The sequence below is a fragment of the Hordeum vulgare genome, chromosome 2H (assembly GCF_904849725.1).
Source record: "Hordeum vulgare subsp. vulgare chromosome 2H, MorexV3_pseudomolecules_assembly, whole genome shotgun sequence".
NCBI classification, from domain to species: Eukaryota; Viridiplantae; Streptophyta; class Magnoliopsida; order Poales; family Poaceae; genus Hordeum; species Hordeum vulgare.
The window spans coordinates 500,753,241-500,897,419 of record NC_058519.1 but is presented as its reverse complement, the minus strand read 5'-3'; the positions used below and the strand labels follow the sequence as shown (position 1 = coordinate 500,897,419).

General features: G+C 43.4%; 1 protein-coding gene across 1 annotated transcript; it reads left to right on the top strand.

The window, feature by feature from the left end:
• Nucleotides 1–58,649: 58,649 nt before the first annotated feature.
• Nucleotides 58,650–61,451, top strand: LOC123430343 (glutamate decarboxylase-like). Its single transcript, XM_045114209.1, has 6 exons — nt 58,650–59,089; nt 59,222–59,422; nt 59,558–59,772; nt 59,887–60,140; nt 60,226–60,278; nt 60,722–61,451. The coding sequence occupies exons 1-6, from the start codon at nt 58,796–58,798 to the stop codon at nt 61,163–61,165; spliced, it is 1,461 nt and encodes a 486-aa protein (XP_044970144.1). The 5' UTR covers nt 58,650–58,795; the 3' UTR covers nt 61,166–61,451.
• Nucleotides 61,452–144,179: the final 82,728 nt, after the last annotated feature.

Below are 144,179 nucleotides of genomic sequence, written 5' to 3'. Positions count from 1 at the left end.
GGTTCGACAGAAACTTGAACCGGAGTTTCATGATCATCATCATTAACTTCCTCCTCAACCGGCGTCGCAATGACAGAGGTTTCCCCTTGCCCTGCGCCACCATCCAGAGGGATGAGAGGTTCGACAACCTCGTCAAGTTCTATGTTCCTCCCACTCAATTCTCTCGAGAGAAACTCCTTCTCGAGAAAAGCTCCGTTTTTAGCAACAAACACTTTGCCCTCGGATTTGAGATAGAAGGTGTACCCAACTGTCTCTTTTGGGTAACCTATGAAGATGCACCTTTCCGCTTTGGGTTCCAGCTTTTTAGGCTGAAGCTTTTTGATATAAGCATCACATCCCCAAACTTTAAGAAACGACAACTTTGGCCTTTTGCCATACCACAGTTCGTATGGTGTCGTCTCAACGGATTTTGATGGTGCCCTATTTAAAGTGAATGTAGCTGTTTCTAATGCATAACCCCAAAATGATAACGGCAAATCGGTAAGAGACATCATAGATCGCACCATCTCTAATAAAGTACGATTACGACGTTCGGATACACCATTACGCTGTGGTGTTCTAGGCGGTGTCAACTGTGAAACAATTCCACATTGTCTTAAGTGAGCACGAAACTCGAAACTCTGATATTCACCCCCACGATCAGACCATAGGAACTTGATCTTCTTGTTACGATGATTTTCAACTTCACTCTGAAATTGCTTGAACTTTTCAAATGTTTCAGACTTGTGCTTCATTAAGTAGACATAACCATATCTACTCAAATCGTCAGTGAAGGTGAGAAAATAACGATATCCGCCGCGTGCCTCTACGCTCATCGGACCACACACATCGGTATGTATGATTTCCAACAAGTCACTTGCACGCTCCATTGTTCCGGAGAACGGAGTTTTAGTCATCTTGCCCATGAGGCATGGTTCGCACGTGTCAAGTGAATCAAAGTCAAGTGACTCCAAAAGTCCATCGGCATGGAGTTTCTTCATGCGCTTTACACCAATATGACCTAAGCGGCAGTGCCACAAAAATATGGCGCTATCATTGTTAACTCTAACTCTTTTGGTCTCAATGTTATGTATGTGTGTATCGCTATCAAGATTCAATATGAACAATCCTCTCACATTGGGTGCATGACCATAAAAGATGTTACTCATAGAAATAGAACAACCATTATTCTCTGACTTAAAAGAGTAACCGTCTCGCAATAAACAAGATCCAAATATAATGTTCATGCTCAACGCAGGCACTAAATAACAATGATTCAAGTTCATAACTAATCCTGATAGTAACTGAAGTGAAACTGTGCCGACGGCGATTGCATCAACCTTGGAACCATTTCGTACGCGCATCGTCACTTCATCTTTCGCCAGCCTTCGTCTATTTCGTAGTTCCTGTTTCGAGTTGCAAATATGAGCAACAGAACCGATATCGAATACCCAGGCACTACTACGAGAGCCGGTTAAGTACACATCAATAACATGTATATCAAATATACCTGATTTTTCTTTGGCCGCCTTCTTATCTGCCAGATACTTGGGGCAATTGCGCTTCCAATGACCCATACCCTTGCAATAGTAACACTCTGTTTCAGGCTTAGGTCCAGCTTTGGGTTTCTTCGTCGGATTGGCAACAGGCTTGCCGCTCTTCTTTGAATTACCCTTCTTGCCTTTGCCGTTTCTCTTGAAACTAGTGGTCTTATTCACCATCAACACTTGATGCTCTTTACGGAGTTCAGACTCTGCGACTTTCAGCATCGCAAACAACTCGCCGGGTGACTTGTTCATCCCTTGCATGTTGTAGTTCAACACAAAGGCTTTATAGCTTGGCGGCAGTGATTGAAGGATTCTGTCAGTGATAGCCTCTTGCGGGAGTTCAATCCCCAGCTCAGCTAGACGGTTTGAGTACCCAGACATTTTGAGCACATGTCCACTGACAGACGAGTTCTCCTCCATCTTGCAAGCATAGAATTTATCGGAGGTCTCATACCTCTCGATCTGGGCGTTCTTCTGAAAGATAAACTTCAACTCCTGGAACATCTCAAATGCTCCATGACGCTCAAAGCGACGTTGAAGTCCCGGTTCTAAGCCATACAAGACTGCACATTGAACTACTGAGTAGTCCTCCTTACGTGCTAACCAAGCGTTCTTAACATCCTGATCAGCCATAGCGGGTGGTTCATCTCCTAGCGCAGCATTAAGGACATAATCCTTCTTCCCAGCTTGTAAGATTAGCTTAAGATTACGAGCCCAGTCTACAAAGTTGCTTCCATCATCTTTCAACTTAGCTTTCTCTAGGAACGTATTAAAATTCAGGGTGACTGTCGCGTGAGCCATGATCTACAACACAAATATATTCAAAGTGGACTTAGACTATGTTCAAGATAATTAGAGTTTAACTTAATCAAATTATTCGCTAAACTCCCACTCAAAAAGTACATCTCTCTAGTCATTTGAGTGGTTCATGATCCACTTACACTAGCTCAAGTCCGATCATCACGTGAGTTGAGTATAGTTTCAGTGGTAAGCATCCCTATGCTAATCATATCATCTATATGATTCATGATCGACCTTTCGGTCTCATGTGTTCCGAGGCCATGTCTGCACATGCTAGGCTCGTCAAGCTTAACCCGAGTGTTCCGTGTGCGCAACTGTTTTGCACCCGTTGTATGTGAACGTTGAGTCTATCACACCCGATCATCACGTGGTGTCTCGAAACAACGAACTATAGCAACGGTGCACAGTCGGGGAGAACACAATTTCGTCTTGAAATTTTAGTGACAGATCACCTCATAATGCTACCATCGTTCTAAGCAAAATAAGGTGCATAAAAGGATTAACATCACATGCAATTCATAAGTGACATGATATGGCCATCATCACGTGCTTCTTGATCTCCATCACCAAAGCACCAGCACGATCTTCTTGTCACCGGCGCCACACCATGATCTCCATCAACGTGTCGCCATCGGGGTTGTCGTGCTACTCATGTTATTACTACTAAAGCTACATCCTAGCAAAATAGTAAACGCATCTGCAAGCACAAACATTAGTATAAAGACAACCCTATGGCTCCTGCCGGTTGCCGTACCATCAATGTGCAAGTCGATATTATCTATTACAACATGATCATCTCATACATCCAATATATCACATCACATCGTTGGCCATATCACATCACAAGCATACCCTGCAAAAACAAGTTAGACGTCCTCTAATTTTGTTGTTGCATGTTTTATGTGGTGACCATGGGTATCTAGTAGGATCGCATCTTACTTACGCAAACACCACAACGGAGATATATGAGTTGCTATTTAACCTCATCCAAGGACCTCCTCGGTCAAATCCGATTCAACTAAAGTTGGAGAAAACGACACTTGCCAGTCATCTTTGAGCAACGGGGTTACTCGTAGCGATGAAACCAGTCTCTCGTAAGCGTACGAGTAATGTCGGTCCAAGCCGCTTGAATCCAACAATACCGCGGAATCAAGAAAAGACTAAGGAGGGCAGCAAAACGCACATCACCGCCCACAAAAACTTTTGTGTTCTACTCGAGAAGACATCTACGCATGAACCTAGCTCTGATACCACTGATGGGGAACGTCGCATGGGAAACAAAAAATTTCCTACGCGCACGAAGACCTATCATGGTTATGTCCATCTACGAGAGGGGATGTGTGATCTACGTACCCTTGTAGACCGTACAGTAGAAGCGTTAGTGAACGCGGTTGATGTAGTGGAACGTCCTCACGTCCCTCGATCCGCCCCGCGAACCGTCCCGCGATCAGTCCCACGATCTAGTGCCGAACGGATGGCACCTCCGCGTTCAGCACACGTACAGCTCGACGATGATCTCGGCCTTCTTGATCCAGCAAGAGAGACGGAGAGGTAGAAGAGTTCTCCGGCAGCGTGACGGCGCTCTGGAGGTTGGTGATGATCTCGTCTCAGCAGGGCTCCGCCCGAGCTCCGCAGAAACACGATCTAGAGGAAAAACCGTGGAGGTATGTGGTCGGGCTGCCGTGGAAAAGTCGTCTCAAATCAGCCCTAAAGCCTCCGTATATATAGGTGGGAGAGGGGGGGACCCTGCCTTGGGGCTCAAGGAGCCCCAAGGGGGTCGGCCGAGACAAAGGGGGGAAGGACTCCCCCCCAAACCGAGTCCTACTTGGTTTGGTGGGTGGAGTCCTTCTTTCCTTTCCCACCTCCTCCTTTTTTTCTTTTCTCTTTGATTTTTCTTCCAATGCGCATAGGGCCCTTTTGGGCTGTCCCACCAGCCCACTAAGGGCTGATGCGCCACCCTCAAGGCCTATGGGCTTCCCTGGGGTGGGTTGCCCCCCGGTGAACTCCCGGAACCCATTCGTCATTCCCGGTAACTCCGAAAACCTTCCGGTAATCAAATGAGGTCATCCTATATATCAATCTTCGTTTCCGGACCATTCTGGAAACCCTCGTGGCGTCCGTGATCTCATCCGGGACTCCGAACAACATTCGGTAACCAACCATATAACTCAAATACGCATAAAACAACGTCGAACCTTAAGTGTGCAGACCCTGCGGGTTCGAGAACTATGTAGACATGACCCGAGACACTCCTCGGTCAATATCCAATAGCGGGACCTGGATGCCCATATTGGATCCTACATATTCTACGAAGATCTTATCGTTTGAACCTCAGTGCCAAGGATTCATATAATCCCGTATGTCATTCCCTTTGTCCTTCGGTATGTTACTTGCCCGAGATTCGATCGTCAGTATCCGCATACCTATTTCAATCTCATTTACCGGCAAGTCTCTTTACTCGTTCCGTAATACAAGATCCCGCAACTTACACTAAGTTACATTGCTTGCAAGGCTTGTGTGTGATGTTGTATTACCGAGTGGGCCCCGAGATACCTCTCCGTCACACGGAGTGACAAATCCTAGTCTTGATCCATACTAACTCAACGAACACCTTCGGAGATACCTGTAGAGCATCTTTATAGTCACCCAGTTACGTTGCGACGTTTGATACACACAAAGTATTCCTCCGGTGTTAGTAAGTTATATAATCTCATGGTCATAGGAACAAATACTTGACACGCAGAAAACAGTAGCAACAAAATGACACGATCAACATGCTACGTCTATTAGTTTGGGTCTAGTCCATCACGTGATTCTACTAATGACGTGATCCAGTTATCAAGCAACAACACCTTGTTCATAATCAGAAGACACTCACTATCTTTGATCAACTGGCTAGCCAACTAGAGGCTTGCTAGGGACAGTGTTTTGTCCATGTATCCACACATGTAAATGAGTCTTCATTCAATACAATTATAGCATGGATAATAAACGATCATCTTGATACAGGAATTATAATAATAACTATATTTATTATTGCCTCTAGGGCATAATTCCAACAGGAAAGTGCAACAAAGTAAAAAGTGTAAGGCTGAAAATATGGTGTGGAGTAAACCCGGGGGCCATAGTGTTCACTAGAGGCTTCTCTCAAAATAGCAAGTATTACGGTGGGTGAACAAATTACTGTCGAGCAATTGGTAGAACCGTGCAAAGTCATGACGATATCTAAGGCAATGATCATACATATAGGCATCACGTCCGAGACAAGTAGACCGATACTTTCTGCATCTACTGCTATTACTCCAAACATCGACCGCTATCCAGCATGCATCTAGTGTATTGAGTTCATGACGAACAGAGTAGAGCCTTAAGAAAGATGACATGATGTAGAGGGATAATCTCAAACCAATGATGAAAACCCCATCTTTTTACTCTTGATGGCAATAACATGATGCGTACCTCGCTACCCCTTCTGTCACTTGGTGAGGTCACCGCACGGTATGAACCCAAAACCAAGCACTTCTCCCATTTCAAGAATCATAGATCTAGTTAGCCAAACAAAACCCACAACTCGAAGAGAATTACAAGGATATGAAATCATGCATAAGAGAGATTAGAAGAAACTCAAATAAGATTCATAGATAATCTGATCATAAATCCACAATTCATCGGATCTCGACAAACACACCGCAAAAGAAGATTACATCGGATAGATCTCCATGAAGATCATGGAGAACTTTGTATTGAAGATCCAAGAGAGAGAAGAAGCCATATAGCTACTAGCTATGGACCCGTAGGTCTATGGTGAACTACTCACGCATCATCGAAGAGGTCATGGTGTTGATGAAGAAGCCCCCCGTATCCGAATCCCCCTCCGGCAGGGCACCAGAACGTGCCCCAGATGGGATCTTGCGGAGACAGAAGCTTGCGGCGGCGGAAAGGTACTTTCGATGATCTCTTGATTGTTTCTGGGATTTTAGGGAATATATAGGGGCAAAACCTAGGGCAGAGGTGGCCCAGGGAGCCCACAAGCCAGGGTGGCGCGAGCCCCCCTGGCCGCGCCATGAGGGCTTGTGGGGTCCCTGCAGGCCCCCTCCCCTGATTCTTCGGCTTCCCGATCTTTTTCTCTTTCGGAAAAAATCTTTTTGGCAGTTTCATTCCATTTGGTCTTCGTTCAAAATCCTCCTCTGAAAGCGGTCAAAATCATGGAAATAACAGGAACTGGCACTTTGCACTGAGTTAATAAGTTAGTCCCAAAAAATATATAAAAGGCATACAAAACATCCAAAGTTTGACAAGATAATAGCATGAAACCATCAAAAATTATAGATATGTTGGAGCCGTATCAAGCATCCCCAAGCTTAACTCCTGCTCGTCCTCGAGTAGGGAAGTGATAAAGACTGAATTTTTGATGTGGAATGCTACCTAGCATAGTTGTCCTTTGCAACTTGTTTTACGTGACATGAATGTTTAGATCCGTAAGATTCAAAACAATAGTTTGCTATTGACATGAAAACAATAATACTTCAAGCAAACTAGGAAGGTAATAATGAACTTTCGAAATAACAAGGCCAATGAAAGTTATCCCTACAAAATCATATAGTCTGGCTATGCTCCATCATCCTCACACAACTAATGTAAATCATGCACAACCCCGGCATTGTCCAAGTAATTGTTTTCACACTCTTACTTTCTCAAACTTTTTATAACTATCACGCAATACATGAGCATGAGCCATGGATATTGCACTATAGGTGGAATAGAGTGTGGTGGTGGTTGTGAGACAAAAAGGAGGAGATGGTCACATTGACTCGGCGTATCAAAAGACTATGGAGATGCCCATTAACAGATATCAATGTGAATGAGTAGGGATTTCCATACAAGGGATGCACTAGAGCTATAAGTATGTGAAAGCTCAAAAGGAGAACTAGTGGGTGTGCATCCAACTTGCTTGCTCACGAAGACCTAGGGCAATTTTGAGGAAGCCCATCATTGGAATATACAAGCCAAGTTATATAATAAAGATTCCCACTAGCATATGGTAGTGACAAAGCAAGAAGCTCTCAATCATGAAGAACATGGTGCTATTATGAAGCACAAGTGTGGAAAAGATAGTAACATTGTCCCTTCTCTCTTTTTCTCTCCTTTTTTTATTTGGGCTCTAAGGCCTCTCTTTTTTCTCATTTTCTTATTTTTTTATTTTTGGACTCTTTGGCCTCTTTTTTTATTTCCTCACATGGGACAATGCTCTAATGATGATCATCACACTTTTATTTACTCACATCTCAAAGCTTAGAACGATGATGACTCTATAGGAAATGCCTCTGACAGTGTACCGGGATGTGCAACGATCTAGCTTGGCGTATGACGTTGAAACATCTAGCTAGATATCTTATGATCATGCAATGGCAATATGAGAGTGACGACACAAGTCATGAGACGGAACAGTGGGAGTTGCTTGACAATATATCTCGGAATGGATATGAAAATGCCGTAGTAGGTAGGTATGGTGGCTGTTTTGAGGAAGGCATATAGTGGGTTTGTGTACCGGTGAAAGTTGCGCGGCACTAGAGAGGCTAGCAAAGGTGGAAGGTGAAAGTGCATCTATACCATGGACTCACATTAGTCATGAAGAACTCACATACTTGTTGCGAAAGTTTTTATTAGTAATTGAAACAAAGTGCTAAACGCATACTCCCAGGGGAAGGGTTGGTAGGTGTTAACCATCGCGCGATCCCGACCTCAACACAAAGGATGACAATCAATAGATCAGTTATGCTCCGACTTCCTAACATAGAGGTTCACCATACGTGCATGCTGCGGGAATCACTAAATTCATCACAAGTATTTCTAGATTCACAATACCCTACTAACATAACTCTTAATATTACCAAATCCACGTCTCAAAACTAATCTAGAGGAATCAAAACTTCTCTTTCTACTCAATGCACATGAAGATGGAGGTTTTTTTAGCCTCTACGGGTACCTATCACCTTTGGGACTACTTTCATAGCATAAGCCAACTACCAAGTCACGCACCGCCGTGCTCTAAAAGATATAAGTGAAGCACATAGAGCAAAATTATCTAGCTCAAAAGATATAAGTGAAGCACTATGAGCATTCTAGCAAAATCACGATGAGTGCATGTCTCTCTCCAAAGGTGTGCATCAAGGATGATTGTGATACAACAAAAATAAAAGACTCCTAAGAAACAAGACGCTCCAAGCAAAACACATATCATGTGGTGAATAAAAATATAGCTCCAAATAATGTTACCGATGGATTGAGGACGAAAGAGGGGATGCCTTCCCGGGGCATCCCCAAGCTTAGGCTTTTTGGTGTCCTTGAAATTGGCTTGGGATGCCTTGGGCATCCCCAAGCTTGAGCTCTTTCCACTCCTTATCTCTTTGTCCATGAGAACATCACCCAAAACTTGAAAACTGCACAACAGAAAACTTAAACAGAAACTCGTGATAACATTAGCACAAGAAAACAAACTACCACCTCTTTAGGTTCTGTAGCAATCTTGATTTCTATTTGTATTGGTGTTGGAATACTGTATTATCACTTTTCCATGGCTAGTACCCCCAATACTATCCATAGTTTCATCAAAACAAGCAACCAACTCAACAAAAACAGAATCTGTCAAAAACAGACCGGTCTGTAGAAATCTGTATACTTCGTATACTTCTCGTACCTCAAAAATTCTGAAAAATTACGAATGCTTGTGCAAAAGGCATATCAACCAGCAGCAAAACGAATCAACTCAGAATCTCTTTCTGAATAAGAATGAAAAATCATCTCGTGAGCGAAAAGTTTCTATCTTTTTCCAGCAGGATCAAACAACCATTACCAAGACTAGTCATAAAGGTTTTGCTTGGCTCAAACCCAAAAAGAAACACAAAAAACACAATCATAACAGAATTATGATGCTGTGGACGCAACAAAACAGAAACAAAAATATAAATTCATTGGGTTGCCTCCCAACAAGCGCTATTGTTTAACGCCCTTAGCTGGGCATTGATAATTCAGTGATGCTCACACAAAAGACAAGAATTGAAGCACAACAAGAACATCATAAAACATGTGAAAATCACATCTAAGTCTAACATACTTCCTATGCATAGGCATTTTATAGGAAAACAAATTGGCAAGACAACCAATAGTTACCAAATGCAAGGAAGAAGAAAGAGACAATCACAGTCTCAACATAACGAGAGTTAATTTGGTAACATGAAAGTGTCTACCACAATATTTTCCTCTCTCATAGCAATTACATGTGGGATCATATTCAAATTCAACAATATAGCTATCCCAAAGGATATTCTTTTCATGATCCACATGCATGCAAAGTTGACGCTTTTCAAAAATAGTGGGATTATCATCAACTAAAGTCATGACTTATCCAAACCCTCTTTCAATATTATTGCAAACATCATATTCATCATGAGGCTTAAACAAATTTTCAAGATCATAAGAAAAATCATTACCCCAATCATGATAATTGCAACAAGTAGTGGACAAAGCAAAAGTAGCACCCCCAAGCTTAGGGTTTTGCATATTTTTGGCATGATTGTAACTAATAGAATTTATAGTGAAACCATGGCAATCATGCTTTTCATCCAAGGAGCCCTCGTGAATCACTTCATAAATTTCTTCCTCACATTTTTCAGATTCACGCATCTCAAGCAAAACTCCATAGAGAAAGTCAAGTGCACTCAACTCACTAGCAATTGGTTCCACATAAGTGGATCTCTTCAAGAGTTTAGCAAGTGGGCGAGGATCCATATCACTAGATTTTCAGCAAGCGAAGATGCAAGCATTTTGAAGGCACATAGCACACAAGCAAACAGAAAGCAAGCGAAAGAAAAGGGCAAACGAAAAAGGAAAATATTTTTTTGTAAATTTTTGTTTTTCAGAAGTGTGGGAGAGTAAAACGAGAGGCGAAAAAGTAAATGCAAGAGATGAGTTTGCGACACTTACTTGGATGAGTTCTTGACTTGAATCTCCCCGGCAACGACGCCATAAATTCTTCTGCTACGGCAACAGTCAACAGCGCTAGAAATTGACACGTTGACGGAGACTGGGCTTGCGTTTGTTTTTCCCTTAAAGAGGAAAGGGTGATGCAGCATAGGAGCAGTACATATTTCCCTGAGTTTGAGAACCAAGGTATCAATCCAGTAGGAGAATCTCGTCAAGTCCAGAGTACCTGCGCAAACAAAAAAGAGCTTGCACCCAACACTTTAAAGGGGTTGTCAATCCCTTCAAGATTGATTGCAAAGTGAGATCTGAAGGCGGAAAGTGCAACAAAGTAAAAAGTGGAAGGCTGAAAACATGGTGTGGAGTAGACGTGGGGGCCATAGTGTTCACTAGAGGCTTCTCTCAAAATAGCAAGTATTACGGTGGGTGAACAAATTACTGTCGAGCAATTGATAGAACCGCGCAAAATCATGATGATATCTAAGGAAATGATCATACATATAGGCATCACGTCCGAGACAAGTAGACCGATACTTTCTGCATGTACTACTATTACTCCACACATCAACCGCTATCCAGCATGCATCTAGTGTATTGAGTTTATGCTGAACAGAGTAACGCCTTAAGCAAGATGACATGATGTAGAGGGATAATCTTAAACCAATGATGAAAACACCATCTTTTTACCCTTCATGGAAACAACACGGTGAGGGCCTCGCTACCCCTTCTGTCACTGGGTGAGGCCACCGCACGGTATGAACCCAAAACCAAGCACTTCTCCCATTGCAAGAATCATAGATCTAGTTGGCCAAACAAAACCCACAACTTGAAGAGAATTACAAGGATATGAAATCATGCATAAGAGAGATAAGAATAAACTCAAATAAGATTCATAGATAATCTGATCATAAATCGACAATTCATCGGATCTCGACAAACACACCGCAAAAGAAGATTACATCGGATAGATCTCCATGAAGATCATGGAGAACTTTGTATTGAAGATCCAAGAGAGAGAAGAAGCCATCTAGCTACTAGATATGGACCCGTAAGTCTATGGTGAACTACTCACGCATCATCGGAGAGGTCATGGTGTTGATGAAGAAGCCCTCCGTATCCGAATCCCCCTCCGGCAGGGCACCAGAACGTGCCCCAGATGGGATCTTGCAGAGACAGAAGCTTGCGGTGGCGAAAAAGTACTTTCGATGATCTCTTGATTTTTTCTGGGATTTTAGGGAATATATACGCGCAAAACCTAGGGTAGAGGTGGCCGAGGGAGCCCACAAGCCTGGGTGGCGCGGGCCCCCTTGGCCGCGCCATGAGAGCTTGTGGGGTCCCTGCAGGCCCCCTGCCGTGATTCTCCGGCTTCCCGATCTTTTTCTGTTTCGAAAAAAATCTTTTTGGCAGTTTCATTCCGTTTGGACTCCATTCAAAATCCTCCTCTGAAAGGGGTCAAAAACATGGAAAAAACAGGAGCTGGCACTTGGCACTGAGTTAATAAGTTAGTCCCAAAAAATATATAAAAGGCATACAAAACATCCAAAGTTTGACAAGATAATACCATGAAACCATCAAAAATTATATATACGTTGGAGACGTATCAACCTCTCTTTCTTTATTACTTCCTCATAATTGCAACAATGACCAATAGCTTTGTTTGTCAACTCACAACAAATTTCAATCGACACACTTTTTATATGTGAAGTCATCACTCCTAATAAGATCATCATGCATGCTTTTTTAGTTTATTCTATACTTCTTTCTATTTATTTTTCTCATGATCATAGCAAGCAGGCAAAGCCCTTGGCTCAAACTATTCTTTATTATATAACTCTCGAACTTGCTTACATAGGGGGAACAAAAAGAAAAATCAAAGCTAGATCACACTAAACTTTATTCTACTAGATCAAGATATAACCAAAAGGATCGAACGAAGAAAAACAAAAAGAAACAAAAAAGGTAAAAAGGTGTGATGGTGATACGATACCGGGGCACCTCCCCCAAGCTTTGCACAAGCCAAGGGGAGTGCCCATACCCATGTGTTCAGTTGTCTTCCTTCAGAGGTGGTGATGTTTGAGTTGTTGGTGAGGTTGAAGGTTGGTCCTCCGTCTTCCAAGGCATGGGCACACGATCATGAAAAGATGAACTAGTCTCTCGGATCCTCAAGCCTGCAACCAAACTCATTTTATTAAATATGTATTCATACTCATAGTTTTGGTTTTGCAGGTCATAGATCTGGGCTTGGAGGTGCTCGATTTTCTCGTACATCTTGAAGATGTGATCCCAGAGGTCCTTGGCGTCTAGCTTGTGCTTATGGTAAACTCCATGATCATCAGGTGATCAGCATTAAGTCCTCGTTCGACCATCCCTTGGCACTTGAAGACTTGTTGCTCCATCGCTTCGAGCCTTGTCTCCACACTTCCGGTTTTCTTTGGCCCCTTAACATCACGGATGTTCAGCACCCCCTCGTGCATCTCAATGGTTTGAGGGTGTTACAACACCTCCGAAAGGTAGGGGTTGATGACCCTCTCAAAGAACTTGTACTTTATGGAACTTGAAGACGTCATGTTGGTCTAAATCTGTTACAGAAACAGCTCGAAACAAAAACATGAGATATTTTTGAGATACAGAGGTTAAAACCATCGGGAGATTATATAATGAATTTTTGCCAACCCGAAGGAGTCTTCCACAAGAAAACAGAGTCCGGAGGGTGCACGGGTTGGCCACAAGCCTTCAGGGCACGACCAGGGGGTAGGGCGCGCCCCCTCGCTTGTCGCCTCCTCATGCACGCTTCGGACCGCTTTAAATTTTCCTAATTTTTTAAATATTCCAAAACTGGTAAAAGTTGCCATTGAATACTTTTTGGAGTCGGTTTGCTTACCGTAGCACATATCTATTCCTTTTCGGGGTCTGAGGCGTTCTCATAGGTCTCCCTAATGTACTCTTCCGGAGTTATGGTATTGATAATATTAGTTTCAACATTTATGGGAGTACCTGAGATGTAATGTTTGATTCTTTGCCCATTCACCACCTTCAGATTTGTGCCTTCGGCGTTGTTGATCTTGATGGCACCGGAACGATATACTTCCTCGATAATCTAAGGACCTTCCCATTTAGAGAGAATTTTTCCTACAACAAATCTTAAATGAGAGTTGTATAGCAAGACATAATCACCTACATTGAATTCACGCTTTTGTATCCTTCTATCATGCCATCTCTTAACCTTTTCTTTAGACAACTTCGCATTCTCATAGGCCTGAGTCCTCCATTCATCAAGCGAGCTAATGTCAAATAGCCTCTTTTCACCAGCAAGTTTGAAATCATAGTTACGTTCTTTAATTTCCCAATAGGCTTTATGTTCTAGCTCTAGAGGTAAGTGGCATGCTTTACCATAAACCATTTTATAAGGAGACATACCCAGAGGGTTTTTGTAAGCAGTTCTATAAGCCCATAATGCATCATCAAGTTTCTTAGACCAATTCTTTCTAGATCTATTAACAGTGTTTTACAAGATTAACTTAATTTCTCTATTGCTCAATTCTACTTTCCACTAGACTGAGGATGATAAGGAGATGATACTCTATGGTTAACATCATACCTAGCAAGCAATTTACGGAAAGCACCATGAATAAAGTGGGAACCACCATCAATCATTAAATATCCAGGGACTCCAAATCTACGGAAAATAACTTCTTTCGGCATTTTAATAGAAGTGTCATGATCACCACTACTATTTGGAATAGATTCTACCATTTAGTAACATAATCAACAACAACTAGAATGTGAGTATACCCATTGGATTTTGGAAAAGGTCCCATATAATCAAAACCCCAAACATCAAATGGTTCAATAACTAGAGAGTAATTCATAGGCATTTCCTGATGTCTACTAACATTACCAATTCTTTGATATTCATCACACGACAAGACAAACTTACGAGCATCCTTGAAGAGAGTAGGCCAATAAAAACCAGATTGTAATACCTTGTGTGTAGTTCTATCTCCAGCGTGATGTCCTCCGTAGGCCTCAGAGTGACACGTGCATAGGATCTGTCCTGCTTCATGCTCAGGTACACAAGGTCTAATAATACCACCTAATCCTTCTTTATAAATATGTGGGTCATCCCAAAAGTAATGTCTTAAATCATAGAAGAACTTTTCTTTTGTTCATATGTAAAACTAGGCGGTATAAATTTAGCAACAATGTAGTTAGCATAATCAGCATACCAAGGAGCATTGCGTGAAGCATTTATAACAGCTAATTGTTCATGAGAAAAGCTATCATCAATAGGTAGTGGGTCATCAAGATTCTCTAATCCAGACAAGTTATCTGCTACGGGGTTATCGGCGCCCTTTCTATCAATAATATGCAAATCAAATTCTTGTAGCAGAAGAACCCATCTAATAAGTCTAGGTTTAGCATCTTTCTTTTCCATAAGGTACTTACTAGCAGCGTGATCAGTGTGAACAGTTACTTCAGAATCAACAATATAAGGTCTAAACTTATCACAAACAAACACAACTGCTAAAAATTCCTTTTCAGTCGTAGCATAGTTTCTTTGAGCACTGTCTAGAGTTTTACTCGCATAATGGATAACATTTAATTTCTTATCAACTCTTTGTCTTAGAACAACACCAACAGCATAATCACTAGCATCACACATAATTTCAAAGGGTAGGTTTCAATCAGGTGGTTGAACAATAGGTGCACTTATCAAGGCTTTTCTAAGAATTTCAAATGCTTCTACACAATCATCATCGAAAACGAATGGAACATCCTTTTGCAAAATATTAGTGAGAGGCTTACAAATTTTAGAGAAGTCTTTAATAAATCTCATATAGGAACCAACATGACCAAGGAAATTTCTTATACCTTTAATATCTGTTGAACACGACATGTTTTCAATAGCATGAACTTTAGTTTTATAAACTTCAATACCTCTTTCGGAAATTTTGTGTCCCAAGACAATGCCTTCATTAACCATATAGTGGCACTTCTCCCAATTCAAGACAAGATTATTTTCTTCACATCTCTGCAAAACTCGATCAAGGTTGCTCAAGAAATCATCAAAAGAAGTTCCGTAAACGGAAAAATCATCCATGAAAACCTCAACAATCTTTTCACAAAACTCAGAGAATATAGCCATCATACATCTTTGAAAGGTAGCAGGTGCATTGCATAAACCAAAAGGCATACGTCTATAAGAAAAGGTACCGAAAGGACAAGTAAAAGTGCTCTTCTCTTGATCCTATTTTGATACGGGTATTTGAGAGAAGCCAGAATAACCATCTAGAAAGCAAAAAATGTGTATGTTTGGATAGTCTTTCTAGCATTTGATCAATAAAAGGTAGCGGGTAATGATCTTTCCTAGTAGCCTTATTTAGTTTCCTAAAATGAATTACCATTCTATATCTTGTCACAATTCTTTGCGGGACCAATTCATCTTTATCATTAGGAACTACGGTAATACCTCCCTTCTTAGGGACACAATGAACGAGACTAACCCATCTACTTGGTGGAAATATGCCCTATAGGCAATGATAATTAGTTATTATAATATTTCCTGTTTAAAGATAATCTTTTATTATCCATGCTATAATTATATTGAATGAAAACATAGATACATGTGTGGATACATAGACAAAACAATATCCCTAGCAAGCCTCTAGTTGGCTAGCCACTTGATCAATGATAGTCAAGGTTTTCTGACTATATGCAAGTGTTATCACTTGATAACTGGATCACATCATTAGGAGAATCATGTGATGTACTAGACCCAAACTATGAATGTAGCATATTGATCGTGTCATTTTATTGCTATAGTTTTCTACGTGTCAGGTATTGGTTCCTATGACCATGAGATCATATAACTCACTGGCACCCGAGGAATACCTTGTGTGCATCAAACATCACAATGTGACTGGGTGACTATAAAGGTGCTCTACAAGTATCTCCGAAGGTGTCGGTTGAGTTAGTATGGATCAAGTCTGGGATTTGTTACTCCGTGTGACGGAGAGGTATCTCGGGGCCCACTCGGTAATACAACATCACACAGAAGCCTTGCAAGCAATGTGACTAAGTGTAAGTCACGGGATCTTGTATTACAGAACGAGTAAAGAGACTTGCGAGTAACGAGATTGAAATAGGTATGCGGATACCGACGATCGAATCTCGGGCAAGTAACATACCGAAGGACAAAGGGAATGACATACGGGATTATATGAATCCTTGACACTCAGGTTAAACCAATAAGAACTTCAGAGAATATGTAGGATCCAATATGGGCATCCAGGTCCCGCTATTGGATATTGACACATTGACAGAGGCTGGGCTTGCGTTGGTTTTTCCCTTGAAGAGGAAAGGGTGATGCAGCACAGGAGCAGTAAGTATTTCCCTCAGTTTGAGAACCAAGGTATCGATCCAGAAGGAGGGTCTCGTCAAGTCCAGAGTATCTTCGCAAACACAAACAAGATTGCACCCAACGCTTCAAAGGGGTTGTCAATCCCTTCAAGATTGTTTGCAAAGTGAGATCTGAAGGCGGAAAGTGCAAACAAGTAAAAAGTGTAAGGCTGAAAATATGGTGTGGAGTAGACCCTGGGGGGCATAGTGTTCACTAGAGGCTCCTCTCAAAATAGCAAGTGTTACGGTGGGTGAACAAATTACTGCCGAGCAATTGATAGAACCGTGAAAAGTCATGACGATATCTAAGGCAATGATCATACATATAGGCATCACGTCTGAGACAAGTAGACCGATACTTTCTGCATCTACTACTATTACTCCACACATCGACCGCTATCCAGCATGCATCTAGTGTATTGAGTTCATGATGAACAGAGTAACGCTTTAAGCAAGATGACATGATGTAGAGGGATAATCTCAAACCAATGATGAAACCCCCATCTTTTTACCCTTGATGGCAACAACACGATGCGTGCCTCGCTACCCCTTCTGTCACTGGGTGAGGTCACTGCACGGTATGAACCAAAAACAAAGCACTTATCCCATTGCAAGAATCATAGATCTAGTTGGCCAGACAAAACTCACAACTCGAAGAGAATTACAAGGATATGAAATCATGCATAAGAGAGATCAGAAGAAACTCAAATAAGATTCATAGATAATCTGATCATAAATCCACAATTCATCGGATCTCGACAAACACACCGCAAAACAAGATTACATCGGATAGATCTCCTTGAAGATCATGGAGAACTTTGTATTGAAGATCCAAGAGAGAGAAGAAGCCATCTAGTTACTAACTATGGACCCGTAGGTCTATGGTGAACTACTCAGGCATCATCGGAGAGGTCATGGTGTTGATGAAGAAGCCCTCCGTATCGGAATGCCCCTCCGGCAGGGCACGAGAACGTGCCCCAGATGGGATCTTGCGGAGACAGAATCTTGCGACGGCGGAAAATTACTTTCGATGATCTCCTGATTTTTTATGGAATTTATGGGAATATATAGGCGAAAGACCTAGGGCAAAGGGCGTCCAGGGGCCCCACAAGCCTGGATGGCGCAACCTCCCCCCTGGCCGCGGGGCAGGGGCTTGTGGGGCCCCTGAGGCTCCTCTGCCTTGTCTCCCAAGCTTCCCGATCTTCTTCCGTTCCAGAAAAAATCATTTCGGGGATTTTCTTCCGTTTGGACTCCGTTCCAAAATCTCCTCTGAAAGGGGTCAAAAACATGGAAAAAACAGGAACTGGCACTTGGCACTGAGTTCATAAGTTAGTCCCAAAAAATATATAAAAGGCATGCAAAACATCCAAAGTTTGACAAGATAATAGCATGAAACCATCAAAAATTATAGATACGTTGGAGACGTATCAAGCATCCCCAAGCTTAACTCCTGCTCATCCTTGAGTAGGGAAGTGATAAAGAATGAATTTTTGATGTGGAATGCTACCTAGCATAGTTGTCCTTTGCAACTTCTTTCACGTGATATGAATGTTCAGATCCGTAAGATTCAAAACAGTAGTTTGCTATTGACATGAAAACAGTAATACATCAAGCAAACTAGCAAAGTAATCATGAGCTTTCAAAATAACAAGGCCAAACAAAGTTATCCCTACAAAATCATATATTCTGGCTATGCTCCATCATCCTCACACAACTAATGTAAATCATGCACAACCCCGGAATTGGCCAAGTAATTGTTTTCACACTCTTACTTTCTCAAACTTTTTATAACTATCACGAAATACATGAGCGCGAGCCATGGATATTGCACTATAGGTGGAATAGAGTGTGGTGGTGGTTGTGAGATAAAAAGGAGGATATGTTCACACTGACTCGGTGTATCAATAGGCTATGGAGATGCCCATTAATAGATATCAATGTGAATGAGTAGGGATTGCCATACAAAGGATGCACTAGAGCTATAAGTATGTGAAAGCTCAAAAGGAAAACTAGTGGGTGTGCATCCAACTTGCTTGCTCACGAAGACCTAGGGCAATTTTGAGGAAGCCCATCATTGGAATATACAAGCCATGTTATATAATGAAGATTTCCACTAGCATATGGTAGTGACAAAGCAAGAAGCTCTCAATCATGAAGAAGATGGTGCTATCATGAAGCACAAGTGTGGAAAAAGATAGTAGCATTGTCCCTTCTCTCTTTTTCTCTTTTTTTCACTTGGGCTCTTAGGCCTCTTTTTCTTTTCTTTTCTATTTTTTTTGTTTTTGGGATCTTTGGCCTATTTTTTTATTTCCTCACATGGGACAATGCTCTAATAATGATGAACATCACACTTTTATTTACTCACAGCTCAAAGATCACAATGATGATGACTCCATAGGAAATGCCTCTGGCAGTGTACGAGGATGTGCAACGATCTAGCATGGTGTATGACGTTGAAACATCTCGCTAGCTATCTTACGATCATGCAATGTCAATATGAGAGTGACGGAACAAGTCATGAGACGGAACGTTGGGAGTTGCATGGCAATATATCTCGGAATGACAATGAAAATGCCATAGTAGGTAGGTATGGTGGCTGTTTTGAGGAAGGAATTTGGTGGGTTTGTGTACCGGCGAGAATTGCGCGGCACTAGAGAGGCTAGCAATGGTGGAAGATGAAAGTGCATCTATACCATGGGCTCACATTAGTCATGAAGAACTCACATACTTGTTGCGAAAGTTTTTATTAGTAATCGAAACAAAGTGCTAAACGCATACTCCGAGGGGAAGAGTTGGTAGGTGTAAACCATCGCACGATCCCGACCTCAACACAAAGGATGACAATCAATAGATCAATTATGCTCCGACTTCCTAACATAGCGGTTCACCATACGTGCATGCTACGGGAATCACTAACTTCAACACAAGTATTTCTAGATTCACAACACCCTACTAACATAACTCTTAATATTACCGAATCCACGTCTCAAAACTAAATGAGAGGAATCAAAACTTCTCTTTCTATTCAATGCACATGAAGATGGAGGTTTTTGCATCCTGTTTGGGTACCTATCACATTTGGGACTACTTTCATAGCATAAGCCAACTACCAAATCACGCACTGCCGTGCTCTAAAAGATATAGTGAAGCAGAAGAGCAAAAGTATCTAGCTCAAAAGATATAAGTGAAGCACTATGAGAGTTCTAGCAAAATCACGACGAGTGCATGTCTCTCTCTCTCAAAAAGGTGTGCAGAAAGGATGATTGTGACACAACAAAAGGAAAAAACTCCTACGATACAAGACGCTAGAAGCAAAACACATATCATGTGGTGAATAGAAATATAGCTCCAAGTAATGTTACCGATGGATTGAAGACGAAAGAGGGGATGCCTTCCCGTGGCATCCCCAAGCTTAGGCTTTTTGGTGTCCTTGAATTTGGCTTGGAATGCCTTGGGTATCCCCAAGCTTGAGCTCTTTCCACTCCTTATCTCTTTGTCCATGAGAACATCACCCAAAACTTGAAAACTTCACAACACAAAACTTAAACAGAAACTTGTGATAACATTAGTACAAGAAAACAAGCTACCACTTCTTTTGGTACTGTAGCAAACTTGAATTCCATCTATATTGATGATGGTCAACTGTATTCTAACTTTTCCATGGCTAGTACCCCCAGATACTAACCACAGTTTCATCAAAACAAGCAACGAACTCAACAAAAATAGGATCTGTCAAAAACAGACCAGTCTGTAGCAATATGTATACTTCGTATACCTCTGGTACCTCAAAAAATCTGAAGAATTACAATGTCCTGGGAAAAAATCATATAAATCAGCAGCAAAAAGAATCAACTAAAAATCTCTTTCTTAATAAAAATGAAAAATCATCTCGTGAGCGAAAAGTTTTTGTCTTTTTCCAGCAGGATCAAACAACCATTACCATGACTAGTCATAAAGGCTTTGCTTGGCTCAAACACAAAAAGAAGCACAAAAAACACAACCACAACAGAATTATGATGGTGTGGACGCAATAAAACAGAAAGGAAAAGATAAATTCATTGGGTTGCCTCCCAACAAGCGTTATTGTTTAACGCCCTTAGCTAGGCATTGATAAATCAATGATGCTCACACAAAAGACAAGAATTGAAGCACAACGAGAGCATCATAAAGCATGTGAAAATCACATCTAAGTCTAACATACTTCCTATGCATAGGCATTTTATAGGAAAACTGATTGTCAAGACAACCAATAGTTTGCATATGCAAGGAAGAAGAAAGAGACAATAGCAATCTCCATATATCGAGAGGTAATTTGGTAACATGAAAGTTTCCTCTCTTATAGCAATTACATGTGGGATCATATTCGAATTCAACAATGTAAGTTTCACATAGGATATTATTTTCATGATCCACATGCATGCAAAGTTGACGCTCTTGAAAAATAGTGGGATTATCATCAACTAAAGTCATGACTTCTCCAAACCCACTTTCAATATTATTGCAAATGTCATTGCAACAAGTAGTGGACAAAGCAAAACTAGCATCCCCAAGCTTAGGGTTTTGCATATTTTTAGCATGATTGTCATTAATAGAATTTATAATGAAATCATTGCAATCATGCTTTTCATTCAAAGAGCCCTCGTGAATCATTTCATAAATTTCTTCATCACGATTTTCAGATTCACACATCTCAAGCTAAACTCCAAAGAGAAAGTCAAGTGCACTCAACTCACTAGCAATTGGATCAACATAATTGGATCTCTTAAAGAGATTAGCAAGTGGGTGAGGATCCATATCAGTAGATTTTCAGAAAGCGAAGATGCAAGCATATTGAAGGCACATAACACACAAGCAACGGAAAGCAAGCGAAAGAAAAGGGCGAACGAAAAAGGCAAACGAAGAAAAGGGCAAATTGCTGAAGTGTGGGAGAGGAAAACGAGAGGCAACTGGCAAACAAAGTAAATGCAAGAGATGAGTTTGCGACACCTACTTGGATGAGTTCTTGACTTGATCTTCCTCCCCGGCAACGGCGCCAGAAATTCTTCTGCTATCCCACATATAACAGTGCCAGAAATTGACATGTTGACAAAGGCTAGGCTTGCGTTGGTTTTTCCCTTGAAGAGGAAAGGGTGATGCAGCACAGGAGCAGTAAGTATTTCCCTCAATTTGAGAACCAAGGTATCGATCCAGAAGTTGGGTCTTGTCAAGTCCAGAGTACCTGCGCAAACACAAACAAGCTTGCACCCAACGCTTGAAAGTGGTTGTCAATCCCTTCAAGATTGTTTGCAAAGTGAGATCTGAAGGCAGAAAGTGCAACGAAGTAAAAAGTGTAAGGCTGAAAATATGGTGTGGAGTAGACCCTGGGGGCCATAGTGTTCACTAGAGGCTTCTCTCAAAATAGCAAGTGTTACGGTGGGTGAACAAATTACTGCCAAGCAATTGATAGAACCGCGCAAAGTCATGACGATATCTAAGGCAATGATCATACATATAGGCATCACGTCCGAGATAAGTAGACCGATACTTTCTGCATCTACTACTATTACTCCACACATCGACCGCTATCCAACATGCATCTAGTGTATTGAGTTCATGACGAACAGAGTAACGCTTTAAGCAAGATGACAAGATGTAGAGGGATAATCTCAAATCAATGATGAAAACCCCATCTTTTTACCCTTGATGGCAACAACACGATGCGTGCCTTGCTACCCCTTCTGTCACTAAGTGAGGTCACCGCACGGTACGAAACCAAAACCAAGCACTTCTCCCATTGCAAGAATCATAGATCTAGTTGGCCAGACAAAACCCACAACTCGAAGAGAATTACAAGGATATGAAATCATGCATAAGAGAGATCAGAAGAAACTCAAATAAGATTCATAGATAATCTGATCATAAATCCACAATTCATCGGATCTCGAAAAACACAACGCAAAAGAAGATTACATCGGATAGATCTCCATGAAGATCATGGAGAACTTTGTATTGAAGACCCAAGAGATAAGAAGCCATCTAGTTACTAACTATGGACCCGTAGGTCTATGGTGAACTACTCACGCATCATCAGAGAGGTCATGGGGTTGATGAAGAAGCCCGCCGTATCCAAATCCCCCCTCCGGCAGGGCACCAGAACGTGCCCCAGATGGGATCTTGCGGAGACAGAAGCTTGCGGCGGCGTAAAAGTACTTTCAATGAGCTCCTGATTTTTTCTGGAATTTATGGGAATATATAGGCGAAAGACCTAGGGCAAAGGGCGTCCAGGGGGCCCACAAGCCTGGATGGCGCGGTCTCCCCCTGGCCGCGGGGTGAGGGCTGTGGGGCCCCTAAGGCTCCCCTGCCTTGGCTCCCAAGCTTCCCGATCTTCTTCCGTTCCAGAAAAAATCTTTTCGGGGATTTTCTTCCGTTTGGACTCCGTTTCAATATCTCCTCTGAAAGGGGTCAAAAACATGGAAAAAACAGGAACTGGCACTTGGCACTGAGTTAATAAGTTAGTCCTAAAAAATATATAAAAGGCATGTGAAGCATCCAAAGTTTGACAATATAATAGCATGAAACCATCAAAAATTATAGATACGTTGGCGACGTATCAAGTACCTCGGGGCATGTCTACATAGTTCTCGAACCCGTAGGGTCTGCACACTTAAGGTTCGGTGATGTTTTAATATATTTGAGTTATATGCGTGGTTACCGAATGTTTTTCGGAGTCCCGGATGAGATCACGGATGTCATGAGGGTTTCTGGAATGGTCCGGAGACGAAGATTGATATATAGGATGAGTTCATTTGGTTATCGGAAAGTTTTACCGGGAATATACCGGGAGTGACGAATGGGTTCCGGAAATTCACCAAGAGGGGGGCAACCCACCCGGGGTAAGCCCAATGGCCCTAGGGGTGGTGCACCAGCCCTTAGTGGGCTGGTGGGACATCCCAAGAGGGCCTTGGCGCCAAGGACAGAAAACCAAAGAAAAGGAAAAAAAGAGAGGTGGGAAGGAAGAGAAGGACTCCACTTTCCAATCCTAATTGGAGTAGGATTGGAGTAGGACTCCTCATCTCCCTTGGCCGGCGCACCCTTGAGGGCTTGGCCCTCAAGGCAAGACTCCTCCCCCTCCCTCCTATATATAGTGGTGATTTAGGGCTGATTTGAGACAACTTTTGCCACGTGCAACTCAGATCTAGACACCATAGTTTTACCTCTAGATCGTATTTCTGCGGAGCTCGGGCGGAGCCGTGTAGGAGTAGATCCTTCACCACCACCGGAGCGCCGTCACGCTGCCGGAGAACTCATCTACTTCTCCGTCTTGCTTTCTGGATCAAGAAGGCCGAGATCATCGTCGAGCTGTACGTGTGCTGAACACGGAGGTGCCGTCTGTTCGGCACTAGATCAGAACGGATCATGGAACGGATCGCGGGACGGTTCGTGGGACGGTTCGCGGGGCGGATCGAGGGACGTGAGGACGTTCCACCACATCAACCGCGTTTCTTAACGCTTCCCGCTGTGCGATCTACAAGGGTACGTAGATCCAAATCTCCTCTCGTAGATGGACATCACCATGACAGGTCTTCGTGTGCGTAGGAAATTTTTTGTTTCCCGTGCGACGTTCCCCAACACTACTATAATCAATAGGATAAATTATACCTGCCTCTAGAAGCTTTAGTATTTTATTTCTTACCACTTCCTTCATTTTGGGATTTAATCATCGTTGGTGGTCAACAACTGGTTTAGCATCACACTCCATATTGATTTTGTGCTGACATAGAGTGGGACTAATGCCCTTAAGATCATCAAGAGTATATCTAATAGCAACACGGTGCTTCCTCAGAGGTTTCAATAATCTCTTTTATTCATGCTCTGAAAGGTTAGCACTAATAATAACATGATATATCTCTTTTTCATCAAGATAGGCATACTTCAGAGTGTCAGGTAATTGTTTAAGCTCAAACACGGAATCACCGTTGGGTGGAGAAGGATCCCCACGTATTTCAACAGGCAGGTTATGTTTCAGAATAGGCTGCTGATCAAAGAAAATCTTATCTATTTCATTCCTTTCATTCATATGCACATCATTTTCATGGTCTAGCAAATATTGTTCTAATGGATCGGTAGGAGGCATAGCGATAGAAGGAAGACCAACAATTTCATCTTTACTAGGCAATTCTTTGTCATGGGGTTGTCTACGAAATTTAGAGAAATTCAACTCATGAGATGCACCCCCAAAACTTACAGTAACCGTTTCTTTTTCACAATCAATCCTAGCATTCACAATGTTCAAGAAAGGTCTACCAAATATAATGGGACAAAAATCATCTTGTGGGGAACCAAGAACAAGAAAATCAGTAGGATATTTTATTTTCCCACACAAGACTTCAACATCTCTAACAATCCCAATTGGTGAACTAGTGTCTCTATTAGCAAGCTTGTTGGTAACATTAATTTCCTCTACTTTGGCTGGTGAAAAATCATTCATAATTTCTTGGTATAAGGTAAATGTAATTGCACTCACAATAGAACCCACATCACATAAGCCAGGATAACAATGATCTCCTATTTTAACAAAAACAACAGGCACGCCAACAATAGGTTTATGTTTACCCTTAGTATCAGGTCTAGCAATTCTAGCGGCTTCATCACATAAGTGAATGACATGCCCATCAATATTATCAACCAAGAGATCTTTAACCAGAGCAATATTAGGTTCAACTTTAATTTGTCGAGGAGGTATAGGTGTTCTAGTGCAACTCTTACGAACCACAGTTGAAGTTCTAGCATGTTCCTTTATCCTAACAGGAAAGGGTGGTTTCTCAATATAAGTAGTAGGGATAACAGGATTAGCATTATAAATAATAGTTTGTTCTTCAACTTTAATAGGTTCAACTACTTTAATTTCAATGGGAGGATGATATTTAAACCACTTCTTCTTGGGGAGATCAACATGAGTAGCAAAAGATTCACAGAATGAACCTACTACCTTAGGGTCAAGTCCATATTTAGTGCTAAAATCACGAAAATCATCGGTGTCTATACAGGATTTAATGCAATCAAACTTAAGGCTTATACCTAACCCATTACCTTCGTCGAGTTCCCAATCTTTTGAGTTGCATTTAATTCTTTCCAATAAGTCCCATTTGAGTTCAATATCTTTCTTCATAAAGGAAGTAACACAAGAAGTGTCGAGCATGGATTGATCATCACGAGAGAGCCGAGCATGAAAATTCTGAATAATAATTTCCCTCGGGAGCTCATGATTGGGGCATGAATATAACATTGAATTAAGCCTCCCCCAAGTTTGAGAGATTCTTTATCCTTCACGAGGCCAAAAATTATAAATATAATTACGATCACGATGAATCAAATGCATAGGATAAAACTTTTGATGAAATTCCAATTTCAATCGGTTGTAGTTCCATGATCCAATATAATCACATAGCCTATACCATGTCAACGCCTTTTCCTCAAAGATAAAGGAAATACCTTCTACTTGACATCATCCTCGGGCAAACTTGCAAGATTAAATAATCCACAAACTTCACCCACATAGATTAGGTGCAAATCAGGATGCAGTGTTCCATCTCCTGCATAAGAATTAGCTAGCAGTTTTTCTATCATACCCGAAGGAATCTCATAATAAATATTTTCAGTAGGTTCAGCAGGTTGAGGAGCATCTCTTTGTGCTTCTGGTCGGGGTGAAGATACCCCGAACAAGCTCCTCAAAGGATTATTTTCCATAGTGACAAGTGACAGTAAATTTCAGCACAGTGTATAAATTTTTCCTTACCAAGTTCCAGTTACCAAAGGCGCTTCACTCCTCGGCAACGACACCAGAAAAGAGTCTTGATGACCCATAAGTAGAGGGGATATATCATAGTCCCTTTGATAAGTAAGAGTGTCGAACCCAACGAGGAGCAGAAGTAAATGACAAGCGGTTTTTAGTAAGGTATTCTCTACAAGCACTGAAATTATCGGTGACAGATAGTTTTGTGATAAGGTAATTTGTAATGGGTAACAAGTAAAAATTGTAACTAAGATGCAGCAAGGTGTCCCAATCCATTTTGTAGCAAAGGACAAGCCTGGACAAACTCTTATATAAGTAAAAGCGCTCCCGAGGACACATGGGAATTTCTGTCAAGCTACTTTTCATCATGCTTATATGATTCACGTTCGTTACTTTGATAATCTGATATGTGGATAAACCTCCCACTTATGATTAGCCTCTCTCGCAAGCATTCGCAACTACGAAATAGGAAATAAGATAAATCTAACCATAGCATTAAACATATGGATCCAAATCAGCCCCTTACGAAGCAACACATAAACTAGGGTTTAACCTTCTGTCACTCTAGCAACCCATCATCTACTTATTAATTCCCAGTGCCTTCCTCTAGGCCGAAAGAATGATAATGTGTCATGTATTCGATGTTCACATGACACCACTAGAGGAGAGACAACATATAACTTATCCAAATATCGAAAGAATACCAAATTCACATGATTACTTATAACAAGACTTATCCCATGTCCCCAGGAAAAAATGTAACTACTCACAAAGCATATTCATGTCCATAGTCATAGGAGTATTAATAAGCATTAAGGATCTGAACATATGATCTTCCACCAAATAAACCAACTAGCATCAACTACAATGAGTAATTAACACTACTAGCAACCCACATGTATCAATCTGAGGTTTTGAGACAAAGATCGGATACAAGAGATGAACTAGGGTTTGTAGAGGAGATGGTGCTGATGAAGATGTTGATGGAGTTTGACCCCCTCTCAACGAGAGGATCGTTGGTGATGACGAAGGCTTCGATTTCCCCCTCCGAGAGGGAAGTTTCCTCGGTGGAATAGTTCCACCGAAGCTCTAGATTGGTTTTGTCGAAGTTCCGCCTCGAGACAGCGGTGTCGCGTCTTGAAAGGTCTGATATGATATTTTCCACGTCAAAACCATTCATATAGCAGAAGATGGGAGCCGGAGGCCTGCCAGGGGGCGCACAAGCCTGTAGGGCGCGACCTGAGGGGTAGGCCGCGCCCCCTGGCTTGTGGCCACCTGGTGGGTCCCCTCCGGCACTTCTTTCAATCATTATTTTATATAAATTCCAAAACTGCTCTCCATAAATTTTTAGGACTTTTGGAGCTGTGCAGAATAGGTCTCTTAGATTTGCTCCTTTTCAAGTCCAGAATTCCAGCCGCCGGCATTCTCACTCTTCATGTAAATCTTGTAAAATAAGAGAGAGAAGGCATAAGTATTATACCACAATGTGTAATAACAGCCCATAATGCAATAAATATTGATATAAAAGCATGATGCAAAATGGACGTATCACAGTCCTCCTCCTAATAGCATACAAATCAGCTGCTCTCCACTTCCCGAGCCCTTGATCCTTCCTTTCCTTCATGTTCTCTGCAATGGGGTGTTCATCATTGTGTTCAGGCAGAGGAGGTCTCAACTTCCTCAAAATAGCAAGTTCTTCCTCCTCAACAACATCCCTTGATTCAGAACCCTTGTTGTTCCCAGCTGCACGTATGCCTCTTGTAGTCCTCTTTGGCTTGGAGGCTACAAGCTTCTTAGCCTTGGGAGCAGATGACTTGGACTTGGTTGTAGGCTTGCTAGGCATAGCATCTACCATCAATTTCTTCTTCTTGGAAGGAGGTGGATTGGCTTGTTCCTCTTTTTCTTCTTCCTCATCATGTGAATACTGAGGTGTAGATGGTTGAACGACTACCTTGACAAACCTGGTCCTCTGCCTCTTTTGCCCTGGCTTCTTGGCTAGAGATTTAGTCCTTCTTGCCCCACTAGGTTGCTCTGAAGATTCAGACAACCCTCTCTTGGCAGAAATTGACTCTGGAACCTTCCTGACAGTCACTCTACCTTTTTCTTGTGAGAAGTGCTTTCCTCACGGATAAAATCAACATCTTCTTCATCTAAGTTGAGCCTATTCCTTGTTGTAGTTGCTTCCTTGGGCAGATCATGTGAGCTAGGGGTGCGTGGATCTGAATCACTCCTCTTAGGACTAGTGTGTGAGTCCACTTCCATGCTCTACTCTCTGTATGCATTATGTCTGTCCTCATAACCTAACATACTAACAAGCTTGTGTTGTGAATAGATATAGAGCAGTAGGAAAAGTGAGCATCACAAAACACAGACTTTTTGCAAAAACTTGAACTCAAAATCTTAGTCTTATGTTTCTGCTAAGTGGGTTTTGGTTCCACCGGGTCAAAAATGTCGGAGTCTCCGAGACTGACTATCTCTTAAACAAAGACTTGGCCTCTATTTTCGGTTTCGCAGAAAAGGGAAACTCGGTCTCTCCGAGACAGTTCTCAGAAACCCTAACTATGAATGATGACTCCAATCCGTAGCAACTCGGTGACTCCAAGACACATAGAGTGGAGACCAAAACCTAAAAGTTCTCATTCGGCTATTTTACAGGATTTGTTTTGTGGATGGATCTCTTTCAATTAGTGGCACTATGGGGAATAAGTCCTAATGTGCAAGATTTGAATTATGGAGTGCAAGAGGGGTTGAGATCTTTACCCTAACTTGGTGAAGACCCCCTAGGGTGGCGATGGCGGGTCGGATTACATGGCAAACATGGCAAACATGCACAACTGCTCTATTATCTACCAAGCACTTTGGCGATGACGAAGTCATCTATATATGAGTATATTGACTTAGGATCCAAGTAAGGATACTTGATCATAGGTCATACTCATCGTTTAAGCACAAGTGTGGTTGCCACTTTTACATAAAGCTTTCATTGTGTTCACATCTTAAGAGATGCTTTGCCTCAAGTCTTACACTAAAGCCCCCTTGATGTGACATCCCCCTAAGAGGGACAAACTAATCTTGGGTTTTTGTCATAGAAGACTTCATGTAGGTGTAGTAGGTGGATGCTCATTGTTGATGAAGATCATCTTGAGTTGGGAGCTATCCTTGTTGTTTGATACTCTTCTCACCTACATGGGTTAGTCCCACACAAGGAACAAATACAAGGATATCTATGGACATAGAGTGAAGTACATGTAATATGATGTCCATTGATACATTTATTACCTTGTCCCTTGCTTACCTTTTGAGGGAATGTCTGACTCCTTGAACTCATGCATATGGTTGGAGTTGATTGCAAGTAGTTCTTGCCAAAATAAATAAGAGTCATTTTTTTGGGCGTAGTGACCCCTAAGTAACTTCTCTAGTCCTTGTTCTTAGGTACCCACATCAACTTGATGGGGATCCTTGGAGTTTAGGTAGCGCTTTATGAAGTAGAGCTAGTGGTGGACTTGGGGATCCACTTGACCATGGCTTGGGATTATTCATCAAATGAGTCAATCACCTCTTGAAGCTTGTCTTTTCCCTTGAGCTTGTGGTCTTGTGGTGGAAGGTCATGTTGAGCATTTGTTCCCTTGGGGAGAGCAGGATCATACTTATCCTTTTGAGGAACAAACTTGGGATTGGAATATTGACATTCTTCCCATTCAACACCATTAGCATTGAAGTAGCCAATGCGTTGTTTCTTCCGATGTCCTCCTTGCTTGCGTACAGTCTCCTAGAATTGCTTACTTCTGAAAAGACTCTTGAAGACACCTCTCTCTATAATTCCTTTCAACAAATCGTTTTCTTGATCAATTGTAACTTGGCTAAGAGAATCATTAGTGGAATCAATAGAGCTACTAGCAACAACATCATTAGATTTAACGTTAGTGTTGTTGTTAATAGATGAGGAAAATTTCTTGCCTTTGTTACTAGTTTGCTTAGATTTAACTTGTGGGAAAAAAGTAGACAAGAGTAATCGTTTGGCTAGATAAGAAAAACTTTTCTTTTGAAGATCATCATTGATCGCTTTTAAAAACTCACGCTCTTGCTCTAAATTTAACTTCTCGAAGCATAGCTTCTCATGACTTCTTGCGAGCTCTCTGTGATCTTGTAGAGTAGATTCATGGGCTAACTTAAGAGTGTTTAATTCTTTAGTTAGATGCTCAATCTCCTTATCATTACCACATGCCTTATCTTGATTAGCATGATTATCATCAAGTTCATTTTCATTGATATCACTAGTTTTATCAAAGAGCAAGTGATCATCTCCGTAAGTCATCCACATCACTATTAAAGTCAAAGTACTAGGGGTGTGATACCTTGGGGCCTTTAGCCATGAAGCAGTTTACAAAACCTTCATTTGGTGAATCAAATATCTCATAGGAGTTGGGGGATACAACTGCAAGACCGGCAACACCTTCATCTTGACTATAGTCGGAGTTGGAGTGGTAGCTTCTCTCGGATTGGTTGTCGGATTCAGAGTCGGATACCCATTCACCAACAAGAGCTTAATGTCTTATTCTTGAGTGGCTCTTGGTGTACTTGTCCTTCTTATCTGATTCTTTGTTTTTCCGGGGGGGTGGGGGGTGGGGTCTTTGTTCATAACGATATTCTCTGCTCCTTGTTGAGCCTCTACTCTTGTATAACTTGTTGAATTTCTTTACCACAAGGCTTATCTGTTCATTGGTGACAAGGTTATCATTTGAAGTAACGAGAGTATCACTTGAAGCTTTGTATGCACCACTTGACTTGTTATGAAGCTCTTCTTTGTCCTTGAGTAGCATTTCATGATCAACAATCCTTCCAATGACTTCCATTCTCTTGGGATCTTTTTAGTTTGGCATCATTTTGATCAATGTGCACATAGTGTGGTACTTCCCATCCAAGTTTCTAAGGACCTTCTTGATGATGGATTTGTCGGTCAATTATTCGCTTCCTAAGCCGACAATCTCATTTCGATGAGAGCAACCCTAGAGTACATTTCAGCGCCCCTTCACCATTCTTCATCTTGAAATTGTCAAGTTGACTTTGTAGCATATCCAACTTAGATCCTCTAATGGATTCAGTACATTCATGCATATCAACCAAAGTATCCCAACTCTACGGTGCATAGTCAATTGAGTCGAATGTCGCATGCTTGAGCATTGTATTGCAACATCTTCAATTCTTTTGCGGTCGCTTCACGGTCCGGTTCCCTTCCATCACCAAATAATTCACCTTGCAAACCAACACGAACAACAACCCAAAGGGCGGGGTTATGACCAAGAATATGCATTTTCATTTTATGCTTCCAACTAGCAAAGTTTGTACCATGAAAGTATGGACCTCTACGGTCGAAGTTTCCCTCACTAGACACCATATTCTCCTAGGTTGTGAAACCAATGCAATAGAGACCAAAGCCCTGATACCACTTGTAGGATCCAAATTAAGTCTAGAGGGGAGGGGGTGATTAGACTACTTGACCAAATAAAAACTAAGCCTTTTCCCAATTTTAGTTGTGGGAAAGTTTTAGCAATTGTAACAAGTCCAACACACCCTACACATGCAAGTCTAAGAGTATAGCAGCGAAAAGCAAAGGCATGCACATGTAAATAGTGGGTAGGGATAGGAAGATCAAACGTAAAGATTGACACGGAGATTTTTCGCGTGGTTCCGATAGGTGGTGCTATCGTACGTCCACATTGATGGAGACTTCAACCCACGAAGGGTAACGGCTGCATGAGTCCACCGAGGGCTCCACCCATAAGGGGAGCACGAAGAAGTAACCTTGTCTATTTCACCATGGCTTACGTCCATGAAGGACAAGCCTCACTCGGGGTAGATCTTCACAAAGTAGGCGATCTCCTTGCCCTTACAAACTTCTTGGTTCAACTCTACAACACGAAGTAGGAGGCTCCCAAGCGACACCTAACCAATCTAGGAGACACCACTCTCCAAAAGGTAATATATGTGGTAGTATGATGAACTCATTGCTCTTGTGCTTCAAAGGATAGTCTCCTCAACACTCAATCACTCTCTCACAGATTTAGCTTGGGTATAAAAGATTGACTGGGTGGAAAGCAACTTGGGGAGAATAGAAGTCAAGATTCATATGGTAGGAATGGAATATCTTGATCTCAATACATGACTAGATGGCTCTCTCTCAGAAAAATGGATGGGGAAAGTGTTTGTATGTTCTAAGTGTTTACTCTGCGAATGACAGGTGGCGGAGGGGTACATATAGGCATCTCCAAAAATCCTACCGTTACAACATTATTGCCTAACTCAGTGAAACCAAAGTAATGTTGGGGAACGTCGCATGGGAATCAAAAAATTTCCTACGCGCATGAAGACCTATCATGGTGATGTCCATCTATTACAGGAGATTTGGATCTACGTACCCTTGTAGATCACATAGCAGGAAGCGTTAAGAAACGCGGTTGATGTAGTGGAACATTCTGCGATTCAGATCGCCGTAGTCGTACTATCTCATCACGATCCGTCCCGCGAACTTCATCATGATCCGTCCCGCGAACTTCATCACGATCCGTCCCGCGAACTTCATCACGATCCGTCCCGCGAACTTCATCACGATCCGTCCCGCGAACTTCATCACGATCCTTCCCGATCTAGTGCCGAACGGACGGCACCTCCGCATTCAGCACACGTACAGCTCGATGACGATCTCCACCTTCTTGATCCAGCAAGAGGGAGCGGAGAGGTAGAAGAGTCCTCCGGCAGCGTGACGGCGCGCCAGTGGTGGTGATGATCTACTCCGGCAGGGCTTCACCTAAGCTCCGTAGAAATACGATCTAGAGGAAAAACTGCGTGGTATAGGGTCGAGCAGCACGTGGAAAAGTTGAGTCTTAAAAACCCTCAATACCTCTAGTATATATAGGAGGGAGGGAGGGGAGGAGGCAGCCTCAAACCCTCAAGGTTTGGCCCAAATTGGAGGTGGAGGAGTCCTACTCCAATCCTACTTGGAGTAGGATTCCACCTTCCCACTTGGAAACTCTTTCCACCTTGTGTTTTTCCTTCTCAAACTTTATGGGCCTTGGTGGGAACTTATTCCAGCCCACTAGGGGCTGGTTTTATCTCTTCCCATAGCCCATGAGACCCCTTGGGGCGTGACACCCCTCCCGATGGTCCTCAGCACCCCTCCCGGCACTCTCGGTACACTACCGATGAGCCCGAAACTTTTTCGGTGACCAAAACATGACTTCCTATATATCAATCTTTACCTCCGGACCATTCCGGAGCTCCTCGTGACGTCCTGGATCTCATCTGGGACTCCGAACAACTTTCGGTTACCAACACCTATAAATCAACTATACCGAAACGTCACCAAACCTTAAGTGTGCACACCCCGCGGGTTTGAGAACTATGTAGACATGACCCAAGGTACTCCTCGATCAATATCCAATAGCGGGACCTGGATGCCCATATTGGATCCTACATATTCTCCGAATAACTTATCGGTTGAACCTCAGTGTCAAGGATTCATATAATCCCGTATGTTATTCCCTTTGTCCTTCGGTATGTTACTTGCCCGAGATTCGATCGTCGGTATCCGCATACCTATTTCAATCTCGTTACCAGCATGTCTCTTTACTCGTTCTGTAATACAAGATCCCGTGACTTACACTCAGTCACATTGCTTGGAAGGCTTCTGTGTGATGTTGTATTACCGAGTGGGCCCCGAGATACCTCTCCGTCACACGGAGTGGCAAATCCCAGTCTTGATCCATACTAACTCAACGGACACCTTCGGAGATACCTGTAGAACACCTTTATAGTCACCCAGTTACGTTGTGACGTTTGATGCACACAAGGTATTCCTCCGGTGCCAGTGAGTTATATGATCTCATGGTCATAGGAACAAAAACTTGACACGCAGAAAAAAATAGCAATAAAACAACACGATCAATATGCTACGTTCATAGTTTGGGTCTTGTCCATCACATGATTCTCCTAATGATGTGATCCTTTATCAAGTGACAACACTTGCCTATGGCCAGGAAACCTTGACCATCTTTGATCAACGAACTAGTCAACTAGAGGCTCACTAGGGACAATGTGTTGTCTATGTAACCACACATGTATTTGAGTTTCCAATCAATACAATTCTAGCATGGATAATAAATGATTATTATGAACAAGGAAATATAATAATAACTAATTTATTTTTGCCTCTAGGGCATATTTCCAACAGTCTCCCACTTGCACTAGAGTCAATAATCTAGTTCAAATCACCATGTGATTTTAATGAATCCAACACCCATATAGTTTTGGGATCTGATCACGTATTGCTCGTGAGAGAGGTTTTAGTCAATGATTTTGAACCCTTTCCGATCCGAGTGAGCTTTACAAATCTTTATGTCATCTTATAGATGCTGCTACTATGTGCTATTCGGAAATATTCCAAATATCTACTCTACCATACGAATCCGTTTCACTACTCATAGTTATTCGGATTAGTGTCAAAGCTTGCATTGACGTAACCCTTTACGACGAACTCTTTAACCACCTCCATAATCGAGAAAAATTCCTTAGTCCATTAGTTACTAAGGCTAACTTTGACCGCTGATCAGTGATTCAATCCTGGATCACTCTATGTACCTCTTAACAGACTTGTAGCAAGGCACACATCACGTGCGGTACTCAGCATGGCATACTTTAGAGTCTACGGCTAAGGTATAGAAGACGACCTTTGCCTATTCTCTTTATTCTGCCGGGGTCAGGTTTTGAGTCTTACTCAAATACACACCTTACAACACAGCCAAGAACTCCTTCTTTGCTGATCTATTTTGAACTCCTTCAAAAACTTGTCAAGGCATGCATCTTGTTGAAACTTCTATTAAGCGTTTCGATCTATCTCCATAGATCTTGATGCTCAACATTCAAGTAGCGCAATCCAGGTATTCCTTTGAAAAACTCCTTTCAAACAACCTTTTATGCTTTACAGAAATTCTACATTACTTCTGATCCACAATATGTCAACCACATATACTTATCAAAAATTCTATAGTGCTCCCACTCACTTCTTTGGAAATACAAGTTTCTCACAAACCTTGTATAAACCCAAAAGCTTCGATCAACTCATCAAAGCATATATTCCAACACCGAGATGCTTGCACCAGTCCATAGAAGGATCGCTGGAGCTTGCATACTTGTTAGCATCCTTAGGATCGACAAAACTTTCCGGTTGTATCACATACAACCTTTCCATCGAGGAAAACAATGTTTGACATCCTATGTGCAATATTTCATAAATAATGCAGCAACTGCTAACATAATTCCAATAGACCTTTAGCATTGGTATGAGTGAGAAGGTCTCATCATACTCAACTCTTTGAACTTGTCGGAAAACATCCTTGCGACAAGTCGAGCTTTTCTTAATAGTGACTTATCACCATCGTCGTATGTCTTCCTTTTAAAGATCCATGTTTACTTAATAGTCTTACTACCATCAAGTAGTTCTTCCAAAGTCTACACTTTGTTTTATACATGGATCATCTCTCGGATTTCATGGCCTCCAGCCATTTGTCAGAATCCGGGCCCACCATTGCTTCTCCATAACTCGTAGGTTCATTGTTGTTCAACAATATGACCTCCAAGACAGGGTTACCGTACCACTCTATAGTAGTACGCGACCTTGTCGACACACGCAGTTTGTAGTAACTTGATCCAAAGCTCAATGATCACCATCATCAACTTCCACTTCAATTGGTGTAGGCGCCACAGGAACATCTTCCTGCGCCCTGCAACACACTGGTTGAAGTGACGGTTCACTAACCTCATCAAGTTCCACTACCCTCCCACTCAATTCTTTCGAGAGAAACCTTTCCTCGAGAAAGGATCCATTTCCTGAAACAAACACTTCACTTCCGGATCTGAGATAGGAGATGCACCCAACTGTTTTGGATATCCTATGAAGATGCATTTATCCTGTTTGGGGTTTGAGCTTATCAGACTGAAACTTTTTCATATAAGCATCGCAGCCCCAAACTTTTAAGAAACGTCAGCTTAGGTTTCTTAAAACCATAATATATACTGTGTCATCTCAACGGAAATACGCAGTGCCCTATTTAAAGTGAATGCGGTTGTCTCTAATGTATAACCCATAAACGATAGTGGTAACTCGATAAGAGACATCATAGTATGCACCATATCAAATAGGTCGCTGCTATCACACCATCACACCATGGTGTTCTTGGTGGCATGAATTGTGAAACAACTTCCACATTGTCTTAACTGTGTACCAAAACTCGCAACTCAGATATTCATCTCTATGATCATATCGTAGACAGTTTATCCTCTTGTTACGACGAACTTTACTCTGAAACAGAATTGAACTTCTTCAATATTTCAGACTTGTGATTCATTAAGTAAATACTCTTGTATCTACTCAAATCGTCATTGAAGTAAGAACATAATGATATCCACTGCGTGCCTCAGCACCCATTGGACTGCATACATCAAAATGTATTACTTCCAACAAGTTACTATCTTGTTTCATCTCAATGAAAACAAGGCCTTGCTCATGTGGTATGATTTGCATGTCACAAGTGATTCAAAATCAAGTGAGTATAAAGATCCATCATCATGGAGCCTCTTCATGCAACTTATACCAACATGACTCAAGCGGCAGTGCCACAAGTAAGTGGTACTATCATCATTACCTTGTATCTTTTGGCACCAATATCATGAACATGTGTAACACTACGATCGAGATTCAATAAACCATTGAAGGTGATTATTCAAGTAAATACAGTAACCATTATTCTCTTTAAATGAATAATCGTATTGCAATAAACACGATCCAATCATGTTCATGCTTAACGCAAGCACCAAATAACAATTATTTAGGTTTAACACCAATCCCGATGGTAGAGGGAGTGTGCGACGTTTGATCATATCAACCTTGGAAACACTTCCAACACGTATCGTCACCTCGCCTTTAGTTAGTCTCCGTTTATTCTGTAGCTTTCATTTTGTGTTACTAATCACTTAGCAACCGAACCGGTATCCAATACCCTCGCACTACTAGGAGTACCAGTAAAGTGCACATCAACATCATGTATATCAAATATACTTCTGTCGACTTTGCCAGCCTTCTTATCTACCAAGCATCTAGGGTAGCTCCGCCTCAGTGACCGTTCCCCTCATAACAGAAACACTTAGTCTCGGGTTTGGGTTTAATATTGGGTCTCTTCATTAGTGCAGCAACTGTTTTGCCGTTTCACGAAGTATCCCTTCTAGCCCTTGCCTTTCTTGAAACTTAGTGATTTTACTAACCATCAATTATTGATGCTCCTTCTTGACTTCTACTTTCGCAGTGTCAAACATCGCGAATCGCTCAAGGATCATTGTATCTATCCTTGATATGTTATAGTTCACCAGGAAGCTCTCACAGCTTGGTGGCAGTGACTTTGGAGAACCATCACCATCTCATCTGGAAGATTAACTCCCACTTGATTCAAGCGATTGTTGTACTCAGACAATCTGAGCACAGGCTCAATGATTGAGCTTTTCTCCTTTACTTCGTGGACAAAGAATATTGTCGGAGGTCTCATACCTCTTAACAAGGGCACGAGCATGAAATCACAATTTCATCTCTTTACAACATCTCTTATGTTCCGTGACGTTTCGAAACGTCTTCGGCGCCTTGCTTCTAAGCCATTAAGTATTTTGCACCGAACTATCACGTAGTCATCAGAAATGTGTATGTCGGATGTTCACAACATCCACAGACGATGCTCGAGGTGCAGCACACCGAGTGGTGCATTAAGGACATAAGCCTTATGCGCAGCAACGAGGACAATCCTCAGTTTTATAGACTCAGTCCGCAAAGTTGGTACTATCAACTTTCAACTAAATTTTCTCTAGGAACATATAAAAACTGTAGAGCTATAGCGCAAGCCACATCATAATTCGTAAAAACCTTTTGACTATGTTCAAGATAATTAGAGTTTTAACTAATCAAATTAATTTTAAACTCCCACTCAAAAAGTACATCTTTCTAGTCATTTGAGTGGTACATGATCCAAATCCACTATCTCAAGTCCGATCATCACGTGAGTTGAGAGTAGCTTCAGTGGTAAGAATCTCTATGCTAATCATATCAACTATATGATTCATGCTCGACCTTTCGGTCTCATGTGTTCCGAGGCCATGTCTGTACATGCTAGGCTTGTCAAGTTTAACCCGAGTGTTCCGCGAGTGCAACTGTTTTGCACCCGTTGTATGTGAACGTTGAGTCTATCACACCCGATCATCACGTGGTGTCTCGAAACGACGAACTGTCGCAACGGTGCATAGTCGAGAAGAACACAATTTGAGCTTGAAATTTTAGTGAAAGATCACCTCATAATGCTACCATCGTTCTAAGCAAGATAAGGTGCATAAAGGATTAACATCATATGCAATTCATAAGTGACATGATATGGCCATCATCAAGTGCTCCTTGATCTCCATCACCAAAGCACCGGTATGATCTTCTTGTCACCCGCGTCACACCATGATCCCCATCATCATGATCTCCATCATCGTGCCGCCATCGAGGTTGTGGTGTATGCTATGCTATTACTACTAAAGCTACGTCCTAGCAATATAGTACACGCATCTGCAAACACAAATGTTAGTTTAAAGACAACCCTATGGCTCCTGCCGGTTGCCGTAGCATCGACGTGCAAGTCGATATTAACTATTACAACATGATCATCTCATACATCCAATATATCACATCACGTCGTTGGCCATATCACATCACAAGCATACCCTGCAAAAACAAGTTAGACGTCCTCTAATTGTTGTTGCATGTTTTACGTGGTTGCCATGGGTATCTAGTAGATCTTACTTATGCAAACACCACAACGGAGATGTATGAATTGCTATTTAACCTCTCTCCAAGGACCTCCTCGGTCAAATCCGATTCAACTAAAGTTGGAGAAACCGACACTCGCTAGTCATCTTTGAGCAACGGGGTTGCTCGTAGCGATGAAACCAGTCTCTCGTAAGCGTACGAGTAATGTCGGTCCGAGCCGCTTCGATCCAACAATACCGCAGAATCAAGAAAAGACTAAGGAGGGTAGCAAATCGCACATCACCGCCCACAAAAACTTTTGTGTTCTACTCGAGATAACATCTACGCATGAACCTAGCTCATGATGCCACTGTTGGGGAACGTCGCATGGGAATCAAATTTTTTCCTACGCGCATGATGACCTATCATGGTGATGTCCATCTACGAGAGGAGATTTGGATCTACGTACCCTTGTAGATCGCACAGCAGGAAGCGTTAAGAAACGCAATTGATGTAGTGGAACATTCCGCGATTCAGATCCCGTAGTCGTACTATCTCATCATGATCCGTCCCGCGAACTTCATCATGATCCGTCCCGCGAACTTCGTTACGATCCGTCCCGCGAACTTCATCACGATCCTTCCCGCGAACTTCATCACGATCCGTCCCGCGAACTTCATCACGATCCTTCCCGATCTAGTGCCGAACGGACGACACCTCCGCGTTCAGCACACGTAAAGCTCGATGAAGATCTCCACCTTCTTGATCCAGCAAGAGGGGGCGGAGAGGTAGAAGAGTTCTCCGGCAGCGTGACGGCGCACCGGTGGTGGTGATGATCTACTCCGGCAGGGCTTCGCCTAAGCTCCGCAGAAATACGATCTAGAGGAAAAACTGAGTGGTATAGGGTCGAGCAGCACGTGGCAAAGTTGTGTCTCAAAAACCCTCAGTACCTCTAGTATATATAGGAGGGAGGGAGGGGAGGAGGCAGCCTCAAAATCTCATGGTTTGGCCGAAATTTGAGGTGGAGGAGTCCTACTCCAATCCTACTTGGAGTAGGATTCCACCTTCCCACTTGGAAACTCTTTCCACCTTGTGTTTTTTCGTTCTCAAACCTTATGGGCCTTGGTGGGAACTTATCACAGCCCACTGGGGGCTGGTTTTATCCCTTCCCATATCCCATGAGACCCCTTGGGGCGTGACACCCCTCCCGATGATCCTCGTCACCCCTCCCAGCACTCCTGGTACACTACCGATGAGCCCGAAACTTTTCCGGTGACCAAAACAGGACTTCCTATATATCAATCTTTACCTCCGGACCATTCCGGAGCTCCTCGTGACGTCCTGGATCTCATCTAGGACTGCAAACAACTTTCGGTTACCAACACCTATAACTCAACTATACCGAAACGTCACCGAACCTTAAGTGTGCACACCCTGCGGGTTCGAGAACTATGTAGACATGACCCGAGGTACTCCTCGGTCAATATCCCATAGCGGGACCTGGATGCCCATATTGGATCCTACATATTCTCCGAATAACTTATCAGTTGAACCTCAGTGTCAAGGATTCTTATAATCCCGTATGTTATTCCCTTTGTCCTTCGGTATGTTACTTGCCCGAGATTCGATCGTCGGTATCCGCATACCTATTTCAATCTCGTTACCAGCAAGTCTATTTACTCATTCTGTAATACAAGATCCCGTGACTTACACTTAGTGACATTGCTTGCAAGGCTTGTGTGTGATTTTGTATTACCGAGTGGGCCCCGAGATACCTCTCCGTCACACGGAGTGACAAATCCCAGTCTTGATCCATACTAACTCAACGGACACCTTCGGAGATACCTGTAGAACACCTTTATAGTCACCCAGTTACGTTGTGACGTTTGATGCACACAAGGTATTCCTCCGGTGCCAGTGAGTTATATGATCTCATGGTCATAGGAACAAATACTTGACACGCATAAAACAATAGCAATAAAACAACAGGATCAATATGCTGCGTTCATAGTTTGGGTCTTGTCCATCACATGATTCTCCTAATGATGTGATCCCGTTATCAAGTGACAACACTTGCCTATGGCGAGGAAACCTTGACCATCTTTGATCAACGAACTAATCAACTAGAGGCTCACTAGGGACAATGTGTTGTCTATGTATCCATACATGTATTTGAGTTTCCAATCAATACAATTCTAGCATGGATAATAAACAATTATTTTGAACAAGGAAATATAATAATAACTAATTTATGTTTGCCTCTAGGGCATATTTCCAACAAGTAACTGTTGCACCGACTAGTGAAAAATGTGGCAAATTTCGGTGTTTCAGTGAGACCGATATATGAATCTTGGTGGGTTTGATTTTGGCTGGCCTTGGCAGTTACCAAGCTCGGTGGCACCGATTCCTAAAACTCAGAAATTCCGATTCTTAGCAATAGGTAGACAGAGAATTGGTCACTGATTCTAGGTCAGTCCGAAGCAAGACTTGGTGTCACCGAGAGACTACGGTTTGGCATAGGATCCGAGTGAGGTAAAACTCAGTAGGGACAAATGGAAAAAGTTGTGGCACCGAATTTTGGAAATTTAGGATTTTGTACATAATATTTTGTGGGATAATTCATGAGTATTTTTGGTGGCTAACTCTAAGCACTTGAGCAACCAGATCATCATAGTCATCTCATCCCTTTTTAATAGTATTGGCTTTCCTATGGACTCAAATGTGGTTTCGCACAAAATATAAAATGTAGAGTCTTCAAACTTGTTGCCAATAGATGTTCCTTGCATCTAGGGTTTATCCTCACAATACTTAGCCAATGCATCATTGAAATTTTCCTTATATATACTATATAGAATCATTAGTCCAATGACACATATGTTGTTATTAATTACCAAAACCACCTTAAGGAGAAGTTGTTCTTTCAGGGGGGTGCCCTATCCTTATTGGGCCAAACCCCCAAGGGCCCATGTGGCAATGGGGTAGAAAACTTGAGGGGCAAGGCAACTAGGAGGTGCCACGGGGAGGGAGGACTCCTTCCTCTTGGCCGCCGCCCCCTCCCTTGGAGGAGGGGTGACTAGCACTCTCTGGCAATAGCTAGACGAATGTTGTTCTTGATTGCTCAACAATTAGAAACTGTCTTGCAATAACCCACCAGCGCGTGGGATCGAGGCAGTTTTCGAGGGTAGAGTATTCAACCCAAATTTGTTGATTCGCCGATTGGAGGTGAGAGGATACTCTCAAGTATTAGCAGATGAATGTGTCAGATTCAACCACACCTGAAATATTAATATCTGCAAGCAAAGTATCAACATCAAAGTAGCAGCAGTAGCAAGTAGCAACAGTAGCAAGTAACAGCAGTAGAGCAAAACAAGTAACAACAGCAGTAGGACAAACTCGTAGGTAATGGGTCGGTGATTTGTTTGGATGATATTCATCATGCAACAGTTATAACATGGAGAGATATGTGGCTAGCTCCCGTTCGTCAATGTGATGTAGGCATGCATTCCGTGTGTCGTCATACGTGCTTAGGGAAAAGAACTTGCATGACATCTATTGTCCATCCCTCCCGTGGCAGCGGGGTCCAAAAGGAAACTACGGAATATTAAGGTTCTCCTTTTACTAAAGAACCGGACCAACGCATTAGCACTTGGTGAACACATGAACTCCTCAAACTATGGTCATCACCGAGAGTGGTTCCGGTTATTGTCATTCCGGGGTTGCCGGATCATAACACATAGTAGGTAACTACAACTTGCAAGATCGGATCCAAAACAGACATATATTGGTGACATAATAATTTCAGATCTGAAATCATGGCACTCGGGCCCTAGTGACAAGCATTAAGCATGGCAAAGTAGTAGCAACATCAATCTCAGAACATAGTGGATACTAGGGATCAATCCCCGTCAAAACTAACTCGATTACATGATAGATCTCATCCTACTCATCACCGCCCAGCGAGCCTACGAATAGATTACTCACGAACAACAAAGAGCTTCATGGAATTGGAGAGGTAAGAAGGTTGATGATGACGATGGCTACGATTTCCCCTCTCCGGAGCCCAAAACGGACTCCAGATCTGCCCTCTAGATGAAGAACAGGATGTGGCGGCGCCTCCGTATCGCAAACACGACGAAATCTTTTCTCTTTATTTTTTCTGGGACGAAAGTGAATTTATAGAGTTGAGATTGGGGGCGGCAGAGCCACGTGGGCCCCACAAGATTGCTAGCCGCCACTAGGGGGGGTGGCAGCTACAGGGCTTGTGGCCCACTGGCCCATCCCCTCCGGTGGATCTTTGCGCAGGTATTTTTCATATTTTCCAGAAATATTCTCCGTAAATTTTCAGGACGTTCTGAGAACTTTCATTTCTGCACAAAAACAACACCAAGGCAATTCTGCTGAAAACAACGTCAGTCCAGGTTAGTTCCATTCAAATCATGCAAATTAGAGTCCAAAACAAGGGCAAAAGAGTTTGGAAAAGTAGATACGATGGAGACGTATCAAGGGGTTAGGGCTGCACCCCCTCCTCCCCTTTGCATCTTATAAATACTTGAGGGGAGGGCTGAAAACAACAAGTCCTCTCCCTTGCAGAAGCCCTTTGTGGTTGATATTCCTATCGTAGTTTTGGAGTCCCTTGGCGAAGCCCCGCTGGCACTGCTCCACCACCATCTTTACCATGTCGTCGTGCTGGTCGAGATCCCATCTAATTCTCCTCTCGCCCTTGCTAGATGAAGGAGGTGGAGACATCACCGAGAAGCACGTGCGATGAATGTGGAGGTGTATGATACTCGTGATCTGCGTTTTCCATGAAGAGGAACGGTTTATCGCAGTACAAAGTGGGTTAGTATTTCCCTCAATTATGAAACCAAGGTTTAGCTAACCAATAGGAATATCAACCACAACCGTCTTCAGCGGTTGCACACAAAAGAACAAACAACTTGTACCCACCGCGGGCAAGAGGGTTGTCAATCCTCTCGTGTTGTTATTTGCAAGCAAGTGAGGTGTGTATATAATTGTAGATAGCAAGGTAAAATAAAAAAAGTAAGTGGAAGCAATGTATTGAAGGTTTTATCAATATGTTGTGAATAGACCGGGGGCATAGCTTTCCCTAGTGGCATATCTCATGAAAAATAGCATACAGTGGGTAAACAAATTATTGTTGGGAAACTAAGATAAAAGCGGATAGTTATGCGATATGGACGGCAATGATCATGTGTATATAGGCATCACGTCCATAAACAACGCTCCAAGTAAAACTCATACCGACAGATTGAGACGAAAATAGACGATGCCTTCTGGGGCATCCCCAAGATTAGACGCTTGAGTCTTACTAGAATATTACCTTGAAGTGCCTTGGACATCCCCAAGCTTAGGCTATTGCTGCTCCTCAATCCTTTGTCCATCGGGACAATACCCAAAACTTGAAAACTTCAATCACACAAAACTCAACAAAACGTTGTGAGATCCGTTAATATAAGCAACATATCAAATACTTTCAGGTGCTGTTACAAATTGATTCTTATATTCTTTTAGCATAGGGTATTGTATATTAACTCCTCCATGGATTATACCCCGATACTATCCATAGCATCATCAAAACAAGCAAACTACACATACAAACATAGAATCTGACTAAAATAGTACAATCTGTAGTAATCTATAATGAACCTATACTTCTATAACTCCAAAGATTCTGAATAATTAGTACGACCTCAGGAATTTGTATATAAATACCATGTAAAAACTTCATCTTAAAAATACATTCTAGTAAAATTATATAAATTATGCACCTGACGTCAAAGTTTCTATTTTTGGACCGAATCAATTCTACTCATCATGCAAATCATCCCAAAGGCTATGCATGGCACAAACACTAATTAAAACATGAAAACACAATAATTACACACACAATAACCATTTTATCACAAAATAACAGGAATAAAAAGCAAAAATCAAAGATAACTATTGGGTTGCCTCCTAAGAAGCGCTATTGTTTTACGCCCCTAGCTAGGCATATTGCATAGTTTCAAGTGTTGTCATGTTTGAGACTCAACCCATAAGTGGCTCTCATGATTGATTGATATGGTGGCCTAATTCTATTTCTAGGTAAGTGTCACATACCTTTCTTTAAGGTAAATTGGAACCTTATATTTCCCTCTTTCATGTCAATGATTACACCAATAGTTCGTAGGAAGGGTCTTCCAAGTATAATCGGACAAGTAGGGTTGCAATCAATATCAAGCACAATGAAATCTACACGCACATAAATTTTATTTGCAATTATCAGCACATCATTTATTCTACCCAAGGCTTTCTTGATGGTAGAATCCGCAAGATGAAAGTTTAGGGAACATTCTTCAATATTAGTGAGACCAAGCACATCACATAAAGTTTTGGGCATAGTTGAAACACTAGAACCGAGGTCACACAAAGAATTGCACTCATATTTATTTATCTTAATTTTTATAGCAATTTCCCTCTCATCATGCAATTTTTTAGGAATAGAAACTTCAAGTTCAAGTTTCTCATCATAAGCTTTCACCATAGCTTCCACTATATGTTGAGTAAAAGCTTTTTTGTCCATAAGCATTGGGTGACCCAATAATGGATGGCAACAAGGAAATGAATTCTGCTGAAGAGAAATTATCATAATTAAAGTCCTTGTAATCCAAAATAGTGGGCACATCACTAGTTAAAGTTTTGACCTCTCGAAACCAAGTTTTTTCGGTTTTAGCATTAGAATCATCACCCTCCAAGCAAACGGGATGCTCCTTTACTAGAGTTGAATAATATCTAGTCCCTTTATCATTAACATTCAAACAAGTAAACCCATATCCAATAGTAGAAGTACCAATCATTTTAGGATCTTCATCATGATTTCGGTAAAAACCGGGTGGAAGGGCTTTTTCTAGGAATTCTCGCTTTGCTTTCAACTTATCGGTCCTCTCCTTACTTTCATTAATAGAGACCTGGATATATTTAATAGTTTCATTGAAATCATGCTTAGGACGCAAAGCTTTTTTAAGAGTTTTTATATCAAGAACAATCATATCCATGTTTTTAGCCAAAGTATCAACAACATGCAATTTTTCTTCTACCATAGTATTGAAAACATTTTTAGAATTAATGAATTCCTTTATTGTGTTATCACGATCGAAGGGTATCCTATTATAATTTGTAGAGGAATTTCCATAAGAATTACCATAAGAATTGTCATAACCATTAGGATTATTACCGGGATACGGCCTAGCATTGAGATTACCCTATAAGCATTGTTGTTGAAAAAATTTGCGAGACAAAGTTCACATCAATAGAATCACTATTTTTTTCAATCAAGGTAGATGAGGGAATATCATTAGGATCAACATGAGTAATTTTTTAGCAACCAAATTCATAAGAGCATCTACTTTTTCACTCAAATTAGCGATTTTCTCAACATAATTTACCTTCTTACCAGTTGGAGCTCTCTCGATATGCCATTGAAAATAGTTTGCCATGATGCTGTACTGAAGTTTGGTGGCCTCTCCTAAGGTCACCTTCATAAAGGTACCACCTGCAGGAGAATCTAGAAGATTTCTAGACACAAAGTTTAGTCCAACATAGAAATTTTGGATAATTATCCACAAGTTTAAGCCATGTGTTGGACAATTTCTTATCATGAATTTCATCCTCTACCTAGCTTGTGCAAAATGTTCATGATCTTGTTGTTTAAAATTCATTATTTGGTTTCTAAGGGAGATGATTTTAGTAGGAGGACAATACTTGGCAATAAAAGCATCTTTACACCTATCCCATGTTCCAATACTTTTACGAGGTAAAGATGAAAACCAAGCTTTAGCGTTTTCTCTTGAAAAAGGAAATATTTTTAATTTAAAAATATCATTATCCATGCCTTTTTTATTTTGCAGATGACAAAGTTCAACAAAGGTATTAAGATGTGAAGCGCGATCCTCATTAGGACTTCCCGAAAATTGCGCTTTCATGACAAGATTCAACAATGCAGCATTAATATCAGAGACATACGCACTAGTGGCAGGTGGTATAGGAGTACTAATAAAATCATTATTATTAGTATTTGATTAGCCACACAAATTAGTAGTGTATTGTGATATGGTGACCGAGCAAGCAAAGTAACACGCAAGACAATCAAACTAGAGAGCGAAGATGCAAGCTTGTGACAAGCTAAGCAAGCAAAGATAAATATTTTTTTGTATTTTTATTTTTTATGAGACAAAATAAATATACCAGAAAATAAAAAGAGGAACAAGTGAATGAAAATTTGTGTGGATTTACTTGGTAGTTGGTGATGATATTGCCCGGCAATGACGCCAGAAATCCTTCCTGATACTCGTGATCTGCGTTCGGTTTTCCGTGAAGATGAACGGGTTATCGCAGCACAAAGTGGGTAAGTATTTCCCTCAGTTTTGAAACCAAGGTTTATCAAATCAATAGGAATATCAACCACAACCGTATTTAGCCGTTGCACACAAAAGAACAAACAACTTGCACCCAACGCGGGCAAGAGGGTAGCCAATCCTCTTGTCTTGTTATTTGAGAGCAAGTGAGGTATGTATATAATTGTAGATAGCAAGGTAAAATAAAAACAAGTAAATGGAAGCAAGGTATTGAAGGTTTTATCAGTATGTTGTGAATAGACCCGGGGGCCATAGCTTTCCCTAGTGGCATCTCTCATGAAAAATAGCATACAGTGGGTAAACAAATTACTATTGGGCAACTCAGAGAAAAGCGGATAGTTATGCGATATTCACGGCAATGATCATGTGTATATAGGCATCACATCCATAAAAAAATAGGCTGACTCCTGCCTTCACCTGTTACTATTACTGTACTTCAAGAGTGCTTCTATGCTTGCCTCTCTACGTATTAAGTTCATGATGCATGAAGTAATGCATGGAGTAAGATGACATGATGTAGACAAAGTAAACTCAAGAAATATGAATAAACCCCATAGTTTTATCCTTAGTAGCAGAAACACAAGGATGCATCTTGTCCCCTTTTGTCACTCGGATATACAAATTCACCAGGTTGAACCTACTACAACGCACCTCTCTCACCGAAGAAATATCAATCTAGTTGGCCAAACTGTTCAATAGATCAGATAGAATAACAAAGCTATCATAATCATGTACATAAGAATCATATAAATATTCATGGAAGACTCAAATATTTATCACGACTAATATGAACATAAACCCACAATTCATCGGATCCCAACAAACGCACCGCATAAAAGTGAATTACATCATGTAGATCAAAGTGAAGATGCAATGATCATTGTATTGAAGATCAAAAGAGAGAGAGAGATTTATATCTAGGTACTACCATGGACTCATAGGTCTATGGTGAACTACTCGCACATCATCATGAGGGAAGCAAGGTTGATGAAGAGGCCCTCCATGATCGATCCCCCTCCGGCAGGGTGTCGGAACGGAGCTCCATATGGCCTCCCATCGAAACAGAGGATTGTGGTGGCGTAAAAAGTGTTTTGGAACTCCCTCTGGTGTTTTTAGGGTAGTGATAATTTATAAGCTAAAGAACAGAGTCAGGAGGGACATGAGGGAGGCACAAGTTCTCAGGGCACCCCCAGGTCATGTCGTGATGGCTTGTGGTCCCCTCGTGAAGCCTCCAGCCTTCTTTCGATGCTCGTTGGTCTTCTTTTGGTCCAGAAAAAATCACCAAAGAGTTTCAGGGTAATAGGATTTAGTTTGGTATGCAAAACCTAAAAAGTGGAAAACAGATAGAAAACAACAAGTGGCACTTGGCAGTGGGTCAATAGGTTAGTGCTAAAAAATAATATGAAATGGTAAATAAATACCCCAAAAGTATCCTAGAATGATATCAGCATGGAGCAATAAAAAATTATATATACTTGGAGACGTAGCTGTGCCGTACATTCGGCGCCGGGTTGGATTGGGTCGCGATTGGATCGTTAAGAGTATGACTACATGAACCACATAATATATGCTTCTTATTAATGGTCTATGAGGGTATGTAGACACACTCTCCCCTCTTGTTGGTATGTATATCCATAGAAATATCATGGGTGTTCATAGGAAAAGTTTTGTTTGCCATGCAACATTCCCCAATAGTGGTATTAGAGCTAGGTCTATCCGTAGATGATATGCAACATTCCCCTATGTGTTGATGTTCAAATTTATTACCTCCTGATGACCCACAAGTATAGGGGATCAATCATAGTAATTTCTATAAGTAAGAGTGTCGAACCCAACGAGGAGCGGAAGGAAATGATAAGCAGTTTCAGCAAGGTATTCTCTCCAAGTGCTATGAGTAAGAGTGATAAGTAGTTTTGTAGCAACATCGTTCATAACAAGTGACAAGTAAAAATAGTAGCAAGTGGGCAGAAAGATAGTACAATCCTTCTTACATCAGAGGACAAGCCGGAAAGTACTCTTATATGAGGCAAGCGCTCCCGAGGACACGTGGGAATTTCTGTCTAGTCATGTTCATCATGTTGAGTTGATTCACGTTCGTTACTTTGATAATTTGATATGTGGGTGGACCAGTGCTAAGGTGTTGTTCTTACTTGAACAACAAACCCACTTATGATTACCCCCTCTTGCAAGCATCCGCAACTATGAAAGAAGAATTAAGGTAAATCTAACCATAGCATGAAACGTGTGGATCCAAATAAGCCCCTCATGAAGCAACATATAACCTAAGGCTTAAGCTTCAGTCACTCGCAAGCCATCATCTACTTGTTTCTCCACAATGCCTTCCCTTAGGACCATAACATTGTGAAGTGTCGTGTAGGAGATATTCACGTGACAATATTAAGAGAAGTAACAGCATACACATTATCAAAATATCGCATGAATATTAACTTCACATGATTGCTTATAACAAGACTTCTCCCATGTCCGCAGGAAGAGTAGTAACTACTCACACCTCATCAACATGTTCAAGATCAGAGGTACAATAATGGTAATCAAGGATCTGAACATAATATCTTTCACCAAGTAAACCAATTAGCATCAACTATAAGATATAATCAACACTACTAGTACACCACAGGTACCGATCCGAGATTTTGAGACAAAGATTGAATACAATAGATGAACCAGGGTTTAAGATGAGATGGTGCTAGTGAAGATTTTGATGACGATGGCTTTGATTTACCCCTCCGAGAGGAAAATTTCCCCGATAGAATCTCTGTGTCGGAGAGCAAAAGGGTCTCTACCCAGGTTTCCACCTCGAGATGGCTGCGCTTTGTCCCAAAAGTATCCTTATGCTTTTTTCTAGGGTAAAACACACCATATAGGAGAGGGGGGGGGGGTCTGGAGACCTTCTTCGGCCTCACAAGGCAACATGGCGCGCCCTGTTGACTTGTGGCCAGCAGGTGGCCCCCTCTGGTATATTTTTGTCCCAATAATTCTTACATATTCCATAAAAATGCTCCGTGAAGTTATAGGTCATTTGGAGTCCAGTGAATTTTCAGCCTTTTTCTTGGTTTTCACGTACACAATTCCAGTTTCCAGTAATTTCCCTCCTTGTGATGTACCTTCCATATCCAGGGTGAAAATCTGGTTGAAAATTTTGATTAAAGTGGGTTTGGAGAGGTAAAAACTTTAACTAGTGATGTGCCCACTCTCTTGGATTACAAAGACTTTAATTATGATATTTGTTCTTTGATTGGATGTATTTCTTTGTTACAATCCATGCTGAATTGACCCAATGCATATGAATAAAATAAGGCTTTTACTAAACATATCGTAGAAGCTATGATGAAAGCATTAGAGGAAAAGATAGAATTAGAGATTTCAATTCCTAGAAATTTGATGAATGGGAAGCTACCATTAAAGTCAAGATAAAAAATTATGAGTGCAATGCTTTATGTGATTTGGGTGCTAGTGTTTCCACAATTCTAAAATCTCTATGTGATGTGTTAGGTTTTACCGAATTGGAAGAGTGTTCTCTTAATTTGCACTCGGTGGATTATACTATTAAAAAGCCTTTGGGAAGAATTAATGATGTTCCTATTCTTGCCAATTGGAATTATGTGCCCATAGATTTTATTATGCTTGATACTAATTGCAATGTGTCTTGTCCCATAATACTTGGTAGATCATTTTTACGAACTATAGGTGTCGTGATTGATATGAAAGAAGGGAATATTAAATCTAAGTTTCCGTTGAGAAAGGGTATGGAACACTTTGATACGTCTCCAACGTGTCTGTAATTTTTTATTGTTCCATCATATTATAATATCGATCTTGGATGTTTTATGATCATTTTATAGCAACTTTATATCATTTTTCGGGACTAACATATTGACATAGTGCCTAGTGCGAGTTGTTGTTCTTTTGCTGGTTTTTTCCTTCATATAAAATCCATATCAGATGAGGTCCAATTACCATGAAACTTTACGGGGATTTTTTGTACCAGAAGGAAACTTGGGAGCCAAGAATGAGTAGCAGACGATGCCTAGGGGGCCATTACACATCAGGACACGCCAGAGGCCACTCGCATGGCCTGGTGTCTAGTGGGGCCCTCGGGAACCTCCTCCACCACCTCTAAGCTCTATAAATACCCCAATATTCAAAAAACATATAGGATTCAAAGAAGAATTGTTTCAGCCGCCGCAAGTTCGAGAGCCACGAAATCCAATCTAGAGCCCATTCCGGAGAGGAATACGATCACGGAGGGTTCACCATCCTCATCGGTGCTCCTCCAATGATGCGTGAGTAGTTCATATCAGACCTATGGGTCTGTAGGCAGTAGCTAGATGGCTTTTCTCTCGTCTTGTTTCTCAATACAAAGGTCTCTTGGAGATCCATATGATGTAACTCTTTCTTTTGTGGTGTGTTTGTTGGGATCCAATAAATTGTGAGTTTAGGATCAGATCTATGAAAACATATTCATTCTTGATTATTATAGCCTCGTATTACTTCTCTGATATTTGGTTTTTCTCTGGCCAGCTTGATCTTTTATCTTGCAACGGGAAGAGGTGGTTTGTGATGGGTTCGATCTTGCGGTGCCCAATCTCAGTGACTCAAAGAGACATGGCACGCATGTATTGTTGCTACAAGGAGAAAATGATGGGGTCTATTCCTACATGAATAGATCTTTTCTACATCATGTCATCATACTTAAGGCATTACTCCGTTTCTCCATGAACTCAATACACTAGATGCATGTTGGATAGCGGTCGATGTCTGGAGTAATAGAAGTAGATGCAGGCAGAAGTCAGTCTACTTGTCTTGGACGTGAGGCCCATATACATGATCATTGTATTGAGTATCGCCATAATTATTTGCTATTCTATGAATTTCCCAATAGTAATTTGTCTACCCACCGTTTACTATTTCTCGAGAGAAGCCACTAGTGAAACCTACGGCCCTCGGGTCTACTTCACATCATATATTTGCAAACTATACTTTTCTATTTGCATTTCTATTTTATTTGCTCTTTTACTTTCAATCATCAAAAAACCCAAAAATACCTTGTTGTGTTCTATTTGCTATCACTCTTATTTGCATCTATCAATCCATCTTTACTTCACCCATGAGGGATTGACAACCTCTCCACACCTTGGGTTGCGAGGATTTGCTATTTGTGTGCAGGTTCTGCTTACATAGTCTTGTGGATCTTCCTACTGGATTGATACCTTGGTTTCTTAACTGAGGGAAATACTTGTCGTCGTTGTGCTACATCATCCTTTAAGCTTGGAGGGAAACCAACGCATCAGCAAGAGTTAGCAAGATTTCTGGCGCCGTTGCCGGGGAATATCAAGTCAAGATCTATCATGTTCCTACACACAAATCTCATCTCCTTGCAATTACATTATTTGCCATTTACCTCTCGTTTTCTTCTCTCCCACTTCACAAAAATTTGCCTTTTATTTGCCTTCTTTTCCTTTGCCTTTTTCTTGCTTGCTTGCTTGTATTGCCTTCATGTCAACAATCAAAAACATAAAAATAAAGAGGAAAAGTAAAGACATATGGATCCTCATCCACTTGCTAATATTTTCAAAAGATCTAATTATCTTGAACCAATTGCTAGTGAATTGAGTGATCTTGATTATTCTTGTGAAGTTTTGCTTGAAAATCGTGAATCTGAATATTGTGATGAAGTGTTAAAAGAAGAAAATTTTTAAGTGATTCATGATATCTCCTTGAATGAAAAGCAAGATTGCAATGATGTTATTATAAATTCAATTATTGTCAATTGTGCTAATAATATGAAAAAATACAAGATTGGGGATGGCAATTTTGTCATGTCCACCACTCATTGTAATGATCATGATTCGGGTGATGCTTCTTATTATCTTGAAAATTTATTTAATCCTCATGATGAATATGATATTGATAATAATGTTTGCAATAATACTGAAAGCGGGTTTGGAAGAGTTTCAACATTAGGTAATAATGATACCAATATTTTGGAGAATTATCCATCTCTTGAATTTTTCGATAACAGTGGGTTTAGAGAGGTCATGACTTTAGTTAACATTAATCCCACTACCTTGGAAGATTATAAGACTTTTATGCATGTGGATCATGAATAGAATATTTTATCGGATAGCTATATTCTTCAATTTTAACATGATCCTACATTTAATTATTATGAGAGAGGGAAATATGGTTATAGAAATATTCGTGTTACTAAATTATCTCTCTTCATGTTGAGATTGCTATTGTTTCTTTCTTCTTCCATGCATATGCTAGATATTTCTTGTCTTCATAATTTGTTTGCTTATGAGATGCCTATGCATAGGAAGTATGTTATACTTAAATGTGTTTGTCTTATGCTTCATGATGCTCTCTTTGTGTTTCAACTACTATCTTTCATGTGAGCATCAATAAAATCTCAAGCCTATCATGGCTATAAAGAAAGAGCTTATTGGAAGGCAACCCGATGAATAAAAATTATTTTCACTTTTGCTTTATGTTCTTGAGTGTTTGCACAATTATGCTACTGTTATAATTGTTTTTTGTGTTTTGTTTAGTGTTTGTGCGAAGTAAAGCCTTTGGGCTCATGTAGGGTGTTACTTGCTTTAATCCTGTTGAAAAACATGACCTTTTGCGTGTAGTAGAAAAAATACTAAAAATCACAGAAATGTCGAAAGTGTCCTAATTATTTATAAAATATTAATATAAAAATTATCTATGTTTTCCTATTTTTCATAATGTTTGGAGTTACAGAAGTATAAGTAAATGTCAAATCTTTACAAATTGTTCTGTTTGTAACAGATTCTCTTTTCTTTGCATTATGTGCTTATTTTAATGATTATATGGTTTGTATGGGGGGTATAAGTCATGGTAAAGTTAGAATACAATACATATAATGCAAAAACAAAATTGCAATAGGTTTTCAACATAATCTATAGTAAAGTTTGGTTTTCTTATACTAACGGATCTCACGAAAATTTTGTTGAGTTTTGTGTGATTGAAGTTTTTAAGTTTTGAGTGAGATCACGATAAATGAAGGAATAAGGAGTGATAAAATCCTAAGATTGGGTATGCCCCATGTCACCCAAGGCAATACCTAAGGAGTACTAAACAAATAAGCTTGGGGATGCCAGGAAGGCATCCCCTCTTTCTTCTAGAAACCATCGGTAATTTTACTTGGAGCTATACTTTTATTCGTCACATATCATGAGTTTTGTTTGGAGCGTCTTGTATCATTTGTATCTTTGCTTTCTTTGGTGGTTAGTTTGTCACAATAAACCTTGATGGACACACCCATTTTTTACTGAATAATGTAAGGGCAGAATCCCCCCACAGCCTATAAGCTTTAGGGATAATTAGATTTATGCCCCTAGTTGTGTCCCACTCGGCGGTTTTACCCCTAATTTCCAAAATTCACCGGTTACGTCCAAGTCACTTCGCTCCTCTTATGCTTTTGCCCTTTGACTGTTTGACCTTCAGTTTGAAAACTTCATTATTAATTCATACTAAATCAGAAAAATGCAAATAAGATACCAAAATGTTCGAAAAAACATCACCTATGTGTTAGCGTCATTTTCATTCATGACAAAGGTGTTGGAAAATTCCCATCCCAGTTTTAGCTCTAATGATACCATCATGAATAGTAAAATATAAAAAATATAAAAATTCTAAAAACTATTTGGTGGCAAAGAATGACAAATGTTTTAAGTCCTTTCGAAGTTTCATGAGGGAATGCCATTCGTGGAAGTCATGGCAATTTTTTTTTATTTTGGAGTGTTGATTGTTTCTTTTGCCACGACTTCCACGAATGTCGTTCGCTGATGAAACTTGGAAAGCACTTAAAACATTTGTCATTCTTTGCCACCATTTTTTTTAGAATTTTTCGATTTTGTTAATATTTTACTATTCATGGTGGTATCATAAGAGCTAAAACTCAGATGGGCACTTTACAACACCTTTGTCATGAATGCAAATGACATTGACATATAGCTGATGTTTTTCCGAACATTTTGCTATCTCATTTGCATTTTTCTGATTTAGTATGAATTAGTTATGAAGTTTTCAAACTGGTGGTCAAACGGTCAAAGGGCAAAAGCATAAGAGGAGCGAAGTGACTTGGACACAACCGGTGACCTTTGGATATTAGGGGTAAAATACCCGAGTGGGACACAACTAGGGGCATAAATCTAATTATCCCTAAGCTTTATTGAACAGAATATTACAATATATACATGGTAACCTCGGTAACCCAAATTAAAAGAGTGAAAGTTAAGGAACCTAACCTAATACATATGCTACATTAAGGGGGGCAAAAAAGAAACCCATTTCGGCAAATCTTCCTTAAACTTAGGTTTTATCATGTGTGCCAGAAGTGTCATATTAGTTATAAATCATGATTTCCACACATCAAATCTAGGCTGGACATTTTGGAAAATCTTTGCATTTCTCACAAGCCAAATATTCCAACAAGCCATGAATACCACCTCACAGAAAAAAGGCTGCTGAAAAGATTTTTTTTGCATGGGATGCTGCAACGGCCATATCGTTACTATCGCCCCAATCAACCTGCAACTAGTTCCACACTCTACTGTTGAAAAGGCAAGAGAAGAACAGATGATCCATGTCTTCCGTGACTTGGGCATGGCATATCCTACAGTTAACTCCATCCTCCATATGCCAATGTCTCATTTCTACCATGTCCTTGGTGTTCAATATGTCCATGATGAGCATCCAAGCAAAAAAACCTTGATCTTCAAGGTACGACAACTAGTCCAAATCTAATTTAGCAAAGGGTTAAATGGTAGTTCTCTGTGCACATAGGAATAAAAGGACTTTGGTGTATAAGGCTTATTTGTTCCCATCCAAGACCAAACACCATGTTGGTTGGGGCTGGGTTCAAAATCCCTTATAAGAACTTGGAGTGAAGACAACTCCACGAAGGCATGCTCAGAAAGAGGCAAATTAAACCAGAGTGATAGGTCATTAGTGCTTAGTCCTTCCTTGACCAGTGTCCAGGGGTCCTTTACATATGAGAATAGTCTGGAGAATCTGTCTTTAAGAGGGATTACTGAGTTACCAATGTTCCATTTATCCTGCCAGAAAAGGACAGTATCCCCTTGCTTCACTTGCACCCAAGTGACTTCTCTAAAATTATCCAAAAGTTTCAAAATATTCCTCCACCAATGTGATCCACATGGCTCAGTACCCTCTGGTATTCTCTCATGATAGTAAGTGTTTCAGATTAGCTTTACCCATGGGAGATCCAATCTGTTCAGGAATTGGTTGGCATGCTTCAATAAAAGTGCTGCATTTTGTAACCCCAGATTTGGAATGCCCAATCCACCCTTTTTCTTGGGCCTGCAGATCAAATCCCAAGCAGCAAGAGAAGGTGAATTTTCCTGCCTATTCCTTCTCCAAAAACATTGCCTCTCAATCCTTTCCAACTGTTTAAGAATTCCTGGTGGGATAAATAAACTGTAGAGGAAAAAGATTAGCAGGGAGGATAAAGCAGAATTTAGGTATTGGAGTCTACCCCCTTGGGCCAAAAAAGATGAGCTAGATGACATCCTTCTTTCCATGAGGCAAAACTTTTTACCTCCATTTTGAAAAAATAAGACGCCTACTACAAATTAGTCGGCTGAAGTGTTACAAAATTAAGCCACCTACCCAGCCGTCTGATCCGACGGATACTGACCGTGCCATCGCAACAAACGGAGTCAACGTCTTCCTCCTTTGTTCTTTCATTCACCACGCAACACACATCATCCAATATCAGCACCCGACCGGAGCTGCCGGCAACCGCTGCATCGCAACACCGGGGAGCCATCCGGGTGCTGCCCAAATGGCAACTACGAGCACGGCCGAAAAAAGCTTTAGCGCAACAGCTTTCATGGCAGCACCGTGCGGCGCGAGCACCAGCGACGCTCAATCAGAATCCCCGACGTCGCTCCATTGCCACCCCCATCGAGCTTCAATGACCCCCGTGACGTTTCGGTGCAACTCTAGCGTGCTTCAATAAAGCTCCGGTGCGCTTCATTGCAGCTCCGACGTCGCTTCAACGCAGCCCCGATGGAGCTTCAATTACACGCGGAACGCTCCATTGCAGCCTCCGCAAGCGCTCCATTGCAACCTGGCAGACTTCACTACACCACCGCAAGCAGAGCACGCCGCGCTGGACACCGTCAGTGCTTTCCAGCACCACAAAGCATCGCCTCACCCCTTCCCTTGAGATCCATGGCCAGCTGGTGCTCTAAGGCCGGTCGCAAACATGCCTGCTGGAAGGGGTCATCCATCGGTGCGTTGGGGCGCCGCCGTGACTCGATCTCGCATGCTGGTGCCCTGGGACTTGGGAGCGGTGGTCGGCACCTTGCCTTGCAACCTCAGTATAGCTCACAACGACGGTTTGGGCGGGGCTTGCAAAGACAACCTGCTTGGGTATCTTTCGTTCATGGAGATGGGATTGGGGAAGAAGGACTCCAAGAAAGAAGACGACTCGGGTAAGAAAGAAGGATAAGGTGGATGAAGCGATCGATGAGTTCGAGAAAGGGCGTGTGTCACGCGAGGGGCGGCGTGCTTAAAACAAGTTGACGCACGCGAGTACGCGTGTGAGCGATGAGGGTCGTATGATCCAGCTGGATTCGATGTAAAAATCAGCCGGTTCAATTTAATCTATTTCTAAATAATAATATACATGACGAGTATAGCCATAATTCAGAACGCAAAAGACGAAACAAAAAATCGAAAACACAGAAGAACCAGGCACACGGCTACGAGCAGAGCCCGAGAGAAGAACCAGGTACACGGCTACGAGCAGAGCCCGAGTCCAGCGGCGGAAGCCGTGCACGGCGCTGGACGTGCGAGCGGATGGCGTGGAAGCCCCCTCCCCCCCAAGAACCGTGGCGCCTCCACCACGTCGCGGCCATGCACGCCCTCCTCTCCTATACAACAAGAAGCCACCATTAATTGGTCGCAACTCGATCCGCTGCGTCGACCTGTACGTCTGTGACACCCGCTGCTCACCCTCCTCTTCTCGTAGTACGCCACGACGGCGAAGTGATCCAGCGGCAGAATGGCGTTGTCCAGGGCGCAGACGAACTCCGGCGAGTCCCTCATCTGCTCCACCTTCGCGTCGCGCTACGTGCGCACCGCGCTCCCGAGGTTCAAGATACCGGAGCAGTCCATCCCCAAGGAGGCGGCGTACCAGATCATCAACGATGAACTGATGCTGGACGGGAACCCGCGCCTCAACCTGGCCTCCTTCGTCACCACCTGGATGGAGCCCGAGTGCAACAAGCTCATCCAGGATTCCATCAACAAGAACTACGTCGACATGGACGAGTACCCCGTCACCACCGAGCTCCAGGTATCTATCCATGTATCATTTCGCTCGTCGATCCGTCTTCGATATGCGTCCATCCTGCTGCAGCCCGCTTGGGACGACCGATTCTTCTTTTACGCACCTATATGACGACTTACGTCTGTGGATTTGAAACAGAACCGATGCGTCAACATGATCGCGCATCTCTTCAACGCGCCCATCGGCGACGAAGAGACGGCGGTCGGCGTCGGTACCATCGGCTCCTCGGAGGCCATCATGCTGGCCGGGCTGGCGTTCAAGAGGAAGTGGCAGAACAAGATGAAGGCCGAGGGCAAGCCCTTCGACAAGCCCAACATCGTCACCGGCGCCAATGTCCAGGTAATTCCTTACTAATCGAGTAGAGTAGACACATTTCCGAGACACTTGCATTTCATGCCGGCTCCATCGTCACCGGCCGGATTCAAATTCAATCACTGGCCGGTCGATCGATTTATCGATGTCTTGCTTTTGCAGGTGTGCTGGGAGAAATTCGCGCGCTACTTCGAGGTAGAGCTCAAGGAGGTGAAGCTGAAGGAAGGGTACTACGTCATGGACCCCGAGAAGGCCGTAGAGTTGGTCGACGAGAACACCATCTGCGTCGCCGCCATCCTCGGCTCCACGCTCAACGGCGAGTTCGAGGATGTCAAGATGCTCAACGACCTCCTCGTTGCCAAGAATGCAGAGACAGGGTACGAATTTACCATGCCAAAAACTGGAACCGGACGGGACGCGTGCGTAATAAACTGCAGATATGAATGATAGAGATATGATGGATCAATCGGTTGGTTTCGTGGATCGATCAGGTGGGACACGCCGATTCACGTGGACGCGGCGAGCGGCGGGTTCATCGCGCCCTTCATCTACCCGGAGCTGGAGTGGGACTTCCGGCTGCCGCTGGTGAAGAGCATCAACGTCAGCGGCCACAAGTACGGCCTCGTCTATGCCGGCGTCGGGTGGGTGATTTGGAGGAACAAGGAGGACCTGCCCGACGAGCTCATCTTCCACATCAACTACCTCGGCGCCGACCAGCCAACCTTCACGCTCAACTTCTCCAAAGGTACAACACCGTTCGCCTCCATCAATCGTTTGGTTAGTTCCAGTATAAGTTTTGAAGTATGTTCATGTGCTTCTCTGTCGGATAGGTTCGAGCCAGATCATTGCGCAGTATTATCAACTCATCCGTCTCGGATTCGAGGTAATTAACCATAATTTTTCTACAGTACTAAGTGCGTTTCTGTCGGGGTTTTATGTCACAAGTGTCGCAGTACGTATGTCCCAAGTGTTGCAGTACTGTTGCAAATCACTGATGAACATCTCTGCACATTCTACTCTGACGGGTATCCTTTGCCTTGTGCTTTATGCTTGTTTCTTATTTCGGCAAGCAACACGAAAAACATGTGTTGTAACTTTGCATCTGCAAGCAAAGAAATACCAGCGGTCCATGCACTTCATGCATTTCAGGTGGATGTCTAGTTTCGTTAGGATTCTGCTTCTTCTTTGCCATGCCATCGGCATGTTCTTTGACATAGCTAACACACCATTTCTATTTATTTAGAAATAAAAGCTTTAGGTGGCACTCAATGGACCAATATATGTTTGAAAAACTACTTAATTATGTGATGCAAAAATGCAATGCAGGGCTACAAGGACATCATGCAGAATTGCCGGGACAACGCGACGGTGCTCCGGGAGGGAGTCGAGAAGATGGGCTACTTTGACCTGGTGTCCAAGGACTCGGGCGTGCCGCTGGTGGCCTTCTCCCTCAAGGACTCATCCCGGTACACGGTGTTCGACGTGGTCGAGAGCCTGCGCCGCTTCGGCTGGATCGTTCCAGCATACACCATGCCCGCCGACGCTGAGCACATCGCCGTCATGCGTGTGGTCATCCGCGAGGACTTCAGCCGCGGCCTCGCCGAGCGCCTCATCACAGACCTCAACAAGGTCATGGTTGAGATGGACGCGCATGCCAAGAAGCATGGGCATCATGAGCATGCGAAAAAGACTGCGCACGAAATCGAGAAGGAGGTGACCACCTACTGGCGGAGCTTCGTTGCGAGGAAGAAGAGCAGTCTGGTTTGCTGATTGCGGTTTTTGAGCTTACGTGAAGGAATAATTCTTGGACATACCGAGTTCTTCTTCGATCGGCATATGTTGGCTCATTTCTTTTTTACTAGTCTCTTCGAGTAAGTGTTTGTTTTAAGCTTAACATTTTTTGTGTGTGCTTAGTTATGTATGTTCCCACTGAGCTGGTGTGGGTTGACCTCATATGGTGCAATGCTGCCTCGGTTAGCTTGAGTACACTCTCGTTCTTTATATTTTATGGGTTGAACAACGCTTCTAAGTGCTATACGGTCACAGAGTTAGGGTTTGAGGATAAAAAACAACAGTCGCCGCTGAAGATTCTTCTCTCACCTTGCCTCATGTTGTCATCTTGACGACGAGAGCTTCAACACCGATGCAACAAATTAAAAAATAACACATCAATAAATCTGTCAAGAAGACAGCATTTGGTGTACTTCCCTAACTTCTGGTGCATCCAACTTATCTAAAATATAAGCACAAGAAACAAATAGAAGACAAATCTAGTACCGATAGTGATAATACTAAAGTGTTTCGTGGGCTTTGTTGTATCGTTTTCTTTCTAGAGCTATGCATGAAGGAAGAGTTGCTTATGAAATCGATGGGTTATCACTTAGTGGGTAGAACTTTATTGTTCTAGGTGCAACCCATAATTCATAATTCAAATAGTTAAAATACTAAATAGTTGACCCAACAGTGAAGCGTTGAAGCAGCAGCAACACACATACCTGGAGTAATAGTACACAAAGCAGAAAATTCATCTCATTCGCTAACTTTCTCTCTTCTTGTCTCTTTTATCCTAATCTCACAGCGCAAAGTAGTAGCAATCAGAACTTATACTTCATCTATGCACAACAGTATCTACGGGAGCACCCCACAAAAAAAGACAATGCTAAAAAACTGACATAAGATCTTTTAGCATGGCAAATTAAACACTTTTTATGACAAGTTTAGTTTATGAGTACGATAATTTTTTGACAAAAATTAAACCGAGGCAAATTTGTTATGCTTGTGAACTAAAATTGTCATCTTCGATAAACACTGTTAGAAAATATATGAAACTTGTATTTCTAGGAGACCATATGCCGGTATATATACATGTACACGTGTATAATATGCAGGAAACCCCTTATGCAAAGGGGACTGCTACGCGTCGGTCGGCGGATCTTTTTAAAAGATCGGCCGCCTTGCGAGCCGTCGAATTCAACAGGGTGTACATTTTATTACTTTGCAACACAGACCTTGTTGCAGAAACTTTTGTAACAAAGGTTTTGTTACAGATTTTTTATGCAACAAAGGTTGTGTTGCAGAATTTTTTTGCAACAAAGGCTGAGTTGCGATATTTTTTGCAACATGAGCGTTGTTTCGAAAAAAAAGACAGACAATGTTGCAAAAAAATATTTGCAGTTTTTGTTTGTTTTCTTTTTTTGCAACATAGCTGTTGTTGCAAAGGGTAAATTTGTAGCACACGTGATGTTGCGGAAAGATAGGTGTAAAGTACACGTACACTCGTCGTATAGAGGAGGCGGCAGATCGCTCGTGTGTGATATGCCGGCTGAAGGTAAGTATTTCCCTTATGCAAAAGGGTAAATACGAAAGGTTATATGGCTATATATAAATTACTCTAATACCCCCCTCCTCAAACTGATGATGTAACAACGCTGAGTTTGAAGAGACAAAAGCCATGTTGCGCTCCTGTCTGGGCCTTCGTCGGAAAATCTGCCAACTATAACTTGGAAGGCACGTAGTGAAGAGAAGTAACCTGATCCTGCACACCAGCGCGCACGTAAAAAGCATCAACACCAATATGCTTGGTGAGATCATACTTCACACGATCGCGCGCAATGCTAATAGCACATGTACTGTCAAATAATAGCAGAGTAGGTGTAGTGACAGATTATCAAAAATCCTGAAGTAACCACAGTGACCAAGTCACCTCTGCCGTCAAAAGAGCCATAGCTCGTAACTCAACCTCTGCACTCGAACGGGAAACTGCAATCTGTTTCTTTGTCTTCTAGGCAAAGAGAGAACCACCAAGAAAACACAGTAAGCAGAAGTGAACGACGATCTGAGGGATCACTAGCCCACATAGCATCCGAATAGGCATGAAGGTGTAAAGAACTGGAGCGAGGAAAGAGTAGACGGTGAGAGATTGTGCCTCGAATATATCGAAGAACACGAAGGAGGTGACTATAGTGAACCGAAGTGGGAGCGAAGACAAACTGACTCAGAATATGAACCGGATAAGATATATCCGGACGAGTGACAGCGAGATAGACAAGACTCTCAACAAGATGATGATAACGCGTCGGATCAGGCAAGGGGTCACCATCAGTATCACAGAGGTGAACATTGAGCTCCATGGGAGTATCAACAATGAGCTCATCAGTAAGAGTAGCACAAGCAAGAAGATCATGTATATACTTTTCCTGGGATGTAAAAAAGGAATCAGAGGTAGAAGAGACTTCAATCCCAAGAAAGTAGCGAAGAGGTCCAAGATCGGACATAAGAAACTGCTCACTAAGACGGTCCTTTACAAAGGAAATATACTCGGGGTCATCACGAGTGATGATCATGTCATCAACATAGAGAAGAAGATGAGTCCGACCACGAGAAAAAAGGTGGACAAACAATGTCGGATCATGAGCACTCGCTGAAAAACCAGCGACAGTTGTTGGAGCATATATCTCCATATGTGGTTTTGGTACTTGATGACAATTCCTATGGACTAATGGTTGCCTTAAGTTACATTTATAGGATTTGTCCATATGCATTTCTTGAAGTCCATCTGTTGGGTTCAAGGAGTTTATATGATGACCAAGATGGTATTCAAGGTATTATCCAAAGAATGGTCATAGAGACACATGGTTGATCAAGATCTCTGACAAAGAGTAAATCAAGATGATCAACACACAAAGCGTACAAGATGTACCGAGAGGGATCAAGTGATCCCATGGTATGGATTTGTCCATAGGCACTTCTTGAAGTCCATCAGTTGGGTTCAAGGAGTTTATATGATGACCAAGATGGTATTCAAGGTATTATCCAAAGAATGGTCATAGGGACACATGGTTGATCAAGATCTCAGACAAAGAGTAAATCAATATGATCAACACACAAAGCGTACAAGATGTACCGAGAGGGATCAAGTGATCCCATGGTATGGTAAGCATTGTCCATTACGTGTTTGTGTACTAAACCATGGTCTTCGTGAGAGTTCTATGTGGGGGTTAGGTGTGTTTACATGGGCTTGCATCAAAGGGAAGATCTCATACAACCCATGGAGTATGACGTCAAGTTGTGATCATCATCAGTGGTTGATCAAGATCTCAGACAAAGAGTAAATCAAGATGATCAACACACAAAGCGTACAAGATGTATCGAGAGGGATCAAGTGATCCCATGGTATGGTAAGCATTGTCCATTACGTGTTTGTGTACTAACCCATGGTCTTTGTGAGAGTTCTATGTGGGGGTTAGGTGTGTTTCCATGGGCTTGCGTCAAAGGGAAGATCTCATACAACCCATGGAGTATGACGTCAAGTTGTGATCGTCATCAAGATTGCGATGTGCAAGTTCAAGTGGATCAGCACGAAGATAGCATGCTTGAAGCTTGCCGTCCATTATGGTGGCAATGGACTTGTGAAGATATGCTAAAGAGTGGCTCACCCATAGTGAGTATGGGGGAGCAATCAACTAGTCTTCATCAAGCCAACACAATCAAGAAAGGTGGTCCATCTTGAGGAAGCCAAGATCATCATCATCTAGCTCAAGAGGACGAGGTGCAAGGTATAGGTTTGCCCTTGATAGGTTTTCTAGTTAGGATAGATTGTTGTTCTATCAAGGGGGGCCCTCGAGTGAGTAGCTTGATCGTATCGTTCGTTGAGAGCTCAAACCATTTGCATCCTTGCATCATACTTCTTGGTTCCTGTTTGGTGTTTCTCTTTGTGAGTTTTAGAGCTTATGGTCATCTTCGTGACAAGCTCGAGTTCATCGAAAACGGAGTCCATATGCATCTACTATGATGTTTTCGATGTTGGAGTTTTTGCCGGTTCTTCATTCATAGAGATCTCACATATTTATATATTTGGCATTTTCATAACCGCATGGTCTTAAGATTTCCACTCGCTGTTTGGATAGCCCTTGTCGTCCTGAATCCAACAAGCTTGGGTTTGCTCGATTCGGAGCTCGTATGCGAAAGTTATGGCTGTTTCAGTGGCGAGCGGTAGTATCGATGGACCTAGCGGTAGTACCGCTGGACCTAGCGGTAGTACCGCTAGAGTTGGCGGTAGTACCGCTGACTAGCGGTAGTACCGCCCCTGGTCAGCGGTAGTACCGCTCCAGGAGCTTAGTACCGCCTGCCTAGCGGTTGTTCGTGGATGGACCTTTTTGCGAAGACTTTCTTGGCGGTGGTAGTGCCGTTGCACTACCAGGGGCCCAGCGGTAGTACCGCTGGGGCCAGCGGTAGTACTGCTGGAGTGCCAGCGGTAGTACCGCTAGCTGGCGGTAGTACCGCTGGAGTACCAGCGGTAGTACCGTTGCAGCGAGCGGTAGTACCGCTGGTGCTCGGGCAGAAAGTGGGGGTAACGGTCTGATTCCTTCCCCCACTATATAAAGGGGGTCTTCTTCCCCCTTGGTCTTATCCATCCATTGAGCTCTTGTTCTATCTCCATTGTTGACATTCTTAGAGCTTGATTACTCTCTATCCCTCCAATGATTCTTGCTTGTTCTTGAGGGAAAAGAGAGAGGAGATCTAGATCCACATCTCCACCAATCACTTTCTCCTCTATGTGAGGGGAACCCCTTGGATCTTGATCTTGGAGTTCTTTGTGAGCTCCTTGTTCTTCCTCTCATATTTCTCCATAGCTTTTGTTGTTGTGGTGGGATTTGAGTGTGAGGGACTTGACCACTTCGTGTGTTCTTGCCATTGCATTAGTTGCATCGGTGATACGTGGAAGTGAGAAGTTGAGAAGCTTACTACCTTTGGTACTTAGTACCCTTGATATTGTTCTTCGTGGATGCTTTGGCGTCCTAGAAGCTTGGTGGTGTCTCGGAGCTCAATCAGTGTGGTGTGAAGCTCCGGGAAGCGTCGGGGTCTCCAATTAGGTTGTGGAGATTGCCCCGAGCAATTTGTACGGGTACCGGTAACCGCCCCCAAGGGTTGCCACGTGTACGGGTTCGGTGACCGCCCCCAAGGGTTGCCATTTGTACGGGTTCGGTGACCGCCCTCAAGGGTCCCTTAGTGGAATCACGGCATCTTGCATTGTGCGAGGGCGTGAGGAGATTACGGTGGCCTTAGTGGCATCTTGGGGAGCATTGTGCCTCCACACGACTCTAACGGAGATTAGCATCCGCAAGGGTGTGAACTTCGGGATACATCATCGTCTCCCTGTGCCTCGGTTATCTCTTACCCGAACCCTTTACTTATGCACTTTACTTTGTGATAGACATATTCTTTATTGTAATATATCTTGCTAGCACTTAGTTGTTTATCTTGCTTAGCATAAGTTGTTGGTGCACATAGGTGAGCCTAGTTGTTTGTAGGTTTTGTGTTTGACATATTAAACGATTAGTTTTATTCCGCATTTGTTCAAGCCTAAACCTTAACTATTTTAAAGCGCCTATTCACCCCTCCCCCTCTAGGCGACATCCACGTCCTTTTCAGCAGTTACCACAGATGCAAAACGCTCAAACCAGGTGCGGGGGCTTGCTTAAGGATATAGAGAGAGCAACAGAGATGGCATACCATGCCATGAGGAACAGAATACCCACATGATGGTTGCATGTATACCTCCTCACGCAGCTCATCATTAAGAAAGACATTCTTAACATCAAGTTGAGATACAGACAAGTCGCGTGCAAAGGCCACAACAAGAAGCGTACAAATAGTAGTCATATGGGCCACAAGAGCAAAAGTCTCGTTGTAATCACGACCATGCTCCTACTGAAAGCCACAAGCCACAAGACAAACTTTGTAACGCTCAAGAGAACCATCGGAGCGAGCCGTAACCTTATAGACCCACTTACAAGTGATGGGACTGACACCTGGAGGAAGAGAAACAAGATCCCCGTACCGGTGCGTTCCAGAGCAGCAATCTCCTCTGCCATCACAAACTGCCATTCAGGATGAACAACGGCCTCATGATAAGAAGTCGGCTCAAGAATAGCAGCACCAGTGGTTGGAAGTCCAAGGCGATCAGTAGGCGAATGAGGACGAGGACGCAAGCCATAGGTAGACTGGGACGAGGAGGACGACACACCAGCAGATGCATCCACATTACGTGAATGACGAGTGTAATACTGAGGAAAAGATGGAAGAATACGAGGAGGAATCGTCGAGGTAGAATCAGGGGGTGGAGACGAAGAAGTCATTGGGGATGAAGGCTCAGAATCTAGTGACATACGAGGTGAGGAAACCGTGGGATATGGTGGCGGTGAATCGGCAAGAGGTGGAGAAGCAGATTTAGCAGGATGGATAGAGAAAGGCTCGATGGGGGTGATAGGTGTGTCAAGAAAAGTGAGGAAAGAGATATCCTCCACTGAAAAGGTCGAGGAAGATGGACCGGGTAGTAGGGACGAGACTCATGAAAAGTCACATCCCGAGAAATACGCATCCGACGATCGATAGGATCCCAACAATGATAGCCCTTATGCTCATTAGTATAGCCTAAGAAGACACACTCAACAGACTGAGCGGTTAGTTTGGTGTGTTCGCGAGGGACAAGAAGAGCATAGCAAACACAAACAAGCAAATGAAGTGTCAAATAATTGGGAAAACGATCAAAAAGACGCTCGAAAGGAACACCACCCTATAGAGCAGCGAACGACTGTAGATTGATGAGATAGGTGGAGGTGGAGACGGCCTCAGCCCGAAAACGAGGCGGGAGAGAGGCGGCGATCATTAATGCATGATCCTTCTCAAGAAGGTAACGATGCTTGTGCTCAGCCATGACATTTTGAGCATGAGAACCAGGACAAGAGAATTGAGAAAGAGTCCCTTGCTCACAAAGAACACCATGCAACATCTGAGAAATATACTCGCCAGCGAAGTCAGCACGAAATACATGAATGGGTGAAGAGAACTGAGTGTGAACCATGGCAATAAAACTCTTATAAATGGACAATATCTCATTGTGAGAAGTCATAAAATAAAACCATGTGTAACGAGAGAAATCATCTTTGAAAATAATATAGCATCGATGACCCCCTTTCAAAGGATTCTAAGACACTGACTCACTAGTTCGATACGGTAACTGAATCTGTTTGCCAAGTCGACAACCCTGACATTGTAAAGAGACGTCTCATGAGACAGACCCCGTAGGAGCTCGACGAACTAAAGACAAAAAACGAGAACCACAAAGATGACCAAGTCGATGATGCCACTGCTAGAAGGAATCGGTAGCGGAGGTGGCCGAAGCGGATGAACTGGCGATAGTGGTGGTAGTGGAAGGAACATGAAGCTAGTCTAACTACCAAAGACCCTGAGAATCCCGGCAGCGAGGGCCAGCCCCAACTAAAGTGTGCGTGCGACGATCCTGAACAAAACAAGAGTCAACGTCAAGGATGACGCGACAACCAGAATCAGTAAGTTGACCAGCAGAAAATAGATTCATTGTAAGTCGAGAAACAGAATAAGAAGGGGTGGTAAGATTGACTCTACTAGCAACAGAAAGAGGAGTACCGTCAAGAGTGAGTACATGAACAGGAAAATCAAGCGATATAAAAGAGGACAAAATGGAAGAATGAAAATACATATGAAAATAAGCTTTGTAGTCGAAAACCCATGTGGATGTACCTGACCGTGTAGAAGGTGGTTTCTCAGTGCGGGATGAATGCGTCATAGAACCGGAAGTACCCGTCGAGGAAGAACATGAGGCGGTAAGCACACACTTAAGTCTTAGAATATCCTGCTCAGTCAAAGCAGTGGTTGAAGATGTCGAAGTAGAAGAAGAAGTCCCTGAAGATGATAATTGCACCTTACGCATGTCTTTCTTCTTCTCGAAGCACTGCGACTCGACATAACCATCCAGGTTACAGTAGCCACAATGGGGACGGGGCGGCCCGGGCCGCCAGGAGTAGTGGGCAAGAGCCGTAGAGCACTCGAGCGGGAATGAGTCAGTGCACCATGTGTCATAGAAGAAGCTCAAGCAGCGAGGACAGAGGGAACCTCAAGTAAACCAGCACCACGTAAGCGAGTATCCTCAACACGAATCTCAAAAAGTGCCTTCATGAGAGAAATACGGCCACGAGCAAACAATTGAGCACGTCGGGGCTCAAACTCCTTACGGAGCCGAGACAAGAACTCGTAAACACGATGAAACTCCAAATCGGCATGTAAAGCCTGGCAACACTGGGAAGTACGACAACCAGCACTATGGAGAGAATCAAGCTGGCGCCAGATAGCAGAACTCTATGCATAGAAATCTTCAACAATGGAGTCATCCTGCGGAAGAGCATGCTCCTGGCGGACCACAGATAGGTATAAGGCATCACCAGAGGGTTGATAACCTTGACGAAGATTGGTCCATATCTCAAATATGGTTGGGAGTCCCAAGAACTCAGAAGCAAACTGAGGCAGAACACTAGTAGTGAGAACAGCTCCGATACGGGCATCATCATCAAGCCACTAAGTATAAACAAACGGAGAATCATGATACGTGTGAAGCATCTCCTCATAAACCAAAGCTTGTTCATCATAAGCACGAACAATGACCTCATCATCAAGCTTAGCTGCATCCTTCGCGGCCTCATAAGCATCCACAAGAAGAACCGGTGGTGTCGACGGAGTTGGGGCCACAGGAGGAACCGGAAGTGGCGGACAGCGGACCTCTCCATAAAGAACACCCCATAGACGTATGCACGCATATGAATGCGCATGAAGCCAACGAACTTGGTGTATTTAGTGTCATCAAAAAACACCGGACAACGAGGAACGACAACATAGCCCGATGTTGCAGACATTTTTTTGCAGTCACCAGCAGCAGTAGTATAGAGAATGACGGCAACCGAGGTCTTCCATGCGGCAGGGGCGACGAGAACCACAACATGAGGAGAAGCAACAGGCTTGCAGTAGACGGACGGACGAGAGAGGAGCAGTGACGGCCCATGCTGTCAGAGTTGGGAAAAACCAATCTAGAGGGTGAGGTCCTTCGATCTACAGGTCTTCGATCCATATGATGCACAAGGAAAATTGAGAGCGACAGCGGCTCATTGACGAGGGAGCGGCTTTGATTGAGAGCGGGGCCGACTACGTCGATCGAGAGCGAAAACGATTGCGTCGATCGAGCGGGCCGGCGGCGTCGATTGAGAGCGAGACCTGGCGGCTTCGATCGAGCGGGACTAGAAGCTTCGATATCGAGAGCGAGACCTGGCAGCTTCGATCTAGGAGGACTAGCAGCTTCGAGGATCGAGAGCGGGACTGGCGGCTTCGATCGAGGAGGACCAGCATCTTCGAGGATCGAGAGCGGGACCGGCGGCTCGATCCACATGACTGGGAAAGAGACGAGCGGTGAGTTGACCGGCTACTAGGATGGGAGAGAAAAAAGCAGCGGCGGATCAATTGCACGAGTTGCAGGCATGCAAAAAAAAATGACCTAGCTCTAATACCATGTTAGGAAATATGCAAATTGTATTTCCACGAGGCCATAGGTTAGTATATATACATGTACAGGTGTAGAATATGCATGAAACCCCTTATGCAATAGAGTAAATACGAAAGGTTACATGGCTATATATATTAATCTAACAAACACAAGTTACCATAAAGAGTGTTTGATTTGCCATGGTGAAAAATCTGACGTTGGATTTGTAATGGAGTAAAATAACAGTACCTATGGGAGTACTCATTACAAAAGCAGCAAACATCATAGCAATCATATTTGTGGTGGGAAACATTGCATGGGAAACAAAAAAATTCCTACGCTCACCAAGATCAATCTATGGAGACTAACATCTACGAGAGGGGGGAGTGCATCTACATACCCTTGTCGATCGCTAAGCGGAAGCATATATAACACGATTGATGTAGTCGAATGTCTTCGTGATCCAATCACGATCCGACCCGCGATCCCATCACGATCCATCCTGATCTAGTGCCGGACGAACGGCACCTCCGTGTTCAGCACACGTATAGCTCGATGACGTTCTTCACCTTTTTGATCCAGAAACAGGGGGTAGAGAGGTAGATGAGTTCTCCGACAACACGACGGCGTGATGGTGGTGTTCGTGGAGCTAATTCGGCAGGGTTTCGTCGTGCACTATCGAACCGATCTAGAGGAGAAACGAACTAGAGGGAGGGAGAGGGGGATGCGCCTTGGATTGTGGTGTTATTGCCCTCTCTCCCCTCCACTATATATAGGAGGGAGGGGGGAAGGGTGGCGCCCTATGGTTTCCCCTAGGGTTGGCCGGCCGCCCCAAGGTGGAGGAGTCCACCTCCAACTAGGAGGTGGGGCGTGGGTGGAGTCCTCCAATTAGGACTCCTCCCCTCTCTTCCCTCTTGGCGCATAGGCCCATAGAGGCTGGCTACCCAGCCCACCACGTGCTGGTGAGCCACCTGCTAGGCCCATGTGGCCCCATGGGGTGGGTGCCCCCTCCCCCTGATGGACCCCCGGAATCCATTCGTTGCTCCCGGTACACTATCGGTAATGCCCGAAACTTTTCCTGAACCCGTATACCTCTTTCCTATATATGTATCTTCCTCTCCAGACCATTCCGGAGCTCCTCGTGACGTCCGACATCTCATCCGGGACTCCGAACAACCTTCGGTTACTAACATACATAACACAACTATACCAAAACGTCACCAAACCTTAAGTGAGCAGACCCTCACTACAGGAATCACCTTCTTTGCCGTCTGCCATCACAGACGGCAAAGACAATATCCCGGACGGCAAAGACAATATCGCAGACGGCGAAGATTCTCACGGCCGGCAAAATTTTTGCGTCAGCCTACGACGGCATAGGACCTTCTTTGCCGTCTGCCCAGGTAAAGCGGACGGCAAAGCTCTTTGCCATCAGCTTTCCTTAGGAGCAGTCGGCAAAGTGCTCGAGACGGCAACCAACACGTGTTGCCTTCAGGGGTTAACGGAGGCTTTGCCGTCTGCCTCCCCCTCCATCTTTGCCGTCTGCCTCCCCGTCCATCTTTGCCGTCTGCCTTCTCCTCCCCTCCCCTCCCCCTCCATCTTTTCCGTCTGCCTCCCCGTCCATCTTTGCCGTCTGCCTGCTCCTCCCCTCCCCCCTCTCTCCACAGGTCTTTGCCATCAGCTGGCAGACGGCAAAGAGCCCATATAGTTCCTATTTTTTTGTTTTATATTATTTCACAGCACACACACACACACACACACACACACACACACACACACACACACACATATATATATATATATATATATTTGATAGCACATTTATATGATTCACCACACATATATGATATATAGTTCACCACACATATACTTGCCAACACATATATATAATTCACCACACATATATGATTCACCAATGTACATCCCCATATATCCAAAGAACCAACATACCAAGTATTGCACTATTTATCCATATATACATATACATATAGTTCGACATTGTTCCTCAACTCAAATGAAAACTAGATGATATACATATAAAGTTCATACATTGACATTGTTCAACTCCATGAATGCCAGCTTCCATGCATGTAGTATATCCAATCTGCAAAAATGTGAATAAGAAAGTTAGAAGAAGAACAAAATATGATGTTTTTCAGCTAATTATGCCATTTTTAGCGGAAAACAAGCTAAGTATATGTGTGGTGAACTATATATCATTTGTTGGAGCTAAATTACCTAATTATGTCTTTTTTGAGCTAAATGGGCTAATTATCCCATTTTAGAGGAAAACAAGCTAAGTATATAATATTCATGAGCTAACTAAGGTTCTTATGCCATTTTGAGGTTATTATGGCATTTTGGAGCTAAATGGGCTAATTATGTCATTGTTGGGTTAATTAAAGCAAGGATAATATGAAAGAGGAGAAGAAATAGGAGGAGGAGGAGGAGAAGAAGAAATCAAGAAGAAGGAGGAGAAGGAGGAGGAGGAGAAGGACTAGAAGGTCATTGGCCTTCTCCTCCTCGTCCTCGTCCTCGTCCTCCTCCTTCTCCGTATTCTCTTCTTCTTCTTCTCTTCTTCTTCTTCTTCTTTCTTTTCATTTTGCCTATTTCTTCTCCTCTTCTCCTCTTGTTGGAGATAAATTACCTAATTATGTTTTTTTGAGCTAAATGGGCTAATTATCCCATTTTATAGGAAAACAAGCTAAGTATATAATATTAATGAGCTAACCAAGGTTCTTATGCCATTTTGAGCTTATTATGGTATTTTGGAGCTAAATGGGCTAATTATGTCATTGTTGGGTTAATTAAAGCAAGGATAATATGAAAGAGGAGAAGCAAGAGGAGGAGGAGGAGGAGAAGAAGAAATCAAGAAGGAGGAGGAGGAGGAGGAGAAGGAGGAGGAGGAGAAGGATAGAAGGTCCTTGGCCTTCTCCTCCTCCTCCTCCTCCTCCTTGTCCTTCTTCTCTTCTTCTTCTTCTTCTTCTTTCTTTTCATTTTGCCTATTTCTTCTCCTCTTCTCCTCTTGTTGGAGCTAAATTACCTAATTATGTCTTTTTGAGCTAAATGGGCTAATTATCCCATTTTAGAGGAAAACTAGCTAAGTATATGATATTAATGAGCTAAACAAGGTTCTGATGCCATTTTGAGCTTATTATGGTATTTTGGAGCTAAATGGGCTAATTATGTCATTGTTGGGTTAATTAAAGCAAGGATAATATGAAAGAGGAGAAGAAAGAGGAGGAGGAGGAGAAGAAGAAGAAATCAAGAAGAAGGAGGAGGAGGAGGAGAAGGATAGAAGGTCCTTGGCCTTCTCCTCCTCCTCCTCCTCCTCCTTCTCCTTCCTCTCTTCTTCTTCTTCTTCTTCTTCTTCTTCTTCTTCTTCTTCTTCTTCTTCTTCTTCTTTCTTTTCATTTTGCCTATTTCTTCTCCTCTTCTCCTCTTGTTGGAGCTAAATTACCTAATTATGTCTTTTTTGAGCTAAATGGGCTAATTATCCCATTTTAGAGGAAAACTAGCTAAGTATATAATATTACTGAGCTAACCAAGGTTCTTATGCCATTTTGGGATTATTATGGTATTTTGGAGCTAAATGGGCTAATTATGTCATTGTTGGGTTAATTAAAGCAAGGATAATATGAAAGAGGAGAAGAAAGAGGAGGAGTAGGAGAAGAAAAAGAAATCAAGAAGGAGGAGGAGAAGGATAGAAGGTCCTTGGCCTTCTCCTCCTCCTCCTCCTCCTCCTCCTTCTCCTTCTTCTCTTCTTCTTCTTCTTCTTCTTCTTCTTATTTCTTTTCATTTTGCCTATTTCTTCTCCTCTTCTCCTCTTGTTGGAGCTAAATTACCTAATTATGTCTTTTTTGAGCTAAATGGGCTAATTATCCCATTTTAGAGGAAAACTAGCTAAGGATATAATATTAATGAGCTAACCAAGGTTCTTATGCCATTTTGAGCTTATTATGGTATTTTGGAGCTAAATGGGCTAATTATGTCATTGTTGGGTTAATTAAAGCAAGGATAATATGAAAGAGGAGAAGAAAGAGGAGGAGGAGGAGAAGAAGAAGAAATCAAGAAGAAGGAGGAGGAGGAGGAGAAGGATAGAAGGTCCTTGGCCTTCTCCTCCTCCTCCTCCTCCTCCTTCTCCTTCCTCTCTTCTTCTTCTTCTTCTTCTTCTTCTTCTTCTTCTTCTTTCTTTTCATTTTGCCTATTTCTTCTCCTCTTCTCCTCTTGTTGGAGCTAAATTACCTAATTATGTCTTTTTTGAGCTAAATGGGCTAATTATCCCATTTTAGAGGAAAACTAGCTAAGTATATAATATGTCTGAGCTAACCAAGGTTCTTATGCCATTTTGGGATTATTATGGTATTTTGGAGCTAAATGGGCTAATTATGTCATTGTTGGGTTAATTAAAGCAAGGATAATATGAAAGAGGAGAAGAAAGAGGAGGAGTAGGAGAAGAAAAAGAAATCAAGAAGGAGGAGGAGAAGGATAGAAGGTCCTTGGCCTTCTCCTCCTCCTCCTCCTCCTCCTCCTTCTCCTTCTTCTCTTCTTCTTCTTCTTCTTCTTCTTATTTCTTTTCATTTTGCCTATTTCTTCTCCTCTTCTCCTCTTGTTGGAGCTAAATTACCTAATTATGTCTTTTTTGAGCTAAATGGGCTAATTATCCCATTTTAGAGGAAAACTAGCTAAGGATATAATATTAATGAGCTAACCAAGGTTCTTATGCCATTTTGAGCTTATTATGGTATTTTGGAGCTAAATGGGCTAATTATGTCATTGTTGGGTTAATTAAAGCAAGGATAATATGAAAGAGGAGAAGAAAGAGGAGGAGGAGGAGAAGAAGAAGAAATCAAGAAGAAGAAGGAGGAGGAGGAGAAGGAGGAGGAGGAGAAGGAGGAGGAGGAGAAGGATAGAAGGTCCTTGGCCTTCTCCTCCTCCTCCTCCTCCTCCTCCTTCTGCTTCTTCTCTTCTTCTTCTTCTTCTTCTCTTCTTTCTTTTCATTTTGCCTATTTCTTCTCCTCTTCTCCTCTTGTTGGAGCTAGATTACCTAATTATGTCTTTTTTGAGCTAATCAAGGTTCTTATGCCATTTTGAGCTTATTATGGTATTTTGGAGCTAAATGGGCTAATTATCTCATTTTAGAGGAAAACAAGCTATGTTTGAAGGAGAAACTTACCGTAGTGGTCATCAAGGAAGAGAAACACCACGGTTGCTCGCGGCGGCTTCGTTTGGAGATGGTTGCCCTGGAGAAGGGTCGTGCGATGCTGCTCGGGAGTTATTCTGTAGAAAAGATATTTTGCAATGTCTCAGTTAGCATGATGACACTCAATTATTAATACTAGTTTATAATGAAACTCACCGTGCCAATCGAAGAGAAGACGGGCATCGGCGGAGGGACTTGACCGCTCTTCTCGCACAGACCCTGAAGAGTGGGTCGTATTAGTTAGTATTGAAACAGACATTACACACATGATTTGGCTAATGTGAAAAAAAACATACCACAAAAAGCTCGTACAGGCCCCGTTGACCCGCCTCATTCCTGGCCCTCTCCTCCTCAAGCAATCGTGCCGTCGTCTGGTCCCTCTCATCAAGAGCAGCCTAAAGAGCAGCCTGGCTTGCCAATCTCTCTTTCTCAAGAGCAGCCTGGTTTGCCGCTCTCTCTTTCTGAAGAGCAGCCTGAAACACCATTCCTCGTTACCACAGTAATGATCTATGGTGACACACATAATGAAATGGATGAAAGTGTTCTTAGTCCGTACAACTAACCTCGATGGCAAGTTCGACTGGCCGTGGACGAGACGTTATCTCAGGACATCTGCTCGACTGGCGCGCCTTGATCTCCGGAAGAGTGAGTGGACAACGTATTATCCCATCTCCAATGGCTATCGAGCCATGGGGCCTCCCGCCACCAGATATTATCACCAGCTCTGGATCCAAAGGTTCCTGGCTAGGGTTAAAGTCATCCCCTTTCGTAGCCTTCCCCGCATCCCTGTATGCCACAAGCTTCTGGTGGGATGATATGTTGGTGAAGTTATTTGGATCATCTAGGTCAGACTCAGAGAATACCTTCGCCTTCTTGTACGAGGCAGTATGGGCCATACCATAAAGGTCGTACAAGTGTGGCATCTCAGTCTTATTGTGATGCGCCTAAAAGAGAGGAATAAAATATTAGCATCAAGAATGAATTGCATGAATCATGAAGCAAATCACATACCCAGTTTCGTCCAAACTGAAGTAAGTTGGCGCTGCCTTGATGGTGTGGCACACCAACCATTTGGCTACGCTGATCCTTCGCATTCTCGTGGATGGCTCGCCAGCTGCCTGTGCACCAGTCATCAACCAACGCCTCCCAACAATCCATCTTATCCGCACACCATCTTGGGGGCACCTGTAAGTTATTAGAAAGAATTTTTAGCGCTACGCCTATGAATGAAATCAAGAAAACTACGTAGAAGGACTTAAGAATAGGTAATTACCTTCATGTATTGTTCCTTCTTCAGAAACTTTCCACGGCAATCCTTCTTCTCCTTCTTAATACCACGCATGGCGTAGTAATCTCGAATAGCCTGCGGCCGAGCCTCATGGCGCAAGTTCTGTAGTAACCGCCTACACTTGACCTCGAGAACCCTGGCCTCCTCCTCCTCATATCCATCCTCACACCTATAGAAGGTCTGCAATCAAACGTGAAAACACCGATTAGTACAATAATTAGCTATATTGTTAATTTTAGATTATGTAAAAGGATAATTTACCCAAAAGCTCTTGATCACCATCTCGGCCCTCGTGTGGCACAAGACACCATCTATAATCTCCTCCGGCGGGGCCTGCGCAGCCTGGTAGTGTTCCCAGGTAAATCCTAGTGTAGGAACCTGACCCTCACCAGGCAACGTGACAAACCCCGGGAAATTTGTCCGGCAAAGCACACCAAGGACGGAGTTCGGCCTGCGGACTCCAAAAGGGTGTACCCATCCCTGCAGTATGATAAGGTCAGCGCATTAGATATTTGAACAAACTTGAAGGCAAAAGCTAAAAAAAGGGTAAATGTACTTACCTATCTCCTTCAGGTTTAATCATCGGCCTCTCCTCGCGGGTAGCCGGGGCGACCGGGAGATGTGTGTTGGAAATATGCCCTAGAGGCAATAATAAACTAGTTATTATTATATTTCTTTGTTCATGATAATCGTTTATTATCCATGCTATAATTGTATTGATTGGAAACACAGTGCATGTGTGGATACATAGACAAAACAGTGTCCCTAGTAAGCCTCTAGTTCACTAGCTCGTTGATCAAAGATGGTCAAGGTTTCCTGACCATAGGCAAGTGTTGTCACTTGATAACGGGATCACATCATCAGGAGAATCATGTGATGGACTAGACCCAAACTAATAGACGTAGCATGTTGATCGTGTCATTTTGTTGCTACTGTTTTCTGCGTGTCAAGTATTTGTTCCTATGACCATGAGATCATATAACTCACTGACACCGGAAGAATGCTTTGTGTGTGTCAAACGTCGCAACGTAATTGGGTGACTATAAAGATGCTCTACAGGTATCTCCGAAGGTGTTCGTTGAGTTAGTATGGATCAAGACTGGGATTTGTCACTCTGTATGACGGAGAGGTATCTCGGGGCCCACTCGGTAATACAACATCACACACAAGCCTTGGAAGCAATGTGACTTAGTGTAAGTTGCGGGATCTTGTATTATGGAACGAGTAAATAGACTTGCCGGTAAACGAGATTGAAATAGGTATGCGGATACTGACGATCGAATCTCAGGCAAGTAACATACCGAAGGACAAAGGGAATGACATACGGGATTATATGAATCCTTGGCACTGAGGTTCAAACGATAAGATCTTCGTAGAATATGTAGGATCCAATATGGGCATCCAGGTCCCGCTATTGGATACTGACCGAGGAGTCTCTCGGGTCATGTCTACATAGTTCTCGAACCCGCAGGGTCTGCACACTTAAGGTTCGACGTTGTTTTATGCGTATTTGAGTTATATGGTTGGTTACCGAATGTTGTTCGGAGTCCCGGATGAGATCACGGACGTCACGGGGGTTTCCGGAATGGTCCGGAAACGAAGATTGATATATAGGATGACCTCATTTGGATACCGGAAGGTTTTCGTGCATTACCGGAAAAGTTTCGGGCTCATCGGTAGTGTACTGGGAGTACCGGGAGGGGTGCCGGGGACCATCAGGAGGGGTGTCACGCCCCAAGGAGTCTCATGGGCTATGGTAAGAGATAAACCAGCCCCTAGTGGGCTGGAATAAGTTCCCACTAAGGCCCATAAGGTTTGAGAAGGAAAAAACACAAGGTGGAAAGAGTTTCCAAGTGGGAAGGTGGAATCCTACTCCAAGTAGGATTGGAGTAGGACTCCTCCACCTCCAATTTCGGCCAAACCTTTAGGTTTTGAGGATGCCTCCTCCCCTCCCCTCCTCCTATATATATGGAGCTATTAGGGCTGATTTGAGAAAACTTTTGCCACGGCAGCCCGACCACATACCTCCACGGTTTTACCTCTAGATCGCGTTTCTGCGGAGCTCGGGCGGAGCCCTGCTGAGATTAGATCACCACCAACCTCCGGAGCGCCGTCACGCTGCCGGAGAACTCATCTACCTCTCCGTCTCTCTTGCTGGATCAAGAAGGCCGAGATCATCGTCGAGTTGTACGTGTGCTGAACGCGGAGGTGCCGTCCGTTCGGCACTAGATCGGAACGGATCGCGGGACGGTTCGCGGGGCGGATCGAGGGACGTGAGGACGTTCCACTACATCAACCGTGTTCACTAACGCTTCTGCTGTGTGATCTACAAGGGTACGTAGATCGGAAATCCCCTCTCGTAGATGGACATCACCATGATAGGTCTTCGTGCGCGTAGGAAAATTTTTGTTTCCCATGCGACGTTCCTCAACAGTGGCATCATGAGCTAGGTTCATGCGTAGATGTCTTCTCGAGTAGAACACAAAAAGTTTTTGTGGGTGGTGATGTGCGTTTTGCTTCCCTCCTTAGTCTTTTCTTGATTCCGCGGTATTGTTGGATCGAAGCGGCTCGGACCGACATTACTCGTACGCTTACGAGAGACCGGTTTCATCGCTACGAGTAACTCCGTTGCTCAAAGATGACCGGCGAGTGTCGGTTTCTCCAACTTTAGTTGAATCGGATTTGACCGAGGAGGTCCTTGGATGAGGTTAAATAGCAATTCATATATCTCCGTTGTGGTGTTTGCGTAAGTAAGATGCGATCCTACTAGATTCCCATGGTCACCACGTAAAACATGCAACAACAATTAGAGGACGTCTAACTTATTTTTGCAGGGTATGCTTGTGATGTGATATGGTCAACAATGTGATGTGATATATTGGATGTATGAGATGATCATGTTGTAATAGTTAATATCGACTTGCACGTCGATGGTACGGCAACCGGCAGGAGCCATAGGGTTGTCTTTAAACTAACGTTTGTGCTTGCAGATGCGTTTACTATATTGCTAGGACATAGCTTTAGTAGTAATAGCATGAGTAGCACGACAACGCCGATGGCGACACGTTGATGGAGATCATGGTGTGACGCCGGTGACAAGAAGATCGTGCCGGTGCTTTGGTGATGGAGATCAAGAAGCGCATGATGATGGCCATATCATGTCACTTATGAATTGCATGTGATGTTAATCCTTTATGCACCTTATCTTTCTTAGAACGACGGTAGCATTATGAGGTGATCTCTCGCTAAAATTTCAAGACAGAATTGTGTACTCCCCGACTGTGCACCGTTGCGACAGTTCTTCGTTTCGAGACACCACGTGATGATCGGGTGTGATAGACTCAACGTTCACATACAACGGGTGCAAAACAGTTGCACACGCGGAACACTCGGGTTAAACTTGACGAGCCTAGCATGTGCAGACATGGCCTCGGAACACATGAGACCGAAAGGTCGAGCATGAATCGTATAGTTGATATGATTAGCATAGAGATGGTTACCACTAAAACAATTCTGGACTCACGTGATGATCGGACTTGAGATAGTGGATTTGGATCATGTACCACTCAAATGACTAGAGAGATGTACTTTTTGAGTGGGAGTTCTTAACTAATATGATTAATTGAACTAATTGTCATGAACATATTCTAATGGTCTTTGCGAATTACGGTGTAGCTTGCGCTATGGCTCTACTGTTTTTATATGTTCCTAGAGAAAATTTAGTTGAAAGTTGATAGTAGCAAACTTTGCAGACTGAGTTTGTAAAACCGAGGATTGTCCTCGTTGCTGCGCAGAAGGCTTATGTCCTTAATGCACCACTCGGTGTGCTGCACCTCGAGCGTCGTCTGTAGATGTTGTGAACATCCGACATACACATTTCGGATGACTACACGATAGTTCAGTACGGAATACTTAATGGCTAAGAAGCAAGGCGCCGAAGACGTTTTGAAACGTCACGAAACATAAGAGATGTTCTAAAGAGATGAAATTGTGATTTCATGCTTGTGCCCTTGTTAAGAGGTATGAGACCTCCGACAAGATTCTTTGTCCACGAAGTAAAGGAGAAAATCTCAATTGTTGAGCATGTGCTCAGATTATCGGAGTACGACAATCGCTTGAATCAAGTGGGAGTTTATCTTCCAGATAAGATAGTGATGGTTCTCCAAAGACACTGCCACCAAGCTGTGAGAGCTTCATGATGAACTATAACATATCAAGGATAGATACAATGATCCTTGAGCGATTCGCGATGTTTGACACTGCGAGAGTAGAAATCAAGAAGGAGCATCAATAGTTGATGGTTAGTAAAACCACTAAGTTTCGAGAAAGGCAAGGGCTAGAACGGATACTTCATGAAACGGCAAAGCAGTTGCTGCACTAATGAAGAGACCCCAGATTAAACCCAAGCCCAGGACTAAGTGCTTCTGTTATGAGGGGAACGGTCACTGAGGCGGAGCAACTCTAGATACTTGGTAGATAAGAAGGCTCGCAAAAGTCGAAAGAAGTATATTTGATATACATGATGTTGATGTGTACTTTACTAGTACTCCTAGTAGCACGAGGGTATTGGATACCGGTTCGGTTGCTAAGTGATTAGTAACACGAAATGAAAGCTACGGCATAAACGGAGACTAGCTAAAGGTGAGGTGACGATACGTGTTGGAAGTGTTTCCAAGGTTGATACGATCAAACGTCGCACGCTCCCTCTACCATCGGAATTGGTATTAAACCTAAATAATTGTTATTTCGTGCTTGCGTTAAGCATGAACATGATTGGATCGTGTTTATTGCAATACGATTATTTATTTAAAGATAATAATGGTTACTCTATTTGCTTAAATAATCACCTTCAATGGTTTATTGAATCTCGATCGTAGTGTTACACATGTTCATGATATTGGTGTCAAAAGATACGAGGTAATGATGATAGTACCACTTACTTTTGGCACTGCCGCTTGAGTCATGTTGATAGAAATTGCATGAAGAGGCTCCATGCTGATGGATCTTTATACTCACTTGATTTTGAATCACTAGTGACATGCAAATCATACCACATGAGAAACAAGATAGTAACTTGTTGGAAGTGATACATTTTGATGTATGCAGTACAATGGGTGCCGAGGCACGCAGTGGATATCATTATGTTCTTACTTCAATGACGATTTGAGTAGATACAAGAGTATTTACTTAATGAATCACAAGTCTGAAATATTGAAAAGTTCAATTCTGTTTCGGAGTGAAGTTCGTCGTAACAAGAGGATAAAATGTCTACAATATGATCATAGAAATGAATATCTAAGTTACGAGCTTTGGTACGCAGTTAAGACAATGTGGAAATTGTTTCACAGTGCATGCCACCTGGAACATCATAGTGTGATGATGTGTCTGAACGTCATAGCCACACACTCTTTGGTATGGTGCATGCTATGATGTCTCTTATCGAATTACCACTATCGTTTATGGGTTATGCATTAGAGACAACCGCATTCACTTTAAAATAGGGCACCGCGTATTTCCGTTGAGATGACACAGTATAGACTGAGGTTTAGAGAAATCTAAACTGTCGTTTCTTGAAAGTTTGGGGCTTCGATACTTATGTGAAAAAGTTTCAGTCTGATAAGCTCGAACCCAAAGCGGATAAATGCATCTTTATAGGATATCCAAAACAGTTGGGTACATCTCCTATCTCAGATCCGAAAGCAAAGTGTTTGTTTCTAGAAACGGATCCTTTCTCGAGGAAAGGTTTCTCTCGAAAGAATTGAGTGGGAGGGTGGTAGAACTTGATGAGGTTACTGAACCATCACTTCAACCAGTGTGTAGCAGGGCGCAGGAAGTTGTTCCTGTGGCGCCTACACCAATTGAAGTGAAAGCTGATAATGGTGATCATCGAGCATCGGATCAAGTTACTACAAACCTCGTAGGTTGACAAGGTCACGTACTACTGCAGAGTGGTACGGTAACCCTGTCTTGGAGGTCATGTTGTTGAGAAACAGTGAACCTACAAGTTATGGAGAAAGCAATGGTGGGCCCGGATTCTGACAAATGGCTGGAGGCCATGAAATCCGAGAGAGGATCCATGTATGAAAACAAAGTGTAGACTTTGGAAGAACTACTTGATGGTCATAGGACTATTGAGTAAAGATGGATCTTTAAAAGGAAGACAAATGACGATGGTGATAAGTCACTATTAAGAAAAGCTCGACTTGTCGCAAAGATGTTTCCGACATGATCAAACAGTTGATTATGGTGAGACTTTCTCACTCGTAGCGATGCTAAAAGTCTGTTAGAATTATGTTAGTAGTTGTTGCATTATTTTTGAAATATTGCACATAGGATGTCAAAACATTGTTTCCTCGACGGTTTCCTTGAGCAAACATTGTATGTGATACAAGCAGAAGGTTTTATCGATCCTAAAGATACTAACAAGTATGCAAGCTCCAGCGATCCTTCAATGGACTGGTGCAAGCATCTCGGAGTTGGAATATACACTTTGATGAGATGATCAAAGATTTTGGGTTTGTACAAGGTTTATGAGAAACTTGTATTTCCAAAGAAGTGAGTCGGAGCACTATAGAATTTCTGATAAGTATATGTGGTTGACATATTGTTGATTAGAAGTAATGTAGAATTTCTGTGAAGCATAAAAGGTTGTTTGAACGGAGTTTTTCAAAGGAATACCTGGATTGAGCTACTTGAACGTTGAGCATCAAGATATTTGGAGATAGATAAAAACGCTTAATACAAGTTTCAACAAGATGCATGCCTTGACAAGTTTTTGAAGGAATTCGAAATAGATCGGCAAAGAAGGAGTTCTTGACTGTGTTGTAAGGTGTGAATTTGAGTAAGACTCAAAACCCGACCACGACAGAATAAAGAGAATAGACGAAGGTCGTCTTCTATGCCTTAGCCATAGACTCTAAAGTATGACATGCTGAGTACCGCACTTGATGTGTGCCTTGCAGCAAGTCTGTTAGGAGGTACACAGAGTGATCCAGGATTGAATCACTGAGCAGCGGTCAAAATTTATCCTTAGTAACTGATGGACTAAGAAATTTTTCTCGATTATGGAGGTGGTTAAAAAGTTCATCGTAAAGGGTTACGTCGATGCAAGCTTTGACACTAATCCGAATAACTATGAGTAGTGAAACGGATTCGTATAGTAGAGTAGATATTTGGAGTATTTCCGAATAGCACATAGTAGCAGCATCTATAAGATGACATAAAGATTTGTAAAGAACACACGGATCTGAAAGTTTCAGAACCGTTGACTAAAACCTCTCTCACGAGCAAGACATGATCAGACCCCATAACTATATGGGTGTTGGATTCGTTGGAATCACATGGTGATGTGAACTAGATTATTGACTCTAGTGCAAGTGGGAGACTGTTGGAAATATGCCCTAGAGGCAATAATAAATTAGTTATTATTATATTTATTTATTCATGATAATCGTTTATTATCCATGCTATAATTGTATTGATTGGAAACACAATGCATGTGTGGATACATAGACAAAACAGTGTCCCTAGTAAGCCTCTAGTTGACTAGCTCGTTGATCAAAGATGGTCAAGGTTTCCTGACCATAGGCAAGTGTGGTCACTTGATAACGGGATCACATCATCAGGAGAATCATGTGATGGACTAGACCCAAACTAATACACGTAGCATGTTGATCGTGTCATTTTGTTGCTACTGTTTTCTGCGTGTCAAGTATTTGTTCCTATGACCATGAGATCATATAACTCACTGACACCGGAGGAATGCTTTGTGTGTGTCAAACGTCGCAACGTAATTGGGTGACTATAAAGATGCTCTACAGGTATCTCCGAAGGTGTTCGTTGAGTTAGTATGGATCAAGACTGGGATTTGTCACTCTGTATGACTGAGAGGTATCTCGGGGCCCACTCGGTAATACAACATCACACACAAGCCTTGCAAGCAATGTGACTTAGTGTAAGTTGCGGGACCTTGTATTATGGAACGAGTAAATAGACTTGCCGGTAAACGAGATTGAAATAGGTATGCGGATACTGACGATCGAATCTCAGGCAAGTAACATACCGAAGGACAAAGTGAATGACATACGTGATTATATGAATCCTTGGCACTCAGGTTCAAACGATAAGATCTTCGTAGAATATGTAGGATCCAATATGGGCATCCAGGTCCCGCTATTGGATATTGACCGAGGAGTCTCTCGGGTCATGACTACATAGTTCTCGAACCCGCAGGGTCTGCACACTTAAGGTTCGACGTTGTTTTATGCGTATTTGAGTTATATGGTTGGTTACCGAATGTTGTTCGGAGTCCCGGATGAGATCACGGACGTCACGAGGGTTTCCGGAATGGTCCGGAAACGAAGATTGATATATAGGATGACCTCATTTGGTTACCGGAAGGTTTTCGTGCATTACCAGAAAAGTTTCGGGCTCATCGGTAGTGTACTGGGAGTGCCGGGAGGGGTGCCGGGGACCATCAGGAGGGGTGTCACGCCCCAAGGGGTCTCATGGGCTATGGTAAGATATAAACCAGCCCCTAGTGGGCTGGAATAAGTTCCCACTAAGGCCCATAAGGTTTGAGAAGGAAAAAACACAAGGTGGAAAGAGTTTCCAAGTGGGAAGGTGGAATCCTACTCCAAGTAGGATTGGAGTAGGACTCCTCCACCTCCAATTTCGGCCAAACCTTTAGGTTTTGAGGCTGCCTCCTCCCCTCCCCTCCTCCTATATATATGGAGCTATTCGGGCTTATTTGAGACAACTTTTGCCACGGCAGCCCGACCACATACCTCCACGGTTTTACCTCTAGATCGCGTTTCTGCGGAGCTCGGGCGGAGCCCTGCTGAGATTAGATCACCACCAACCTCTGGAGCGCCGTCATGCTGCCGGAGAACTCATCTACCTCTTCGTCTCTCTTGCTGGATCAAGAAGGCCGAGATCATCGTCGAGTTGTACGTGTGCTGAACGCGGATGTGCCGTTCGTTTGGCACTAGATCGGAACGGATCGCGGGACAGTTCGTGGGACGGTTCGCGGGGCGGATCGAGGGACGTGAGGACGTTCCACTACATCAACCGCGTTCACTAACGCTTCTGCTGTGTGATCTACAAGGGTACGTAGATCGGAAATCCCCTCTCGTAGATGGACATCACCATGATAGGTCTTCGTGCGTGTAGGAAAGTTTTTGTTTCCCATGCGACGTTCCCCAACAACGTGTACTACCACGCTTGTACACGGTGGCCCCGTCCACCTGCACATCGCCCTCACTATCCGTAAGCTCATCCCCGCCATTCCCGCCCCCTGAGCCACCCGGACCCTCGGTCCAATCCGGCAACTCGGTACGGTCCGGCCAAGGCTCCCATCCGGGCCTCTCCACGTCGGGTGAAGCCTCCGGAACCGTAGTCTCCTCCGGCTGCTCCTGGGCCGAATGCACCTCGACCCGAGGCTGCTCCTGGACCGGAGTCTCATGGGACGAATTCCCGTGAACACCAGGCTCCTGGACCGGAGTCCCCATAGCCTTCTCCGCAAACGGGTCGACCATACTAGTCCTATGCTCGGGTGAATGAGCTGGTGGTGGTGGCGAGGACGGCTCAACAGTCCTCCTAGATCTTCCGCGGCCACCACCTCCCCGTGTACCCTTCCCCTTCTTCCCTACCCGACCAACACCTCTCCTAGTGGGCAATGCCGTCGACGAAGAAGAACCCACGGCTGGTGTCGAAAGATTGCCTGCCAAGGCTCTACGGAGAGATAGGGGTGGAAGGGAAGTACCACCCCTCGTGCGGGGCGCCTGGGAAGAATCCGTCGAGCGCTCTGGACCCGCGCCCACCATCTTTCAACACCTGCCATGATAAAGATTAAAATAAATTAGTACAACATAAAAAAAATTGGATGACTGACATGAATAATAATATGTACATGAATAATAAAGATTAAAATATATATAATCTTACAAACTAATAATCATCATCAATAAATGCATCATCATGATCACTATCAGGCATGTCTTCATGAATGACGTGCTCATCGGGTTCAACGGCGTGAAGTTGTGAAAGGCCTTCCTTTAATCGTTGAAGCATTGACAGGTCATCCGCATGAGTAACCTCTACGAGTTCCAGGTCTTCTTGTTCCGGCTCAGGGCTAGAGTCGGATTCATTGTCGCTGTCTACTTCCATGTTCTTGGATGAAGCACGGCGGTTCTTGAAACGTTTCTTGGAAAGACGTGTTTCTTGGAAGAATTCTCCATCATATGTGTCTGGGTTAATGTGAGGTTCATAATCCTGTTCATTTGGGAGAGGTGGTCTGACATGTGGCGGCACTTCATAAACAACATACCAACCTTCCAGATTCTTATACGTTTGGCAAGCCCACGGTAGATAGAAAACTTGGGTCGCCAATTGAGCCGTAATATAGACATCGGGAACATCTAAATGGGTGTTTGGATTGATTTCGACTAGTCCTATATGTTCATGAGTCCTTCTAGTCTTTTTCGGCTGGAACCAATAAAATTTGAAGACTACGACGTTCGGTGGGTTTTCACCATAGAATTGAAGTTCATAAATTGATTCAACTCTTCCATAATACTCGATAACACCTTCGCCGATAGCAGAGACACCACAATTTGTAGATTTCCGGTCGGGCATAGATAGCTCTTTGCCAAAGGTACGAAAGAGATACCCGTTGATGTTGTATTTCTCAAATGAACGGACCTTATAGTCAAAACCATTAGCGACTTGTCTCAATTCGGCGTCCATAGACTCTGAATTAGCCTACAAGTTTAATACGAAACGGTTGTTGCATTAGCCACAAGTTAGACCAAGAATGAAATGGTCCATTATTGATAATTACCGTTTGTTTGAACGAAGAGATGAAACCGGGATATCCGCCTCCTGTCTTCGACAGAAGCTCATACTCTTCGACGGAATCATTTTCGGTCACCGCTCCATCCGAGAATTTGAAGACGTAACGGCTGTTTGAGATATCCGGGAATAAGAGCAGTTCAAATGAATTAGAAGTTACGGGAAAATGTGCCGAGAACTCACTCGATGTACGACCGCACTTCACTTAGGTTGTTGAAGATATACAACGAAATGTTCCGCCATTCTTCGATATCCAACGTTATTGGTTTCGAAGCACCGGCTGGTGCGAGCTTCCCTTTGAATAGGCTGAGGTTGGACCCACCTTTTTTAGGGTCTCCATCATTGTGCCGAGGCTTCGGATAATGCAAATGATGATTTTTGGCTTCGTAGTGTGCTGTCACAAAGTTTGCCACCTCCTCAGTAATGAATGCCTCAGCCATCGATGCTTCAATTCTACGCTTATTTTTACATTTAGATCGAAGGGTCTTCTGCATCCTCTCAGTTGCATAGCACCAACGATCTTGCACGGGCCCACCCAATCTTGCCTCGATCGGTAGATGTAAAATCAAATGCTGCATTGGATTAAAGAAGCCTGGTGGAAAGATCTTCTCTAACTTGCACAACAACTCCGGTGCAAACTCCTCCATGTTTTCTACCACGCCAGGCGACAATTCTTTCGCACAAAGAACACGGAAGAAATAGCTCAGCTCCGCCAGTACTAGCCATTCATCCTCAGGAATAAAGCCACGTAACATCACCGGCATTACCCGCTCTAGCCATATGTGCCAATCATGACTCTTGAGACCAAAGATTTTTAATTTTTCAAGACTAGCTCCCCTCTTTAGATTCGCTGCATACCCATGGGGGAACATCAAGTGCATTTTGACCCACAAGATAATTTCCCTCATAGCTGGCCTTCCAAGATTGAACCAGGCCTTTGGCTTCGACCACTTCTGCTTTCCTTTGCCTTCTCGCATGTTTTGTAACGGTCTATGACATAGTGTCTCTTGATCGACTCTAGCCTTAATATTATCCTTTGTCTTCCCATCTATGTCGAACAATGTACCAAAAATAGCCTCTCCGATATTCTTTTTAGTGTGCATCATGTCAATATTGTGTGGAAGAAGGAGGTCTTTGAAGTAAGGCAGATCCCAGAAGCATGGCTTGTGAGTCCCGGCGTGTTTTGAATTATACCCCTTGAAATACCCTGGACGCTCTGGATCAGGCTCGAGGGTGTTTAACTGATCCAGGATCTGTTGGCCTGTGAACGCAGGTGGTGCCAAGTTTTTGACAACTTTACCTTTGGTAAAGTTCTTCTTGTCTTTTCTGAACTGATGGTCAGGATCCATGAACTTTCTATGCAAGTCAAAGCAAGAATACTTCCGACCCTCCTGCAACCAATGAAACTGGAGAGCTGCCTTGCATTGGGGGCACGGGAACCTTCCATGCACACACCATCCAGAGAATAGCGCATACGCTGGCAAGTCATGCATAGAGTACATGTACCACACATGCATTTTGAAGTTTTCTTTTCTAGCGGCATCGTATGTCTTGACCCCATTTTCCCAAGCTTCTTCCAATTCATCCTTAAGCGGTTGCAGGTACACATTCATATTTTTCCCCGGATAATTGGGCCCAGGAATTATCAATGTCAAAAATATGTTCTTTCTTTGCATAATCTGCCCGGGGGGGAGATTGAGTGGAATGACAAATACAGGCCAACAACTGTATTGGGTTGTCGTCATGCCGAAGGGATTAAAACCATCCGTGGCGACGCAGACTCGAGGATTCCTTGGATCTGCCGCTTTATCCTGATGCAATCCATCGAAATGTTTCCACGCTTCCCCATCCGATGTGTGTACCATCATCTTATTCCCATCCGCATCTAGTTCGGTTCTTTTGCCCAATTTGTGCCATGTCATCTGTCTGGCTGTCTCTTCGAACATGAAAAGACGTTGAAGTCTTGGTACGATTGGCATATATCGAAGAACACTAACTGTGATTTTGGTCTGCCTCTTCTCACCCATACCGTTGTCTACCACAAGATACCTGCAAGACTCGCAATTGGGATAATAGTCCAAGTGTGCATACTCCTTCCTAAATAAGACACATCCTTTCTCACATGCATCTATCTTCTCATAGGGCATCTTAAGTACACGAAGTATTTTGTCCGACTGGTACAGGTTTGCAGGCATGACATGGCCTTTGGGTAGGAAACGTCCAAATAGTGTCATCATCGCGTCGTAGCATTCTCTTCCCAAGTTGAACTGAGCCTTCAGAGCCATTACTTGTGCAATTGCATCCAGCTGACAGAGCTCAGTGTGCTCATGGAGAGGACGTTTTGAAGACTCCAACATTTCATAAAAGGCCTTTGCAGATTCCTCCATCTCATCTTCCAAATCCCGAGCATCATCAAAGTCTTGCACCATGTCTTCGATCCCGGTACCATGCTCGTCCGTGCGACGACGGACCACCTCAGCTCTTGTGCGTTGTATAGACTCACCATGAAATGTCCACACCATATAATTAGGCTAAAAACCCCTCCTCTGCAGGTGTTTAATCATTACAGCCTCTGTCATCTTTTTATAGTTGTCGCATCCAGGACAGGGGCAATAGTTTCTTTCCTGGGCATTTGCGAATGCGGCTTTCACAAATTCCTTTGTTTTTAAAAACCATTCTTTCGTCATCTCTTTCTGACTAGGGTGACCGGTATACATCCACGCACGATCACTCATCTTGCGTAGCTACTAAATACAGAAGAAATATATTTATATATAATTTAGCATTTATATTCATCGGTTAATCAGTTTCTTCATTTTTATTACGTCCAGGCAACCTACACGCTAATAGGTAAAGATAGGTCCTAATCCCACCCGAGTATGTGTAGATTGGGTTCGTTTTCCCATGCTCTGCTCCGGATCCAAAGCAAAATTTCGGCAGCACCTCCCCGCTGTTCTCCTGATACACGTCTCCGCAATAAACAGAGAGGATGTGCATCCGGAGAACAACAGGGAGGCACTGACGAAATTCCGCATCGGATCCAGAGCACAACATACGGGAAAAACGAACCCAATCTACACATACTCGGGCTGTCCATGGATAATGTTGGACAATTCGAAAGGATGGCGGTTATAAATATGCAAAGGCATGCATATTTATAGATGTCGCCCTTTCGAACGGGAGACGCATACTGGTCACGCATACTGATAAATTAATTGAATTACCTAAATCTAGAAAGTTTCATCCGGAAACCGAGCCACAGTAAATGAAGGGGCGGGGAGGAGATGAAATTTGTACTGACCCACGAATGCAGGGGCGGAGCTCGTACAACGCACGGGCAGGTCTTCGCACAGCAGACCTCACAGTGACGAGACAACTATCACATGTAAATCCACCCGATCAACACAAAGTATTCCAATTATGTCATTTTAGAGGAAAACAAGCTAAATATGTAATATTCGTGAGCTAACCAAGGTTCTTATGCCATTTTGAGGTTATTATGGTATTTTGGAGCTAAATGGGCTAATTATGTCATTGTTGGGTTAATTAAAGCAAGGATAATATGAAAGAGGAGAAGAAAGAGGAGGAGGAGGAGAAGAAGAAGAAATCAAGAAGAAGGTGGAGGAGGAGGAGAAGGATAGAAGGTCCTTGGCCTTCTCCTCCTCCTCCTCCTCCTCCTTCTCCTTCTTCTCTTCTTCTTCTTCTTCTTCTTTTTCTTTCTTTTCATTTTGCCTATTTCTTCTCCTCTTCTCCTCTTGTTGGAGCTAAATTACCTAATTATGTCTTTTTTGAGCTAAATGGGCTAATTATCCCATTTTAGAGGAAAACTAGCTAAGTATATAATATTACTGAGCTAACCAAGGTTCTTATGCCATTTTGAGCTTATTATGGTATTTTGGAGCTAAATGGGCTAATTATGTCATTGTTGGGTTAATTAAAGCAAGGATAATATGAATGAGGAGAAGAAAGAGGAGGAGTAGGAGAAGAAAAAGAAATCAAGAAGGAGGAGGAGAAGGATAGAAGGTCCTTGGCCTTCTCCTCCTCCTCCTCCTCCTCCTCCTCCTTCTCCTTCTTCTCTTCTTCTTCTTCTTCTTCTTCTTCTTAATTCTTTTATTTTGCCTATTTCTTCTCCTCTTCTCCTCTTGTTGGAGCTAAATTACCTAATTATGTCTTTTTTGAGCTAAATGGGCTAATTATCCCATTTTAGAGGAAAACTAGCTAAGGATATAATATTAATGAGCTAACCAAGGTTCTTCTTCTTCTTCTTCTTCTTCTCCTCTTCTTCATCTCTTCTTCTTTTCTTCTTCTTTTCTTCTTCTCCTTCTTATTTTTGTCTTCTCCTCCTCCTCCTCTTCTTCTTATTCTTCTGCTTCTTCTTCTTCTTCTCCTCCTCTTCTCCTCTTCTCCTCCTCCTCCTCTTCTTCTTCTTCCTATTCTTTCTATTAAGCTAACTAACTAACTAACCTAACTAACGAAGCTAACTAAACCTATCGCTAAACCTAGATAGCACTAAACAGCAAAAAATAATAATAACAGAATCTACCACTAAGTAACTAAAAAATAATCTAGCTACCACTAAATAACAAAACAAAATCTACCACTAAACTACCTACTAAATCTACTAATTAACTAACTAAATCTACCAACTAACTAAACTACCACTAAAACTACTAATTAACTAACCTACCAACTAAACTATATATGCCACAACAACTACAATAACAACAACTACTACAATAACAAGAACAACTACTACAACAACAATAAAAAATCATGCCGGTAGTTATAATCTAATTCCAAAAAACTAAATACCAAACAATAAAAAATCAACTTCTTCTTCTTTTTTCTATTCTTCTCCTTCTTATTTTTTTTCTTATTCTCTTCTTCTCTTCTTCTTTACTTCTTTTCCTTCTTATTTTTTTCTTCTCTTCTTCTTCTTCTTCTTCTTCTTCTTCTTCTCCTTATTTTTTTCTTATCCAATTCTTCTTCTTCTTCCCCTTCTTTTTCTTCTCCTCCTCCTCCTCCTCCTACTCCTCTTCTTCTTCTCCTCTCCTCCTCCTCCTCCTCTTCTTCTTCTTTTTCCTCCAAATAACTAAATAACAAGGGGGCGGGGGTGGATGGGCTTACCGGCAGTGGGGCTGCGGGGGCGGCGCCGAGGCCTGCGGGGCAGTGGCTGGGCCGGCGGCGCCGGCGGTGGGGCTGCAGGGGCGGCACCAGGGGTGCCGGGGGTGGGGCAGCGGGGGCGCACCAGGGGCACCACGGGGCGCCGGCGGTGGGGCTTCAGGGGCGGCACCAGGGGAGCCGGGGTGGTTGTGGGGCTTCGGGGGCGGCACCAGGGGCACCGGGGCGGCGCCGGGGGTGGCCGGGCGACAGTGGTGGCGGCGTTGGGCGTCGGGGGAGGAGAGAGAGAGAGGGAGGGGCCGTTTGAGAGAGAGAGAGGGCCGCGGTGGGGGCGGGACAGCCGTTACTAGATTCAAGACCTTTGCCGTCCGCTGGTGGACGGCAAAGGGGTCTATACTCTTTGCCGTCTGCCTCTGGCATCTTTGCCGTCTGCCAGCAGACAGCAAAGAAGGGAGTAGTTTGACCTAAGGTTCCCCGGCCAGATGAGCTTCTTTGCCGTCTGCTGGCCCTTTCTTTGCCGTCTGCGGCAGACGGCAAAGAGTTGACTGCTGGCAAAGACCTTCTTTGCCATCAGCCAGTTCTTTGCCGTCAGTTTTGCTGAAGGTGATGGCAAAGAGTGTCTTTGCCGTCAGCTAGCAGACGGCAAAGACTAGGCAGATGGAAAAAAACTGTTTTCCAGTAGTGCCTACGGGTTCGAGAACAATGCACACATGATCGAGACACTCCCCAATCAATAACCAATAGCGGGACCTGGATGCCCATATTGGCTCCTACATATTCTATGAAGATCTTTATCGGTTTAACCTCTATGTCAAGGATTCAGTTAATCCCGTATGTTGTTCTCTTTGTCCATCGGTATGTTACTTGCCCGAGATTCAATCGTCGATATCTCCATACCTAGTTCAATCACGTTACCGGCTAGTCTCTTTACTCGTTCCACAATACAAGATCCCGTGACTAAATCCTTAGTCACAATGCTTGCAAGCTCATTGTGATGTTGTATTACCGAATGGCCCCTAGAGATACCTCTTCGTCATACGGAGTGACAAATCCTAGTTTCGATTAAGCCAACCGAACAAACACCTTTGGAGATACCTGTAGTGCACCTTTATAGTCACCCAGTTACGTTGTGACGTTTGATACACACAAGGCATTTCTCCGGTGCCCGGGAGTTGCACGATCTCATGGTCATAGAAACAGATACTTGACATACAGAAAACAGTAGTAATAAACTGACATGATCACATGCTACGTTCATAGTTTGGGTCTTGTCCATCACATCATTGTCCTAATGATGTGATCCTGTTATCAAATGACAACTCATGTTTATGGCTAGGAAACCTTGACCATCTTTGATCAACGAGCTAGACCTTAGAGGCTCACTAGAGACAGTGTGTTGTCTATGTACCCACACATGTATTTGAGTTTCCAATCAATACAATTCTAGCATGAATAATAAAGGGTTATCATGAAAATGAGGTAAATAATAACTATTATTTCCTCTAGGACATATTTCCAACACTTTCCATCTCGCCCAGCCCCTCCGCCGGCTGTCCTTCGCACGCCTCTGCCTACCTTCTGGGAACCAGCGACACATCTCTCATATTTGTTCCATGCAGTGCCCCAGCGCCTGTCGCTTCTACCCGAAGCCAGACCAAGAACCGCCATAGGTGCCTCTTCAAACTCATGACCTCTAACGCTGCCTTGGCCGCCAGGCTAGCAACCAACCATCACCACCGCATCAATAGCCCCGGGCGTGACGCCTCTTACAAACATGTCACCATCATCGCCCCGCCGAACAACGACACATATGGCACATCTATCTAGTACTTGAGTCCATGATCTCTACAACACCGCATGGTATATTATTTTATTCTGATGGATAACCTGGTTTGTTCCATGTAGTAGTCTAATATTGTTACCATCCTCCTATTATGTGAATCAATATTAGTTCCGGCATACGATGCTTGTGATTTCTATTGATGTTTTCTCAACTAGATCAATGCTAGAGTGACCCTTTTGATTTATGTGTCACTCGAGTTGGTTCAAAGAGGGTTAAGGTCACACACATAGCTCTGTTGCAAACGTAAGTCTTCTTATTCTTCTTATGCATTTTTTCATTTGTAGATAGTTTCAGTACTAGACCAAGAGAAGTTGGTTGTCAATGATGTGTTGCACATCATATGTGTTCTCCACCCCGTCAAGGAACTACGTCCTACATGAGCATGCTTGAGTTGTGTTGGGGAACGTCGCTCGGGAAAAAATATCCCTATGCTCACCAAGATCTATCTATGGAGATCAACAACTAAGATCGGGAAAGTGCATCTACATACCCTTGTAGATTGCTAACCAGAAGCATTGAAAAACGTGGTTGACATAGTCAAACGTCTTCACGATCCAATCACGATCCATCCGCGATCCAATCACGTGTTGGAAATATGCCCTAGAGGCAATAATAAAATGGTTATTATCATATTTCCTTGTTCATGATAATCGTCTATTGTCCATCCTCTAATTGTATTAACAGGAAACAATAATACACGTGTGAATAAATAGATCACAATGTGTCCCTAGCAAACCTCTAGTTGGCTAGCTCGTTAATCAATAGATGATCATGGTTTCCGGATCATGGACATTAGATGTCATTGATAACGGTATCACATCATTGGGAGAATGGTGTGATGGACAAGACCCAATCCCAAGCATAGCACTAGATCGTATTGTTCGTATGCTATAGCTTTTCTAATGTCAAGTGTCTTTTCCTTCGACCGTGAGATTGTGCAACTCGCGGATACCGTAGGAGTGCTTTGGGTGTATCAAACGTCACAACGTAACTGGGTGACTATAAAGGTGCACTACGGGTACCTCCGAAAGTGTCTGTTGGGTAGGTACGAATCGAGATCGGGATTTGTCACTCCGTGTGACGGAGAGGTATCTCTGGGCCAACTCGGTAGAACATCATCATGAGCTCAATGTGACTAAGGAGTTAGTCACAGGATGACGTGCTACGGAACGAGTAAAGAGACTTACCGGTAACGAGATTGAACAAGTTATAGGTATACCGACGATCGAATCTCGGGCAAGTTCTATAGAGACAGACAAAGGGAATTGTATACGGGATTGATTGAATCCTTGACATCGTGGTTCATCCGATGAGATCATCTTGAAACATGTGGGAGCCACCATGGGTATCCAGATCCCGCTGATGGTTATTGGGCGGAGAGTGTCTTGGTCATGTCTCCATGATACCCGAACCCTTAGGGTCTACACACTTAAGGTTCAATGACGCTAGGGTTATAGGGAATTGTTATACGAGGTTATCGAAGGTTGTTTGGAGTCTCGGATGAGATCCCGGACGTCACGAGGAGCTCCGGAATGGTCCGGAGGTAAAGATCGATATATAGGATGGATGAGTTTGGACGCCGGAAATGTTTCGGGCACCACCGGCAAAGTGCAGGGACCATCGGAAGGGTTCTGGAGGCCCACCAGGAGGGGACACAAGCCCCAGGAGGCTACGTGGGCCAAGTGTGGGAGGGAACCAACCCCTAGGTGGGCTGGTGCACCTCCACACCTAGTCCAAGGCGCAGCCTAAGAGGAGAGGGGGCAAACCCTAGGCGCAGGAGAGGCCCAAGGCCCACCTAGGGCGCCGCCCCCCTCTCCCCTGCCCTGACCGCCGCACCTCCCATCTAGGAGGGTTGCCGCACCACCTATGGTGGGAACCCTATGGGTGGCGCACCCCCTCCCCTCCTCCTATACATAGAGAGGGTTTGGGGGCTGTTTGACACACGGTTTCCCATCTCTATGGGCGCAGCCCTGCTTCCCTCCTTCCTCCTCTCCCACGGTGCTTGGCGAATCCCTGCCGGGAGACCTCGTCTCTCCATCGACACTATGCCGTCGTGCTGCCGGAGATCTTCCCCAACCTCTCCCTCCTCCATGTTGGATCAAGGTGCGGGAGACGTCATCGGGCTGCACGTGTGTTGAACGCGGAGGTGCCGTGGTTCGGCACTAGATCGGCATCACACCCCGATCTCAATCGCCGCGAGTAGGACTCCATCAACCGCGTTCTAGCAACGCTTCCGCTTAGCAATCTTCAAAGGTATGAAGATGCACTCACCCCTCTCTTGTTGCTGGTCTCTCCATAGCAAGATCTGAATATGGCGTAGGAAAATTTTGAATTTATGCTACGTTACTCAACAGTGGCATCCGAGCCAGGTTTTCTATGCGTAGATTCTATGCACGAGTAGAACACAAAAGGTTTTGGGCGCTGATTTGTCAATTGCTTGCCACTACTAGTCTTATTCTTTTCTGGCGGTATTGTGGGATGAAGCATCCCGGACCGACCTTACACGTGCGCTTACGTGAGACAGGTTCCACCGACAGACATGCACACCGTGCATAAAGGTGGCTAGCGGGTGTGTGTCTCTCCCACTCTAGTCGGATTGAATTTGATGAAAAGGGTCCTTATGAAGGGTAAATAGCTTTGGCATATGATCGTTGTGGCTGTCACCTAGGTAAGAAGGCGTTCTTGCTAGAAACCTAAATCAGCCACGTAAAACTTGCAACAACAATTAGAGGACGTCTAACTTGTTTTTGCAGGGTTTGACATGTGATGTGATATGGCCAAATTGTGATGTTACATGTGTGATGTATGAAATGATCATGTTATAGTAATAGGATTCACGACTTGCATGTCGATGAGTATGACAACTAGCAAGAGCCATAGGAGTTGTCTTAATTTATTGTATGAGATGCAACGCCATGTGTTTAGTACTTTTACTTCATTGCTAACGGTTAGCTATAGTAGTAGTGGTAGTAGTAGTTGGCGTGGCGACTTCATGGAGACACGATGATGGAGATCATGATGATGGAGATCATGGTGTCACGCCGGTGACAATGATGATCATGCGATGCCTGAAGATGGAGATCGAAAGAGCAAAGATGATAATGGCCATATCATGTCACTATATGATTGCATGTTTTTCATCTTATTGCTTAGAACGACGGTAGCGTAATAAGATGATCCCTCTTAAAAATTTCGAGAACGTATTCCCCTAAGTGTGCACCATTGCGAAGGATCGTTGTCTCGAAGCAGCACGTGATGATCGGTTGTGATAGATTCTAACGTTCGCATACAACGGGTGTAAGCCAGATTTACACACGCGAAACACTTAGGTTGATTCGACGAGCTTAGCATGTACAGATATGACCTCGAATACAAGAGACCGAAAGGTCGAACGTGAGTCGTATGGTTGAATACGATCAGCATGAAGTTGCTCACCATGACGACTAGTTCGTCTCACGTGATGATCGGACACGGGTTAGTCAACATGGATCATGTATCACTTAGATGACTAGAGGGATGTCGATTTAAGTGGTAGTTCATACTTAATTTGATTAAATGAACTTAATTTTCATGAACTTAGTCTAAAAGTTGTCTTTATAAATATTGTAGATGGCCAACGTCAACATCAATTTCAATGCATTCCTAGAGAAAAACAAGCTGAAAGATGATGGTAGCAACTATGCGGACTGGGTCCGCAACTTGAAGTTCATCCTCGAAGCAGCTAAAAAGGCTTATGTCCTTGATGCGCTACTAGGTGATCCTCCTGCTCCTGCAACAGCCCAAGACATTCTGAACGTCTCGGAAATGCGGAGTGATGACTACTCTCTAGTTAGGTGCGGCATGTTATACAGTTTGGAAACGGGGCTCTAATGGCGTTTTGAGTAACACGGTGCATATGAGATGTTCCAAGAGCTGAAACTAGTTTTTCAAGCTCATGCCCGTGTCGAGAGATATGAAGTATGCGACAAGTTCTTTAGCTGTAAGATGGAGGAGAACAGTTCTGTCAGTGAGCACATACTCAAAATGTCTGGGTTACACGGTCGTCTGACTTCACTTGGAGTCGAACTTCCAGATGACGCTATAATTGAAAGAATCCTCCAGTCTCTCCCACCAAGCTACAAAGGTTTTGTGCTGAACTACAACATGCAAGGGATGGAGAAGACCATTCCCGAGTTGTACTCAATGCTGAAGTCTGCAGAAGTAGAAATCAAGAAAGAGCATCAAGTGTTGATGGTCAATAAGACCACCACTTTCAAGAAGGGCAAGGGTAAGAAGAACTTCAAGAAAGACGGCAAAGCCGTTGCCGTGCTCGGTAAGCCAGATACGGGGAAGAATAAAAAGAATGGACCCAAGCCTGAGATTGAGTGCTTCTATTGCAAGGGAAAAGGTCACTGGAAGCGGAACTGCCCCAAGTACTTAGCGGACAAGAAGGCTAGCAAGGTTAAAGGTATATATGATATACATGTTATTGATGTGTACCTTAACAGCGCTCATAGTAGCTCGTGGGTATTTGATACCGGTGTTGTTGCTCACATTTGCAACTCAAAGCAGGAACTGCAGAATAAGCGGACACTGGCCAAGGACAAGGTGACGATGCGTGTCGGGAATGGCTCCAAGGTCGATGTGATCGCCGTCGGCACGCTGCCTCGACATCTATCATTGGGATTAGTTTTAAACATTAATAATTGTTATATAGTACTAGCTTTGAGCATGAATATTGTATCAGGGTCTTGCTTAATGCGAGACGGCTACTCATTTAGGTCAGAGAATAATGGTTGTTCTATTTATATGAGTGATATGTTTTATGGTCATGCTCCGCTGGTGAATGGTTTATTCTTGATGAATCTCGATCGTAATGTTACACATATTCATATTGTGAGTACCAAAAGATGTAAAGTTGATAATGATAGTCCCACATAGTTGTGGCACTACCGCCTTGGTCATATCGGTGTTAAGAGCATGAAGAAGCTCCATAGTGATGGACTATTAGAGTCTCTTGACTTTGAATCATTTGACACATGCGAACCGTGCCTCATGGGCAAGATGACTAAGAATCCATTCTCAGGAATAATGGAGAGATCGACCGACTTATTGGAAATAATACATACTGATGTGTGTGGTACAATGAACGTTGAAGCTCGCGGTGGCTACCTTTATGTTCTCACTCTCACCGATGATTTGAGTAGGTATGGGTATATCTACTTGATGAAGCACAAATCTGAGACGTTTGAAAAGTTCAAGGAATTTCAGAGTGAAGTTGAGAATCAACGTGACAGAAAAATTAAGTGTCTACAATCTGATCGTGGAGGAGAATATTTGAGTCACAAGTTTGGTACACACCTAAGGAAGTGTGGAACCATTTCACAACTGACGCCGCCTGGCACACCACAACGCAACGGAGTGTCTGAACGTCGTAATCGTACTTTATTAGATATGGTACGATGTATGATGTCTCTTATTGACTTACCGCTATCATTTTGGGGATACGCATTAGAAACTGCAACATTCACTTTAAATAGGGCACCGTCGAAATCCGTTGAGAAGACATCGTATGAACTATGGTTTGGCAAGAAACCTAAGCTGTCGTTTCTTAAAGTTTGGGGCTGCAATGCTTATGTGAAGAAACTTCAACCAGAGAAGCTCGAACCCAAAGTGGAGAAATGCGTATTCATAGGATACCCTAAGGAAATTATTGGGTATACCTTCTATCTTAGATCCGAAGGTAAAACCATTGTTGCCAAGAACGGATCTTTTCTAGAGATAGAGTTTCTCTTGAAAGAAGTAAGTGAGAGGAAAGTAGAACTTGATGAGTTAATTACACCCCCTCTCGAACCGGAAAGTAGCGCAGTGTGGGACATTTTTCCTGTGGCGCCTACGCCAACTAAAGAGGAAGTTAATGATGATGATCATGAAGCTTCGGTTCAAGTTGCTACTGAACCGCGAAGGTCCACAAGGGTAAGCTCTGCACCAGAGTGGTACAGCAAACCTGTGATGGAAATCATGTTGTTGGACAACGGTGAACCTTCGAACTATGAAGAAGCAATGGCGGGCCCGGATTCCATGAAATGGCTTGAGGCTACGAAATCCGAGATAGGATCCATGTATGAGAACAAGTATGGACTTTGGTGGACTTGCCCGATGATCGGCGAGCCATAGAAAATAAATGGATCTTCAAGAAGAAGACTGATGCAAACTGTAATGTGACCGTTTATAAAGCTCGACTTGTCACAAAGGGTTTTCGACAAATTCAAGGAGTTGACTACGAAGAGACTTTCTCTCCCGTAGCGAAGCCAAAGTCAGTCCGAATCATGTTAGCAATTGCCGCTTTTCAAGATTATGAAATTTGGCAAATGGACGTCAAAACATCGTTCCTTATCGGGGATCTTAAGGAAGAGTTGTATATGATGCAACCAGAAGGTTTTGTCGACCCTAAGGGTGCTAACAAAGTGTGCAAGCTCCAACGCGCCATCTATGGGCTGGTGCAAGCATCTCGGAGTAGGAACATTCGCTTTAATGAGGTGATTAAAGCGTTTGGGTTCATACAGGTTTATGGAGAATCCTGTCTGTACAAGAAAGTGAGTGGGAGCTCTGTAGCTTTCCTCATACTATATGTGGATGACATATTATTGATGGGGAATAATATAGAGTTGTTGGAGAGCATAAAGGCCTATTTGAACAAGAGTTTTTCGATGAAGGACCATGGAGAAGCTGCATACATATTAGGCATCAAGATCTATAGAGATATATCGAGACGCCTCATAGGTATTTCGCAAAGTACATACCTTGACAAGATATTGAAGAAGTTCAATATGCAGAACTCAAAGAAGGGGTTCTTGCCTGTTTTGCAAGGTATAGATTGAGTAAGACTCAGTCACAGACCACGGCAGCAGACAGAGAGAAATTGAGTACTGTCCCTTACGCTTCAGCCGTAGGCTCTCTAATGTATGCCATGTTGTGTACCAAACCTGATATAAACCTTGCCATAAGTTTAGTAGGGAGGTACCAAAGTGATCCCGGTATGGAACACTGGACAGCGGTCAAGAATATCCTTAAGTACCTCAAGAGGACTAAGGAGATGTTTCTCGTTTATGGAGGTGACGAAGAGCTCGTCGTAAAGGGTTATGTCGATGCTAGCTTCGACACAGATCCGGATGACTCTAAGTCACATACCGGATACGTGTATGTTTTGAATGGCGGGGCAGTGAGCTGGTGCAGCAGCAAGCAAGAAGTCGTGGCCGCATCTACATGTGAAGCGGAGTACATAGCTGCTTCAGAAGCAGCTCATGAAGGGATTTGGATGAAGGAGTTCATCACCGACCTTGTAGTGGTCCCAAGCGCGACGGGTCCGATGACACTCTTGTGTGATAACACTGGGGCCATTGCCATAGCCAAGGAGTCCAGGTTTCACCGGAAGACCAAGCACATCAAACGCCGCTACAACTCCATGCACGACCATGTCCAGACTGGAGTAATACATATTTGTAAAGTGCACACAGATCTGAATATTGCAGACCCGTTGACTAAACCTCTTCCTCGAGCAAAACATGATCAACACCATAACGCTATGGGTGTTCGATAGATCACAATGTAACTAGATTATTGACTCTAGTGCAAGTGGGAGACTGTTAGAAATATGCCCTAGAGGCAATAATAAAATGGTTATTATCATATTTCCTTGTTCATGATAATCGTCTATTGTTCATGCTATAATTGTATTAACAGGAAACAGTAATACATGTGTGAATAAATAGATCACAATGTGTCCCTAGCAAGCCTCTAGTTGGCTAGCTCATTAATCAATAGATGATCATGGTTTCCGGATCATGGACTTTAGATGTCATTGATAACGGGATCACATCATTGGGAGAATGATGTGACGGACAAGACCCAATCCTAAGCATAGCACTAGATCGTATTGTTTGTATGGTATAGCTTTTCTAATGTCAAGTGTCTTTTCCTTTGACCGTGAGATTGTGCAACTCGCGGATACCGTAGGAGTGCTTTGGGTGTATCAAACATCACAACGTAACTGGGTGACTATAAAGGTGCACTACGGGTACCTCAGAAAGTGTCTGTTGGGTTGGTACGAATCGAGATCCGGATTTGTCACTCCGTGTGACGAAGAGGTATATCTGGGCCCACTCGGTAGAACATCATCATGAGCTCAATGTGACTAAGGAGTTAGTCACAGGATGACGTGCTACGGAACGAGTAAAGAGACTTACCGGTAACGAGATTGAACAAGGTATAGGTATACCGACGATCGAATCTCGGGCAAGTTCTATAGCGACAGACAAAGGGATTTGTATACGGGATTGATTAAATCCTTGACATCGTGGTTCATCCGATGAGATCATCATGGAACATGTGGGAGCCACCATGGGTATTCATATCCCGCTAATGGTTATTGGGCGGAGAGTGTCTCGGTCATGTCTGCATGATTCCCGAACCCGTAGGGTCTACACACTTAAGGTTCGATGACGCTAGGGTTATAAGGAATTGTTATACGAGGTTATCGAAGGTTGTTCGGAGTCACGAATGAGATCCCGGACATCACGAGGAGCTCCGGAATGGTCCGGAGGTAAAGATCGATATATAGGATGGATGGGTTTGGAAGCCGGAAATGTTTCGGGCACCACCGGCAAAGTGCCGGGACCACCGGAAGGGTTCCGGAAGCCCACCAGGAGGGGCCACAAGCCCCGGGAGGCTACATGGGCCAAGTGTTGGAGGAAACCAGCCCGTACGTGGGCTGGTTCACCTCCACACCCAGCCCAAGGCGCAGCCTAAGAGGAGAGGGGGCAAACACTAGGCGCAGGAGAGGTCCAAGGCCCACCTAGGGCGCCGGCCCCCCCTCTCCCCTGCCCTGGCCGCCGCACATCCCATCTAGGAGGGCTGCCGCACCACCTAGGGTGGGAACCCTATGGGTGGCGCACCCCCTCCCCTCCTCCTATATATAGAGAGGGTTTTGGGGCTGTTTGACACACGATTTTCCATCTCTCTGGGCGCAGCCCTGCTTCCCTCCTTCCTCCTCTCCCACGGTGCTTGGCGAAGCCGTGCCGGAAGACCTCGTCTCTCCATTGACACCACATCGTCGTGATGCCGGAGATCTTCCCCAACCTCTCCCATCTCCTTGCCAGATCAAGGTGCGGGAGATGTCATCGGGCTACACGTGTGTTGAACGCCGAGGTGCCGTGGTTCGGCACTTGATCGGAATCACACCACGATCTGAAGCGCCGCGAGTACGACTCCATCAACCGCGTTCTAGCAACGCTTCCGTTTAGAGATATTGAAAGGTATGAAGATGCACTCACCCATCTCTTGTTGCTGGTCTCTCCATCGCAAGATCTGAATATGGCGTAGGAAAATTTTGAATTTATGCTACGTTACCCAACAGTGGCATCCGAGCCAGGTTTTCTATGCTTAGACTCTATGCACGAGTAGAACACAAAAGGTTGTGGGCGCTGATTTGTCAATTTCTTGCCGCTACTAGTCTTATACTTTTTTGGCGGTATTTTGGGATGAAGCGTCCCGGACCGACCTTACACGTACGCTTACGTGAGACAGGTTCCACCGGCAGACGTCCACACCGTGCATAAAGGTGGCTAGCGGGTGTGTGTGTCTCCCACTTTAGTCGGATTGGATTTGATGAAAAGGGTCCTTATGAAGGGTAAATAGCTTTGTCATATCATCGTTGTGGCTGTCACGTAGGTAAGAAGGCGTTCTTGCTAGAAACCCAAATCAGCCACGTAAAACTTGCAACAACAATTAGAGGACGTCTAACTTGTTTTTGCAGGGTTTGACATGTGATGTGATATGGCCAAAGTTGTGATGTTACATGTATGATGTAAGAAATGGTCATGTTATGGTAATAGGATTCACGACTTGCATGTCGATGAGTATGACAACCAGCAAGAGCCATAGGAGTTGTCTTAATTTATTGTATGAGATGCATCGCCATGTGTTTACTACTTTTACTTCATTGCTAACGGTTAGCTATAGTAGTAGTGGTAGTAGTAGTTGGCGTGACGACTTCACGGAGACACGATGATGGAGACCATGATGATGGACATCAAGGTGTCACGCCGGTGACAATGATGATTATGCGATGCTTGAAGATGGAGATCGAAATAGCAAATATGATAATGGCCATATCATGTCACTATATGATTGCATATGATGTTTATCATGTTTTTCATCTTATTGCTTAGAACGACGGTAGCGTAATAAGACGATCCCTCTTCAAAATTTTGAGAATGTATTCCCCTAAGTGTGCACCATTGCGAAGGATCGTTGTCTCGAAGCACCACGTGATGATCGGGTGTGATAGATTCTAACGTTCGTATACAACGGGTGTAAGCCAGATTTACACACGCGAAACACTTAGGTTGACTCGACGAGCTTAGCATGTCTTCAAAGGTATTAAGATGCACTCACCCCTCTCTCGTTGCTGGTCTCTCCATAGGAAGATCTGAATATGGTGTAGGAAATTTTGAATGTATGCTACGTTACCCAACATCACGAACGTCCCGATCAAGTACCGAACGGACGACACCTTCGTGTTCAGCACACGTAGAGCTCGATGACGCCTTCAACACCTCGATCCAGAGAGTGTGGGTGAAGTAGTAGTGAGTTCTCCGGCAACATGTAGGCATGGTGACGGTGGTGGCGTGCTATTCCCACAGGGCTACGCCGAGCGCTACCGAAACCGCAAACGGAGGAGAAAACAATCTAGGGAGAGACACGGCACCAACGGCTTGGTGTGTCCTCTTGGGGCGCCCCGTCCCCTCTGCATATAGGTGGAAGGGTGTGGGGGAACAACCCCTCCAAGCCCTAGGGCGCAGCCAAGGTGGGAGGAGCTGGAATCCTAGTCCTCCTCCATCCCTTCCATACAAAGGTGGACTTTCCACCTTTCCCTACTACATGGGCCTTGAGGGAGTTGTGCGACTGACACAATAAGGCTAGGGCGCCTCCCCTCAGCCCATGCAAACCCTTGGGACGTGGTGGAACCCTTGGTGGACTTCCGAACTCCTACAGAAGTTTCCGGAACCTTCTAGAAGCTTCCCGATACAATACCAAAAAAACTCGAAACTTTTTCGGTAGCCAAAATATGACTTCCCATATACAGATATTTACCTCCTAACCATTTTGGACCTCCTCGTGACGCTCGCGATCTCTTCCGAGACTCCGAATAAGATTCAGTCACCAACACAATAACTCAACTATGTCTATATCGTCATCGAACATTAAGTGTGAAGACCCTGCGAGTTCGAGAACTATGCAGACATGAATGAGACACCTCTACGGCGGTCAATCACCAATAGCAGGACCTGGATGCCCATATTGGTTCCCACACATTCTACGAAGACATATATCGGTCGAACCAACGATGTCAAGGATTCAGTTAATCTCGTATGCCGTTCTCTTTGTCCATCGATATATTACTTGCTCGAGATTCGATCATCTATATCTCCATACCTAGTTCAATCTCGTTACCTGTAAGTCTCTTTACTCGTTCTGTAATACAAGATCCCATGAATAACTCCTCAGCCACATTGCTTACAAGCTTGTTGTGATGTTGTATTACCGAGTGGGCCTCGAGATACCTCTCCGTCATACCGAGTGACAAATCCTAGTCTTGATCCATGCCAACTCCACATACACCCTCAGAGATATGTGTTCAACACCTTTATAGTCACCCAGTTACGTTGTGATATTTGATACACACAAGGCATTCCTCCAGTGTCGGTGAGTTGTATGATCTCATGGTCAAAGGAATAGATACATTGACATGCAAAAAAGCAATAGTAGTGAACTTGATACGATCATACGCTATGCTTGCGGTTTGGATCTTGTCCATCACATCATTCTCCTAATGATGTGAACCCGTTATCAAATGAGAACTCATGTGTATGGCTAGGAAACTTTAGCCATCTTTTATCAATGAGCTAGTCCAGTAGAGGCTCACCAAGGACACAGTGTTGTCTATGTATCCACACATGTACATGAGTTTCCAACAATATAATTATAGCATAGATAATAAACGATTATCATGAATAATGAAATATGATAATAACTACTCCTTGTGTAAACTAATATAGGAGTGTTTAGATGACTAAAGTAGTCTTCTAAATGCTCTTATATTAGTTTACGGAGGTTGTAATTTATTATTTCCTCTAGGGCATATTTCCGGCAAGTTGAAGTGAGTTGATGAATGCACGGGTCATTTCGCCGTGAAGCATTGGAACATCGTACCAATAAGCTTGGCCTTGTGCACTTGTATGCTTCCACATGGAATCTCGACTATTCCATAAAGAATTGGTGGGCTAAGAAAACCGATATGGACATTCTGGACAGAAACTGTTGGAAATATGCCCTAGAGGCAATAATAAATTGGTTATTATCATATTTCATTGTTCATAATAATCATTTATTATCCATGCCATAATTGTATTGATTGGAAACTGAAATACATGTGTCGATACATATATAAAATAGTGTCCCTAGTAAGCCTCTACAAAACTAGCTCGTTGATGAAAGATGGTTAAGGTTTCCTAGCCACAGACATGAGTTGTCATTTGATAATGGGATCACATCATTAGGAGAATGATGTGATGGACAAGACCCAACCATAAGCATAGCGTTTGATCATGTGGCTAAGTTTATTGCTATTGCTTTCTGCATGTCAATGTATTTGTTCCTAATACCATGCGATCATGCAACTCACTCACACTAGAGGAATGCCTTGTGTGTATGAAATGTCACCACATAACTGGGTGATTATAAGGATGCTCTACAGGTCTCTCCGAGGGTGTGTGTTGAGTTGGCATGCATCAAGACTGGGATTTGTCACTTCGTATGACGGAGAGGTATCTCTGGCCCACTCGGTAATACGACATCAACAAGCTTGCAAGCAATGTGACTAAGGATTTAGTCACGGGATTTCGTATTACGAAAAGTGTAAATAGACTTGCCGATAACGAGATTGAACTAGGTATGGAGATACCGACGACTGAATCTCGGGCAAGTAACATACCGTTGGAGAAAGGGAACTACATACGGGATTGATTGAATCCTAGGCATTGTGCACTACTGGAATCCAGTTCTTTGCCGTCAGCCATCCCTTTGCCGTCTGCTGGCTGATGGCAAAGAACCTCTTTGCCGTCAGTTAACACAAGGCGGACGGCAAAGGGATGACAGATGGCAAAAATACTATTTGCCATGTGTCGGCCCTTTGTCGTGTGCCAGCGGACGGCAAAGGGACCAAGGGCAGACGGCAAAGAGCACGGGTGGGTCCCATGCCTGCCGTGCCCGATGGAATGCTAGCTTTGTCGTGTGTCGGCCTTTGCTGTCTGCCTTTGGGGCCTTTGCCGTCGGGCGGCGGACGGCAAAGGGGCCGACCGTGTAACGGCCGTCTTCTCCCCCTCGCGCTCACTGTCTCTCTTTGTCCTCCCCCACACAGTACTGTCTCTCTCGCCCTCGCGCTCACTGTCACTCGCCCCCGCCGCCGCACCGCCTCGCTCCCACCGGCGACCCCCTCCCCGCGGCGCTCCCCTCCCCGCGGCGACCCCCTCCCCGCTGCCACCCCGGCCCCTCCCCGTGGCCACACCCCTCCCCGCGGCGACCCCTCCCTGCGGCGCCCGCCGCCCCACCGCCTCGCTCCCACCGGCGACCCCCTCCCCGCGGCCACCCCGGCCCCTCCCTGCGGCCACCCCCTCCCCGCGGTCACACCCCTCCCCGCGGCGACCCCTCCCTGCGGCCACCCCCTCCCCACGGCCACACCCCTCCCGGCGACCCCTCCCTGCGGCCACCCCCTCCCCACGGCCAAAACCCTCTCGGCGGCCACACCCCTCCCTCCGTCCACCCCCTCCCCGCGGCCACACTCCTCCCGCGGCAACTTCCCTGGTGAGTTCAAATTTTTTCTTTCTTTTTTCATTTCAGTGCATCTGACGATGAGGTTTCCTTGTACCTGACTCTAGATAGCTTTAGACGAATAGCAGATGGGGTTAGGGATGAGCTAAATAATTTTACCTTAACCAAAACAGAGGCTATATATCATCTGGTCAACCCCGAATTTTTTGGTTGAATGCTTATGTGCTTTGATCCAAACAGCCCCCTAGCTAGTTTATATTTGGTCATTCATCAGTAAACAAAATAAAGATTACATTCCATATTAATAGGAAATTTTATTTCCAAGTATTAGTATCAAAGATCAGTAATTTTCAAGCTAATTGTTGATGTCTAGTTCTACCATTACACTGTTATGGTTTGAAAGGCACAAACTAATCTAATCATTTACTCGAAAAAAAAGGGAACTGGTTCTAGAGATAACTGCAAAAACATGTGGTCTGAAACACACAAACTAATCTAATGCTAAAATCGATCTATCCTTTTTCCCTTCGTTTGGTCGCTCATTGGTCCTGCCGGCCAGCCAAAATGTGTCGATGGATCGACATGATGGCGCCTTTGTGCCCCCTTCCTTCTCGGCAAAGAAATACAATAGATCACCATCTAGCAATTGGCCACGGTGACAGGTTCGATCGCAGGAGCAGGTTTTGAACACGATCGCAGGAGCAGGTTGGAAATGAAGTACTTGGATGAGATCTGAACTATTTTTTTAGGGATAACTATTCGTATGGTGTACTAGGTTGGCCTCTTTGCTTCCATAATAGTGGGCTGATCTCCTTTTATATTTCCTAGAATTTGGGCCTTTTGCGTCCAGTCATATGTAAAGCAATCCACGGGCCTGGTTAAGGGAGGCACAAGGGGGGCAACGCAAGGAACGGACAGTTCCGGTGGCACATATAAGAAATGAAAGTTATCCCGAGATATATGCATCAGTTGCTTCTTTGTGCTTTTGCAATGGTGGTCTCTTCTTTAACGAAGGAAAGCAAAAATCTAAAAAAAACTCTAGATTCTAGATAGTTTCCATTTCTAGTAATGGGGGTTAATAGAAAGTTAGAGTTATGGAGGCCGAGTGAGGTCACAAGGGATATACAAGAAGAAGAAGAAAAAGAGGAGAGAGGAGAAGAAGAAAGAAAAGGACCCCGACCCCCGACCCTCCGCCCACGACCCCCGACGCCCGTCGCCACCAACCCCCGAGGCCCGATGCCACCAACCCGTGACCCTCGACCCGTGACCCCCGACGCCACTGACACCCGACTCCCGACCCCCGACACCCGACACCACTGACCCCCGACACCCGACTCTCGACCCCCGACGCCCGACGCCACCAACCCTCGACGCCTAACGCCACCAACCCTGACCCTCGACCCCCGACCCCGACGCCACTGACACCCGACTCCCGACCCCCGACCCCCGACGCCCGACACCACTGACCCCCGACCCCCAACTCCCGACGCCCGACACCACTGACCCCCGACCCCCGACCTCCAACCCCCGACTCCCGACCCCCGACCCCTGACCCCCGACGCCACTGACCCTCGACCCCCGACCCCCGACCCCCGACCCACGGGGTCATAATTTTGTAAATTATGAGTTAGGTCACATATTTTCCGATTATGTTAATTATAAAAACATCATATTTGTGTTGATCGGGTGAATTTCAATGTGTAGTTGTTCGACGACCTCCACGTGCGTTAGACGAGCTCCGCCCTTGCGTTTGTTGGTGAGCACAAATGACTTCTCCTCCTACCCCCTTAATTTGCTCTGTCCCGGTCTTCGTGCCGATGAAACTTGCTAGCTATAGGTTTCTTCAATCATGAGTATGCGTGACCAGTATGCGTCTCCTGTTCGAAAGGGCGACATCTATAAATATGCATTTCTTTGCATATTTATAACCGCCATCCTTTCGAATTGTCCAACATTATCCATGGACAGCCCGAGTATGTGTAGATTGGGTTTGTTTTCCCGTATGTTGTGCTCCGGATCCGATGCGGAATTTCGTCAGTGCCTCCCCTGCTGTTCTCCGGGTACACATCCTCTCTGCTTATTGCCGAGACATGTATCAGGAGAACAGCGGGGAGGTGCTGCCTAAATTCTGCGTCGCATCTGGAGCAGAGCATGGGAAAACGAACCCAGTCTACACATACTCGGGTGGGATTAGGACCTATCTTTACCTATTAGCGTGTAGGTTGCATGGACGTAATAAAACTGACAAACTTGATTAGCGTATGAATATAGATGATGAATTATATATTTATTTCTTGTGCCCCCATAGGTAGCTAGGCAACATGAGTGATCGTGCTTGGATGTACACTGGTCACCCTAGTCAGAAAGACATGACCCATGAATGGTTAACAAAAACCAGGGGGTTTGTGAGAGCCACATTTGCAAATGGCCAGCATAAAACATGGTGCCCCTGTCCCAACTGCGACAACTGGAAAAAGCAAACAGAGTTTGAAATGGGTAAACACCTGCGGAAGTGGGGTTTTACGCCTAATTATATGGTGTGGACTTTTCATGGTGAGTCTGACCAACGTGCCAGAGCTGAGGTGATTCATCGTCGCACCGACGAGCATGGTACCGGGATTGAAGACATGGTGCAAGACTTTGATGATGCTCGTGATTCGGACGATGAGATGGAGGAATCTGCAAAGGCCTTCTATGAAATGCTGGAGTCTTCAAACGTCCTCTCCAGGAGCAGACTGAGCTTTGTCAGCTGGATGCCATCGCGCAAGTAATGGCTCTGAAGGCTCAATTCAACCTAGGCAGAGAATGCTACGATGCGATGATGACGATATTTGGACGCTTTCTACCCAAAGGCCATGTACTGCCTGCAAACCTATACCAGTGAGGGAAAATCCTCCATGTACTTAAGATGCCCTATGAGAAGATACATGCCTGTGAGAATGGATGTGCCTTATTTAGGCTTGAGTATGCGGCCTTGAACTATTGCCCCATTTGCAATTCTTCCAGGTATATTGCGGTAGACAACGTCATGGGTGAGAAGAATCAGACCAAAATGCCCATTAGTGTTCTTCGATATCTACCAATCGTACCAAGACTTCAACGTATTTTCATGGTCGAAGAGATGGCCAGACAGATGACATGGCACAAATTGGGCAAAAGAACCGAACTAGATGCGGATGGGAACAAGATGCTGGTACACACTTCAGATGGTTTCGCATGGAGGCACTTCGATGCATTACATAAGGATAAATCGGAAGATCCAAGGCAACCTAGAGTTTCCATCAGCACAGATGGGTTCAATGTGTATGGTATGACGGCAGCACAATACAGTTGTTGGCCTGTATTTTTCATTCCACTAAATTTGCCACCCAGAGAGATTGTGAAAAGAAAGAACATTTTCCTGACGTTGATAATTCCAGGGCCCAACTATCCGGGGAAGAATATGAATGTGTACATGCAGCCGCTTAAGGATGAGTTGCAAGAAGCCTGGGATAATGGGATCAAGACCTACGACGCGGCTACCAAAACAAATTTCAAAATGCATGTGTGGTACATGTACTCGACGCATGATTATCCGGCATTTGCGCTATTCGCTGGCTGGTGTGTGCATGGAAGGTTCCCGTGCACCACATGCAAGGCAGCTCTTCAGTTCCGTTGGCTGCAGGCTAGTCGCAAGTATTCTTGCTTCGACATGCATAGACAATTCCTGGATCCTGACCATAAGTTCAGAAAAGACAAGAAGAATTTCATGAAAGGTAGAGTTGTCAAAAACACTGCACCAGCTGCGTTGATAGGCCAACAAACCCTTGATCAGTTAAACGCTCTCGAGTCTGATCCTTTGCGTCCAGGATACTTCAAAGGGTATAATACAGAACACGCCTTGACTCACAAGTCATGCTTATGGGATCTCCCTTACTTCAAAGACCTCTTTTGCCCACAGAACATTGACGTGATGCACACTGAAAAGAATATTGCGGAGGCCATTTTTGGTACATTGTTCGGCATAGAGGGGAAGTCAAAAGATAATCCTAAGGCTAGAATCGACCTGGAGGCTCTATGTGATAGACCGTTGCAAAACTTGCGACAATGGAAAGGAAAGCAAAGCATAGCGAAGCCAAAGGCATGGTTCAATCTTGAAAGGCCAGCTATCAGGGAAATGCTATTGTGGGTGAAAATGCGGTTGATGTTCCCCGATGGGTATGCTGCGAATCTAAAGAGGGGAGCGAGTCTTGAGAAATTGAAAATATTTGGGCTCAAGAGTCATGATTGGCACATATGGATTGACCGGGTAATGCCGGTGATGTTGCGTGGCTTTATGAATGGCTAGTACTGGCAGAGCTGAGCTATTTCTTCCGTTCTCTTTGTGCGAAAGAACTATCGCCTGGCATGCTAGATGAAATGGAAGAGTTGGCGCCGGAGTTGATCTGCAAATTAGAAAAGATCTTTTCACCGGGCTTCTTTAATCCAATGCAACATTTGATTTTGCATCTCCCGACCGAGGCAAGAATGGGGGGGGGGGCGTTCAAAATCGATGGTGCTACTCAACTGAGAGGACGTAGAAGACGTTTTGAGCTAAGTGTAAAAATAAACGTAGAATTGAAGCATCGATGGCCGAGGCATTTATTACTGAGGAGGCGGCAAACTTCGTGACAGCACACTACGAAGACAAAAATCATCATTTGCATAACCCGAAGCCTCGGTACAATGATGGCGATCGAGAAAAAGTTCGATCCAACCTCAGCCTATTCAAAGGTAAGCTCGCACCATCTGGTGCTTCGAAAGGGAAATCGTTGGATGTCGAAGAATGGCGGACCATTTTATTGTATATCTTCACCAACCTAACAGAAGTGCGGCCGTACATCGAGTAACTTCTCGGTAATTTATTGTTCCGCAACTTCTAATTGCTTTGAACTACTCTTATTCCCGGATATTTGATATAGTCGATACGTCGCCGAATTCTCGGATGGAGCAGTCATCGAAAAGGATTCCGTCGAAGAGTATGAGCATCTCGCAAAGCATGGATGCGACTATCCCGGTTTCATCTCTTGGTTCAAACAAAGGGTAATTTATTACCATTAAGGGCCCATTTGATTTATTGGTCTAATTTGCGGCTAATGCATCCATTCTTTCGTATTAAACTTGTAGGCTGATGCAGAGTCTATGGACGCCGAGTTGAGACAAGTCGCTAATGGTTTTGACTATAAGGTCCGTTCATTTGACAAATACAACATCAACGGGTATCACTTTCGTACCTTTGGCAAAGATCTATCTATGCCCGACCTAAAGACTACAAATTGTTCTATGGTGAAAAGTTCTTTTCTTCTTCTTCTCCTCTTCCTTCTCCTTCTCCTCCTCCTCCTCCTCCTCCTTCTTTTACTTCTTCTTCTCTTTCTCTTCTTCTACGTAGCTTAGACTCATCCAACAAAGCCTAAATTGGCTAATTATCCATCTAAATGACATAATTAGCTTAGTTAGCTCCTAAATGGTGTATTTAATAAAACATGACCTATACTTAGCTAATTATCCTCGAAATGACATAATTAGCTCCAAAAAGGCATTCTTAGCAAATTTAGCCCGAAGAAGGGGACGAGAGGAGAAGAAAGAGGAAAAATGGAAGGAAGGAAGAAGAAGAAGAGGAGAAGAAGAAGAAGGAGAGGGAGGAGGATAAGAAGAAGGAGAAGAAGGAGAAGGAGCTCCTCCTTCTCCTTCTTCTTCCTCCTTCTTCCTCCTTCTCCTTCTCCTTCTTCTTTTCTTCTTATTCTCCTCTTCCTTCTCCTTCTCCTCCTCCTCCTCCTCCTCCTCCTTCTTTTACTTCTTCTTCTCTTTCTCTTCTTCTACGTAGCTTAGACTCATCCAACAAAGGCTAAATTGGCTAATTATCCATCTAAATGACATAATTAGCTTAGTTAGCTCCTAAATGGTCTATTTAATAAAACATGACCTATAGTTAGCTAAGTTCTCTTCTAAATGACATAATAAGGCTTACGTAGCTGCAACATGACCTATTCCCCCTAACTTAGGTATTAAATGGCCTATAATTAGCCTAGCTAGATCAAAAATGGCTTAATAAGCATAGTTAGCTCCGAAATGACCTATTTTACCCAAGTTAGCTCCGAAACGACCTATAGTTAGCTAGGGTTCCACCTAAATGACATAATTAGCTTAGTTAGCTCCTAAATGGTCTATACTTAGCTAATTTCTCTCCGAAATAACCTATATATACACTACTTCATCTAGTATTATTCTTCTAACTTTCTTATTTGTCATTTTGCAGATTACCTTCACTTCACGGGAAGCTTGGAAAATATTGATGGAATGCTTGAAGATGATTTCTTGTACCATGGGTTGTATTGAAACTATTGTAGTATATGAATATATGAAACTTTGTATGCACGTGGATGAGACTAGTGTAATATATGAAACTTCGTATGCACGTGGATGCAACTTGAAAGCTGGATATAAGAGGTTATTTTAATATGGTTATGAGTACGGAAAGAAATTTATTTATGTCAAATATATATATATATACATATCCTTATTATTGTTAAAAATGCTGGATATAACAAAAAATAAATAAAAAAGGGGTTGGTTCCCCTCTTTGCCGTCTGCCCCCACATGGCAAAAGGGGGAGGCAGACGACAAAGGGGGGAATCTGCCCCCTCTCTCCCCCTCTTTGCCGTCTGCCCCCACATGGCAAAGGGGGGGAGGCAGACGACAAAGGGGGAATCTGCCCCCTCTCTCTCCCCTCTTTGCCGGCTTCCCCCACATGGCAAAGGGGGGAGGCAGACGGCAAAGGGGGGAATCTGCCCCTCTTTCTCCACTCTTTGCCGTCTGCCCCCACATGGCAAAGGGGGGGGATGCAGACGGCAAAGGGAGGACGCCTGCCGTTAACACTTAACAGGGACGTTGCAATATATGCCGTCCCAGTTAATTTGCCGTCTGCCCCCTCATGGCAAAGTTTCTTTGCCGTCCGCTTTGGGAAAGCAGACGACAAAGAACCTCTTCACCGGTTTTTTTTTACCGTCTACTTTGCCGTCTGCTGACCGACGGCAAAGCCTTTGCCGTCCGTGGTACCCTTTGCCGTCCGCTTTGGCATACGGCAAATTTATGAATTTCAGTAGTGGTGGTTCGACCGATGAAGATCTTTGTGGAATATGTAGGAACCAATATTGTCATCCTGTTCCCGCTATTGGTTATTGGAAAAAGAGGTGTCTCGGTCATGTTTACATGAATCTCGAACCCACAGGGTCCCCATGCTTAACGTTCGATGATGCTAGAGTAGTATTGGGATATGTACGTTGGTGACCAATGTTGTTTGGAGTCTCGGATGAGATGCTCAACATCACGAGGAGTTTCGAAATGGTCCCGAGGTAAAGATTTATATATGGGAATTCCTATTTTGCCTACCGGAAAAGTTTCAAGAATTATCAGTAGTGTACGAGGGAGCCAAAAGGGTTCCGGGAGTCCACCTGCCCCATGGGCCCACATGGTTGTAGGGCTGTCGCCCTAGCCACCCTAGGCCACGGGCACCAGCCCCTATAGGCGGATTGGGCTTGGGGGGTAAGAGTCCCAAAATGACAAGGCACCCCCGAGGTGCCTTGGAGGAGGGGACTCCTCCCTTCCTTGTGGAGGGAGGACTCCACTCTAGCCGTCGGCCCTCCTTCGAGGAGGGACCAAGTGTTGCGACCTAACCCTGCCCCTTCACTCTTATATATAGTAGAGGAGAGGGGGGGTTGGACACACCAGTTCGCATGCCCCGATGGCAGCCCTCCCTCTCCCGTCACTCTGTTTTCTCCTCAGATCACGTCTATGATAACGCTTGCCGAAGCCTTGTCGGGATTGCTCCACCATCATCTCTTCCATGCAGTCGTACTGGTTGAGGTCACATCTACTTTTCCTCCATTGCTTGCTAGATAAATAAGGAGGAGATGTCATCGAGCTGCATGTGTGTGATACGTTTCCATCGTATCTACTTTTCCAAACTCTTTTGCCCTTGTTTTGGACTCCAATTTGCAAGATTTGAATGGAACTAACCGGACTGACGCTGTTTTTAGCAGAATTGCCATGGTGTTGTTTTTGCGCAGAAATAAAAGTTCTCGGAATGACCAGGAAATTTACGAGGATTTTTTGTGGAATATATAAAAAATACTGGCGCAAGAATCAACCGGAGACGTGGAGCGACGAGCCCAAGAGGCGCGGGCCCCCTGGCCGCGCCTGGCAGGCTTGTGGGGCCCTCGGGGGTCCGCCGCCTCCAACTCCAGCTCTATTTAGTCCCTTCCACCCAGAAAAAAAATCAAGGAGAAGAGTTCTTCGCATTTTACGATACGGAGGCGCCGCCACCGCCTGTTCTTCCTCTGGAGGGCAGATCTGGAGTCCGTTCTCGGCCCCGGAGAGGGGAGATCGTCACCATCATCATCACCAACCTACCTTCATCGCCAATTCCATGATGCTCCTCATCGTTCGTGAGTAATCTCACCGTAGGCTTGCTGGACGGTGATGGGTTGGATGAGATCTATCGTGTAATCGAGTTAGTTTTGATGGGGATTGATCCCTGGTATCCACTATGTTCTCAGATTGATGTTGCTACTACTTTGCCATGCTTAATGCTTGTCACTAGGGCCCGAGTGCCATGACTTAAGATCTGAAACTATTATGTTCTCATCAATACATGTGTGTTCTTGATCCTATCTTGCAAGTTGTAGTCACCTACTATGTGTTATGACCAGGCAACCCCGGAGTGACAATAGCCGGTACCACTCCCGGAGATGACCATAGTATGAGGAGTTCATGTATTCACTAAGTGCTAATGCTTTGTTCTGGTTTTCTATTAAAAGAAGAACCGTAATATCCCATAGTTTCCATTAGGACCCCGCTGCCACGGGAGGGATGGACAATAGATATCATGCAAGTTCTTTTCATAAGCACGTATGACTATATACGGAGTACATGCCTACATTACATTGACGAACTATAGTTGTTACTTATCTCCCCATGTTATAACTGTTGCATGATGAATGTCATCCGGCATAATTATCCATCACCGATCCAATGCCTACCAGTTTTTCCTACTGGTCCTTGCTACGTTACTTTGCCGCTACTGCTGTTACTGCTGCTACTGTTACTGCTACTGTTACCATTGCTACTGCTACTATCACACTACTTTGCTACTGAAACTTTGGTGCACACACTATGTCTTTCTGGTGTGGCTGAATTGACAACTAAACTGCTAATACTTGATAATATTCTTTTGCTTCCCCTTGTGTCGAATCAACAAATTTGGGTTGAATACTCTACCCTCAAAAACTGTTGCGATCCCCTATACTTGTGGGTTATCAATACTATTTTCTGGCGCCGTTGCCGGGGAGGCATAGCTCTATTCTCTGAGTCACTTGGGATTTACGTCCGTTGATCACTATGAGGAATCCGAAAGATCCAAAAACTAAAGTCTTGCCCTCAACTACGAGGACAGGTAAGGAACTGCCATCTAGCTCTGCACTTGATTGACCTTCAGTTAGGAGTAAGTTTGCGACACCACCACCTGCTAGAAATTCTGATATGTCGCATGTGCTTGATGATGCTACTTCTGCTATCCATGATGCTTTGCTTGATACTACTTTGCCACTAGGTGCATTTCTCGATGCACAAATTGCTAGAGTTCCTGCTGAATGTGATGACACTTCTGAAACTGTTGAGATTATTGAAGTAGAAGCTGCTATTTCACCCGTTAGAACTAGCTCTCCTAGATATGAATTGCCTGATATACCTAAGGGTTATGTTATGGAGGGAGAGATAGCTGAGAACTTTCTTGCTTGTAAGGATAGCTACGATCTTGAGAAATTACTGCGCAAGTGGAAAGAAAAATGTCTGAACGCTAGGATGAAATACGACCCTAAATTTGCTACTTCACCTATCTTTGTGACCGATAAGGATTATGAATTCTATGTCGATCCTGAGTTAATCACTTTGGTTGAATCTGATCCTTTTCATGGTTATGAGTCTGAAATGGTTGTACCACATCTTACTAAGCTGCACTATATAGCCACTCTATTCACGAGTGAGGAAAAGATCCGCCACTACTATATCATTAAGTTGTTTCCTTCCTCACTAAAGGGTGATGCTAAGACTTGGTCCACTTCTCTTTCTCCTGGTTGTGTGCGTAGTCCCCAGGATATGATCTACTACTTCTCTGAGAAATATTTTCCTGCCCATAAGAAACAAGCTGCCTTGGAGGAAATATATAACTTTGTGCAAGTTGGAGAAGAGAGTCTCCCACAAGCTTGGGGGAGGCTTGTCTAGCTACTGAATGCTTTGCGTGATCACCCTCTTGAGAAGAATGAAATACTTGATATCTTCTATAATGGACTAACCGATGCTTCTAGGGACCACCTAGATAGTTTTGCTGGTTGTGTTTCCAGGGAACAAACTGTGGAACAAGCTGAGATTCTATTGAATAATATCTTGTCCAATGTGAATGCATGGACTATTCCCGAACCACCTCCGAAGCCAACTCCGAAGAAAAGAGGTATCCTATTCCTCAGTCCTGAAGATATGCAAGAAGCTAAGAAATCTATGCGAGGGAAAGGCATTAAATTTGAAGATGTCAAGAATCTAGCACCTATCGAAGAGATCCATGGTCTTGATAACCGACACAGGTAGTAGAGGTAAATTCTCTTCGTAGATTCAATGAGAGTGATATTCCTTTTGATAAACATGCTAGCTCATGCTTAGATGAATTTGATAACTTTATTGCCAAACAACAAAGTTTCAATGATTATGTTAGCAGATAATTGGAACAGAATGGTCATATGCTTAGTCATTTAAGTGCTTGTGTCGATAGAAATGGCAATGATCTTAAGCTTTTGAGTAAACATGCCTCTATGGTCACTACTCAGGTAGAACAAGTACTTAAGGGTCAAAATGACTTGCTCAATGAGTTGAATGACAATTCTGTTAGAGTCATTACTAGAGGCGGTAGAATGACCCAGGAACCTTTATATCCTTAGGGTCATCCTAAGAGAATTGAATAAGATTCTCAAGGAGTTAGCACTGAGGCACCTAGTCATCCTGGTATTAGGAAGAAAAAGAAAGATGATAGGAACTTGCATGCTAGCAAACCTGTTGCTGTTGCACCTGAGAATCCAAATGATATGTCTGTTTTTGATGCCGAAACACAATCTGGTGATGAACATGAGCCTAATAATAATATCGACAGTGGTGTTCATGATGATGGTCAACCTAGGAATGATAAGGATGTGGAGATTGAACCTAGTATCGATCTTGATAACCCACAACCTAAGAATAGGAGATATGATAAGAATGACTTCATTGCTAGGAAGCATGGTAGAGAAAGAGAACCATGGGTTCAGAAACCCATTCCCTTTCCTCGCAAACCATCCAAGCAAAAGGATGATGAGGATTTTGAGCACTTTGTTGAAATGATTAGACCTGTCTTTCTACAAATGCGTTTGACAGATATGCTCAAAAAGTCTCCTTATGCTAAGTACATGAAGGATATTGTGACTAATAAGAGGAGGATACCTGAGGTTGTGATTTCCACCATGCTCGCTAATTACACCTTCAAGGGTGGAACTCCTAAGAAACTAGGTGATCCCGGAGTGCCCACTATACCTTGCTCCATTAAAGGAAACTACGTTAGAACTGCTTTATGCGATCTTGGAGCCGGTGTTAGTGTTATGCCTCTCTCTCTCTCTCTTTATCATAGACTTGAATTCGATAAGTTGACACCCACTTAAATCTCCCTGCAAATGGCCGACAAATCAACTACTTTCCCTATCGGCATTTGCGAGGATGTGCCTGTTGTGGTTGCTAACGTTACTATCTTAACATACTTTGTTATTTTGGATATCCCCGAGGATGATGCCAAGGCGGTCATCCTTGGAAGACCCTTTTTAAACACCGCATGGGCTGTTATTGATTGCAACAAAGGCAATGTCACTTTCCATGTCAATGGTAATGAGCATACGGTGCACTTTCCGAATAAACAATATCGAGTACATTGCATCAATGTCATTGAAAAAACTTCATCAATTCTTATTGGGAGCTTTGAATGCCCTATACCTACTGTCAGGATGAAGTATGATTTGCTTGTTGGGGATATGCACATCCCCATTGAGGTAACCTAGTGACTATTCGAAAATTCTCCGGTTTTATGCGATTCGAAAAAGTTTGTCAAGGAGACTTGATCAACGTCATTGACGGATTTCTTTTGATGATCATGAGATAGATGAATCTAGGAGTCACAACCCTGTGTTCCAAACTTTTACTTTCGGTTGTTTAAAAGTAAAATGATAGATTTAGCTTTAGTTTTTCCTGTTTTCTGCTTTTTGCGTCCCTTAGAAAAGTGTCCCAAAAATAAAATTTCTCCAAATGCCCTGAAAATCAAGTATGATTTTTTCTGGAATTTTTGAAAAATTCTGAGATAAAGAGATAGTGAGGGGGATGCTCCAGTGGGCCACAAGCCGAGGAGGCGCGGGCACCTCCCCTGGCCGCACCTACCAGGCTTGTGGGGCCCACGTGGCCCCCCTTCACTTATTACAGCTCCCATCTCCTTCTCCTACCTCCAGAAAAAATCATTCCACAGCTCAAACCCGTGTTCTTGCTCTTCTTACTGCGTTTTTCGATCTCCTTGTGCAAAGCCCCATTCACCAAATTATTTTGGGGGATTGTTCCTTGGTATGTGACTCTTCCATTGGTCCAATTAGCTTTTGCTCTAGTGCTTTATTCATTGCGTATTATTGCTGCCTTGGTGACCCTGTTCTTGAGCTTTGCATGCTAATTTTAGTTGGTCCCAAGTAGTTTTGATGCATGATATGGCCTCTAGGCACTTGTAGCAGTAGTTGCTATGAGTTTCGTTGAGCCTTGTTCACTTTTCTCTTCAGTCACTGAAAATTTCAGAAAAAGAAGATGTTCAGGAGAAACTATCATGGTGGTTCCTCAGCAAAAGGGGTCCCCATCTCGCGATTCGGGAGGCCGATCCTTACCAACCAAGGGACGCACCAGTACAACCATGTGAATGGCCTTCCGATGAATTCATGATTGATGTAGGTTTCAAGGATGAGTTTGATACATTTGTTCACAATGATGTGCTCGAAGAATTCATCTCCAACAAATGCGAACATAACGGGTGATAGAAGTTTCAACATGGGAGCTATAATCGCGAGGAGGCTAAATAATAATGCTAATGAAGGGGATTTCTTTGGTGGGATCTATGCCACTCGCATAACAAATTTTCTTGGAGTACCATCCGCGAAGGGGATCCCCCGCTCCATGCAGCTTTCCTTGATCGCACCGCTATGACACGTTATCAGTTCCTTGAGAGGGGTAATGAATCCCTCCTATACCAGTTAACATTTAACCGACAACGTGTTTTCCATATTACCCTTCCTGCTCCTGCCTTCTTTGACTTTCAGGTAAAACGAAGATACTACATAACCAGAGGAGAGGCTGAGGAGTATGAGAGGGAGGCAAAGGCTGCTCGCCTCCGTGAGGCAGCTATTGAGGCGGTAGCTTCCGCGTTCCCGTACAACAACCATTGTGATTTTGGATATCGCTCGGACCAGCCATGGGAGTAGACCAACTTAGGCCAAAAGCCTAAGATTGGGGGAGTACGTGTTTCTCACCGACTTTATATTCTTGCTCACACTTTCACTTTGATAGTCGGTGTTCACACTTTGCCACTGTATCATACGTGCTATTTATTTCTTTTTCTCGCTTTCTTCTCGTGTGTTCGTTCAGATTTAGAAAACCCAAAAAGATTTCCGATTCTTCTTTTGCTTGTTGGGAGCTTTCCCGTGTAAATAGTTTTCTTTTTCTTTGGGTCAAGGTAGCAGACTATGGTTAAAATGTTTAGTGGCTCTCGTATGCATATCTGTTTATCTTTCAAAGAGCCATATTACTTTGTCTTCTCCTTTGTGTTTGCTTGCAGATTCCAGCATAGTCCAATGCACGAACATTCTTATTATTGTTCACATCATTCGGTCGTGCAAGTGAAAGACAATAATGACGATATATGATGAAGTGACTGAGCCTGGAAAAGATGGTATGAACTCGATCTATTTTGTTTTTGTAAATATGACTAGCTCATCATTCCTAATTCAGCTTTGTTATGAGAGAAACATGTTTGCAATGACAACTTAGAGATCATAGTTTCTGATGCCATGCTTAATTAGCTAGGAGCTTATAATGGTTCGTCTTGGATGCCAACATGAATTCAAAGATGATTATGATGTAGTATGATAGGATGGTATCCTCCTTTCAATGATTCAAGTGGCTTGACTTGGCACATGATCACACATGTAGTTGAAACAAAATCAACATAGCCTCTATGATATTCATGTTTAGGGTGATTTATGTCCTACTCATGCTTGCACTCAATGTTGGTTAATTTCAATGCATTTTGATGACTGTTGTTGCTCTCGAGTTGATCGCTTCCCAGTCTTTTGCTAGCCTTCACTTGTACTCAGTAGGAATACTGCTTGTGCATCCACTTCCATAAACCCAAAGTTGTTCCATATGAGTCCACCATACCTACCTATATGCGGTATCTACCTGCCTTCCAAAGTAAATTTGCATGTGCCACACTCTAAACCTTCAAGTAATAATCTATTTTGCATGCCCGAACCGCTCATGTGGTGACAAGGGGCAATCAGTATCTTCCATGCTAGGCGTGTTATCCTCGATATGTGTTTATTCACTATCACTCACGAGAAAGGGGTCGGTAATTGGAATGCCCAGTTCCATGCTCAAATCGAAAAGATAATTGCAAACAAAACTCCCCCTGGATTGATGTTGGTATGGACGGCACCCGAGTATTCGGCTAGTCGTGGAGTGTGATTGATCGGTGGGGGGGAGTCAAAACTTTACTTTTCCGTTTGGGAACCGCCTATAGTATGTGTAGCATGGAAGATGGTGAAAACTCTTGGTCATTGCGTTGACAATGAAAGCATGCCACCCAAAATTATTTATCTCTGTCTAAAAGCTTGAGCTCTAGCACCTCTGCAAATCAATGCTTCCCTCTGCGAAGGTCCTATCTATTTATGTTTCCGTTGACTCATCCTCTTCTTATAAAAGCACCAATTAGAGAGCACCTCCGTCATTTTTATGCTTTGCTATTAATTGTTATTGAGTATGACTGTGACTGGATCTTCTTTGCCATGAATTACAATGTTTAGTCATCCCATGGTCTTTGAAGGTGCTCTGCGTTTATGTTTTGCGGTCTCAGAAAAAGCTAGCGAGATACCATCTGTTCATATTGCTTCATGATTGTTTTGATTGAAGTGTTGACGTTTGAAACTCATTATTATTGCTCGCTAGTTGATTTTGCCATTGATATGAGTACATATTGAGACCTAAATGCCATTGCTTATGTGGTAGCTTATGATCTTGCTGAAACTCTCAATATGAGTTACACATAATTGCAACAACAAGATCAAACAGAGTTCGTAAAAGTTTTTCTTTTGTGTCTTTCAGTTTGTCAATTGAATTTCTTGAGGACAAGCAAGGCTTTAAGCTTGGGGGAGTTGATACGTCTGCATCGTATCTACTTTTCCAAACTCTTTTGCCCTTGTTTTGGACTCTAATTTTCATGATTTGAATGGAACTAACCCGGATTGACGCTGTTTTCAGCAGAATTGCCATGGTGTTGTTTTTGCGCAGAAATAAAAGTTGTCAGAATGACCTGGAAATTTACGAGGATTTTTTGTGGAATATATAAAAAATACTAGCGCAAGAATCAACCGGAGACGTGGAGCGAGGAGCCCACAAGCCCAGGAGGCGCGAGCCCCCCTGGCCGCGCCTCGCAGGTTTGTGGGGCCCTCGGGGCTCCGTGGCCTCCAACTCCAGCTCTATTTAGTCCCTTCCGCCCAGAAAAAAATCAAGGAGAAGAGTTCATCGCTTTTTACGATATGGAGGCGCCGCCACCACCTGTTCTTCCTCTAGAGGGCTGATCTGGAGTCCGTTCTAGGCTCCGGAGAGGGGAGATCGTCACCGTCGTCATCACCAACCTTCCTTCATCGCCAATTCCATGATGCTCTTCATCGTTCATGAGTAATCTCTTCGTAGGTTTGCTGGACGGTGATGGGTTGGATGAGATCTATCATGTAATCGAGTTAGTTTTGATGGGGATTGATCCCTAGTATCCACTATGTTCTGAGATTGATGTTGCTACTACTTTGCCATGCTTAATGCTTGTTACTAGGGTCCGAGTGCCATGATTTTAGATCTGAACCTATTATGTTCTCGTCAATATATGTGTGTTCTTGATCCTATCTTGCAAGTTGTAGTCACCTACTATGTGTTATGACCCGGCAACCCCGGAGTGACAATAGCCGGTACCACTCCCGGAGATGACCATAGTATGAGGAGTCCATGTATTCACCAAGTGCTAATGCTTTGTTCCAGTTCTCTATTAAAAGGAGAACTTTAATGTCCCGTAGTTTCCATTAGGACCTTGCTGCCACGGGATGGATGGACAATAGATGTCATGCAAGTTCTTTTCATAAGCACGTATGACTATATACGGAGTATATGCCTACATTACAATGATGAACTGGAGCTAGTTACTTATCTCCCCATGTTGTAACTGTTGCAACATTAATGCCATCCGGCATAATTATCCATCACTGATCTAATGCCTACGAGTTATTCCTACTGGTCCTTGCTACTTTACTTTGCCGCTACTGCTGTTACTGCTGCTACTGTTACTGCTACCGTTTTCACTACTTCTACTGTTACCATTGCTACTGCTACTATCACACTACTTTGCTACTGAAACTTTGCTGTAGACACTAAGTCTTTCAGGTGTGGTTGAATTGACAACTCAACTACTAATACTCGAGAATATTCTTTTGCTTCCCCTTGTGTCGAATCAACAAATTTGGGTTGAATACTCTGCCCTCGAAAACTGTTGTGATCCCTATACTTGTGGGTTATCAGTGTGCTGAACACGGAGGTGTCGTCCGTTTGGAAATAGATCGGGACGGGTCGCGATTGGATCGTGAAGACGTCCGACTACATGTTATATACGCTTCCTCTTAGCGATCCACAAGGTTAAATAGCAACTTGAATATCACTGTTGTGGCTCTGGGAAGGTAAGAACAACTCTTGCTAGTTACCCATAGCAGCCACGCAAAACATGCAACAACAAAGTAGAGGACGTCTAACTTGTTTTTGCATGGTACGTTCTCATATGATGTGGACAAAGACATGATGATATATGTGATGTATGAGATGATCATGTTTTGAATGGAATTGTCACGACTTGCATGTCGATGAGTACGGCAACCGGCAAGAGACATAGGGTTGTCTCTAATTAATTTGTGCATTTTTTCTTTACTTTATCGCTATGAGTTAGCAATAGTTGTAGAAGCATAGTTGGCGCGACAACCCCAATGGTGACACGACGATGGAGATCATGGTGTCATGCCGGTGATGATGGAGATGATGCTGGTGCTTTGGAGATTGAGATCAAAAGCACAAGATGATGATGGCCATATCATGTCACCTTTATGATTTGCATGTGATGTTATTCCTTTTGTGCATCTTATTTTTCTTAGGATGACAGTAGCATTATAAGATGATCCCTCACTAAAATTTCAATATAAGATTGTGTTCTCCCCAAGTGTGCACTGTTGCGAAGGTTCATCGTTTCGAGGCACCACGTGATGATCGGTGTGATAGACTCTACGTTCGTATAAAAAAGGTGTAAGCCAGTTTCGCACATGTAGAACACTTGGGTTAAACTTGACGAGTCTAGCGTGTACAGACATGGCCTCGGAACACAGGAGACAGGAAGGTCGAACATGAGTCATATAGTAGAGATGATCAACATGGAGATGTTCACCATTAAAACCGCCTCATCACACGTGATGATCGGACTAGGGTTGGTGGATTTGAATCATGTTACACTCGAACAACTTGGGGTGTTGATTTGAGTGGGAGTTCTTAAGTAATATGATTAATTGAAATCATTATCATGAACATAGTCTAAGTTTTCTTCGCAAAGAATGTTGTAGATCTATAGCTCGTGTTGTGGCTCCTATGTATTTTTTGATATGTTCCTAGAGAAAAACTAAGTTGAAAGATGATAGTAGCAATTATGTGAACTAGCTCTGTAAACAAGGATTGTCCTCATTGCAGCACAAAAGGTTTCTGTCCTTGATGCATCGTTTGGTGTAACTGTTGAGGAACGTCGCATGGGAAACAAAAAATTTCATACGCGCACAAAGACGTATCATGGTGATGTCCATCTACGAGAGGAGATTTGGATCTACGTACCCTTGTAGATCGCACAGCAGGAAGCGTTAAGAAATGCGGTTGATGTAGTGGAACGTCCTCACGTCCCTCGGTCCGCCCCGCGAACCATCCCGCGATCCGTCCCACAATCCGCTCCGATCTAGTGCCGAACGGATGGCACCTCCGTGTTCAGCACACGTACAGCTCGACGATGATCTTGGCCTTCTTGATCCAGCAAGCAAGACGGATAAGTAGATGAGTTCTCCGGCAGCGTGACGGCGCTCCGGTGGTGCTGAAGGATCTACTCCTGCAGGGTTCCGCCCGAGCTCCACAGAAATACGATCTAGAGGAAAATCCGTGTTGTTTGTGGTCGGGCTGCCGTGAGAAAAGTTATCTCAAATCAGCCCTAGAACCACACTATATATAGGAGGAGTGGAGGGGAGGCTTGCCTTGGGGTCCAAGACCCCAAGGGTCCGCCGGCCAAGGAGGTGGAGGAGTCCACTTCCAATCCTAGTCCAACTAGGATTGGAAGGTGGAGTCCTTCCCTTCCTTCCCAACTCTTTTTTTTATCCATGGCGCATAGGGCCTCCTTGGGCTGTCCCACCAGCCCACTAAGGGCTAGTGCGCCACCCCTAGGGCCTATGGGCTTCCCCAGGTGGGCTGCCCCCCTGGTGAACATCCGGAACCCATTCGTCACTCCCGGTACATTCCCGGTAATGCCTGAAAACTTTCCGGTAACCAAATGAGGTCATCCTATATATCAATCTTTGTCTCCGGACAATTTCGGAAACCCTCGTGATGTCCGTGTTCTCATCCGAGACTCCGAACAACATTCGGTAACCACACATATAACTCAACTATACTAAAACATCGCCGAACCTTAAGTGTGCAGACCCTGCGGGTTCGAGAACTATGTAGACATGCTCGATGTACTCCTCGGTCAATATCCAATAGCGGGACCTCGATGCCCATATTGATCCTACATATTCTCCGAATAAATTATCGGTTGAACCTCAGTGTCAAGGATTCATATAATCCCATATGTCATTCCCTTTGTCCTTCGGTATGTTACTTCCCCGAGATTCGATCATCAGTATCCGCATACCTATTTAAATCTCGTTACCAGCAAGTCTCTTTACTCGTTCCGTAATACAAGATCCCTAGACTTACACTTAGTCACATTGCTTGCAAGGCTTGTGTGTGATGTTGTATTACCGAGTGGGCCCCGAGATACCTCTCCGTCACCCGGAGTGACAAATCCCAGTCTTGATCCACACTAACTCAACGGAAACCTTCGGACATACCTATAGAACACCTTTATAGTCACCCAGTTAAGTTGTGACGTTTGATGCACACAAGGTATTCCTCCGGTGCCAGTGATTTATATGATCTCATGATCATAGGAACAAATACTTGACACGTAGAAAATAATAGCAATAAAACGACACGATCAATATGCTACTTATATAATTTGGGTCTTGTCCATTACATGATTCTCCTAATGATGTGATCTTGTTATCAAGTGACAACACGTGCCTATGGTCAGGAAACCTTGACCATCTTTGATCAACGAACTAGTCATCTAGAGGCTCACTAGGGACAGTGTGTTGTCTATGTATCCACACATGTATTTGAGCTTCCAATCAATACAATTCTAGCATGGATAATAAACGATTATTATGAACAAAGAAATATAATAATAACTAATTTATTATTGCCTCTAGGGCATATTTCCAACAGTCTCCCACTTGCACTAGAGTCAATAATCTAGTTCACATCACCATGTGATTTCAACGAATCCATCACCCATATAGTTCCGGGGTCTGATCTCGTCTTGCTCGTGAGAGAGGTTTTGGTCAACGGTTCTGAAACTTTTAGATCCGTGTGTTCTTTACAAATCTTTATGTCATCTTATAGATGTTGTTACTACGTGCTATTCGGAAATACTCCAAATATCTACTCTACTATACGAATCCGTTTTACTACTCATAGTCATTCGGATTAGTGTCAAAGCTTGCATCGACGTAACCCTTTACGACGAACTCTTTAACCACCTCCATAATCGAGAAAAATTCCTTAGTCCATTAGTTACTAAGGATAACTTTGACCGCTTCTCAGTGATTCAATCCTGGATCACTCTATGTACCTCTTAACAGACTTGTGGCAAGGCACACATCAGGTGCGGTACACAACATGGCATACTATAGAGTCTATGGCTAAGGCATACGGGACGACCTTCGTCCTTTCACTTTCTTCTGTCGTGGTCAGGCTTTTGAATCTTACTCATAATCACACCTTACAACACAGCCAAGAACTCTTTCTTTGCTGATCTATTTCGAACTCCTTCAAAAACTTGTCAAGGCATGCATTTCATTTGAAAGTTCTATTTACCATTTTTGATCTATCTTCATAGATCTTGATGCTCAATGTTTAAGTAGCTCTATCCAGGTCTTCCTTTGAAAAACCCCTTTCAAACAACCGTTATGCTTTATAGAAATTCTACATTACTTCTGATCAACAATATGTCAACCACATATACTTTATCAGAAATACTATAGTGCTCCCACTCACTGCTTTGGAAATACAAGTTTTCTCATAAACCTTGTACAAACCCAAAAGCTTTGATCATCTCATCAAAGCGTATATTCCAACTCCGAGATGCTTGCACGAGTCCATAAAAGGATCGCTGGAGTTTGCATACTTGTTAGTATCTTTAGGATCGAAAAAACCTTCTGGTTGTATCACATACAATCTTTCCTCAAGGAAACCGTCGAGGAAACAATGTTTTGACATCCTATGTGCAATATTTCATAAATAATGCAGCAACTACTAACATAATTCTAACAGACTTTTAGCATCGCTACGAGTGAGAAAGTCTCACCATAGTCAACTATTTGATCTTGTCGGAAACATCTTTGCGACAAGTCGATCTTTTCTTAATAGTGACTTATCACCATCATCATCTGTCTTTCTTTTAAAGATCCATCTTTACTCAATAGTCCTACGACCATCAAGTAGTTCTTCCAAAGTCTACACTTTGTTTTCATACATGGATCCTCTCTCGGATTTTATGGCCTCCAGCCATTTGTCGGAATCCGGGCCCACCATCGCTTCTTCATAGCTCATAGGCTCATTGTTGTTCAACAACATGACCTCCAAGACAGGGTTACTGTACCACTCTGCAGCAGTACGCAAACTTGTCGACCTACGAAGTTTGTAGTAACATGATCCGAAGCTCAATGATCACCATCATTAGTTTCCACTTCAATTGGTGTAGGCGCCACGGGGACATCTTCCTGCGCCCTCCTACACACTGGTTGAAGTGACGGTTCAGTAACCTCATCAAGTTCCACCACCCTCCCACTCAATTATTACTAGAGAAACCTTTCCTCGAGAAAGGACCCGTTTCTAGAAACAAACACTTTGCTTCCGGATCTGAGATAGGAGATGTATCCAACTGTTTTGGATATCCTATGAAGATGCATTTATCCGCTTTGGGTTCGAGCTTATCAGACTGAAACCTTTTTCACATAAGCATCGCAGCTCCAAACTTTCAAGAAACGACAACTTAGGCTTCTCCAAACCATAGTATATACTATGTCATCTCAACGGAAATACGCGGTGCCCTATTTAAAGTGAATGCGGTTGTCTCTAATGCATAACCCATAAACGATAGTGGTAATTTGATAAGAGACATCATAGTATGCACCATATCATAATAGGGCGTGGCTATGACGTTTAGACACATCATCACACTATGGTGTTCCTGGTGGCATGAACTGCGAAACAATTTTCACTTTGTCTTAACTGCGTACCAAAAACTCGTAACTCAGGTATTCATCTCTATGATCATATCGTAGACAGTTTATCCTCCTGTCACGACGATCTTCATTCTGAAATTGCTTTGAACTTTTTGATATTTCAGACTTGTGATTCATCAAGTAAATACTCCTGTATCTACTCAAATCGTTAGTGAAGTAAGAACATAACGATATCCACTACGTGCCTTAGCACTCATTGGACTGCACACATCAAAAATGCATTACTCCCAACAAGTTACTCTCTTGTTTCATGTGGCATGTTTTGCATGTATCAAGTGATTCAAAATCAAGTGAGTCCAAACGATCCATCTCTATGGAGTTTCTTCATGCATTTATAACAACATGTATGGTTTGCATGTCTCAAACGTTTCAAAAATGAGTGAGTACAAAGATCCATCAACATGGAGCTTCTTCATGCCTTTTACACCAACATGACTCAAGTGGCAATGCCACAACTAAGTGTTACTATCATTATTATTTATATCTTTTGGCACCAATATTATGAACATGCGTAACACTACGATCGGGATTCAATAAACCATTGACGGTAATTATTCAAGCAAATAGAATAACTATTATTCTCTTTAAATGAATAATCGTATTGCAATAAACACGATCCAGTCATGTTCATGCTCAACGCAAACACCAAATAACAATTATTTAGGTTTTACCATCAATCCCGATGATAGAGGGAGTCTGCGATGTTTGATCACGTCAACCTTGGAAATAATTCCAACACGTATCGTCACCTCGCCTTTAGCTAGTCTCCGTTTATACCGTAGCTTTCATTTCGAGTTGCTAATCACTTAGCAACCGAACCGATATCCAATACCCTCGTGCTACTAGGAGTACTAGTAAAGTACACATCAGTATCATGTCCATCAAATATACTTTTGTCGACTTTGTCAGCCTTCTTATCTACCAAGTATCTAGGGTAGCTCCGCCTCAGTGACCGTTTCCCTCATAACAGAACCACTTAGTCTCGGGTTTGGATTCAATTTTGGGTTTCTTCATTAGAGCAGCAACTGGTTTGCCGTTTCATGAAGTATCCATTCTAGCCCTTGCCCTTCTTGAAACTAGTGGTTTTACTAACCATCAACAATTGATGCTCCTTCTTGATTTCTACTTTCGCAGTGTCAAACATTGTGAATCACTTAAGGATCATCATATCTATCCTTGATTTGTTTATAGTTCATCACGAAGCTCTAGCAGCTTAGTGACTGTGACTTTGGAGAACCATCACTATCTCATCTGGAAGATTAACTCCCACTTGATTCAAGTGATTGTTGTACTCAGACAATATAAGAACATGCTCAACGATTTGAGCTTTTCTCCTTTACTTTGTAGCCAAAGAATCTTGTCGGAGGTCTTACACCTCTCAACAAGGGCACGAGCATGAAATCTCAATTTCATCTCTTATGTTCTGCGATGTTTTCAAAACGTCTTCGGCGCCTTGCTTCTAAGCCATTAAGTATTGCACACTGAACTATCATGAGTCATCAAAGATGTGTATGTCAGATGTTCGCAACATCCACAGACGACGCCCGAGGTGCAGCACACCGAGTGGTGCATTAAGGACATAAGCCTTCTGCGCAGCAATGAGGACAATCCTTAGTTTTACGGACTCAGTCCGCAAAGTTGCTACTATAAACTTTCAACTATATTTTCTCTAGTAACATATAAAAATAGTAGAGCTATAGTGCAAGCTACATCATAATTCGCAAATACCATTAGACTATGTTCATGATAATTAGTTCAATTAATCATATTACTTAAGAACTTCCACTCAAAAAGTACATCTCTCTAGTCATTTGAGTGGTACATGATCCAAATCCACTATCTCAAGTCCGATCATCACGTGAGTCGAGAATAATTTCAGTGGTAAGCATCTCTATGCTAATCATATCAACTATACGATTCATGCTCGAACTTTCGGTCTCTTGTGTTCCAAGGCCATGTATGCACATTCTAGGCTCGTCAAGTTTAACCCGAGTGTTCCGCGTGTGCAACTGTTTTGCACCCGTTGTATTTGAATGTTGAGTCTATCACACCCGATCATCACGTGGTGTCTCGAAACGATGAACTGTAGCAACAATGCACAGTCGGGGAGAACACAATTTCGTCTTGAAATTTTAGTGAGAGATCACCTCATAATGCTACCATCGTTCTAAGCAAAATAAGGTGCAAAAAGGATTTACATCACATGCAATTCATAAGTGACATGATATGGCCATCATCATGTGCTTCTTGATCTCCATCACCAAAGCACCGGCACGATCTTCTTGTCACCGGCGCCACACCATGATCTCCATCAACGTGTCGCCATCGGGGTTGTCGTGCTACTCATGCTATTACTACTAAAGCTACGTCCTAGCAATATAGTAAACGCATCTGCAAGCACAAACATTAGTTTAAAGACAACCCTATGGCTTCTGCCGGTTGCCGTACCATCGACGTGCAAGTCGATATTAATTCTTACAACATGATCATCTCATACATCCAATACTCCCTCCGTCTCAGTACATTAGGCATATTAGAAGGTGCACTGCAACCTAGGCATGTAGAGATTGGGTAGAAGAAGAAATTAAATTGTAGAGGAAGCCAATCACACTATTCCTTTATCAACCAAAAACATGGTATTAATTAGAATATATCTTCAAATTCCAAAAACATGACGCATAAATTGCATGCATTGGTCCTTCAATTAATATATGGGGTCTAATTAATATGCATGCAACTAGTACTATTGTAATATGCCTTAGCGTTTTGGGATTATTTGATTTTCATAAGATGCCTAATGCACCGAGACGGAGGGAGTATATCATATCACGTCATTGGCCATATCATATCACAAGCATACCCTGCAAAAACAAGTTAGACGTCCTCTAATTGTTGTTGCATGTTTTACGTGGTTGCAATGGGTATCTAGTAGATCGCATCTTACTTACGCAAAAACCACAACGGTGAAGTGCAAATTGCTATTGAACTTCTCCAAGGACCGCCTCGGTCAAACCCAATTCAACTAAAGTTGAAGAAACAGACACCCGCCAGTCATCTTTATGCAAAGAGGTTGCATGTCAAGCGATGAAACTAGTCTTTTGTTAGCGTATGAATAATGTTGGTCCAGGCCGCTTCAATCCAACAATACCGTCGAATTGAGAAAAGACCAAGGAGGGCAGAAAATCGAACATCACTGCCCACAAAACCCGTTATGTTCTACGCCAGATTACATCTACGCATGAATCCTAGCTCATGATGCCACTGTTGGGGAACGTCGCATGGGAAACAAAAAATTTCCTACGCGCACGAAAACCTATCATGGTGATTTCCATCTACGAGAGGAGATTTGGATCTACGTACCCTTGTAGATTGCACAGCGGGAAGCATTAAGAAACGCGGTTGATGTAGTGGAACATCCTCACATCCCTCGATCCGCCCCGCGAACCGTCCCACGAACCGTCCCGCGATCCGTCCCACGAACCGCTCCGATCTAGTGCCGAACGGATGGCACCTCTGCGTTCAGCACACGTACAGCTCGACGATGATCTCAGCCTTCTTGATCCAGCAAGCAAGACGGATACGTAGATGAATTCTTCGGCAGCGTGACGGCGCTCCGGTGGTGGGGAAGGATCTGCTCCTGCATGGCTCCGCCCGAGCTCCGCAGAAATACGATCTAGAGGAAAAACCGTGGTGTTTGTGGTCAGGCTGCCATGGCAAAAGTTGTCTCAAATAAGCCCTAGAACCCCACTATATATAGGAGGAGGGGTGGGGAGGCTTGCCTTGGGGTCCAAGACCCCAAGGGTCCGCCAGCCAAGGAGGTGGAGGAGTCCACCTCCAATCCTAGTCCAACTAGGATTGGAAGGTGGAGTCCTTCCCTTCCTTCCCACCTCTTTTTTTATCCATGGCGCATAGGGCCTCCTTGGGCTGTCCCACCCGCCCACTAAGGGCTGATGCGCCACCCCTAGGGCCTATGGGCTTCCCCAGGTGCCCCCCCTCGACGAACATCCGGAACCCATTCGTCACTCCCGGTACATTCCCGGTAATGCCCGAAAACTTTCCGGTAACCAAATGAGATCATCCTATATATCAATCTTCGTCTCCGGACCATTCCGGAAACCCTCATCCGGGACTCCGAACAACATTCAGTAACCACACATATAACTCAACTCTACTAAAACATCGTCGAACCTTAAGTGTGCAGACCCCGCGGGTTCGAGAACTATGTAGACATGCCCCGAGGTACTACTCGGTCAATATCAAATAGCGGGACCTGGATGCCCATATTGGATCCTACATATTCTCCGAATAACTTATCGGTTGAACCTCAGTGTCAAGGATTCATATAATCCCGTATGTCATTCCCTTTGTCCTTCGGTATGTTACTTGCCCGATATTCGATCGTCGGTATCCGCATACCTATTTCAATCTCGTTACCGGCAAGTCTTTTTACTCGTTCTCTAATACAAGATCCCGTGACTTACACTTAGTCACATTGCTTGCAAGGCTTGTGTGTGATGTTGTATTACCGAGTGGGCCCCGAGATACCTCTCCGTCACACGGAGTGAAAAATCCCAGTCTTGATCCACACTAACTCAACGGACACCTTCGGAGATACCTGTAGAACACCTTTATAGTCACCCAATTACGTTGTGACGTTTGATGCACACAAGGTATTCCTCCGGTGCCAGTGAGTTATATGATCTCATGGTCATAGGAACAAATACTTGACACGCAGACAACAATAGCAATAAAATGACACGATCAATATGCTACGTATATAATTTGGGTCTTGTCCATCACATGATTCTCCTAATGATGTGATCTCGTTATCAAGTGACAACACTTGCCTATGGTTAGGAAACCTTGACCATCTTTGATCAATGAACTAGTCAACTAGAGGCTCACTAGGGATAGTGTGTTGTCTATGTATCCACACATGTATTTGAGTTTCCAATCAATACAATTCTAGCATGGATAATAAATGATTATTATGAACAAAGAAATATAATAATAACTAATTTATTATTGCCTCTAGGGCATATTTCCAATAGTAACGCCCCACAAGCGTCATATGTGGATGTTGTGAACATTTCAGTGACATGCTTTTGATGACTACTTGATAGTTCAATGCTTCGTGATTTACGGATTTGAATTGAGACTCCAAAGACGTTTTGAACATCACGGAGCATATGAGATGTTCCAAGAGGTGAAATTGGGATTTCAGGCTTGTGCATGTGTTGAGAGGTATGAGACCTCCGACAAAATTATTTTCCTAAAAGATGAAGGAGAATAGTTCAATCGGTGAGCATGTGCTCAGATTGTTTCGTTACTACAATCGCTTGAATCGAGTGTGAGTTGATCTTCCACATAAGATCGTGATTGCCATTGTTCTCCAAGTCACTGCCACCAAGCTGCTAGAGCTTCGTGATGAACTATAACATGCGAGGGATGGAGATGATGATCCCTAAGCTATTGGCGATGTTTTACACTGCCAAATTAGAAATCAAGAAGGTGCATCAAATGTTGATGGTTAGTAAAAACACTAGTTTCAAGAAGGTAAAGGGCACGAAGGGAAACTTCGAGAATGGCAAGCCAGATGTCGCTCCAGTGAACAAACCCAAGGTTGAACCGAAAAACAAGACTGGGTGCTTCTGTTGTGAGGGGAACGGTCACTGAAAGTGGAAATGTCCCACATACTTGACACATAGGAAGGCTAACAATGTCAACAAAAGTGTATTTGATATACATGTTATTGACGTGTGTCTTACGAGTGCTCGTTGTAGCCCCTGGGTATTCGGTACCGGTTCAGTTGCTAATATTAGTAACTCAAAACATGAGTTGTAGAATAAACAGAGACTAGCTAAGGGTCAGGTGTCGATGTGTGTTGGAAGTGTTTCCAAGGTTGATTTGATCACCATCGCACGCTCCATCTACCTTCGGGATTAGCGGTAAACCTAAATAGATGTTATTTGTTGTGTGCGTTGAGCATGAACATTATATGATTTTGTTTACTTTGAGACAATATTTATGTAAGTTACAGAATAATGGGTAACTCTGTTTCCATGAATAATATCTTATATGATCATGCGCCCAAGATGAATGGTTTATTGAATCTTGATCGTAGTGATAAACATGTTCATAGTGTTGATGCCAAAAAGATGTATAGTTAGTAATGATAGTACCACTTACTTGTAGCACGACCTCTTACGTCATATTGGTGTAAAATGCATGCACAAACTCCATGTTGATGGACCTTTGGACTCACTCGATTTTGAATTGCTTGAGACATGCAAACCATGCCTATTGGTGTAAAAACGCATGAAGAAACTCCATGCTGGTGGATCTTTGGACTCACTCGATATTGAATCACTTGAGACATGTGAACCATGCATATTGGTGTAAAACGGTTGAAGAAACTCCATGCGGATGGATCTTTTGGACTCACTCGATTTTGAATCGCTTGAGACATCCGAACCATGCCTTATGGGCAAGATGACTAAAGACCTTGTTTTCCGGTAAGATGGAACGGGCAAGTGACTTATTGCAAATAACAGATTTTGATGTATGTAGTCCAATGAGTGCTAAAGCACATAGTAGATATCATTATTTTCTTACTTCACACATGATTTGACTATATACGGGTATATTTGCTTGACGAACACAAGTTTGAAATGTTGAAAAGTTCAAGAAATTTTACAGTGAATTTGAAGATCGTCGTGACAAGAGGATAAAATATCTACGATGTGATTGTGGAGGTGAATATCTGAGTTACGAGTTCGGTATACATTTAAGACAATGTCGAAATTGTTTCACAACTCATGTCACCTAGAACACCATAGGATGATGGTGTGTCCGTATGTCCCAGTCGTGCCTGATGACCCACAAGCATATGGGATCACAGCAGTTTTCGAGGGTAGAGTATTCAACCCAAATTTGTTGGTTCGCCAAAGGGAAGCGAAAGAATATTCTCAAGTATTAGGATCTGAGTTTATCAGATTCAACCACACCTGAAAGATTAGTGTCTGCAAGCAAAGTATCAGTAGCAAAGTAGTATGATAGCAACGGTGCCAGAAACGATCTGTTGACGGCAGACTATTCCTAACTCTTGTATCAATGGCGTCAGAAGGTTGCACGTAGGTGAGTAACTATTCTTCCCCCGACAACAGTGTTGGAAAAGATCTTGCAACAAGTAACAGCGGACTAGCAAGGAACAACAGTAGTAGCAGTAGCAAAGTAACAGCAATAGCAGCAGTAGCAGCAAAGTGGCCCAATCCCTCTTGTAGCAAGGGACAAGCCTAGACAAAATAACATAGCAAGGACCAGTAGTAAAAGACTCGTAGGCAGTGGATCGGTGATGGATGAGTGTGACGGATGTGATTCATCATGTAACAGCTATAACACGGAGAGATATGTAACTAGCTCCCGTTCGTCAATCTAATGTAGGCATGTATTCCGTATGTAGTCATACGTGCTTAGGGAAAAGAACTTGCATGACATCTACTGTCCATCCCTCCCATGGCAGCGGGGTCCTAATGGAAACTACGGGATATTAAGGTTCTCCTTTTAATAAAGAACCGGACCAACGCATTAACACTCGGTGAATACATGAACTCCTCATACTATGGTCATCTCCGGGAGTGGTTCCGGCTATTGTCACTTCGGGGTTGCCGGGTCATAACACATAGTAGGTGACTACAACTTGCAATATATGATCTAAAACACACATATATTGGCGACAACATAATAGGTTCAGATCTGAAATCATGGCACTCGGGCCCTAGTGACAAGCATTAAGCATAGCCAAGTAGTAGCAACATCAATCTAGAACATAGTGGATACTAGGGATCAATCCCCGTCAAAAACTAACTCGGTTACATGATAGATCTCATCCAACTCATCACCGTCTAGCAAGCCTACAATGAGATTACTCACGAACGATGAAGAGCATCATGGAATTGTCGATGGAGAAAGGTTGATGATGACGATGGCGACGATTTCCCCTCTGCGGAGCCCGAAACGGACTCCAGATCTGCCCTCCAGAAGAAGAACATGATGTGGCGGCGCCTCCGTATCGCAAAACGCGATGAAACCTTCTCTCTGATTTTTTTTCTGGGCGAAACGGAAGATATAGAGCTGATTTTGGGGGCGGTGGAGCCACGTGGGCCCCACAAGCCCTCACGGCGGGGCTAGGGGGTGGCCGCGGCCTATGGGCTTGTGGACAAGTGGCCCACCTCCTTTGGTGGATCTTTATGCAGGTATTTTTCTTTTATTCCAGAAAAAATCTCCGTAAATTTTCAAGACATTTCGAGAACTTTTACTTCTGCACAAAAACAACACCATGGCAATTTTCCTGAAAACAGCGTTAGTCCGGGTTAGTTCCATTCAAATCATGCAAATTAGAGTCCAAAACAAGGGCAAAAGAGTTCGTAAAAGTAGATACGACAGATACGTATCAACTCCCCCAAGCTTAAAGCCTTGCTTGTCCTCAAGCAATTCAGTTGACAAACTGAAAGAGATAAAAGAAAAACTTTCACGAACTCTGTTTGATCTTGTTGTTGCAACTATGTCTAACTCATATCCAGAGTTTCAGCAAGATCACAAGCAAACCACATAAGCAAATGACATCTAGGTCTCACGGTAAACTCATATCAATGGCATAATCAACTAGCGAGCAAATAATAATAAGTCTCAAACGTCAACACTTAAATCAAAACAACATGAAGCAGTACGAATAGATGGTATCTCGCTAGCTCTTTCTGAGACAGCAAAACATAAATGCAGAGCACCTTCAAAGACCAAGGGCTGAGCAAACATTGTAATTCATGGCAATGAAGATCCAGTCATAGTCATACTCAACACAGTTAAAAGGAAAGCGTAAAAATGACAGAGGTGCTCTCTAATTGGTGCTTTTGTAAGAGGAGGATGACTCAAGAGGAACATAAATAGAGAGGCCCTTCGCAGAGGGAAGCATTGATTTGCTGTAACGACCAAACCTCGAAGGATTTGAGTCTCTCTGCTTTACTGTGCTAGTCCCTGGATCGACTCGCTAGCACACACAGTATAGATGAATACCAGAATAGCAAGTGCATCATTTATTACAACGTATGATCCAGAATTTATAAAATATAACAATCGGCATAGCACTTAGCTAGCTTTATTCTATCAAACAGCGGAAAAGTAGCAGAATAATAACGATGAGTCCCATCATAGCCCACTGGCGATGTTGAGTGAAGACTCGCGACCCTAATGGTACCTTACTCCTCGTCTGAATATCCTGCAACATGATACATTGCAGCCATATAGGTCAATACTTTGAATGTATTAGCAAGTTACACAGGAAAAGTAATATAACAGACCTACATGTATATGCATAGTATAACAAGAGAAAGGCCGATGGTTATTTTGCAGAAAGCTGATTTTATCCTCATAGCTACCTAATAGTCAAGTTTTAATTTATTTGCTACAATAACTCACATATGGTTGAATTGGCATCTCCAACTCCAACCTATTACCATCATTAAGTTTCCCACCAAGTTTTATTAAGTGTGTCATCAGTCAAGATCATCCAACAACTGTAATGGCCTAGCTGCTCAAAATTGTCCATAACCGGGGACACGGCTAATCATGCTTAGTTTATACACTCTGCAGAGGTTAGTACGATGTACCCACTGGACCCAACCCGAAGATTGAGACGAAGTCTTTCAGAAGCAGTCACCTAGTCCCACAGGAGGCCCATCCCACCTATCATAGCTACATCAGCTGGCACATCCGGGTAAGGTTTTCGCGACTGATCAACTAAGCCAGAGCCCATAATAGCCAGTGGTCGCACAAGGAAGCTACTAGTCACTAAGTCTGTTTGATCTTTTTGAACCTAAGCGGCATCCACTTACATTCAGAGGGTTGATACCATGATGTTCCTGAAACCACCCAGCAATACCATATCCGCCAGAGGTGAATTAAATCCTTAATTACTACTCAAATTTAGTTTGTAGTAATCCTCACATAATCTCAATGAATACTGGACCCAATCCCCGTCTGCATAGCATAGCAAAATTTTATCTAACACGATCTTCATGACAAGGGGATATAGCTCAATAGCATAGCAATAATAATAATATTCCTATACATGCATAATTTTCATAGGGTGATATAATACTACATGCATAGAAAATAATAGGTAAAGGATGATCAACATGTAACGTGCCTTGATTCTGGTTCAGAAAGTCACATTCCTGACAATAATTTGCGTCGCACTCCGGACAATCTACACGTTGCAAACAATCACACCAATCAATCACCAAAATCGCATAACACCAAATTAAACCAACGGCAATAAAACAACTTGTTTAAAACCAAAGCATAAATAGCATGGCAGCAGGTATAAAATCATCTACATGCTGATACGATGACAACGCAAAAAGAATCAACTAAATCGGATGAACGGTTTGCAAAATATGGCCTCCGGTAGGTTTAAACCGAATCTGATTTAACTAAAAATTTAATTTTCGCAAAACTGAAAACTATCAATGACATCATATTCTACTCATCAATACGAGATCACAGGAAAAAGAATTTCCTGAATCGGAGTTACGAGTAAAAAGATAAACGCATTTCAAAATTATACCGAGAATCTCACACAGCTAAAAACAGGTTAAAATAGGATTAATTCGTCCTGAAGCTGTTCATCAGGATTTGTTGAATCGGACCGTGTGTGCGTTCTCACCGCGAATAGCGGGGAAAAACAGAACCGTCTCGGTGTGGCTCCTCCGATGGTGCTCCGGTGGTGGTCGAATGAACCCTGGTGACGGCGGCTCCGCGAACTCCGACGAACACGGGTGAACTCCGGTAGCTATGAGGTGCTCCGACATGCTCTGCGGTGGCTGTAGTGATCTCGGCGAGATGAGGGTGAGGGGTGGACAGTGCTGCTGTGGTTCGGCAGATCGGGCGACAGGAACGTATCGAATAGGATCGACGGAGGAAACAAAAAGGCACCAGGGTCTCGGGCTCCTCGAGCTTTTGTCCTCGCGAGAAAAGGGTCCTGGCGAGGCAGACTCCGGCTTGGGGAAGGAGTCCGACTCGGGACAGGGATCCCTGGAGCGCTCGGTTCCAAAGAACGAGGCAGAGGCGATGCGCTGGCGCTGGGGTCCTGGGCGCAGGCCTCGCTGGTGCGGTGGAGCTGGCCACGTGCCTGGAGCGCTCGTGGGGCTGGAGCCTACGTGGTGCGCTGGGGCAAAGGGGCTGAGCGTGGGGCTCGGTCGCTCAGGCTGCCAGCTGCGCTGGGGCACGAGGCCCTGGTGGGGCGAGCTGCCTGGGGCTGGCTCGTGGCTGCGTGGCATGGTGCTGGGGCGCTGGCTGGGCTGAGCGCTGGCTCGGCCTGGCCAGCTGGTGGGTTCTTTTTTTTTAGAAAACAGCTACGAAAAATAAAAATTAAAAGAAAACAAATAAATATTTTTCTAGCTAAATAAATACCAACAAATATATACTGATATAAATATATACTAAGATAGTAATATATATATACACAAAATATATACATATAATATACGCATATAGTAATATATAGATACATACATACATATATATATATATATATATATATATATATTAAAATGCTAATATAGACACATATATATAAGTATAAAATAAATCCTCCTAATAAATAATAAAGGAACCCTAGTTCCAACTAATGCAAAATTTTGAAAATAGCTTTAATGCAATAGGACGAACAACGAGGTTTTAAAAACTCAACTAAAAATAATTTCAGAGATTATAAAATTTGCAAAACCAAATCGGTGACTCCAAATAATATTCGAAACATTATGCACTTTTATTTGACAGGGGAGAAGTCACATTATCTCCACTCCAATAAATTGCCCGTAGTTGCATAATGAATAGAATTTTTTCAGAAAGACAAATAATGCATAGAAAAATATGAGATGCATATGAATGATCTATTAACATCCGAATTTAAGAAAATTGGGATGTTACAAACCTACCCCGCTTAAGATGAATCTCGCCCTCAAGATTCGGGTTGGCTAGCAAATAGGTGTGGGTGGTCCTACTTGAAATCCTCCTCTCGTTCCCAAGTAGCCTCTTCTTCTGTATGATGATCCCACTGAACTTTGCATAATCTGATTGCCTTGGTGCGAGTAATTCTCTCTGCTGTCTCCAGAATCTTAACAGGCTTCTCCTCATACGTCAAGTCAGTCTCCAACTGAATTGCCTCAAGTGGCACAGTATCTCTCAAGGGAACATCTGCTATCTCGGCATGACACTTCTTCAGCTGGGATACGTGAAACACATTATGAACTCCTGACAAAGCTTCTGGCAACTCCAGCTGATAAGCTACCTCTCCTCGACGCTCCAAAATCCTGTAAGGCCCCACAAAGCATGGTGCTAAATTACCTTTGATTCCAAACCTCTTAATTCCACGAAGTGGTGAAACTCTAAGTTATGCACGGTCTCCTACCTCATATGTCACCTCCTTACGCTTTGCATCGGCATAACTCTTCTGTCTGGACTGTGCTATCTTTAGCCTTTCATGAACCTGACTTTCTCCTCAGCATCTCTAATCAAGTCTGGTCCAAAGAACTGACGCTCTCCAACCTCATCCCACATCAATGGTGTCATGCACTTCCTACCATACAGAAACTCAAACGGTGCCATCTGCAAACTAGCCTGATAACTGTTATTATATGAGAACTCTGCATATGGTAAATTATCATCCCAACTGGACCCGTAGTCCAAAGCACAAGCTCTCAACATATCCTCCAATATCTGATTCATCCTCTCAGTCTGCCCATCTGTTTGTGGATGGAATGTCGTACTGAACTCCAGTCTAATACCCAATGATTCATGCAACTGACGCCAAAATTTAGAGGTGAACTGAGTACCCCTATCAGACACTACCTTCTTTGGAACTCCATGCAGACAGACAATTCTGAACATATAAATCTTAGCTAGCTTAGCACTGGTATAGGTAGTCTTTACCGGGATGAAGTGAGCGACTATAGTCAAACGATCAACAACTACCCAAATAGAATCATATCCTGATCGAGTCCTGGGTAATCCAGTGATGAAATCCATACCAATCTGATCCCACTTCCAATCAGGTATAGGTAAGGGTTGTAACAAACCTGCTGGATTCTGATGCTCTGCTTTAACTCTCTGGCACACATCACATACTGCA

Bases quoted from the DNA above. Each gene is read 5' to 3' on its own strand.
- LOC123430343 (XM_045114209.1), top strand. From the start codon at position 58,796: ATGGCGTTGTCCAGGGCGCAGACGAACTCCGGCGAGTCCCTCATCTGC. The intron at 59,423-59,557 runs GTAATTCCTTAC...TTGCTTTTGCAG, and splicing joins TCACCGGCGCCAATGTCCAG to GTGTGCTGGGAGAAATTCGC. The intron at 60,279-60,721 runs GTAATTAACCAT...AATGCAATGCAG, and splicing joins TCATCCGTCTCGGATTCGAG to GGCTACAAGGACATCATGCA.